General features: G+C 42.1%; 3 protein-coding genes across 16 annotated transcripts; all 3 read left to right on the top strand.

The window, feature by feature from the left end:
- The first annotated feature begins 3,738 nt into the window (after window positions 1-3,738).
- On the top strand, window positions 3,739-6,877 carry SP5 (Sp5 transcription factor). Of its 2 annotated transcripts, none has more exons than XM_082690256.1 (2): window positions 3,739-4,413; window positions 5,126-6,877. In XM_082690256.1, the coding sequence occupies exons 1-2, from the start codon at window positions 4,363-4,365 to the stop codon at window positions 6,266-6,268; spliced, it is 1,194 nt and encodes a 397-aa protein (XP_082546382.1). In that variant the 5' UTR covers window positions 3,739-4,362; the 3' UTR covers window positions 6,269-6,877. The 2 variants fall into 2 exon arrangements, with proteins under 2 accessions (XP_082546382.1, XP_082546381.1); XM_082690255.1 differs by lacking the exon at window positions 3,739-4,413 and adding an exon at window positions 4,424-4,932.
- Window positions 6,878-46,387: 39,510 nt separating this feature from the next.
- Window positions 46,388-85,038, top strand: ERICH2 (glutamate rich 2). Of its 12 annotated transcripts, none has more exons than XM_082689451.1 (9): window positions 46,541-46,721; window positions 46,847-46,892; window positions 55,630-55,666; window positions 57,713-57,808; window positions 59,821-59,969; window positions 63,739-63,926; window positions 77,772-77,829; window positions 84,116-84,187; window positions 84,841-85,038. In XM_082689451.1, the coding sequence occupies exons 3-9, from the start codon at window positions 55,638-55,640 to the stop codon at window positions 84,960-84,962; spliced, it is 714 nt and encodes a 237-aa protein (XP_082545577.1). In that variant the 5' UTR covers window positions 46,541-46,721; window positions 46,847-46,892; window positions 55,630-55,637; the 3' UTR covers window positions 84,963-85,038. The 12 variants fall into 12 exon arrangements, with proteins under 12 accessions (XP_082545582.1, XP_082545586.1, XP_082545578.1 ...); XM_082689455.1 differs by lacking the exon at window positions 46,847-46,892 and adding an exon at window positions 55,356-55,404 and having other exon boundaries at window positions 46,552-46,721; XM_082689456.1 differs by lacking the exons at window positions 46,847-46,892; window positions 57,713-57,808 and adding an exon at window positions 55,356-55,404 and having other exon boundaries at window positions 46,388-46,721.
- A 14,964-nt stretch (window positions 85,039-100,002) lies between these two features.
- Window positions 100,003-140,172, top strand: GAD1 (glutamate decarboxylase 1). 2 transcript variants are annotated; one of them, XM_082689211.1, is made up of 17 exons: window positions 100,003-100,309; window positions 101,745-101,889; window positions 105,189-105,251; window positions 110,892-111,050; window positions 112,386-112,628; window positions 117,804-117,894; window positions 125,025-125,137; window positions 126,338-126,453; window positions 126,538-126,617; window positions 126,841-126,895; window positions 128,179-128,295; window positions 129,400-129,464; window positions 133,101-133,179; window positions 134,303-134,452; window positions 136,751-136,858; window positions 137,877-137,966; window positions 138,740-140,172. In XM_082689211.1, the coding sequence occupies exons 2-17, from the start codon at window positions 101,808-101,810 to the stop codon at window positions 138,911-138,913; spliced, it is 1,785 nt and encodes a 594-aa protein (XP_082545337.1). In that variant the 5' UTR covers window positions 100,003-100,309; window positions 101,745-101,807; the 3' UTR covers window positions 138,914-140,172. The 2 variants fall into 2 exon arrangements, with proteins under 2 accessions (XP_082545337.1, XP_082545338.1); XM_082689212.1 differs by lacking the exon at window positions 100,003-100,309 and adding an exon at window positions 100,742-100,925.
- Window positions 140,173-144,179: the final 4,007 nt, after the last annotated feature.

Here is a 144,179-nt window from a genome sequence, read left to right as displayed (position 1 = left end):
TTGGTCTGCAGCTTAAACTGTGAGACCAATCCAAATCCTCAAAGTTAACTTAGAAGGTATCAGATTGCAACCCCTTCCCCCACCATCATTAAAACAAAACAACAACAACAAAAACTTCCAAATTGAAGAGGCAAAGTTTGATCCCTTCCATGTTGAGAGCTGGAAACAATAGCAGCTTTCTGCTCTAGCAAGACTTCAAAAGGCGGCCGAGTGACTGCTCTAAGAATACTTGCTTGTAGAAGACTGAGGAAATGCACAAGACATCCTCCTGCGTCTTGGTGCCCCATTAGCACGAGGGAAACTCTGACCTCTCCCCTCCCAGCACCTTTAATAGAGCAACGACTGGTACTACTTATAACTAGGTAGATACGGGCAATTGGAAGGTTGAGCCTTTAGCGAGGAACAGGGAGGTCCGGGAGGGGGTGGGAAAAGGAGGGAGGGATCTGGGCGGTTAAGCAACACCTTGCTGTGAAGAACCAATGAATTATGAATTTGTTTAAATGACCTAAGTAATGCACAGATATTTTTAAAAAATCAACTGGAGATGGGTGACCGATTGGGTTGATTTCAGAGGCGTGAGTCCCCGATTGTTAGAAAAAAATGCCCAAGGCGAGGAGGTACCAAGCTCGGGCGTGAAGTAGTAACCCAGAGTTCTCAGCACACTTCTTTCTGGAATGGATCTGAAGCGCGCTGAGCGGATCCGCATACCGTGCGAGTACCTGTGCGGGTTTACCTACCCGCCTCTTCCCTCTGGTGGCACCTGGTCGGCGCTCGTAGCCTGCCCGGGAAGAAATTGTGCTGCAAACTTCCCAGCCTCAGAGCCCTGCACCTTGGAGAGCCGCACTGCCGCGCTAGCCGCGGCGGGGAGGCTGGTATTCAACCTCCCCGCCCCCCGCCGCGCTAAAAGTTTGCTCCCTATTCGCCGCTCCCCGCCCCTCCACCTCCGCCCTCCGGCTGGAGGACCACAGAGGAGTTCGTGGGTCCTCTGTGCACAAACACACCCACCAACAAAAGAAAGCCCATTAAATCTTCCCTCCTGTGAACTCGCGCCCCAGCGGATACCTCTTTGAACTGACCCCCGCCCCCGCAGCCCCCGCGCTGTCTGGGGCGCGCCCGGCCCTCCCGGGCTCACTCCTTCCCTCCCGGCTGCGCACTTTGCGGCGCGCTTGGTCTTTGATGTTTCTTTACATTATGGCGGAGCAGCCACACTCTCTTCCCGGGCGCGGGGCTTTGTGTAACGGAACTGACATTTGGCCTTGATACCTGTATCTCTTGGTGATTGCAACAAATTTCTAAAATAAATATTGTACTTTGATCTCCCGGCATTGCATTTTTAATGGACGCTCCGAACATTACTTCATTAAGAGTAAGTTTTTCAGGAGCCCGACTGCAAAGGGAGGGAAGCTAAACAGCAGCTCGTAAAAGTCTCTCTGCAAACTTCAGCTCGTGCTTGGGAGGGCTACAATCCTGGTGGGTTTTCACAAATGGAGGTGAGGCCGACAGCAAGAAAGGGCCTACTGTGCGCCCCACGGTCCTAAAGACTTTGCTTATATTACCTCTTTGAAGCCTACAAACACTCCACAAGATGAGCACTACTATCACCCCTATTTTACCAACTGGGAAATCGAGGCATAAAGAGGTTGAGTAACTTGTTTGCCAAGGTCACCAACTAAAAAGCGTCAACTAGAAAATCTGGGTTCAGATCTTCTGAACCCAACCTTTTAACCACGAAGCAGTTCTCTCTTTCGTCTCCTGGCCCCTGGTGGTGTGGTTTAACTGGCTAATGGGGGCATCTTGGAGGAAAAGTTCTCTCCTAGAACAACTACGCAGATGTGAACCGGCTTTTCTTGCGTTTGTGTTAAGACAGAGAACATATTCGGCAAATGAGACTGCTTTCCAGTCTGCTTGGCCCATCCTGGCCCGACCCCTCGGGGAGAGCGGGGTTTGAAGAGCTCCAAGGAGAGGCAAAGGAAGCACGCCAAGGTCCCAGACCTGCTTGGGCAGTTCCGCGGCGTGCGTGCGCGGGTGTGCGCCACGGAACTCCCTGGCCTCCGACTAGCATCCGGGAAAGGGCGCTGTGGGGTCCCGGGCTTCACCCGCACTCGCCCCACGGATGGGATGTGGAAGGAGTAGGACTGCCAGGCCTCGGAGCCAAACACGAAATCCCCTCCCTTCCCCGCTTCCAGAGCAACGGGACCTCATCCTCAGGAGCCTTGGCCCAGTGAGCTGTGTGGTCAAGGCGCATCGTTCCTGGAGTTACACCTTCGGGTGGAGTATGCTGGGAACGCCTCATAGTGTTTGGACGTCGTGCGGCCCACTCTTCTTCGGCAAGATGTTTCTATTTCTGTGGCAGATCCCGGGCGTGTGGAAATGTGGGTCTGGTGGCCTAGCCTCCCGACCCCTGGTGGGAATGCAGAGGGCACCAAGATACAGCGCAGTCTCCGAATCAAAAACGGGTTGGGGTTATGTTAGCCGCAGGCGCCACACGGCGCGTTGGGCCACCCGGCCCCTCCTCTCAAGTCAGTCCCGGCCGCGGCGCGGTCTTTCCAGAAGGCGGGACGCAACATGGCTAGAAGAGCCCCGCACAGCAGGCGGCCTTCGAGAGAGGAGACCCTGTCTGCGGGGAGGCCCGGCGGGAAGCGGGGTCCACCAAGCCCGGGCGACCCACTCCTTTGCTCAGCCCCGTGAGCCGCGGCCGCCGGCGGGAGGCCTCAGCTGCCCTTCCGGCCCCTAATCCCCTTCAGTGCCGCGAGGATCCCGCTGCGCCCAGCCCCCTCTTCTTCCAACCCCCCGCCCGGCGCTCCCGGGTAAGGAGATTCCTGCGTTCGCACCCACCCAGCGAAACGCGCCTGGCGCCCCGCCCGGACCGAGGCAGGTGGCCCACCGTCCCTCCGCGGTCAGGCATGCGGGCCAGGAAGGATTCGGGGTGAGAGTTTCCCGAGCCCGGGGCGCACGCTATGCGCCTGAACTTTCTTTTCTTTGCAAAGGTGACAGGAACAACAGTTTTATTGACTTTTCTTTCCGGTTAAAGGGCCTCCCTCGCACTGTGTGTGGTTTGTTCAAAACAAAAGGTTTCCTTGACCGCGCCTTACTTTTTCCAAGTAGTTCCCTGGTAGGTGTGTGCGGCTCCCAAAGAGCGCGCACTCGCTGGACCGGGTTAGGGGGAGAAATTGCTAGCACTGACGGGGACTTCGGGGGCCTAATAGCAGTCAGCCGCCTGACCGACCCTCCACGGCGTCCAGGGCTGCCAGCCTGAAGGGAGAAGAACGACGTCACGTTTTTTTCCCTCGGGTGTATATTATGGTTTGCTCTGGGTGTCCTGCCAAGCTTAGCTTTGCTGGTAGGCGCGGCACGGGTGTTTTTCCCAGGCTCACTATTTGCAAAAGTTGCGGCCAGAGAAAACTTCCAGATCGCCAGCAGGAATGTCACAAGCGAGCCACAGTGGCTTGTCAGGCAGGCGGCCCTGGAGCGTGCGCGCCACCCACCGCCGCCATGGGCGGCCGCCTGGCCCCGCCCCGGGTCACAGCCCTGCCCGCAGCTCCACCGCGGCAGGCGGGGAGAGCGGGCACGCGGCCGGCCTGGCAAGGTGCGTCCCACGCCCCGCCCCGGGAATTCCCTCAGGTCCGCCGTGTGCGCGGGCCGCTGCGTGTGCTGGACCCGTGTGGGGTGTGTAAGTGCGGGGGGAGGGGAGATTACCCTCATCTCAGTCTCAAAGTCCCGCTCCTGGAAGCCAAAGGCAGATTTCTCTGGAGATAACAAAGACACTTTGTCACTTTGGGCGCTGCCTCGGTGCAAATCTTTAATTGCAAGGGAGTTGCGGGGGAGGGTGGGGGGAGGATCGAGTGTCTCCAGCAACCCAAGCGCGGGTCTCCAGGCGGCAAGGCCCCCTTTGATCAGGAAAATCCAATTATTTGTGTATATACATTTCCCACATAGTGATTACTTCATTAATTGTCCCGCCTTTATCTCCTCCCTTCCCATCCCCCCTAATAATCAGTTCTTTTATCCCGACCAACAAACACACCATAGGAGCTTTGTGGATTCAAAGGATTTGCTTTCGCTTCTGAAAGAGCCGCTATTCTTTGATGATTGGGTAGCGGCAAACTTCAAAGCCATAAATCTTCCCTCTGACTGGCTGGCGGCCCAGCAAAGTCCTTATCAAATTCTTGGAGGTGATCCTGAAGCGCTCAGACCGCGCGCGGGGCGAGCGAGCGGGGTGCGACGAGGGGCGCTGGCGGGGAGGGCCCCCGAGCGCAGAGAGAGCGCCCGGGAGGGACGCTGGGCCGCGGTTCGTCCTCGCCTTCGGGTCTCCATGCCTCGGCAGCGCCCTGCTCCGCCGCCAGCGGCCCCCAAGCTGTAGCTATGGCTGCCGTGGCCGTCCTCCGGAACGACTCTCTGCAGGCCTTCCTCCAGGTCAGGTCTGGGCTCGGAGGGAGCGAGGGGAAGGTGGGAAGGGTGGCGTCCGGATCGATCCTGGTACTGTGGGCACCCCGAATCTCAAAGGGACCCCTGCCTGCTCGGTGGATGCCGCTAGAGTTAGACTGAGGGGTGCCCACGTCAACTTCGCACCTAACCTTGGTGTCTAGAGTGTGGCCTTTGGGGGAGGGCCGCGGGGATCCGGGGGTTACTCGGACTTGGGCGTCTGGCAGAGAACAGGGTCGGCGCTCACCCTGTTGGGCCCTCCCGCTGAATTTCAGCCTGGGGTGGGCGGAGTAGGAGCGCGAGAGTAGCGTGGAAAGAGCTTAAAAGATGAGAGGGCGGGCGGATGGGCAGCTGGGCTGTGGGTGTTTCCACACCCTTTCTGACCGCGGAGCCGGGAGCGGCCCGTCGGATCCCTCTCCCCCCAACCCTGTGCCTGCCTTCTCTGAGTCTGGATGGCGTCTCCTTGCACCAAGTAGTTTCACGGGAAGAGCAGGAGCGCTCCGCGTTCAGGTAGCGCAGGCACCAAAAGTTAACCGTACTGGTGGGTGCGTGCGTGGGATGCAGTGGCGGGGGAGGGACACCGGGACGGGGGAGGGGCGGCGCTATAATAGCTGGCGTGGGGGTGGCGGGCCGGCCCGGAGACCGCGCTTGGAGCGCTAACCTTTTGTCTCTTCTCCGCCCTCCCCCGCCGCCGCCCATGCAGGACCGCACCCCCAGCGCCTCCCCGGACCTGGGCAAGCACTCGCCCCTGGCGCTGCTAGCCGCCACCTGTAGCCGCATCGGCCAGCCCGGAGCCGCTGCGCCCCCGGACTTCCTGCAGGTGCCCTACGACCCCGCGCTGGGCTCGCCCTCCCGGCTCTTTCACCCTTGGACCGCAGACATGCCGGCGCACTCCCCTGGAGCGCTGCCGCCCCCGCACCCGAGCCTGGGCCTGACGCCGCAGAAAACGCACCTGCAGCCGTCCTTCGGGGCGGCGCACGAGCTGCCGCTCACACCCCCTGCCGACCCCTCGTATCCCTACGAGTTCTCACCCGTCAAGATGCTGCCCTCGAGCATGGCGGCCCTCCCCGCCAGCTGCGCGCCTGCCTACGTGCCCTACCCCGCACAGGCCGCGCTGCCTCCCGGCTACTCCAACTTGCTGCCCCCGCCGCCCCCGCCGCCGCCCACGTGCCGCCAGCTGTCCCCCAACCCGGCCCCCGACGACCTCCCTTGGTGGAGTATCCCGCAGGCGGGCACCGGTCCGGGGACCTCCGGAGTTCCGGGGGGCAGCCTCTCCGGCGCCTGTGCCGGAGGCCCTCACGCACCCCGCTTCCCAGCCTCGGCGGCCGCAGCGGCCGCCGCAGCCGCCGCGGCTCTGCAGCGGGGCCTGGTGTTGGGCCCGTCGGACTTTGCGCAGTACCAGAGCCAGATCGCCGCGCTGTTGCAGACCAAGGCCCCCCTGGCGGCCACGGCCAGGAGGTGCCGCCGCTGCCGCTGCCCCAACTGCCAGGCGGCGGGCGGCGCCCCGGAGGCAGAGCCGGGCAAGAAGAAGCAGCACGTGTGCCACGTGCCGGGCTGCGGCAAGGTGTACGGCAAGACGTCGCACCTGAAGGCGCACCTGCGCTGGCACACGGGCGAGCGGCCCTTCGTGTGCAACTGGCTCTTCTGCGGCAAGAGCTTCACGCGCTCGGACGAGCTGCAGCGGCACCTGCGGACTCACACCGGTGAGAAGCGCTTCGCCTGCCCGGAGTGCGGCAAGCGCTTCATGCGCAGCGACCACCTTGCTAAGCACGTCAAGACGCACCAGAATAAGAAGCTTAAAGTTGCTGAGGCCGGGGTCAAACGGGAAGACCCGCGGGACCTGTGAGCCTACCCCGGGGCGATTCGAGGCCTCTTCCGCCTCGGATTCCCGTCCCAGCACCTCTTCGGGGAGTTTCCGGGGTTCTGTGGGCACCTGGCCGAGGGAGGACCCAACAGGCACTGGCGCCTTCCTGCTGCCCATCTCCCAAAACGACGCCAGGCTTCCAGCTTCCCTGGCCCGGCTGCGGACAGGGACCCAGTGCCCAGGAGAAGCAGGGGAGGTAGGGTTGGGAGCTCTGCGTCATGCAAGGGTGGTTTCAAGCTCTGAACCATTCCCACCGTCTGGGAGAGCTACATTTTGGGGGAACCACACTGGGCCGGCCTTGTATATAGGAAACACTGCTGAATTAAAGCAGAAGGACCTTGGGAGATTTTAAATAGTGCTCGGCTTTTGTTTTTTGGTTTCTTGTTTTTTTTCCTAGGATCGGCCGGGCTTTGTACAGGTTATTTAAATAGCTTTGTTAAAGAATAATTATTATAATTATAACATTAATAAAAATGTTACTTTTGTCCTCAGCTCCATGCAGAGCTACAGCATGAAATGTCTCTCTGTAAAACAATCAGCAGTTGCAGCGTGAAAATAAATACGTTAACTCCGGGGTCACCTGGAGACCCGGATGAGGCAGTCTCATTTGATCTTTTCGTCTTTCGGGCGGCTTTATAAAGCGGTCAGGTTTCACTGCGAAGACGGTTCCTGTAGGCTGCCTGTATGGAGGTTTCTTGGTTTGAAAGGGTCTGGGCAAGTGTGTTGGGTGCGTGGACAGAGAAAGTAGGGCAGGGTCAGATTTGTGGTAAAGAGGATAGATCTCGCGGTCTTACGACTTGACCAGAGACTGTCGGGCTTCTCTTAAAAGTTTGATACTTGCTGCACCTACAATGCACGTTCTTCTATCTGGCAAGTTCCCTGTGGCTTTCCATTTGGTGGTTCTGTGGGTACAGAAGTCATACTAGAGCTTTGCTTCTTCCTGGCAGCGGGTTATGCTGGTGTCTGGAGAGGAACTGGAAACCCAAGGATCTGTTCATAAATGAGACTTGGGAGAGGTACAAAGAAACTGGGGACCTTCCTTCAAGGTTGGTCTTCGCCCAAGGAAGAAGCTGACACCTCAGCCCCCTTGTCTGGCTTGTTTTCTTCTTAATCATTGTGCTGTGAAAATCCTAACAGTCTTGCTTCACAATGGCCACTTAGGAATTTCTGGCTGGGCCTGGAAGTTTAGTTTCATTTTGTATCTTGGGATTTTATTTTATTTTTTTATCATTGAAAAAGACCAAGATTTGCTCAGGGAGGAGCCGGGAATACTCATATCTAGGTTTCTTGCCTGTCTCTAACAAAAGTTTACAGCTGTTTTTTTCAAGTGTCTCAACTCAATTGGCTCCTTGATGTTTGCTAACATTTGCATTTTTAAACCTGAAACTGAAATCTTAATCTTCTGATTTAGAATTATTAAAGAACATTTGCCAATATGTCAAGGTAGCATCATTAATGGCAGATTTCAGTGGAACTGAATAGTTTTTTCATGGTAGCAGAAGTGTTTATACATTGATAGGACTTCACAAACTGTTATCTTTCCTTTTGTTTGAAGTCAACAGGAATGGTAAGTTCTTAAGAGCTAGGAGGATTTTACTTGAGACTTACAGAATTAAGTAAAACACAAACATCAACATAACAGAGGAAATTACTTTTATATTCCTAAGAAATAGCATTTTACTTTAACTTGAACAAGGTAGCAAAAGAGTGTTAGAATCATTTGGAGTTTTGCCTTAGAACCAGTTGTTCTCATTAGAGACTTTGGAACTATTTGGAACAGATTGGAATGGGAGTCTTCAGAAGTCTTTACCTGGGAAGCGCATTTTGGTTTGCTCAGTTTTCAAGGGTTTGACAGTTTTGCAAGCAACATTAATAGGAAAGTTGCTACTTTACACTAATATACATCTAAGTGTGTAATCTTAATCTAAATCAAGATTCTTGAGAATCATTTCTACGAAGAGTTATAGAAACTCACATCTGAGCCATGCCCTGGGATAGACTTCAGAGCCAGAGCCAAGACTCCTATCTTGGCAGATAGTGGGGAAAGAGAAATCCTGGTAGAGTGCAAAGACCCAGAAAAGTTGAAGTGATTCATTCAAAAGAGGATGCCCTTGGTGGAAAAAGAAAAGTGGCCCGTTTGGAATGAGTCTGCTAGCTGTCATTGACAGCCATGATCATCCAGTATCTAGACAGATACAGTGTTGAAGATAAAGTTTCCCTGTACGTCTATCTTTATGATTCTTAAGAGAACTAGATAACATATATAGAATTTATCTAAAAATACAATATATGTGATGTTTAAAAGCAGAACAGTCATTTGATGACAAAGTAACTTTCTTATGTTTTTACTTAGTTAATCCTGCAAACTTAAAAAGCACAGTAAAAGTACAGTTTCTTGACTAATTTGGTATAGCTGGAAGACTGTTTCTTGTGCCACTGCAAATTACTTTAGAACAGATTATCCAAGTGGAAGCCAGAAAGCCACAATGATATGATATTATTATCCAAGTGTAGGAAACCATTTCATGTTTATACTGAAAAATAAGCTAACAAATCAGAAAAAGAAGTTTGACAGGGCAGAAATGTATGAGATTTTATAAGCTGTTAACATTGGAACTGCTGCCACATGCTTTGTTTCATAAAACTACAACCGATACCATTTAGATTTTTTAAAAATTTTAAAATAAATCAATATACCAAAATAATATACATAAGTGATATATAATTGAGCACACTTAGCAGAAAATTTAATAAAATTTGAGAAAAATTCAGAAACATTGCCATTAAATGTAAACTAAAATTTATTTTTTATTTAGAGTTTTGTTAACACTAAAAAAAGGAAGTTTAATCTACCAACTATATTTAAGGCTTTATTTAAAGACCTGAGCACCCAAGTCAATGAAGTTTTAAAAACTGATTGAAGAAAACATGTTCATGATGGTCTCAAGAACATATTTAAAGCAACTGTTTTAGTAGCATGCAAAAATATAACAAAGTATAATATTTTAGAAAATTCTAAGATTAGTGTGATATGATTATTTTAAATTTAACTCTCAATTGATAGAAGAACCATTTTGATCAAGAACTTAGAAACACGGGGAAATTGAGTTAGTAATTATTTAGGTAATTCGGAATTGTTTGTTCCTGAACTTGTTAACAAGGCTCCATAGTTTTCTCAAGGGAAAATTGTGCAAATTTACCTTTAACTGAATAGTTATAATTTTGTAATGGTTCTGGTAATGAATGGAAGTAAATTGTGCTACAGAAAATATAACTGTATCATTTACTGTGTTAGTGTAGTTTCAGTTAGAATTTAAATCTTATATCCATATTGTGTATATTGTTTTAAGTTATTTTGCTGTAAATCAATCAAACAAGATATACCAATCTAAAAACTAATTTTGATGAGCATACTTCTTGCAGAAACATACTTGAAACAATGATATTGTAGGAAAGGCGGTTTTCCACCCTGATTTGCACTGTTTCTCTTCTAATACTGTGGAGTTTTAAGAAATCCTTTTAAAGTTGCACCTTTAGTGTTTCCCATTTATTTGGGTTCTGCCATGAGAGTTTCACAGAATGTTATGATAGCAGCCGAAATGACTTTGACTTCATGTAAATGTCTAGTAAGCTGTTCAGGGTTCTAAAATTATAAACCACTTTTACTTGCCTTAGCTCTTCACATTAAATATTGATAAGTTGAAGTTAATTGAAGATGTCTCACTGGGAAATAATCTTGTGCTGTGGAATCAAATTCAGCCCTCAAGCTTTGTTTTTCTAGTAGATGGAATGATGGTTTGTTAATATCCCAAATTGAGGGCTACTCAAAGCAAGTAATATCAATATCAGAAAACATTACCTACCTCTGGTTGCATGATAGAGGGGAACTTTAGAAGAGTAGGAAACCAAGAGAAGCTGTGAAATATGGATATATATTGGTATAGTTTGACACACCAGGAAAAAAAAATAAGGAAAAAATCTAGATAGAAATATGCATGATGGCAATGAAATCTATGTTTAGATTAATATACCAAATGGACACATTTCAGTATTAGGCCACCGTAGTGGTAACCTAATTGATGTGGTATCCAATATACATAAACAATACATTTTTCTCTAGTGATGTTCAGACTCAACACATTTTTGCATAAAGACCTTTGTGTCAATTGCTCCTCCCTTGATTGTTTTGAAAGAACCTACAGAGTTTCAAATTAGTTTACGGACATTGTAAAATGGCTTACATAATGTTCCTTACTATAACAAATTAGTCATACTGTTCAACAAAGATGTAATCAAACAGCTTATGGGCCATCACAACTTTTTCAATAGTTTCAATTTTACTATTACAGTTTACTACCAATTGTAGATTTGCATGTGATGATTGATACAGTGTATATTTCCATGCTGACATTTCGATGACTTCCCTTCCTATATACTTTTCCTTCCAAGCCTTTAGTGATTATACTGAAGCTTAATCCCCACTGGGGTATTTGACACTTAATTCTTAATTTAGTCCATGCATGTGAGCTGCAGTAGTTTCTGCACAACACATAATAAACTATATTAACTAATATATTTTGGTTGTATACCTAATACAAGAATTCAAGTCAGGGGAAATAAATCAGGTTCCTAGTTTGATATATGGAAAATCTGCAGCTTTCTCTTTTCAAAAGTTGTTTCAGTGTTGTGAAGATTCAGGCTGCCTATTTATGAAGTGGAAGGGTTGTTGTTGTTGTTGACCTCAAAACTATTCATCTAATTTTTTCATTACTTGCCAAAATTCTAACATCAAAAAATATACTAAAATCACCAAAGTCTAAAGCAGTAGCAGCTATATGTTACCTGACTTTTTAATAAAAAGTTAAACCATTTGGTCACACGGGCGCTCTCTAATGATTTTGTGTGTAGCGTATTCTGAGACACAGATGGGAAACATCTGGCCCTCAGCTTAATTTTATCCAATTCACAAGGCAAATATCAAAGCTGAATCCTTATTTATGCTTATGGTGGGGAAAATGTGTCCTAATTTAAAAAGTATTTGGTGGCAATTTCCTAAAGTCTGCATAAGGTACCATGAATGCTTATTTCTCTTATTTCTGCCTTTGCAGTTTTATTCTTACATTCTGTATTCTGTTTTCTTTTTCCATTCTGTATGCCTCTTGACTTGTGGAGGTCATGTGTCTTCTATATATCCATGTTCATCTCTAGCATGGAAATTCAGTTTGTGTCATGTGTCTCTCTTCCTTTGCTCAAATGTACGCCCGTTATCTGACTCTGCTCCCTATAATGCAGAACTTGACAGTATTCCAAACTGTAGTTCTTTCAAATCTGTTGTATTTTTAATAGACATTTACATGCCTTGGCCTAAATTTTACATGTAAGTGAATTAAATTTATAATTATATTTGTAGATTCATGTTTTATTTATGTAGTACCTGTGTGATGTTTACCATGGCTTTGTGAACATCAGTGGGAAAAATATTTTCACCGCAATTGAAAGTGAAATTGTAAAATATGATGGTGGGTTATGGTTTGAAGTAATCCCAGGTTGAATAGATTTTAATTAGTAAAAAGCATACAAAAGAAATAGATTACCTAAATCTGTAAACATAGCTCTTGATTTATTGAGCTAAAATTTTAATGATCAGGATGTGAACTAAGACCTGTAAGCATTTAGCTATTTATATATTTATATTCCTGACTGAGGTTATTATATTTGAGGGAGACTACTTTTTCTTTTGAAGCCTTTATTCTTTTGTGATCCTTGATAAAGTCCATATCATTTCGTGCTAGTACTGCAGTAACTACTGAGAACGTCACTGTGGTAACAGGTTTTGTGCTGAGCCTGGGCTTGGAGTAGAAAGCCGTTAAGTTTTCTAAGGAGAAAGTCCTCTCTTCATCAGTCAGGATTCAGGCTTGTCAGTGGCAAGCCTGTGTGCCCTGAGCAGCTAGCAGCTGGAAGCAGTGGGGCTGTATGTAGTTCCCTCCCCTTGCTTCGGAAGCAGGGAGAGCTAGAAATAGGGAACAGGGAAGCAGCCCTGGGGAATGACAGACAAGTGGACTACCTTTTTTAACAGGCTTTATTTCTAAAGGGGTTGAAATAGGGCAATTGCATAGAAGCTGAATGTTGTTTTATTTATTTATTTATTTATTTATTTATTTTTAAACCAAAGGTGAGTATAAGTAGGCTATAGGGAAGACGAGAGCCTTGACTGTGGACTTGGATGATCTTTATGGTCACTTCCAAAGCTGGAAAGCTTCAACTCTAAAATCTGTAAGTCCGAAAATTCAAATACATTTGATTATGGCTACAACGCAACAGTAGTATGAATATTTCTGGTATCCTGACATCTGATTTCAGAAATTGAGTTTTTGAAGATGTAGTTTATTCTTAAATAGCTAAATATTAAAGGGAAGCAAAGGTGATTTAGGGTAAATCAACTTCTATGCAAGTAATGTCAGAAGTCAGTCCCATGACCTTAGTGTTGGCTTTGTTTTGTTTTGTTTTGTTTTGAAGATTTTATTTATTTGAGAGAGAGCATGAATGAGGGGAGAGGCAGAGGGGGAAGAGAAGAGAATTTCAGGTAGACTCTGCCCTGAGTGCAGACGCCAACACTGGGCTTGTTGCAGGGGAGAGGTGGGGCTTGATCTCACAACCCCAAGGTCATGACCTGAGGTAAAATTAAGAGTGTGACGCTTGCTTAACCGACAGAGCTCCCCTGGCGCCCCTAGCATCGGCTCTTGAAGAGGACACTTATGGACACCTCAGTCTGTGTAAGTACTATATTATTATGCACATTCTCAAGTCCTATTTCTGTGTATGGAAATTTCACAGTAAATTTTCAGAATTCGAAAGTATAGGTAACTTTCCAATAATTAAGTAGATGTAAGTATTTAGATTTACAAATCTTGGCCTAGTTAAGTTCAAGGAAACTGTGCTTGCCCCACACCGTCCAAGTCAGTTAAGATAATATGTACAATTAAGAATACATGAGGGGCAAGAAAAGAAAGAAAGAAAGAAAGAAAGAAAGAAAGAAAGAAAGAAAGAAAGAAAGAAAGAAAGAAAAGACAAGACAAGACAAGACATGAGGGGCACCCGTGTGGCTCAGCAGTTAAGCGTCTGACTCTTGATGTTCGGGGCTGTGAGGTCAAGTCCCATGTTGGGCTCCAGCTTGGCATGGAAACTGCTTAAGATTCTCTTTCCCCCTCTACCTCAGCCCCTCTCCCTCTCCCTCCCTCTCAAAAACAAAAAAACAAAAACGAAAACAAAACAATTATTTGATGTCTACAAGATAAGTTACAGTGAGTATTCAAAGATGAAAATAATCTTTCAAGGAGTTCAGAATAGTAAAAAAGATAAGATTTATACAAAGATGAATATAATACAACGCCTAATTCATGCTCAAGGTGGCCAACCTACCAAATTTCTATTAAGACGCAAAGGAAAGAGAAATTACTTCAGGCAAAACAATGATAAAATATTTTATGCCATGAATGAGTAATCTGCTTTCAAAAACAATGCATAAATGGCATCAGCAGCATTTAGAATCCAGCTAGGTTTTAACAAAGGGGCTAAGAGTTCAAGTCAGCGTTCTTCCCAGACTGGCAACAAGATCACTAGGGAACTTGTTGGCAATGCAAATCCTTGGGCCTGATTCCAAGTTACTAAATCAGAAACTGTGGGAATGTGGCTCAGCAATTTGCATTTTTCTAAGTCCAGGTGATTCTGGTCTACACCAAACTTTGAGAACCACTGGCTTAGAAAACTACATATGTAATCATATGATTAACCTATGGAAAATAAATTCTAGCCAAAAGCATTTCTCACAAGATACTCTGGGGAAATGGAGAATGGATAAACCACTTGGCTAAAATTCCTCACCCAACCAAGAAACTCCACTGAGAATCGTATAGCTCCATGAGAGACAGGAGTGATTCTTCCATGCATGTTATATAGTTATATAGACAGTTTTCCTTTGATAGTATTTAATATAAATAGACTTACATTTTTTAATCATAAATGATATATATTTTTTAAAATAGTTTGCATTTTAAAGATTTTATGTATTTATTTGACAGAGAGAAATCACAAGTAGATGGAGAGGCAGGCAGAGAGAGAGAGGGAAGCAGGCTCCCTGCTGAGCAAAGAGCCCGATGCGGGACTCGATCCCAGGACCCTGAGATCATGACCTGAGCCCAAGGCAGCAGCTTGACCCACTGAGCCACTCAGGCGCCCCCATAAATGGTATATTTTATATGTTAGTGGTATTTTCCTCAAAGTGGAACAGTGACTTTCAGCAATGTCTGTTTTCTTAAAAGAAATACTCAGCTACCTGAGCAGTTTGGGTTTTTAGTGTCATTGGATGATTAACAACTAATTATCTTAGGACACATAGAAACTTGCCACTGCAGGTGAAAACCATGTGCACCCTCCATGCTGCAGAAATGCAGTGAGGGCACTTCCAGAACTCAAGTCCAGTTTGCTTCAAACTTATTTTCTGTCAAAATAGCTTTTAAAACTATAGACAGGGAAAGGCAGAACCCCAGGGATTCTCTGTAGAGCCAAAACTTCAGCAGCTGTAGGTAGGTATTTATCTAAACCCAAAGTCGTTGCTTTCCGTGGCTGTCACTGCAGTCCTCATTAGCCCAGCCCTCTGCTCCATGAAGTCTTTCTTGCTCCTGGTGTATCTCAGGGCTGTTAATCAAACCAGACTATGATTTTATAAAATTTCCTTGAAAAACAGTTTATTTGTGACCTTTCAAATTATAGAAAGCTGGGAATTACTGGTACCAGGGAAGCTTGTAACATAAATGGGGAAACTCCATCATTGTTCCCAGTGAATGGCTATCTCTCAGCAACTCCAAGTCTAAGCAACACAAGCATCACGGATTTGGGTTCATTAGGAAGACCTTCGTGACTGACAAGAAGAAGCTAGTGTGATGCTTACTATGACATTTCCCCAAGGAGTTCCCCAGAACCCTGAATGATCAAGGGAGCTGTCCATAACCAGGCAAATCTCCCTAACTAGAACTCATAGAAATAGAATTTAACACGTTGAGTTGGAGGAGACTTTTAAAATGACCCAACCTGACCCTCTCATTTAACAGGAGAAAACAGAGGGCTTTCTTGGTCAATGAAACAGTCATTATCTATGACACATCAGATATTAAGAACACTCCAAAGAAACCCATCAGCCTAGAAATGAGAGAGAGAGTTGGGGATCACAAAGAGTGGAAGAAGACTCAGGGAAATGACATCAAGCAGAACCTTTGGCCCTGAGCTGGCAAAGGACTGGCTTTCACCTTTTTGCGTGCATCAAAATTACCTAATTACTTATTTAAATGCAAATTCTCAGGGCTACATTCCTAGACCTTTGGATTGATTTGATCTAGGGATGAGGTCCAGTAAGTTTCATATAACCATTACCCCAGGAACTCTAAGAAGGAGGTTAGAAGGCCACCATTAGAGAAACACTTCTTGGCCAAAAAACTTCTAATGGGTGGGGCAAGTTCTGAGCATTTTGATAATGGCAAGTGATCAGATAATAAATCCTACCATATTTTACTTTTTAAAAAAGTCAACAGCCCATGTGCTCAGACCTGAGACACAAACATCCCAGAATCTTAAAGAAAGGTGGTTTACAAGTTTTATCTTATTTACCCAGGTCTGTGCCAAATGCCATAGAAGTCATGATCTTTTCCCTGTCAAAATGTTTCTTATTGTTGGGGCACCTAGGTGGTTCAGTGGGTTAAAGCCTCTGCTTTTGGCTCAGGTCATGATCCCAGAGTCCTAGGATCGAGCCCCTCATCGGGCTCTCTGCCCAGCAGGGAGCCTGCTTCCCTCTCTCTCTCTCTCTACCTGCCTCTCTGCCTACTTGTGATCTCTGTCTATCAAATAAATAAATATAATCTTGGATTAAAAAAAAAGTTTGTTGTTGTTGTTGTTGTTGTTTTATTTTTAGTAAATTCTACCCCCAGTGTGGGCTCAAACTCATAACCCTGAGATCAAGAGTCACATGCTCTACTGACTGAGCCAGCCAGGTGCTCCTTTCCCTGTCAAAATGTAAGTATGAAGATACTAAATGGTTTAGGTTTGGTAAATTCTTAACTAAAGTTGGTTAGATTCTAAACTGAAGTCAAGAAAATTGAAGTAAACAGATATGTTCTACATTTCTCATTCTGGGTTCATATCTTTTGGTGAAAATTCAGGATCAAGGAGTTACTGAGTTTTATGATTGAAATGATCTCAAGAGTTCACCAGCCAAAAGCTTATCATTGTACACATGAGGTAACCAAGCCATCAAAGGAAGAGAAATGCTCCTGGCCACAGTCAGCAGCCCAGGGCTCCCTGTATTCCCATTGGTCTCATAGCCTATAATAACTTACAATAATAACTGTCTTATATATAAGATTAGAGAATTTTTCTACTACAATGTTTATAGGTAAATATCTAGTGAATAAATCAGATGTTTCCAATGACTTTTGTTTATTTTATTTAACAGCACAGGGCTCTTAATAAGAGCCCTTTTTATATAAATATTTCAGATCACTTTTAGAAATACAGACACTCTTTGAAAGTTATTTCTTCTTCAACAAAAACTTATGGAATGCCTCTTGTGTGCCAGGTACTATTTTGGACATTGAGGATGTAGTAGTGAACAATATTCTAGCCCTCATAAAGCTTGCATTCCAATGAAACTACAGTGTTATAATTCCTAGCCTCTTCCCTGATGTCTTCCCTCTGTATCATTCCATTCACATGCAGGTTCATTTATTCCAGAAATACTTACTAAACATTTGCAGATGCCAAAGACTATGCATATCCACCATGCAAAAGTCATACAAGGTCTTTGCCCTTGTGAAGTCTACAGTCTAGTAGGGGATGCAGAAAGTTAATAGGCAGTGTCTAGAAGAACCAGGGGAGCCGGAACAGTTCACTACTGCTTACCAGAGCCTGATATAGTGCTTTGCACATAATATATACTCAGTAAATATTTTTGTTGTTGAATATAATGTGGTATGATAAGTATAGTTAGTACAATGAGGATGCCGTAGGTTTAACTAATATTCTATCCCTTCTCAACATTATCTATAAGAAGTGTGTTAGGGGTACAGACTAGGGTTCCTTTCTGCCTTTAGCTGCTTGGGTGGGGGTGAGGTGATGGTCCTAGGAAGTTGTTAACTGACTGCCTCTTCTCCTGTCAGGAATCTGGAACCACTGGCTTCTCTGAGGCAATCTTAACCTCCCAATGTCTTAATAGTCATTCTCTTGCCTTCCCTAAGTCTCATTGCTCAACTTTCAAAGGCATTCTCCCTACCACAACCTTTCTGGATATTGTTATCAAAATTTAAGCTCATTTAGATTTAAAAAAAAAAAAAAGCCACAAAGGCAGGGGATGGTAGAAGCCAGAGCTGAGCAGAGAAGGAAAGCTTCTCAGATTGAAAAGGGTAGTGTGGGGTGCCTGGGTGGCTCAGTGGGTTAAGCCACTGCCTTCAGCTCAGGTCATGATCTCAGTGTCCTGGGATCGAGTCCCACATCAGGCTCTCTGCTCAGCAGGGAGCCTGCTTCCTCCTCTCTCTCTCTCTCTGCCTGCCTGTCTGCCTACTTGTGATCTCTGTCTGTCAAATTAAATAAATAAAATCTTAAAAAACAAACAAAAAAAGAATACACTCATCTTAAAAAAAAAAAAAAAAGGGTAGTGCCTGTCTGTGTGCATGTGTGTCTGTGTGTATATGTGTGTGATATGGAGGATTCATGGACCTAGGGATGAAGAAAACCACACCTCAGAAAGAACATGTCTGGTGCTACTAAGACTAGATTCAGAGCATTTGGCAACAGTCTTGGCAAAGATTTCTATGTATTAGTTACCTTTAAAAAAGAAGATTTTATTTATTTATTTGATAGCTAAAGAGAGAGCACAAGTAAGCAAAGCAGCAGGCAGAGGGAGAAGGAGAAGCAGGCTTTCTGCTAAGCAGGGAGCCCAATGTGGGGCTTGATCCCTGGACCATGGAATCATGACCTAAGCTGAAGCTAACCGACTGAGCCACCCAGGCACCCCTAGTTACCTTTTTTTTTTTTTTTTTGCATAAAAATACCACAAATTTAAAGGTTTAAAACAAGATACATTTATTATCTCACAGATTCTGTGTACCAGGAGTCTAGACAGTACTTAGCTGCAGCCTCTACCTCAGGGTCTCCGATAAGGCTACAGTCAAAGTGTTGGCCAGGGCAGAGGTCTCATCCAAGGGTTTGACAGGTGAAATATCTGCTTCCATTGTGCAGATTCCATTCTCTGTAAGTTGTTGGACTGAAGACTTCAGTTCTTTTCTGGCTGTTGCCTGGGGACCACCTTCAGTTTCTTGATACATGGGTCTCTCCAGCATGGCCACTTACTTCATCAAAACATGCAAGTGAGGAAGGCAATAGAGTCCACTAGCAAGATGAAAGTACATCTTTTGTGGGGTGCCAGAATGGCTCAGTTGGTTAGGCAGCTGCCTTCAGCTCAGGTCATGATTCCAGGGTCCTGGGATCGAGCCCCGCATCAGGCTCCCTGCTCAGCGGAGAGCCTGCTTCTCTCTCTCTGTCTGCCCGCCACTCTACTTACTTGTGCTCTCTCTCTACCTCTCTGTCAAATGAATAAATAAAATCTTTTAAAAAGTAAAATTAAATTAAAAAAAGAAAGTAAATCTTTTGTAATTTACTCATGGAACTGACAGCCTATCAACATTCTATTCACTTGATGAAAGTAATCCAAGAGAAGTAATTCAGGGATTTTAACACCAGGAGGCAGGAATGATTGGGGGGCATTCAAAAATAATAATGAAATCACATACACAGATCATAAATACTAAGACAAATTGTTCCTTAGCATCAGCCATGATATGATGCTTCCTCACTGCTAAGAGACTGCCAATTGTCCCCTAGTATCTATCTTTTCTTTCTTCCCTTTGCTAATAGTAATCCCCAAGGTTTTTTTGTTTTTGTTTTTGTTTTAAAGATTTATTCTTTTTTGGGTGTAGATGCTGTGGCTGGTAAAGAGAACAGAGATTGGAATGAGGCTTTGGGATTTTTTTTTTTTTTAAGTAAACTCTACCCCTGGCATGGGGCTCAAACTTATGACCCCAAGATTAAGAGTCACATGTTCTATCAAATAAGCCAGCCAGGCACCCCAATAATCCCCAACTTTTAAGGAGGTATATGGCTGCCCATCTAGAGACTACATTTCCTAACCTACCTTACAGTCAGCTTTAGCCATATAACTATTTTCCTGTCAGTGGGATGTGAACCCAAGTGATATACACCACTTCTGGGTAACATCCTTAAAGTTGCATGCTTCCACTTTTTCTCCTTTCTGGGGCTTGAACGCAGACATAGAAGGAGACATCCAGCTCAATCATGTGGATGCGGGTAACACTCTGGAAGATGGCAAGAAAACAAAAACAAACAACAACAACAACAAAAACCCAAACAAAAGGAATCAGGGTCTCAGGACCATCACCTAAAGCAGAGCAGCCCAAATTTCCCAGGCTGCCAGCCAGCTGGGTTTTTATATAAGAGGAAAATAACTCATCTTGTTTAAGCTATTGTTATTTGGTGAGTGTTACAGTAACTAAACCATTATTCAAACTGGTAGATCACACAATGCTTCTAGAGGCAGTTTTTAGCTGTGTTCCTGTTGAGTCTGCCTGTGGCAGCTGTGAATTACATTTCTTTAAAAGAGGTTACATGGTGTCACCTTTCCAGCTCCTTCTCATCTGTGTCTGCTAGAGTCCTTAAAATGAGTACTCAACCAAGAAAAGGGACCCTCTTAGGATGCTGCTATGGAAAATTCCGTCACTTTGCCCATGCTCAGATACCCAGAGGACTTAATTCATTCAGTTTTTCTTTTATTTCACTGTTCGGGGACTCTTCTTATGTGGCAGTCACTGTTTTAGGCACTGGGGAGACCAGAGTGAACAGGACAGACAAACTATGCTTTCAGAAGGCCAGCATGCTAGCAGGTAGTATTTACACAATAAACAAAAAGGTAATTTCAGGGAATTTTAAAACAAAACAAGCTGATATTTATCTTTATTTGCTGTACAAGATCATACAGGTAAACTGAGTTTCAGCCGCATTGTGGGATAACCCATGGTTTCCATTGTAACCAGCCGCAAAGATGGCCCCCCAATGGCCCTTGTCTTACATGCCTCAGACTGAAGGAGACACATTATTTCCACCCACATGCCCTTCGTGAGAATTAGTTCCATGAACTCAACTAGATGCATGGGGAATGGGAAATACAGAGACTCACGCATGGCTATTTGTTGAACAGTAACAATGTTCTGCCAACATACTCATCATAAAAATCATGTTAGTTAGAAAATAAAAGGGCTACTTTATTCCCACCCCATACACAAAACTACTATTAACATTTTGGTTCATTCATTCAATCAACACATCTTTATTGATCTCCTGCAGTGTACTCAGCCCTGTACTAGATGCTGAATATGGTCCTTAACCTTAATGTGGCTTCGAGTTTGTATGTGTATGTGTGTGTGTGTGTGTGTGTGTGTCTTGGGTTTGTAAACCACCTCTACTATACCTACCTATGTGATTTCATGTAAACTACTTAATTCCTGAAGACTCAGTTTCCTCAGTTGCAAAATGGCTATGATAATAGTACCTTCTTTGGTACTATTGCAAATGGGTATAATAATAGTACCTTCTTTATAGGAATTAAAGTCAATGATATACGTTAAATAATTTAGAACAAGCGTGCAATGAAAAATCTGCTACTGGGGCACCTGAGTGGTTCAGTCAGTTAAGCATTCGCCTTCGGCTCAGGTCATGATCCCAGGGTCCTGGGATCGAGCCCCACAAGACCCCTTCCTTTTCAGTGGGGAGTCTGCCTCTCTCCCTCTGCCTGCCACTCTCCCTGCTTGTGCGCTCTCGCTCTCTCAAATAAATAAATAAATTCTAAAAAAAAAAAAAAAATCTGCTACTATCGCTCTAGGCATAATATAAATATTTGCTTTTATGTAAATAGCACTGTACTACTTATATGCAACTATTCTAGTGTCTAATTCTTGAACCCTTTGAGTAATATTCATTTTTCCACTCCAAAACAGAAGATGAAGTTCATATTTTTAACTGCCTAAAGGTATTTTGTTGTCTGTAATTACGCTAATATATTTGGTTGAGATATTGATGAACATGGGATCCATGAATGGGTATTATTTTTTCAGTTTTTTTATTAACTTTTTCATTTTAATTCCAGTATAGTTAACAGTGTTATTTTAGTTTCAGGTGCGCAATATAGTGATTCAACAATTCTATACACTAGGAGACCCATGCTCAAGTATTTCAGGGTGAAGTTTTACAGTCTGCAACTTACTTTCAAATGTTTGTGCCAGGGACACCTGGGTGGCTCAGTTGGTTAAGCAGCTGCCTTAGGCTCATGATCCCAGTGTCCTGGGATCAAGTCTGCACCAGGCTCCTTGCTCAGTGGGGAGCCTGCTTCTCCCTCTACCTCTGCTGCCACTTTGTCTGCCTGTGCTCACTCTCTCTGACAAATAAAGAAATAAAATCTTTAAAAAAAAAAGTTTGTGTCAAAAATATATATGTAGGCTATAGCTACATCTTATCTATCAAATGAGAGATATAAAGCAAATGTAGTATAATGTGAAGAAGCACTGAATCTAGGTTAAATGCATACATGTGTTTATTATAATCTTTCCATTTTTTTCTTTTTTTATCATAATAAGTGTATTCTTTAATCCATAATATTCCTTTGTGTATATATATACTTTCTTCTTTGTTAATTCATCTATCAATGAACACTTGGGCTACATCCATAATTTGGCTATTGTAAGTAATGCTGTAATAAACATAGGGGTGCATGTATCCTTTTGAATTAGTGTTTTTGTATTTTCGGGGTAAATAGCCAATAATGTGATTGCTGGATCATATGGCATTTCTACTTTTAACTTTTTGAGGAACCTCCATAATATCTCCTACAGTGGCAGTACCAGTTCACATTTCCACCAACAGTGCAAGAGGGTACCTTTTTCTCCACATCCTCACCAGCCCTTGTCTCTAGTGTTTTTTTATTTTAACCATTCTGACAGATAAAACGTGATCTCTCATTGTAGTTTTGATTTGCATCTCCCTGACGATGAGTGATATTGAGCATCTTTTCATGTGTCTGTTGGCCATCTGGATATCTTCTTTGCAGGAAAGTCTGTTCATGTCTTTTGTCCATTTTTTAATTGTGTTATTTGGGAGCTTGGGAGGGTGTTGAGTTGTGTAAGTTCTTTATATATTTTATATACTAACCCTTTATCGTGCATGCCATTTGCAAATACCTTCTCCCATTCCGTAGGTTGTCTCTTAGTTTTGCTGATTGCTTCCTTTGCTGTGCAGAAGATTTTAATTTTGATGTAGTCCCAATAGTTTATTTTTGCTTTTGTTTCCCTTGCCTCAGGAGATATATCTAGAAAAGTGTTGCTATGGCTGATGTAGAGAAATAACTGCCTGTGTTCTCTTCTAGGATTTTATGACTTCAGGCCTTACATTCAGATCCTTAACCCATGTTGAGTTTATTTTTGTGTGTGGTGTAAGAAAACCATCCAGTTTCATTCTTTTGTATGTAGCTGTCCAGTTTTCCCAACACCATTTGTGAAGAGACTGTCTTTTTCCCTTTGGATATTCTTTCCTCATGAATGAGCATTTTATGCAAATTTATTAATTTATTCATTTTTCTGGAGAGTAAATCCAAAATTTAGTTAAATTCTGAAAGGATTAATAATCCAAAAAGAGGTCTGTGACTTAAATGGGCCAATCCTTAACTTGATCGTGTAATTTCATCTTTTAGAGCTCCAGTCTCTCCATCTCTGTGTTCAATTAAATCACTCCGTCTCCCTAGAAATGTGAAAGCTATCTAGAAAACAGACAAAAATAGTAACATAGAACCAAAGCCAACAGTATTACTAGGTTTAAACTTAATGGTTCCATTTTACTTCCAGCTCCTCAGTGGAACAGGACTAAATAACAGTGTCTGCACTTGAGTTTAGTTAAACAATCCCCAAATACCTTTCCACCAGGCTTTCAAAATTTGAGTTTCTGTACTATTTCTTCATAAGTTTTATTTCTTTTTCTCTTTAGAGTGTGTCCTTATTTATATTTTCCTCCCTTTACATCTTTCTAAAGCACTAGTTTTGAGAAGACACATATGCTCCATTAAATACTTGAAGAGCCCCCTTTAAATTTGCTTTCATCCTTACAATTTAATGCCATGGTCTAGATTGTCTAGAATTATGATTTGAAAATGTCTTTGAATACCAGTGATGTATTAAACTGCCACAGATAAGAGCTTTAAGGGGAAAATATACAACTGCCTGGTTTGTTTGTTTTTTTAAGATTTTATTTGTCAGAGAGAGAGAGACAGAGAGAGCGAGCAAAGCGTACAAGCAGGCAGAGTGGCAGGCAGAAGTAGAGAGAGAAGCAGGCTTCCCACCAAGCAAGGAGCCCAATGCAAGACTCGATCCCAGAACCCTGGGATCATGACCCGAGCCTAAGGCAGCGGCTTAACCAACTGAGCCACCCAGGCATCCCTTACAACTGTCTATTTTGATTTTGAGAGATTACAGTACTGAGACACACACAGAAGTGCGAAGACCATGGGTGATTATAGGCAAATTGCTTCATTCCTGTGAGATTAGTTTTCCCATCTATAAATAGGAGCGAAATTAGGAGTTTCTAAATGTAATTCCTTAGAACTCCTGGTGACCGATGGGATGCCTCAGGAGTCTCCTTGTAGATGGGGTGTTCAGTTTCTGTTTCCTATCCTGAGCTCTTTTGAGAACCACCAACCAGCTGGATGATCCTTTCTACTTAGGTCACGAGTCTGTATCCCATATCCTACAGGCATAATCTAGGTTTTCTCAAACCATTAGCTGATACACAAGGTTTCATTCAAACACAGTATTGAAGAAAGGAAAATAGAAGAAAATTGTGGAGTGGAAGAAGCCGCAGGAAGGAGAGGGAGAGAGATCAAGGAAAACTGAGAAAGAAAGAAACAAGTTGGCCAGTCCAGTAATAGGATCCAAGCTGACTCTTCAGAAAGGCCCCATAGGGAGTTTCAGCTCAGAGGTTTACCCAAATTCAGGGCTTTATCCCTCAAGAGTGAGAACTTTAGTGAAGATCCTATTCTGGAAAAGCAGCCTATACTGTTCCTGTTCACAGGAGACTGCCATGTGGTTGACATGTCTGTACTGTAATAGAAGAGGAGTCTAGGCTCTTGGTCTGCTACTAACTAATGGCATGATTGTAGGTAAGCTGTGTAACTCTAGGAGGGTCAGGTTTTTTTAATCTGAAAACTGAGTCAGTAGGAGTGGGTGATCTCTTGAGGTCCTTTCCTGCTTGAACATGGCATGATTCTTAGGATAACTTGTGTATAATCAAGTGTTCAGGTTTATCTATTGCTAAATGAAACCACCCAACACTTATCGCCATAAAATAGCAAATGTTGTATTATTCTCACACATTCTGTGGGGCAGGAATTCATACAGAACACAGTGGGGGTGGATTGTGTCCCACAGTGTCTGAGGTCCCAACTGGGAATGACTCACTTGGGGGTGACTCAAGGGCATGGGAATCTTCTTCAGACTGCCTCACCAATATGTCTGGTGCCTGAGGGAGAAAGACAGTCTGAGCTCAGTAGTAAGTAGTCTGTCAATCAGACCACCTATTCATGGCTCCCCATGTGACTTGGGCTTCACAAAACAGCGTGCGTGGGGGGGATGCGCCTGTGTGGGTCAGTCGGCTAAGCATCCAACTCTTGATTTCAGCTCAGGTCATCATCTCAGGAGTGTGAGATGGAGCTCCACATTGGGCTCCATGCTGAGTGTGCAGTCTGCTTAAGATTCTCAATCTCTCTCTCTCTCTCTCTCTCTCTCTCTCCCCCCTTCCCCCCCCACCCCCAACACAAGTACACACACTCTCAAAAACAAAACAAAACAAAATCTAGCATGGCAAGTGGGTTCTCAGAGGGAATGTCTTGAGATTGAACTTCCCAATAGTGAACATTGTAAAACAGGCAGAAGCTAATGGTCTTTTCAGACCTAGCCATAAAAGTCACTTCATGACACCTCTACCATATTTTATTGGTTACAAGCAAATCACTAAAGCTAGCCTAGATTTAAGGAAAGTGAAAGTAGACTCCAGATCTTTCTGGGGGGGGGGGGTAGCAAGTTCTCATTGCAAAAGGGCCATCACTGCTACCACCTTTGGAAAAGTACAGCCTCCCACAGTTTGCACTCTGACAGTAACAGTTCCTATAATCTACAGTAACAAGTCCAGGAAGTCAGCCTACTATAAGTCAAACTGGCAGGAAGTCAGAATGTAAATCACTAGCAAAATTCCAGAAAATATCCCATCTCTCTTTCAAAATCCCCCAGAGGCTCATCCTCAAGATCTTTATCATCTGTACCAATCTAAAGTCCAAGATCTTGGATCTAGTCAGGACTTCGTGCTGATAAGGGCTCTCAGGTACAGCCCCTTCTGTATGGTTCCTTGACATCTGAAGACTTGAACCAAAGAGACAAGTGGTGCCTTACCATCCTTAAAAGGCCAATTATTTAAAAAAAAATAAAGCCAATTATCTGTCTGAAATATTTCATAAGGCAGCACTTTAAATCTGTCCAAGATCTTAAGATGTATTTAAAGTCACATCAGTGGCTTTATTTCAACCCTGGTACTATGTCTTCCTGATAGCACCTTGAACCTTTGCACTGAAGATCTTTCTTTGAGAATGCTTTACTGACTAGAAGACTGGGTTGAGTCCCCAATACTTCCTCTAAATTTTGCTGGAAAATTGAATGGTTCCTCTTTCTTCCACCATATTTTATCAGCAGTAACTAAAAGAAACCAGTTGGTACTTTCAACTTTCTGCCAGGAAATCTTAGCCAGATCTACCAGTTCATTCAGTGTATTTTCTATTTTTCATGTTACTAGAGGTGACAGTGTTGCTAAACCTTTTGCTACAAGATAGCAAGGTCACATTTTCTATCTTCCAACAATAATTTCCTCCCGTCCCTGTTGCCTTCACTGACAGTCTTCTCAAGGCCCATCCACATTTCACTAACAAACGTCCCAAGGTCATTCAACCTTGAGAGATTGAATATACAGATTATGGCCGGATAATATATAGAAATGGAACTCTGACTCACAATCTATGACAACCAGGCTAAAAAACTTACCCATAATCTACAGTAACAAGTCCAGGAAGTCAGCCTACTATAAGTCAAACTGGCAGGAAGTCAGAATGTCAATCACTAGCAAAATTCCAGAAAAGCAGACAGTAGCCCTTGTAACGATCAGCCTAAAGTAACCAGGACTTGATTAATAACTAATAGCTCCCCCAATTTTTGTCACTGCTTCCAACTTAGGACCAATCAGAAAAAGCTAGATATGTATCCTAACCGATCACACAGCATGTCCTGCTTCTAGCCGGCCCACCCACGGCAAGCCCATGCCAACAGTCTCTAATAGAACAAACTCAATGTTTTTCCTTTTTGCCACTAAAACTATCCCACTCCTCTGTCTGCCTTTGAGTTTCTGCCAAAATTCAACTGATGGTGGCTGACTCCCTGTAACAAGTTCTGAATAAGGGTTCTTGCCTCTTCTAGTGTGGTTGGTCTTACTTTACTTCCACAAGCTTCTTCCTGCTGCTCAGTAAAAAACCACCGGCTCCTGCTTTTGTTTATGCTGTTGCTGTGATGGAGTAATCCCACTTCCAGGTACGAAATTCTGTTCTGGTTATCTATTACTGCAGAAAAACCACTCCCACCTGGTGGCTCAGTAGGTTGTGTCCAATTCTTGATCTCAAGTCAGGTCTTGATCTCAGGTCATAAGTTCAAGCCCAGCATGGAGCCTACTTGGAAAAAAAATAGTGACATAAAACAACCATTCTAAAACTTAGTGAAATAAAACAAGTCACCTTATGTTCACAGATTCTGTGAATCAGGAATTCTTACAGGGCAAATAGGGATGGCTTATCTTTGCTCCACAATGTCTGAACCCTCAGCTGGGAAAACTCCTATGGCTGGGGGCAGGAATCACCTGGAAGGCTGCCTCATTCACATGTCCAATGCTGGGGCTGGGGCAACTGAAAGCCTGGGCTCTCCTGGGGCTGGCAACCATTGGCTTGAAGACTTGCCAGCAAGGTGGCTGGGCTCTGTGAGGGAGTGTCTGGAGAGATACTGCCAGACCATGTTCTAAGACAGAAAGGCAAAAACTACACAGTCTTTCCTGAATTAGCCTAGGGAAGCAAATCCCTAAAGCTCATGTAAATTCAAAGGGAGGGAATTAGACTCACCTCTTAATGGGAGAGTAACAAAGACCCTCTGCACAATTACGCAGAGGATGGGAGATGCTGCTGCAGCCATCTTTGGTAATTGGGATTCGCCACTCTGGGTCACCTTCTTCCTGACATCTGTCTACTCATTCATTCCTACCATCACTTACTTTTATCCTGCTTCCTCTCAAAAAGAATTTGAGGGCACTGGGTCATAGGTAGAAGGAAAGGGCTGGTGGGCATGGAAACAAAACAAATAAAGTTGATTGATCGCTGGTGAAAATCTCATACAGGTATTCATTTATTCATTCTATAAGCATTTTTTAAGCATTAACAGTGGGCTGGACACTGTGATCACCTCAGGAGATGGGAGGTGAGCAAAATTAACTCAGTTCCTGCTCTCATGATGTGTAAGCCCAACTGGGGAGGAAGACATTTAAAAATAATCCCACAAATATCAGGTGCCTGGGTGGCTCAGTGGGTTAAAGCCTCTGCCTTCGGCTCAGGTCATGGTCTCAGGGTCCTGGTATTGAGTCCCGCATCAGACTCTCTGCTCAGTGGGGAGCCTGCTTCCCCCCCTCTCTCTCCCTGCCTCTCTGCCTACTTGTGATCTCTGCCTGTCAAATAAATAAATAAAACCTTTTAAAAATAATGATAATCCCACAAATATATAGTGACAATCTCTCTCTCTTTTTTTTTTTTTTTAAAGATGATTTATTTATTTATTTATTTATTTATTGAGAGAGACAGAGAAAACACAAGTTGGGGGAAAGGGACAGAAGGAGAAGCAGACTCCCCACCAAGCCGGGATCCTGATGTGGGGCTTGATCTCCGGACTCTGGGATCATGACCCAAGCCAAAGGCAGACATCCAACCAACTGAGCCATCCAGGTGCCCCTGCAATTTCTGTAATCTCATGAGCGTTACACAACAATCGTAACAAGTGGACAACACAGAAGGTTGGTCCAACCCACAGGATGAGAGATTTCCCTGAAAAAAAAAAAAAAAAAAAAGCCGTTTACGTTAGTAACCCAAAGATGAATCAAAAGGCAGGTCACTCAACTAGGAGGTTGTCAGGTATGTTACATGAACCACTGGTAGCCCCGAGGTGTGTTCTTGTTGTCATTATCATGCTTTTATTTTACAGCCTTGTGTGATTTGTAACAAGTGATACTGCTTTTCCGGATTTGTTAGCAGGTAAGGTTTTCTTGTAAAAATAAATATTTTTAAGTCTAACAAAGTTGTCAATTTAAAGAAATTTGGTAAGTTAAATACTAGGCTAAGCCTTACACAAGAAAGTCAAACATCACGTAGGTGATGGATAGCTGCCTGAAGCTTAGGATATACTGAGTTTGATGTGTTGGGGGATGGAGTAGGGAGGGTAGTCGGGGGCAGGAAAGGGAACATCCTGGTGCCGAAGGACTGAGGTGGAAGCTGGGGGAAGGGCAGTCTGAGAAACAGAAAGGTAGCTAATATGGCTTGAGCAAAAAGCAAGAGAAAGTAGCTCCTAGTGAGCTGGGGGAGGTTCAGGGACTTCAGCTCACAACTGAAACCTCCAAAACTAAAACTGAGCAATTGTACTTTTTTCCCACCTTAAATATTGTACCTGTGGTAGGTTTGTACAAAATCACTGGCATTTGATTAGTACCCTTGTAACAGAACAAATTTAGACTATAGATAGTCATACTGACATTTCAGAGGCTGGGAGCTAATATTCAGTGGAAATGGTGTCATTTAACTTGTTTTTATTATCCTAATAGCAATGGGAGATCACGGAAGAATTTGGGAAAGGAGAGTGATAAAATCTAACTTGCAAGGTCTTTAAAAAAAGAATTTTTATCAATATAATCCATGCTTTTGAAAAAATTCATACAGAAGAGCTAATAGTACCAATGCCTGGATGGCTCAGTCGGTTTAGCGTCTACCTTAGGATCAGGTCATGATCCCAGGGCCCTGGGATCGAGCCCCATATTGGGCTCCTTGTTCAGCAGGAAGTCTGCTTCTCCCTCTCCCTCTGTGATCATACTCTCTCACTCTCTCTCAAATAAATAAATTTAAATTTAAAAAAAAAGAGGTAATAGAAAGTAGTATTTTTACTCTCCAACCTCTTCCCCACCCCCAGAAACAACCGCTTGAACTTTCGTTTTTATTCTTTCCGGACAGTTTTCTTATCTCTATATATGAACTATATATGCTTGTCTCTCTATTTCTTTTTTTTTTTTTTTAATAAATCCTGATAACTGATAGGGCAAGTGTCCTCTTTTTCTTATTTTTTTTTAAGATTTTATTTATTCATTTGACAGACAGAGATCACAAGCAGGCAGAGAGGCAGGCAGAGAGAGAGGAAGGGAAGCAGGCTCCCTGCCCAGCGGAGAGCCCGTCTCGGGGCTCAATTCCAGGCCCCTGGGATCATGACCTGAGCCGAAGGCAGATGCTTAACCCACTGAGCAACCCAGGAGCCCCTCTCTATTTCTTGATTTATGGAGTTCAGGCTGTGCACAGCACACACCACATGTGCTTGCTGAGATGTCTTCGGGCTCACCTTCCTCCCAGTCTCGCGGCTTGCCCTGCCTAGGCCAGCCCAGTTGTGACCACTAAGTCTGAGCTTCTGGTTCTGCTGCAGGAGGCCATCAGGCCCAGTACCCAGATCTGGCTTCCCCAGTGGGACCACCGTGCAAGCGATACAACCTGGAAGGGGGTGGGGGTGGGTAATGCTCCTGGCAGCACATTTTGACCGATGGAACGCAGAACACAAAGGGAGGTTACAGTTATACTTTCTCTTTTTTTCTCTCTCTGATGAATTCCTCTGGCACAGTATTTCCATACAGGTCCAAAGAGGTCCTTTGTGACTGAGCCATCACCTGCTAAGGAACCAGCTACGCTTATTGGCAGCCCTTTATGAAACCAGGCTAGTGAGTAATTCAACGCCTTGGATTTGCTGCCAGTCCTTTCCCGATTCTCTTCTCTTCCTGTTTCCTTAAGTCTCAAGGAGCTGGGACGGCACATCCTAATAAAGCATTAGCTCTTAAGCTTTGCCTCAGGCTATTTTCTAGGAAAATTCGGCTCAGACAGATATTGCCAATCTTATCTATTGATTTACAGCTATGACTTAACACCATCACTCACGTCGTTCTCCTAGTTAACTCCTTGTTCTTAGTTCTGTGAGCTATGCTTGTAGCTTCCAGCTTTGGGCTTATAACTTTACTTCTTTTTGGAACCACCAGAGACAGGATCTCTGGTCTCTGGTGTTTTGCAGGATGAAGACACAGGTATCCCTTTCCTTCCTTCACTGGCCCTCCTTTCATTCCAGACTTCTGCATCACACTTTCACATGCTTACACCGGACAGCATTTACATCCTGTTCTCTAATCATGGTCGCCATGAGCGCACTATGAAGGCGCACACTCGCGTTGTGTCTTTCCACGATGTCAGCTTTATTCCATCATAAAGCAGTGTTAAATCACAACGATAAAGCAGGTTTTGAATTCCAAACTCAATGGCAATTCACCATGTGATTAAACCTGGCTTCTCGCACAGCACACAAACGAGGACAGGAGACAAGCCACACAACGAACAAGACAATTAAGGAACCAAACTTAAAATCAGTCCTCGGGCACGTAGTTGAGATAAGGCCTCAGTCTGGTCCCAGTTAGCTCTCGGCCCTGACTGCTTCTGATGTTAAAGCGGTGAAGGATCTCGGTTCTGTCCAGAGATCCATCTGGCAAAGCCTTTGACGGCAGTTGCCTTTTTAAAGTGGTCAGACATAGAGGGGTCATGCCTGAAGAGTCTGACAGTTTGCTGCCAAAATCCTTTCCTTTGTAGGGGTGCCTGGGTGGCTCAGTCCATTAAGCATCTGCCTTTTGGCTCACGTCGTGATCTCAGGGTCCTGGGATGGAGCCCTGCCTCAACTCGCTGCTCAGCAGGAAGTCTGCTTCTCCCTCTCCCTTTCCCTCTGCCATCTCTTTTTCTCTTTCTCTCTCAAATAGATAAATAAAATATTTTTAAAATTAATTAATTACATTTAATTTTTTAAAAATCCTTCCCTTTTTAAATGGATGTAAATCAGTTTGGGGCCTCTGCAGACCTCCTCTGGTTCTGCTCATTATCAGTTCTGAGGTGTCAGCTGACATTGGTCCCGGCGATATCTCTTAGCTATGGTACCTTAACTGCTTGTGTCATTACTTGACATAGGCTCACGCTTGACATGAGAGACTCCATTTTGTTCTCTACCGCTGTCTTCTGTTATTTCCCTCAGTGCTGAGTCTAAATTTGAAGGTCAGCGTGCAATGCATATACTATGATGACTACCCGTTGAACAATAAGTGTTCACTGAGAGTTTACTGTACTTTAGGTGCTGTTCTCTAGGCTGCAGGGATAGAACCATGAACAAAAAAACAGAAAGATCCTTGCCCTTGTGGAACTCTCACTTCAGTGGAGAGACAAAGAATAAACAAGATAAATATGTAAAATATATAGTTAATGGAGAAGAACTAAGAAGAAAATAAAGCAAAGAAGGAGAACAGGAAAGGTGCTGAAATTTTAGATAGGCTGGGCAGGGAAGGTAACCATACAGAAGTGAGGGAGAAAGACAAAGCGCCAACGGAGCAAAGGGAACAGCATTCAAAGTGAAAGGAACAGTAAGTACAGGGGCCCTAAGGCAGGAGTGTGCTTATCATGTTGGCATGACAGCAAGGAAGCCCATGTGGCTGGAGCAGATGCATCATGGGGGAGATGCAGAGGGGAACAAAGAGAAGAAATAGGGAGCAGATTGTCTAGGGCCAGTGCGGACACTGGCTTTTGCTGTAGGAGAGATGGGGCACCTTGAGAGGGTTTCAAGCAGCGGGATGACAGGATCTAGTATACATTTTGACGGGATCACTCTGGACATCGTGTTGAGCAGAGATTGAAGGGGGCAAAGAGGAAGCAGGAAAACTAGTTAAGAGACTGTTGACATAATCTAAGCAAGAGAAAATGGTGGCTTGAAATAGAGTGGAAACAGTGGGAAAAATGAGAAGTGGTCAGAATCTGGATACACGTTGAAGGTAGAACCAACATAATTGGTGAATGGTTAGATGTGGGAGAGTGGAGTTAATAATGACTATGGTTTTTGACTCGAGCAATGGGAAGAATAGAGTTTTATGCTGAGACGAGGAAGACAGTAAAAGCAGGCTTTGAGGGAAAATATCAGGGACCCAACTGTAGCTGGTTTGGGCTGCTATTTTGGTTATCTACTAGGGCATAATAAATCACCCCCAAAACTTAGTGGCTTAAAACAGCAATAATTAATTGCCATGGCTCATGGTTTCTTTGAGTCAAGATTTAGATAGGGTTCAGCTGAACAGTCTTTTTTTAAGGTTTCTCATTGCAACTATCCTCATTTTAGCACTGAAAGCCCTGGTTCACTGGGACACCCCTTCCAAGGATGCACAAAATCATGAGTTTCAGTGATGAGTGCCAAATTTGGTCAGGGAAGAGTATAAAACCCATATGGTGGCCAAAGAAATAGGGCGTGAAGGCAGCACTGTGTTTAGTGCCAATGAATATAGTATAAACTCTCAGCCCAAAGTAGTCACCACTGATTTCTCCCCTGACCACTGATGTTGGCAAACATGATTTTCAGTTCACAATAATGAATCACCTGTTATTACCTCCTTTCAAGTGATAGGAGTTAAGTTTACAACTCAAGTGCATTGTGATCACATTATTAATAGTCCGTGTGTGATGGGGCTCGTGGATTCACTGTTGTACTTTGTATTAAGATTCTTGTGGCCCCCTTGAATAATCAGGCTCGAACCCCACCCAAAATTTGGTTCAGATGTTGAAATTGATGCATACATGAAGAGGCTATGGAAAAGTTAATTTATTTACATCGTTGAAGTCTCTGAGGGAGAGCAGGACAGCCATCTCCCCCAGGCCCCAGGGAGGGCAGCGACAGGAGACAGACTGGCTTGGGGTTTCTGTGGTGAAGGGGTGAGCATGGGATGAGGGTTCCCAGTATGGGTACAGGTTGTGTGGTTTGAACCTCCCACCAGCACCAAAAGAGAGAGCAGACTTTCATAGGAGCTTGCCCAGATGGAGGGCGGAGGGGGAAAGGGAAGAGAGGAGGTTTAAAGCTATTGGCAGCCCAATATAAAAAATGGAGTCAGCCTCCTATTACAGAGAAAGTACTAGGTTAAATTTTTTTTTGCACTATGTTAATTTTTAACACTGAAAATATTGTGACAATATTTTTAAAGGTTCAGATTATAAAAATGGGAGCACCTGTAACATACAAACATGATCCAGATATCCCTGAAAGAAGGAGGCTAAATGTATTGTTTTATGACAGAGGGAAAGACACATCCAGCTGGACCAGGGAAATAAATAGCCCAAATAGAGCACGAAGTACAATATGCAGAAAATAATTTTAGGTTGGGGACCGCAGAGGAGGAGACTGTGAAAACACACACGGAGACTGAATCTGCCAAGTCTGGTATTGGACAAGGAAGCACTAAGTTAGTCAAATGTTTGTCCCTCCTAGGTGGCTATGCTCATTTGAAAATAGTGACCACAGAGTCCTCGTGGGCATACCACATGAATGGACCCACATTACTTTATTATGCCTTTTATGGCTCTGTGGACGTGAGTGCAGTTACATTTATTGAGTCACGGGCTGGAACTAAAATATCCTGTGGGGAAATTTGACAACAAATATGCTGGTCTCTGTATGAGGTTGCTAGGGCCACCATAACGAAGTCCCACACCCCAGGTGGCTTCAAACAACAACAACAAAAAAATGTTAATCCCTCTCAGTTCTGGAGACTGGAGGTCTGAAATCAATGGGTCAGCAGGGCTGTGCTCCCTCTGCGGTTCTAGGGAGGAATCTGCTCTGGCCCGTGTCACAGTTTCCGGTGGCTCCTGGCAACCCTCGCCATTCCTTGACTTGTAGCTTCATCAGTCTGGTTTCTGCCTTCATCTTCCTGTGGCCGTTTTCCTCCTGTGTCCAAATTTCCCTCTCCTTAAAGGACGCCTGTCATGTTAGATTCAGGGCATGCTAATCCAGTACGACTTTATCTTAACTTGATTATATCTGCAAAGACCCTATTTTCAAATAAGGTCACACTGAGAGGTTTCAGAAGGACATGACTTTTGTGGGGGAGGTTGTTCAGCCCAGAACAGCTCTACAGTGTAGAGCTCATTCTGTTGGATCATACCTGTGATTGCACTTTCTATAATATACTAAAAAATGCATTGGATTCCAGCAACAACAAAAAATGTTCACCCCCCACTTAGGTATTTTTTTAAATTTTTTTATTTTTTAATTTCTTTCCAGTGTACCATAATTCACCATTTATGTCCCACACCCAGTGTTCCATGCAGCATGTGCGCTCCACAATACCCACCACCAGGCTCACTCAATCTCCCACCCCCTACTTAGGTATTTTAATTTGAAAAATGGAATCTCAAAGGATTTCCTTGGTTTCTATGAAGATTTTAATAAAACTACAGAAGACAAAAGACAAAAGATTGTTGATATCTTGCTCAAATAAAAACTAGACTTTGCTCATCTATCTGCATATTCAGCAGAGAGTGCAAATGTAAAACCTGGCAAACTCTTTTCAGTCTATAAATTTCTATAAGGCAGACTCGATACTAGTAGTCAACATGGATTTACATTTGACTGTATTTAGTTTAACCACTACATAAAAGAAAAAAAAACCAACAACGATGTCTTAAAGACTGTAGTCAGTTCAGAGAAATATTATCAGAAAAGGAAACAGAGATTCAAAATAACCTACTTATAAGACAGAAAAAAAGCATGTTGTTCTTATTTTTTATTAAATATAGGGTATACCTGTTTAATTAATGCTACTGTATGTATGTTCTTTTAAAATATCTTACATTTACATATCTTAAGATCTATGACTACATAGCCTATAAAATGTAAATATCCAATATAAAGTTTCAAAAGAGATAAAATAAATTGCTATATCCAAGGACAAGAAGGAAATTGTTAAAATATTGTTGCTTTTCTCAAACATATTTGTTTAATTAGTCTGATTAATTACTTCTAAATGCCATTGTTGACTAGTCCTATTATTGTTTATTTATGTACTCATTTTAGCATTTATGTTTATGACCACATATTGATCTCTACCCTTCTGCTTTTGAGAGTAGTTTTCAAATAAAAATTAGAAAGAACTCCATCAGTTTTAGACATCATAATCGCATTTTCCTATGTATTTAATGAAATAATCTATAGCCAGATGAAAAAACAAACTAATTTGAAGCTAGCAACCATTTTTTAATAGAAGATAGACATATTTAACATTTTATAAGGTGACAATTAATTGTAACTGAAATAAATATTTCATTATATGATTTAATAAAGTGGGTACTAACTACGTTATTTAATAATGTACAGCCAATCTGAAAGAAATCACATGAAAGCTTTATCTGTGGCTTTTATCTAAAGTGTCTTTTAAAACTCAGTAGTCCCAGGAATCCTGCCATTCACACTGAAAAGAATCCCTGTTATTAATTTACAGTGATTTGCTGTTCAAAATTCTTTCCTTCTAGCTAATGACTTGGCCCTAAGGATGAATACTGAGAATAGCTAAAAAGATTTGCTAATGTTTAAATACATTTAAAAAGCCAATTTGAGCCTTCATTGTTTTTCACCAATCTTCTGTGGACTCTTTCTCAAGAATACCCTTTTCTTGACGACAGCCTGGGGGTGAAGGAAGCCCGGTCTTTCCACAAAGACTGCAGTCATTGGCCTCATTCCCACCGTCCCCCTCCACAAGGTCTCATCTCATGGCTAAAAACATTTCAGCATTTCAAAATACCCTATTTCTTTTTTTTATGATTTTAAAATTTTTTTATTATAAACTTTTTAAAATATTTTATTTATTTGAGAGAGAGAGCACAAGAGGGGGAGGGTCAGAGAGAGAAGCAGACTCCCGGTGAGCAGGGAGCCTGATGTTGGACTCAATCCCAGGCCCTCAGGATCATGACCTGAGCTGAAGGCATTCGCTCAACCGAACCACCCAGGCGCCCTAATTTTTTTTTTTTTTACTTTTTGAGAAAGACAGAAACAGCAAGAGAGAGCAGTCTCAGGGAGGAGAGAGAAGGAAGCTCCCAGCTGAGCAGGAAACCTGATAAGGGGCTCCATCCCAGGACCCTCGGATCATGACCTGAGCTGAAGGCAGACACTGAACTGACTGAACCACCCACGTGCCCCAAAATACCCTATTTCTGGGATTCCTTGGTGGCTCAGTCCATTAAGCATCTGCCTTCAGCTCAGGTCATGATCCCATATCCTGGGATCAGGTCCAGAATCAGGCTTCTTGCTCCACAGAGAACCTGCTTCTTCTGCCTGTTCTGCCTCTCTCTTCTGCTTCTCTCTCTGACAAATAAATAATAAAATCTTTCAAAAAAAAAAATACCCTATTTCTAACGCTGGTTCCATCTTAACTGAAATATACATAGAACAGAGAAAGACAGGAAATCCAACATGCTGATGATGTCTAGATCCATCATGAAAAGGAACTGTCCTTTGGCTTGGCCCAGGAGGTATTTGCCATGGGACCACCTCTGAGCTTCAGATGGGTGAGAAGTATGCCTTTCTTTTGTAAAGTGAGAGGAGAAGCAGAAATGTTTTAGGAAAGAGTGCATACATATGTTGAGGATCCGGTGGCTGATTCCCTTAAACTCTTCTCTTCTTGGAAAGCAACCACAGTTTGAAGACCACTGGTGTAGGAAAGGGAGAGCAGATGCACTAAGGACATGTGGCCTGATAGTGGGGCAGCACTGAGGGCCCCCTGGAGGTTAATGGTAATGAATTTAAAATGAAACTAGTCATGTGTTTTCCATTAGCCACAGTCTGCTGGACTGATACAGGCATGAAGAAGGCAGAGAACTGGATTTAACCAGGGTTGTGGATTTCACCAAGCAAGTAGTTTTGGGAATCTAAAGATATAATACAGTGGCCAACATGAAAAAGAAAGAGAAAGGGAGAGAAAAAAAGAAAAGAAAGGAAATGGAATCACAGTGCACTATTAGATTCTGCAGTAATACATTTTTATATAGATTTTAACTCCTGTCACATCACACCATCTAGGACCAACCAGTCTAAGGGTCACCTCTCCAGCCCCATTCTCTTTGTTGTGGATCTAGAATTTTTTTATTCTTATATTATCTTGGTAAATGTATTGAGGGAAAGAGGTAGGTGACAAACCTGAATGTAGTTTGTCATTTTGAACAAAATTTCTCAAATTACATTTTAAAAGGTCGCTCTGGCTCTCGAAGAATGGATGTGGTGGAAGAGACAAGACTGGATATAGTAACCTCAGGATAATCTTTGCAGCAATCCAAGTAAAGGGTGCTAATAACTTGGTCAGAGGTGGTAGACATGGAAATGGAAAAAAGAACATGATGTGGAGTTGTTCAGGATGTAAAATAGACATGACTGGGTTATGGAATGGAAATGAGGAATAAAAAAGAGGAATTTTCCCAGGCTTCTTGAGAAGGGCTATACTCACTAAAATAGGGAACACTGGGTGAATTTCTGGTGGAAGACAAGTTCTATAGTAGAGTTATTGAGCTTGAAGTATCATTGATATATCCAAGTGAAGAGGTCGAGAAGGCACATGCTATAGGAGTTTAGAGCTGAGGTCTGAGAAGGAGACATATATTGTGAAGTTACTGATGATGTATCCAAGGACAACAAGCCAAATGAATGGAGGAAATCTGTTAGGAAATGAACACAGAATAAGAAGGGAAGGGGGTTGCAGTATACTGTAAAAAATGGCCATATGCTCTTCTCATCCTGGTTTGTGTGATTCTTTGTAATGTGATTTTGTTTCCCATTTGCTTTGACAAATAGGATATAGTGACAGTAACTTGGGAATCTGAGCCTAGATACCAACAGGCCTTGCAGCTTCTGCTCTTGCTTTTGAGGCTACCAGGTTAGGAAGCCAGACTAGCCTTTGTGAAGATAACTGACGATGAGAGGGAGACCCAGCCAACAGCCATCACGATCCACCGCACATGTGAGTAAGGTCATTTGAGGTTATTTGGGCCTCTGGTCACCATCAGATGACACAGCTTCATGAGTGACCATAGGTAAGAGGAGCAGAATGACATGAAGATCATGACTGCTTACTCAAACCAAGCCCAAATTGCTGACCCACAGAATCATGAGCAAATAAAATATTTGCTGTTTCTTTTTTTTTTAATATATTCTACTTTTAAGTCATTGTGCTTTTTTTTTTTTATTATGTTCAATTAACATACAGTACATCACTAGTTTTTTATATAGTTTTGAGGTGGTTTGCTGTGTGGCAGTAGACCACCAATGCAGGAGTCCAGGAAAGAGTCTTGAGAAACTCCAATATTTAAATAAAAGGCAAAGAAACAATAGATGCCGCCCTCAAAAGTGGTAGCCAAAAAGATGGAGAGAAAAATCAGGAACATATTGTGCCACAGCGACAGGCAAAAGACCCGCAGAAACCAAGGAGTGTTTTGTGAATGAGGGACTGTCAATGGTATCAAATATGGCTGACGGGTCAAATAAGAAGAGAGGAAAACAGTCTTTTGGATTTAATGACATGAAAGTCATAAAAACTCAGAGACAGAGGCACCTGGGTGGCTCAGTGGGTTAAGCCTCTGCCTTCAGCTCAGGTCATGATCTCGGGGTCCTAGGATTGAGGCCCACATCCCTGCTGAGCAGAGAGCATGCTTCCCCGTCTCTCTCTGCCTCCCTCTCTGCCTACTTGTGATCTCTGTCTGTCATATAAACAAATAAAATCCTAAAACAAAACAACTTAGAGACATGAGACATTTAGGGCAGAGGGAAAGTTGGTAAGTTCGGTTTTAGACAGGTACCGATATCTGAGGTGCTTAAGGTATGTCAAAGTGCGTAGGTAGAATATATGAGCTTGGAGCTCAGTGGAAGGTTTACCATTAGTCAGCATGTAGGTGATAAAGGAACTAGTCCACATGTGGGTAGATGAAATCCATAGAGAACCTGTGCAGCCTGGCATGGGGAGGGATTGTGGGGGGCACACCAAGATTGTGGAGGGTAGGCAGAGGCAGAAAGCACTATAAAGCAGCCCATGAATAAGGAGAACTGGGAATAAGAGGTGTGTGAAAGCTAGAATACTAGTATTTCAAAAAAGGTGAGAAGTAGCTGTGACAGACATAGCAGAGAGCTCTAGTAAGACAAGAACCAGGAAGGCACCCCCATTGAATCTGACCCCATTTCCAGGAGAAGTTTCGGCAGCATGCTGAGCAAAGACTGATGTGCAAAGAGAATCTGAGAGAAAGAGGACACTGTTAAGAGTCAAGTGTTTTGGGTTTTGGCTCATTCTGTTTTAAGCTATTTGACTTAAGCTTGTTAACTGAAGGGGGGAAAAATGTAATTAAGAAAAAACAGTAGAAGGTTATAATCTAAAGGGATTTTTCCAACATTTGCTTTACTAGCTTTCATGAAAAATCGTATTTGTATTTAGTTTTTACAGTATCACTCTTCATTTCAGTATATAGTTGGCTAAAATTTGCAGATTTGTTTGCTTTTTCCATTACAATTTTAGGTTAGCTGATTCATGATTAAATTGCAGAGGGATAAGGGGTGCCTGATTGGCTCAGTTGGTAGAGTATGTGACTTTTGATCTCGAGGCTGTGAGTTCAAGCCTCATGTTTGGCAAAAAGTTTACTTAGAAAAATAAGAAATTTGGGAAGGGACAGGGGATTTTTCTCACTTGGAGCTATCCTCAAGTCACAGAGGAAGTGTCTGGTGTTCCAAGAGTTCCCAAATGATGCTAAGAAAAGATGTGAAATTCCCTGGTCAAATAAATTTGAGAAAGGCTGCACATTTAAAATCTCCCTCTGAGAGACTGACAAAGTACCTTAGTATATTAAAGCCTAGAGATGTCCTATGTTAAGCAAAACAAACAAACAAAACCTGTTTAACAGTTTAACAGACTAGTTTCCCCCAGTGAAAGGCTTTTTATTTTGTATGTTATTAGCGTGGCAGAAGAATTTCCCCTTAATACCTGTTTAGGAAACCCTCCCATAGCAAATTGATTCTATGTTCTGTGGATTCCTGTTAGGTTTTAGAATACAGAAGTTCTTCTCCATCTTATCTCTATATTTAGGGATTCACATTACCTCAGGGACTTTCTACAGTGAATAGTGGTGACACCACCAATTACCTTGGGGACTCCTTTATAACACCATGGTGAAGGGAATTAGCAAAAGACTGGACAGACATGAGGCATTTGGGTGGCTCAGTTGGTTGAGCATCTGACTCTTGATTTCGGCTCAGGTCATGATCTCAGGGTCCTGAGATCAGGCCCCATATCAAGCTCTGTGCTCAAAGAAGAGTCTGCTTGTTCCTCTCCCTCTGCTCCTCCCCCTCCCCCATGTGCTTCCCTCATGCATGCTCTCTCTCAAATAAATTTTTAAAATCTTAAAAAAAAAAAAAAAAGATTGGGCAGAGGATGAAGATGGTTGAGGAGAGATCAGCAAGAGACAACATTTTTTTTTTTTTTAATTTATTTGACAGAGAGAGACACAGTGAGAGAGGGAACACAAGCAGGGGGAGAGGAAGATAAAGCAGCAGACTCTCCGTGGAACAGGGAGCCAGATGTGGGGCTTGATCTCAGGACCCTGGGATCATGACCTGAGCCGAAGGCAGACACTTAGCGACTGTGCCATCCAGGCGCCCCAAGAGACAACATTTTTAATTAATGTTAATGAAATTTCCCATTCTGCAAAATGATTGGCAATTTATTAGAAACTTTTTTTTCTAGAAGGGTACGATTGAGGACAGGATCAAAGTGCCTCCTTACATGTCTGGAGGAAGTGATCTGCTAAACTATAGTTACTTTAAATTAAGACCTACCACTGGAGATGCTAATGTATTTTGAGGTTCCAATGAAATAATCATGATAGAATCCTCACAGAAATGGGTGATCTAATTGCGGAGTGAAAGGGGAAAACTGTGGAGCCCAGATATGTCATCGTGGCATGTGCAGGCTCCAGCATCATGCGGAGAAGAGCAGAAAGCAATTGAATTCAGGGTGGTCCCAATGTGAACCCTGATGCGGCCTAGCCCAAACTGGCAGCCAACCTTACCCTGCCCATCTTTTAAAGTAATTATTTAGGGGCGCCTGGGTGGCTCAGTGGGTTAAGTCTCTGCCTTTGGCTCAGGTCATGATTTCAGGGTTTTGGGATCAAGCCCTGCATTATTTAAGGGGCACCTGGGTGGCTCAGTCATTAAGCGTCTGCCTTCAGCTCAGGTCATGATCCCCGTGTCCTGTGATTGAGCCCTGCATCAGGCTCTCTGCTCCATGGGAAGCCTGCTTCTCCCTCTTCCACTTCCCTCTGCTTGTGTACCTGCTCTTGCTCTCTCTCTCTCTGCCAAATAAATAAAATCTGGAAAAAAAAAAAAAGTGAATACTTAACTACAACTTTTTTTTTAAAGATTGCTTTTTCACTTATATACTAGTATTTAAATTCATCCACACGTCAAGAATTGGAAGACCATCATCACTAATGTGAGGCTTAAAATAATGTTTTGGCTCCAGGCTCCCTCTACTGTCTTTGCAATAATAGACAAACATTTTATGGCCCTCTCCGGACTAGATTCCAATATTTGTGAATGCCGAATAAACATAATCCTTGAGCAATGATAAAGGATATTCTCAATATGACAATCAGGAAGTTCAATATTTGGAGAGAGTTGAAAAATTATAAACCGGTGAATGAAATACTTACATAGATGGAACCATAAAAAGTCATAATTTGACTGTGTTTAATCCACAAGTGGTTATTTCATATAGATCCACCTTTAGATAAACATTGCAATTGTCAAAGATCAGGAAGTGGTGTGTATGTGTGTGTGTTGGGGAGTGGTTATCACTTTTAATCTCTATTATAAAATCCCCTAAATACATTGGTTAATTTACATGATGCTTCTTGACCAAAATTAACTAAAGGATATGTTAAATTCAGTGTCTTTTGCATACAATATAGTATATCCTGTAACTTGGGTTTAGAAGAAAGAAATCAGCTTTCAGGTTAAAAAATGTGAAGATACAAAATGTTTCACACGGGAAAGTAAATGAAACAGATGTTTAAAAAAAAAAAAAAAAGCCCTGTGTTTACAAGAGGAAAGCTGGAAATAAAATAGTTAACATTTTAACAGTGAAAGGAGGAAATAGGGCACTTTGCATATACTTCAAACAATCTCACACTATTGTGAAAACCTGCAAATCCTGGAAAGAATTAGAGGTAGAAGCCAAAGTCAATACACTTCAAATACCCTTGATGTTTCACAGTCACTAACAAGGAAGCATCTTCTGAGTAAGTTCACACTTGGCACAAAATAAATATTAATTCTATTTTTGGTAATTTTCCAAAAAGTTAATATTTTACAGTTCAGAATTTTATTTCTTAAGTCTGCCTTTGAAGCTGGGAAAATGCTTTTTGAAGTTCTGTTTTCATCGCCCTAGGAATTTAGTTTAAGAATGAAAGACGCTATCAAAGATTTATTTACAAAGATTTTCATCAAAACCTTCTTTTTATAGTTACTATCCATTACTTGAGTTTTATGCCTAGCACAGTGCCTAGTATATAGCAAGCACTCAATAAATGTTCTTAAAGAATTACCAGAGAAAAGTTGGGAATTTCCACATTGGGAACTGATTGAATAAATTATGAATAAATTATGGCTTATATGTATTATATAACATTACATGGCCATTAAAAAACGTTTTGAAGACTTTTTAAGACTTTTTTTTTTAACTTGACAGAGAGATAGAACAGGTAGGCAGAGCAGCAGGCAGAGGGAGAGGGAAAGGGAGAAGCAGGCTCTCCACTGAGCAGGGAGCCCGATGTGGGCTTGATCCCAGGCCCCTGGGAACATGACCTGAGCCTAAGGCACTTGCTTAACCAACTGAGCCACCCAGGTGCCCCAGTTGAAGACTTTTTAAAGATATCAGGGAAATGTTAAGAAATTGGAGAGAATGATAAGCAAAGAGAAATGCTAACAACGTGTGCACAATACAAACTTTACAAATATATGCACATGAAATGGCTAGAAGGAAAAAAATGACTGACTGAAGTGGTTTTTATTTTTTTCTTTGTGCTTCTATGTTGCAAATTTTCTATCATGAACATGTATTACTTTTGTAATCAGAAAAACATCAAATGTTGAACATTTTATGATGTTCTGCTAACATTCAGATCTGTAATAAAAATTTATCCATTAAAAAACATGGAATGTAAAAAAAACTAAGTGAAAAACATAGAGTGTAATAAGAGATAGTTGTTATGGGGTGATTCAGTATTTGGATGGGTGTTTGACTTTGTTCCTTCGCTTTGTCAGAACAAATCCTTACTATATAGATACTTTGAGCAATTTATTCAGTGGCCTGAATGCAGGAGCCAGAACTAAACTATACTCTACTGCTGAGTATTACACCAGTGATAACTTACTTCTGCACAGAGGTTATAGAGGGAGGTGAGTTATTTCTAAAGTTATGCAAAGATGAAATGTGATATTTTTTCATCAGAGAGAAACAAAATAACCATCGTGGGTTCAAATAGGCACTTTATCTAAATGATCTTTAATCCTTACAGCTATCCTGGAAATAGGTACTTTTATTCATATACATAATATTATAGTGTAAGTAGTAATAGCTAAGTGCTATTGATCAATTGCCATGTGCCATGCTCTATCAGAGGCTTATTCTCTCTCATTTCATGTTCTAAGTTACCAGAGCGAATAGTGTTATTATCCTGCATTTTGTACTTGAAGACCCTGAGGCCCAAGGTGGAAGGCCAGATCTGTCTAGCCCGTCCTCCACATAATGTATTTATTTATTTATTAAAGGTTTTTATTTATCTATTTGACAGAGACATAGTGAGAGAGAGAACACAAGCATGGGGGAGTGGGAGAAGGAGAAGCAGGCTTCCCGCTGAGCAGCTGATGCTGGTTCCATCCCAGGACCCTGCACTCATGATGTGAGCCAAAGGCAGATGCTTAATGACTGAGCCACCCAGGCACCCCTTAAGTAATCATTTAAGAGATAATACATTTATTCTTCAAGGTCGTTAAACCATTTATGCCCCTTCTTTCAGAAACAATAAATAATGAAAACACTGCATTCTATAAATGGGCTTGAGCTCTACTGTTGGGGGAAAGAGGGGTAGGAAGAGGAAGTTTGATCAGTTAAATATGAGGTTTCTTTACTTCTCTGTGAAGTAGGATAATGGGGATAGCCAGTCAGACATTACTCATTTATCAGTACTAAACAAATTCATCAAAACTAATGTTTTAAGGGTATTGATAGAAAAATATAATCAATTTCCCTTTGTCTTGCTTGAACAAAAAGGCTTCAAACTTAATACATCAGTGATGTAATGGTGTTCCTGTAATAGTGGAGATAGTAGTTTTCTATGTCTTTATCAAACTGGGTATGTATTTGTCAGTAACTCATTGAGCTCTTAAAAAATTTCCATTCTGGGGGGGCCTGGGTGGCTCAGTGTGTTAAGGCCTCTGCCTTTGGCTCAGGTCATGGTCTCAGGGTCCTGGGATGGAGCCCCACATCAGGCTCTCTGCTCAGCGGGGAACCTGCTTCCTCCTTTCTCTCTGCCTGCCTCTCTGACTACTTGTAATATCTGTCTATCAAATAAATAAAATCTTTTTTTTTTAAAGAAATCTTTAAAAATTTTCCATTCTTTTTTTTTTCCTTTGCCTCCTTCCCTTCATCCAGGAATCCAAGGAGATTGAGTGAACATGGACAGATGATTAAGATAATTTAAAGATAACTAAGTCTCTATATCCTTGGTTCCTGGAATGGTCCAAGCTGTTCAATTTTGATGAGGATGATGATAAAATTTACCATTTTTTGAAACATCTTCTACATGTCAGAGCTTTATATACTTTGTTATTTGAAGCACACAATCTACCAAAGTACGTATTCCCAAAAAGGTACCTAACCCCAGAGGCTAAATAGCTATTATACCTCAGATCATGTGGCTACTTAGTGATATTCGAATCCAGATTTGATTCCAACAAATGGGCATACTTTAAAACCTATTGCTTAGCAACAAATGGATCCTAGGGACCTCCCCATCCCAAGTGGAGAAAAGCAGACAATTCTTTCCTAGAAGCCAACTTAGAGGGACAATTAGAATTTTCTAATAGAAGTGCTCCCCCACCCCCTTTTGTGACCCAAACAGTTATTTAGGGCGTAAAACCTCTCATTGGCTGAGGTCAATTTCACATCCTAGGACTTGTGCCCCCCCCCCCGCTGGTGGAAGAGGAGGGTCCAAGACCCCCAGGAAATTCTTAATTTTCTTGGGGCGACCTCAAGTTGGGGACCAAGTCCTGCAAGCGACATTTGTTCATCCACATCTAGGGATAAACCTCTCTCCCAACTCAAGACTTCTTTTACTTCACAAGTTTAAAACAGGAACGAGGTCACCCCCCGCTTTTTCCCTCTCCCTGACAAGAAAAGGATCAGGTATGGACAACGACATTCCAATCCCTCTCCTTTCTTCATTTCTCAAAGTAACGTGTGCAAGTGCGGACGTGTGTCCGAGATTTTGTACACCTGATGCGCAGCGTGGCGGAACAGCTGGGCTCCCCCAAACCCGGGTTTCTCGCCCCGCCCCCTTCGTGATTCCCCGAGCTTGCTCCGCCCCCGCCCCGCCCCCGCCTTGCCCCTCAGCCCCGCCCCAGGCTCGCCCCGCCCCACCCCCTCTGCCTCGTTCCGGGCTTGCACCGCCTCGTCAGGCTAGCCCGGCCGGCCAGCGGGAGGCTCGTCCCGCCCGGCTTCTCCGGTGTCGCGCCCTCCCGCGCTACCCTGGCGCGTCCCGCCTCCTCCCCGCCCCTCAGCTGCGCTCCCAGCTTGCCCCGCCCCCGCCCGAGCGCTCCTTCGGCCTCTGCGCTCCGCTGCTCCCCCGGCTCCAGCAGCCGGCAGTCTCGTCTCCATGGCGACGCTGTGTCTCCGGCTCCCGGCACCGAACTTCGCGCGACCCGCGAGCTGGGCTGGCCTTCGGTGTCTGCCCTGCGGACCGGCGGTGTGAGAGGACCACGAGCGGGTAAGAGGCACTGCGGCGACGGAGGGTCGCCCTCGCCCCAGCTTCGCGTGCGGACAGACCCAGCCCTGGCCTCGGACTCCCCCAGGCCGCGCGCCTGAACGCGCAAACTTCTCTGCCCTCTCCAGGTTCGCGCTCCGGAGCTCCACGGCTGCCGAGGCGGCACGCGAGAAGGTAGGCTCGGCGCCGCTGCTGGTGCACCTGGGACTTGGCTTCCTCCTTTGGCTGTAGTCAGGCACTCGGGAAGGGGGGTAGTCTTTGTGTGTACATGGGTGTGAGTGGTAACTGGGCATTTCTGACCACCATTCTCGGACCAGCCAATTCGCGTGCGCAAACTGCTCCCCCCCCCCACCCCCCGAACAGTGAAAATAGCCTTGTTGCATCTCAGAGCTTCCAGCTACTTCGCTCCATCCTTACCCACCAAGTCCCCACCTCCTTTTTTAAAAAACAACTTTTTTCCCGTTTTATCTGTTTTTTTCTTCTTACATTTTTGGGGAAACAGCTTAATGACCAGTAGGAGCCAGCATTCACTGACTGTAAAGATGTTATTACTTGCTAGACTTAACTTGCACGACCATAAATAAAAAATTCTTGTGGAATTTAGGTAAACCATTGAACCTCCCCGGGCCGTGCTTTTATATTCTGTAAAATGAGGGGCTAACAGTGGATCAGTCACTTCCAAGGTCCGGTCTTCAGCCTTCTGTGAGGTGACAAAATTGACTTGAGATTTCCAAAATCAAGATGTGTGGCCTTTGATTACTCAAACTGTGCTGCACTGCGCTGTTGTGGCACTTAAATTAGCACAGGGCAAAATTATAAATTTATCATTTTCCTTCCCAGAGGGCATAGGTGAATTGGGCCAGTTTGTTTTTACCCCAAGAGACCCCTGGAAGTGGCTTTTTAAAAATAAACCTGAAAAAGGCACTAAAAATGTCTTTTGAATTGTTTCCTTCTAATTATAATTGTAGTAGAAGATAGGTGCTGTTATTTATTATTAGATATTTATATTAATCTTCACAATAACCATGAAGTGGGTAGTATTTTGTCCTCATTTTACAGTTGAGGAAAGTGAAAAATAGATTAAGGAACTGGCTCGAGTTCACAATAATTTGCTGAGGTTTGGACGTAGATAGTCTGGCTCTGGAGTCTGGGCTTCCAGCTCTACATTATACTGTAAAGGAAATATCTAAAATTTATATGTCATCACTTTTGTTTATTTTTACAGATTTTATTTATTATTTGATAGAGAGGGAACACAAGCAGGGGGAGTGGGAGAGGGAGAAGCAGGCTTCCCACTGAACAGAGAGCCTGATACAGGGCTCCATCCCAGGACTCTTAGCCTAAGGCAGATACTTAACGACTGAGGTACCCAGGTGCCCCATGTCATCACTTTTATATAAGAATGAAAATGGTAGGGGGCGCCTGGGTGGCTCAGTGGGTTAAAGCCTCTGCCTTCGGCTCAGGTCGTGATCTCAGGGTCCTGGGATGGAGCCACTTGTTGGTCTCTCTGCTCAGCAGGGAGCCTGCTTCCCACTGGCTCTCTCTCTGCCTGCCTCTCTGCCTACTTGTAGATCTCTGTCTGTCAAATAAATAAATAAAAATCTTTAAAGAATGAAAATGGTAGAAGATCATTGAAACCATTTTTATACACGTTCAAGACTATGCAATGAAGATTGCCCCCAAATCCTATTGTGTCCACAGTTGGCTCCCCTAGGATGGAGGATGGTGCTTAATCAGCTCTCATCACAGTTGCAGGACCTGAGCATGTGGCTATTTCTTAATTCATCCTTTGTCTATTAGAATACTAGGTGACTTTTAAAAACAAATAGCCCAAAAGGATAAAATAATTGTACAAAAGGGATAGAGGAACATGAACGTATCTTCCAGTATTCCAAGAGAAACCTAAAATGAAAATTTTGTGAAACCTAAATTTTGAATGCTCTAATTCATTTTATGAAACCTAGAAAATCTAAATAAAACGTATGTGGCCTATTGACTACTGGTTAGTGAACATTTACCTAGAGGAGTAAGGGAATGAGATTTTTCTGTTCTTTTTTAAGGACTAAGTCCTTATAATCTGGTGTGTATATCTTAAATTGAACCCATTACAGCCACCTATGTCTAGGGGCTACCATATTGGATAGCAAAGATCTAGTTTAATACTTTATTTTGCTTTCTTGCTTTCTTCCTTCCTATTCAACAAATATGTATTGAGCACCAATTTATGTGGTATGTGGGTTTTTCTGTTCTTTGTTGCCAAAAACAAAAAAACCTAGCTGAACTAATTGGGCCTTTGACTGGTGTTTTTATTGAGAGAGTCAATTTTTCCAAAAGGCTACAACTATATCACATAAAAGTCTTGTTTTCTACCATGTGTAGAAAATCTGCAGTGAGAGAAGCATGAGGTCCACCTGCAGGGAGAAGCTGAGATGAACAGGGAAAACCCCCATGCTCCTCCTTGAACACAGCTGTATTCACTGTTCTAACTTGTGCACAATTTGGGTATTTAACTCTTGGATTCTGTGAGCCAACCCTTTTCTTCTTTTTCCTAAGCTAACTTGAGTATGGTTTCTGTAACTTGCAACCAAGAGTCCAGACTAACATAGCAAAGAAGTCAAGAACTAATCCTTTTCTTTTAGAAATGAGCCCATGATTGGGGCACCTGGTGGTTCAGTGGGTTAAATGTCTGCCTTCCACCCAGGTCATGATCCCAGGGTCCTGGAATAGAACACCACGTTCGGCTCCCTGCTCAGAGGCGAGTCTGCTTCTCCTTCTCTTTCTGCCCTTCTGCACCCCGCCTCCACTTGTACTCTCTTTTGCTCTCTCTCACATAAATAAATAAAATCTTCAAAAAAAAAAAAAATGAGCCCATAATGACCCCTACCCTGACCCCCAAAGTACATTTTAATTTACAAAATAAACAATATTTTCAAACACATATGATCACATAATTACACCTTTATAAATCACTTTGTCATGTACATTTTTAATATTTAATGGTATACATTTATCTTCTGATGAATACTACCCATCTTTCTATATTAGTCATTCAGAATTTTTTTCGTAATAAAAATAAATCTATACCTGCTTTTCCCCAACTCTCTTCTCAGAATCATCCCTCCCAATTCTGTGGGCCTTTCTTTTTGATTATAAGAGTATTCTCAGCCAATTAAATTACTTATATCATTCCAGTGGTTTTATTCATTTAGTCAATATCTGAGTGCCTTTGAAATGATATGAGACCCATACTCATGAATAAGAACCAGGCTGTGCTCTCCAGAAACTTCTATCCTGGTGATATAATCATTCTACCACTCTGTAGTTATCCGTCAACATATTGCTTATGGGCATGTCCTTGACTGATTCTTTTACTCCACTTGCTTCTTAAATGTTGTTATTTCCCAGGATTTTCTCCTGGGCCTTGTCTTATTCTACATGGGCCATGCCATCCATTCACATTTTTTTCACAGCTATCCCACACATCATCTTTTCTCTTGAGGTCTAACTCTCTGTAATAGAACTGGACAACATTTGATTTCAGATGACTTACAGACATCTCCCATCCATAATTTCCCCAAAACAAACTCATTATCCACCCCTCAAGAATGTTCTTCCCCTGGTGCCCTCATCCTAGTCATCCACATGAGAACCATCAACTTTTCTTCTCCCCCACTTCTATGTCTAGTGATCCTCAGTTTTACCTCTCTTTTGGTTCCAAAAGTACCTTCTTGGCTTTGTACACCACTTTTTCCCCTGGAGTAGGGTTTGGCAAATTTTTTCCATAAAGGGCCAGATAACATGTATTTTAGGCTTTGTAGGTCAGACAGTCTTTGTTGTAACTAACCATTCGACTCTGCTACTGTAGCCTGAAAGCTGCCCTTGACAATGTACAAACATTGTCTGTATTCCAACGTAATTTCACTTATTAAAGTAGGCAATGAGGGTGCCTGGTTGGCTCAGTTGGTTAAATGTCTGCCTTTGGCCTCAGGGCATGATCTCAGAGTCCTGGGACTGAGCCTCACAGAGCCCATGTTGGCAAGCTCCCCTGCTCAGCGGTGGTGGTGGGGGCGGGGGCTGCTCCCCCTCTCTCTCTGCCTGTGGCTCTGCCTGCTTGTACTCTCTCTCTCTGTCAAATAAATAAATAAAATCTTTTTTTTTAAAATGTAGGCAATGAGTCATATTTGGCTTATGAGCTTTAATTTTCCAGTCCCTGCTCTGGACTATTTCATTGGCCTTGTAACTGGTTTCTCCACCTCCCATTCTCTCTCAGGTTTACCCTCCACAGACTTTCTTTTCTAAGATAGATGTAATCATATGATTGGCTTCTTCAGAGCCTTGGTTTGCTTTCCATTGACTACTGGCTAAAACCCCACATTCCTTACACATGATAATTAATGACTTTCCAGGTTTGCTCCCACATATATATCCAACTCCATCTATTACTGTTTTCTAAGACACTACAGTTCTTCTCCTCCTGTTGACTGCCTACTTGGCTAAATAAATAGCACCTCCATTATGAAGCCTGACTCTTGCTTCCCATAGCAGGTAGAATAATATCATATTCTAGGGATACTTGTAGAAATCATACCTGTGGGAATACAGCAAACCCGGAGGACAGTCCTCAGAACTGTATTCTAGAACTGCAGAGTTGTTCAGGGACAGCTCTATTGACTAGACTCTCTCTTCCTTTGTCTTTCCAGTTCTGTTTCCTTGGGCATCCCCAGTTCATGAGCTCAAAAGAAGGGATTTGACTGATCCTGTTTGGGCAGTATGGAAAATTATATTAGAGGGAAGCATTTAGTACAGTGCTTTGGAGCTTGATCTATCCTGTATATGGAAAGTTAATACTTGTTTCCCCTATAAAATTCTGAGTTTCTCTTGTATCCCCAGAGCTTATCAAAGACATATCTGTGCTGAAGTACATGGTAGGTGCTCATCAAATATTTGTTGTAAGTAGACATTAAATTTCAGGACATGAAATAGACATGGAAATCAGGAACTGTCATAATTGTGTTGTTCCCATTACCACTGGGACTGTTGAAATACATCAGAAGAGTCTGTCGTGTCCAAAAACCAGCAGGTATACTTGGTAGAGACTCCAAAGGCTGATTAAATGGATGTTGTGATGTAAACATTAACCATATACAATAGTAATGGATATACAAGGTGTGCATCTCTATGCCATTCTTTCTGGATACCATGACCCCAATTTGAATAGGGACCACTGGGTGGAGAAAAGAATTAAAGTAGCACAAGACCATCATACAGCTTACAAGCCTGTAAGAGATGAATAAACAGAGATAAAAACAGTGTTGCAAATTTTAAATGGTATTTGTTTTTTAATAGAATAAATGTATTTTGTTCAAATATCAAGAGATACAAATGGACATAAAGTAAAAAACTCCCACCTGCCCCAGTCCTGCAGCCATCCCGTTTTCCTACTCAGAGTCAACTATTATGTTTCTTTCCTGAAAGCATTTCCGTTCTGAGATATTTTTTGCATACTGATAGTTATTTGAAAAATATATATTACTTATACAACGGTTAGACCTCATTCTGCTCAACTTACCAGTCACTGCTTTAACTCTACCTTTGTTCTCAATTACTCTGTTTTTTCCCTGCAGTCAATGATCTTTTTAAGCAAGTATCATTACTTTGGAGCAGATGTGGTTTTTTAATTAATTAATTAAAAGTCTTCAGAGCTAGTCTGCTTGTCTCAATCACAGTAAAACCTTCTTTTTGGTTCCCTAAGCAATCTTAACCAGCCCCCTAGGACATCTTGCTAACTTTTCCTTTAGATAAAACATACATTGTTTCTACAGCATCCCTCCTATATGCCAGGTGCTATGCTAAACACTTTACCAGATCATCCTATTTAAATCTTACGATGATCCAGTGAAGATGGCACTATTGTGATTCCTGTTTTACAGATGGAGGAACGTAAGCCTGAGGAAGTTAAGTAACCTACTGAAATTTACATGGGAAGTGGTAGAACTGGGCCATGAATCTAGTCTCTTTCACTGAAGAGCCCCAACTCTCGAGTGTCACTCTGTACTGCCCCCCACCCCATAGAATTCAGTTTTATGGAAGGAGATTAAATGGACATTTCCTAGGTTATGATAAATCCAGACCTAGCAGAGCTTGAGTTTCCATCAAGGGCTGGGATCTGCCCATCCTGGGTTTTTCTTTTACCAGGTGAAAATGAGAGAATTATATGTACTGACGTTTCATCCAGGTAAAAGGTAGAATGTAGCAATTCATAAAGATCCTAGAGCTAGAAAGGAGAGAATATAAATATAAAGAGGATGTCCACTCAGACATATGGGTTACCATAGGATTGTGGAAATCTAGGAAGTACCTCTCACAACAGGTCATCTTGGATTTCTTTTGTTAGGGCCTTTATTGTTTCAGCCTTTGAGCTCTACTGCCCTAGAGAAGCATTTATCCTAGAGTATGGTCTTCTGCAACTTTTTTTTTTATTAAGATTTTAAGTATTTATTTAGAGGGAAAGTGGGCTCCTTTGAATCCCTGGGGTGGGGCTGCAGTGGGGTTTGGGGAGCAGAGCAGAGGGAGAGGGAGAATATGAAAGCAGATTCCGTGCTGAATGCTGAGCTGGCCACCACTGGGCTCCACATCAGGCAACCCTGAGATCATGACCTGAGCCAAAATCAAGAGTGCCTGAGCCACCCAGGCACCCCTGGTCTTCTGCAACTGTTTTTTCTGAAAAGATACCTTACTTTTATGATGGACTTTAGCTCTCTCTGAATTTCTCAGAGGGATAATCAGATTAATAACATATATAATGTCTGGCTTGATCAGGATTTCCCAGAAAACAAAGGCTGGGGCAAAAATTCATGTACCCATGCTTTATTCCAGAGTGCAAATCGGTACGAGGGAGAGAGATTTAAAAAGAGAAAAACTTAATACAAAATAGGAGCTTCTCTTTTATTGTCCTGGGTTTTGGCCCTGAATTTTGTATTCCAGAAATCCCTAGTATGTACTATTATCACCAATTTTTTTTAAGATTTTATTTATTTATTTATTTATTTATTTGACAGAGAGAGATCACAAGTAGGCAGAGAGGCAGGCAGGTGGGGGTGGGGGAGCAGGCCCACCCCTGCTGAGCAGAGAGCCCAATGTGGGACTTGATCCCAGGACCCTGAGATCATGACCTGAGCCGAAGGCAGAGGCTTTAACCCACTGAGCCACCCAGGCGCCCCTATCACCAATTTTTTAAGTCTTGCTTGGGATATGGGGACAGCAAGTGTTGGTGAAGGAGAGGGCAAGTGAATTGTTATTTATGAAAAATTTAAGTGTGGTCTCTCTCATACTTAAAACAAAAACCACTAAAAGTTGATTTTTGTCTTTACAGTTAAAATTAAATTTACCCAAATATGTAAAGGGCTAATTATAGGAAAATCTATTTAGGGTAACCTAAGAAAGCCAAACATTCACAAAAAAAATATTGTAATTTATAAGTATTAATAAATACATAGGGGAACTTACAAGGTAAGAATTGCATTTTTTTTTTTTAAGAATTGCATTTTAAAATGTTTCTTTGGGGGATGCCTGGGTGGTTCAGTCATTAAGCATCTGCCTTCCGCTCAGGTCTTGATGTCAGAGTCCTGGGATTGAGCCCCACATAGGGCTCCCTGCCCAGCAGGAAGCCAGCATTCCCTCTCCTACTCCCCCTGTTTATGCTTCTGCTCTCTCTGTGTTTCTGTCAAATAAATAAATAAAATCTTAAAATAAAATAAAATGTATCTTTAGATAAAATAAAAAACATTTCTAACTGTATTTATTGAAATAAAAATATTTTATTTAAAATATCTCATCTTGAAATACCATGAAAAAATTTCTTGTTCTGGCTTAAATACACTGTTTTTCATAACACAGATGAACTGGAATGTGGCAGTTTGATTTATGTTGTTTTATTTTGTTGAAGTAGGGGAGAAAAGTGGTGTTAGAAGGATAAGCCAAAATGAATTTATGATTTCTGGGGTCAGCTCAATAGGAAAGGGAGGGGAATCCTTAACCTGCTGTTGATTGTATTTGGATCTGGATCTAGAGTCCAAATTATGTAAAAGCAAAACAGAAGCACAGAATTAGAGGCTTATTTAATACATCACTTTTCTAACACCAGAAGCATTCCTACAGCTCTTTTTACATAAGCTCTGATGTGAAATGGGGAGAAGGGGAAGGGCTACTTTCTCTAGACTTTTTTTTTTTTTCAACCCAATTTCATAATCCAAAAGAATGAGGTTTTAGAGTTAGGATGGAAGTGATACTACTATATAAAAAAGCCAAAATATTTAATATCCTTCCGATAGACTCCTGCATTGTTTTATTTACAGTCTAAATTTATATAGTATTTAAAGACTTAGGAAGTTGGGGGTTTTTCTGCAAGAATTATCTAGACAAGACAGATGCTGTAAGATAAGACTATATAAATTATTTTTAGGATGTTTTAAATCTCTTTTACTACCAATTTACATAGTTTCTAAAAAAATTGGCTTTAGTATAAAATTATATTTTAGCCTAGATAAAGAAATGTTTATTTAAAGGCTATGCATAAATTATTTCAAATACCTCAAACTAAAATAATAATGCTAGTTTTTATTTTTGCTTCTATTTTAGGTACAAAAATATAAACAGAATGGCAGATTGCTAGTGTTTGACTCAACGGGTAAATGATTCATTACTTAAAAAGAGCATGTTTCATCACCATTTGGTCCTAAATATTAAGAAGATAGTCTGCTGGAGTGACTAAATGTAGTTGAAGTCTTAGTAGTTAAATCCTTTATTATGTTGCTTGTCATTTAAAAAACGCTGAAATGTATTTGCAGATCAGGAATTTCTGTTAGGAACATCATGACAGATGAAATACTGAGTTGGTTTTCTTCTCTTTCAGGAAAAGTGATGATTGAACCAAATGAAGCAATGTCAGAGTAAGAAGATGTCTCTGGTTGTGCAGCTGATCTATCACATGCCTTTTAAGCAATTAGAACTAGATAATGCAATCATTTGTCATCCAATTAAATTTGAAAGGCCAGAAATGCATGGATTAGCACTTTAGCTTTTGCTTCAGTGAAAGCAATTGTTACTTAGATAAAAGAACATTTAAAATGAAAAATGAATTTTGATAAAAATTTAGAGGTATACATAATAGTCATTTCTACTTTTTAAATGCTGAAATACCAAGTAGTCTGTATTTTACTTATATTACTTTCATTGTTCATTCCTATTTCCTTTTGATACTTTCTCATTTCTTTCAGAATTTCCCTTTAAATGAATATTTACTTTAAAATTAAAGATTCTTTATTTACTATGAGATGAATCGTTACTACTAAATAAGGGAAACTGATCACCCCAATTAGTTGAAGGGGGCTAGTGTTAAAAAGAATCATAGTCCAGTTTCAGTGTAGTAGCTAAATTTTAAGTACCTGCTTTGTTCAAGGCACTAATTCTGATAATTCATCAAAACCCTTCCTGATATGATCATCTCCTACCTCCTGAGGAAAAAATTCTATTAATTCCATGAAAAATTATACTTTGAAAGTTGATCATAAAACACATTCATAGAGATCAATTATTGACAGATTGGTAGAATGGTGCCAAACTGATATTATTTTGGTTTATTCTGAATAAAATTGGGAAATTTTTCACATTATGCAATATACATTTTAATTTTCATGCTGTCAAAGCTAAAAATTAAAATTAGAGTCACCTTGGCCTTTGTTGTAAATTATATTTAATTACATATTTTTGTATTAAAGAGAATGTATAACAGATCAAAGACAGAGAACCTATGTTTATTACAGATTATTATAGATAATCAGAAAAAATAAATGCCTCATTAAGTATATTAATCTATATGTGAATATGTATATCCAATTACATGGTTGAAAAATATTTAAATTTTTTAAATGTAAGAAAATTTTAGTCTTTGAAGGAAGTATGATATAATTTTCAATAATAATAGGTCATTAATGAAAATATATTACTATTGTGTCTGTGAATACTGATGTTCATAGATGGTTGATAAGCAGTGTTGGAACTAAAGCAAGGGGAAATCCACATACTGAGTTAAACCCCAGGGATAAATCAAATGTAGCCTGGGCCAAAATAGAAAAGCAGAGTGATTACTTGTTCTCTTGATCTCATTAATAATTGCATCTGCTTATCAAATTAATTTGTACAAGGACAAAAATCATCTTCCCTTCAGTTCACTTGCAGAGAATATTTTGGGTTTGGTTTGATTGTTGTTTGGAGGGAGGAGGAGGAATGGTTAGTGTAGCCAGTAAGTTTCACAGGTGTGTGACTTTGTCACCTGGGTACCTTACCCAGAGTTCAACGTAAACAGGGCCAGGCCTGGGAAAAAAATGATCAAGTAGGAAAATAGAAAATCATGGAGGATCTTTGCTTGAAGAGCACTGTGACCTGGAAAGGTGATGCATTTTCTCAGTATAGCTTTCTTTCCACTCTCCACCTCCTCTGGCAGCACCTCCTCCTATGTCCTCCCAACCCCCCCACCTTCTTTGTCAAGTGAAGCAGTGGCAGTAGATTTGCCTTAATCTTCTGACAACTACTTTATTCTACTCTGAGGCATAAGGAGTGTATGGACTTATAAACAAAGGGTTTCAAATTTTTGTGCTGCAAAGCCCACATTTATTATTTCCTCTTTTCCCATGAATCCCATGTGTGAAAGAGTTTGTCTACCCAACAAATTGCATGTAATTAACAATTTTCAGTGATAAAAGTACAATATGTCTTTAATGCTAGATGAAGTTTTATAGATCTTGGACCCTTGATCTGTTGGGTTTGGGGTCAAGCTTTCAAGCATACTTAAAGATGTAGGGGGTGGGGAATGCCTGAAGTAAATCCACAGCATTCAATTGAAAAAATGTATCTATAGGTTTTCCATAATCGTATGTTTTATCTCTTCTAAGATGAATGACAAGTCTGTTTTTTTATTTCTATTTTTATACTTTAAGTAAATGCCTCTTTGGACGTAGACCAGGATTGGCAAGCAAACTTTGTACCTTACCAACACAAGTCTCTCTAAATGTAGCTAGGATATTCTCAGAAAAGTAAGTTTTAATCAATTTCAGTTTTAAGCCTATGTTTGACAAGTTTAAATTATTTTTAAGACAAAGTTTGAAATCTAAACTTACTAAAAAAATTATCCCAATAGAAATTTGGGGCCATTTCATAAATATGCCCAAAACTCTTAATAGATTTTTAGGAACAGTCCAAAATCTAGGTTATCTATGTTCTAACATAAATATGTTTCAGTAGGATATCTAATTTGACTGGCTCTTTAACCTAAGTAGAAACTTAAATAAACATCTTCCATTTCCAAAGGATATTATATAAAGTAAAAATTTGAATCATTCCTTAACTGTAACTATTTGAATTAAAGAAAACAAATCTTTTAGAGTATACCAGTTCAGTTATCTATTTTTCTTAAATGCTAGAAGCATTACCATAAATAATGTCACTTTCTCAAATGGAAATCAAAAGATTGTAGTTGAAGAGGAGGTTAGACCTCGGGCCTTTGATTCTTTAAAACTAGATATGAGAAAGACTACAGAAAGTGAGCAGAAAAGGAATTCGTATTTTACTGTTAAAATGATTTTGTTGATTCTCATATGTATTTTTATGACATGTTCACTACTTCCAAATAGTAATATCCCATTTAATATTGGGCATTGGTTTCCTCCATGTTGTATCATTAAGGTTTATTAGAGGCATTTCTCATTATTTAAATACTCAAAACTAGACCAGATAAATTCCCTCTTTTAGGGATATAATTAGTGAATATCTAAGTACCATATCTCATAGACTCTAAGCACACATATTTTCTTCATATTTTAACATCTCTTACAATTGATGGCATCTTACACTTAAACTTCTTTCTTAAATAACAGCATATCTTATAATAAATACATGGTATCTTGGATTCAACTAAACATTAATTTGTTGGGGGGAAGACAGCAAAGTTATTTTATTTAGATTAGATGTTAGAGCATATAAATTCTAGTAATCACTTGTGGCAAACTGTAACATAACAGGAATCTCACTAGAAATTAAATAGTTAACTGATTTCTCAACTTTTTATATGTAGAGTTTCATCGTGGATGCTTTTTTTTTTTCTCCACAATTAGAAAAACGAGGAGGGCAGAGGCAGAACAAATGTAAATCAACTTTGCATTTTTCATACTAGAGAGGGGTTTTACTTTAGGTGTATATATTGAGGAAATGAGATTCCATTCCCTCCCGTGATAGGCCATTCAGCCTGTTGGCTAAGTCACTGTACAAGATCACTGACTTAACTATACTCATGTTCTGGATTCATATGTCAGTCAGAAGAAGAGCCACCATAACTGGGGCAAGAAAAATGCTTCACATCTTTTTATGTCTTGACATGCAAAGTAGAAGTTGAATTTTTTTTTTTTTTTTGGTGAAGGAGACATATTCAAAGAATCTTAAAAACACAGAAAAGAGACTTGGGATTATTTTTCAAGGGGCAGGAATATCTTTCTCTGTAAACAGAGTGTGCCACACAAAAATCTTCTGTCTTAATGCATTATTAGTGACATAAAGTTTCAGGCTTAAAGGCTAAAAGAGAAAATTAACTCACCTTTATTTCGGCTGCTTAATGAAAAAGCAGGTTACTTTGTGTCATGACCAAGGTTTGATATTAGTGTTAGACTCTAAATAAGTGTAGCATTTAGCAATGGTGAGAACTGGTTTATAAATCTATAAAAACCTCAAGGCTAGTATCCCTAGTTTTATTATAATGATGTGCCAAAGACATTCATGTAATTGATTGCTTGTATTCTCTATGTTAAAGAACCCTGAGAAGATTTTAAGGATCATTACATGATAACGACAAATGCTAAGTAGAAATTGAATTTTAATCATCAGTAAAAATTATTTTTAATACTTTTCCACAAAAAAGATATTACATTTTAGCTATCCAGTTTATTGTTGATATATTTTGTATTTATATTAAGTGTGTTTGTATGAATGCATGTGAAGGTTTAAATAGAACTGTGATCTAGGAAAGTATTTTTTCACTATTTACGTTAACATTTAGGAAGGAAGTCTCTTCAAAAAATATTGAAAATACAGCTCCTTTAAAGAACACTGAAAATAGAGCATCTTCAAAGAGTATTGAAAATAAAGATACAGAAATGAACCTACAGTCTAAGCTACGGTCATCTTCCTGTTTAAAGGAAAGCACAGGTGATAACATTTGTTTTGTGTGAGTAAATGTAGCTTTTTATTGAGGCCTCCTCCGTGACCTTTGGGATATTGATATTCTATAGGTCTGGAGCAGGTCATAGGACCAGTAATTTTTGAAATTCAGGTACCACATGATTCTGATATGCAGTTGGGTGTGGAATCCATGGTATACATTATAAAAAATGATAATGATGAGGTATTAAATTTTCAAATGAACTAAAACACTTGTGAAAGCATTAAGTTCCATTCATCCAACATGGTTTATTGAGTCCCAGGACTGTTTTAGAAGCTGTGGATACAATAGTTCACAATAGGCAACTTTATGAAGTTCACATTCTAGTGGGAGGTAGTCAACTATTAAAAATAAATAATACTAAAAAATAAGACAATGACACATTGTGGTAGGTGCTATAATATAAATAAATGGCACCTGGGGGAGGACTATCTTAACTCTAGGGATCCGGAAATTTCCCTTGATGCTCAGCATTTGTGAATTGAAGGAGACCCTGTTATGTCACATAAAGTCCTTAATTCCTTATTATGAACTTCCCCTGATGACATCAGTGTGATGAGTCTGTGAGCAGGCTGAGTACCCACCAGAAGATCAGGGTGGCTGTGAGCTGAATGGAGACTGTAAATGAAACAGAAGCAGGTAGATGTCCTGAAGAGCCTAGCCATTCTAGGAAGGACTGGTGACCCTTTCCAGGGTAGCATTTTTTGGTTTAGTCAGGAGTTTGCTTTAGAGTGGGGAATTTTTTTTTTAAAGATTTTATTTATTTGACAGAGAGAGATCACAAGTAGGCAGAGAGGCAGGCAGAGAGAGAGAGAGGAGGAAGCAGGCTCCCTGCCGAGCAGAGAGCCCGATGCGAGACTCCATCCCGGGACGCGAGATCATGACCTGAGCCGAAGGCAGCGGCTTAACCCACTGAGCCACCCAGGCGCCCTAGAGTGGGGAATTTTTATCAGCTTTTCCTTTCCTCCTTTCTTTTTCTTTGTTTCTTTCTTTTCTTTTCTTTTCCTTTTTTTTTTTTTTTTGGCCTGCATTTTCTTAACATTGTCCTCTCTCAAGCTCTCCTGGATTTCTTCATTTTCTTTCTAACAAGTGAATCTACATGATTTGGAGTAGCCAATGGCCAAACTCCCATGTCACAAGACTTGCGTACACTCAAAATCTTACATGAAAGCAAGGTATCATGCAAGTTCTGTTTGAAACTGAAAGACATCGGGAGAGCCAGAGGAATTGACGAGCTCACTCAGTAGTCTTTCCCAAAGAGAGAATTTTAGGAAACACACACACAGTTTTTTCCTATTAATTCGTTTAATGGAACTGTATATCCTTATGCGTCAGGAAAAGGTAAGACACGGTTAGGAATATGAACTCAAGCCAAACCGACTGCCAGATCTACCACTTAATTAGTGTGTGAAGTCAGGTAGGTTATTTAACCGCTCTGTCCCTCAGTTTCATCTGTGAACAGAGTGACAATAGTATATACCTCATTGAGATGCTGAGAGAATTAAATGAGTTGATATATGTAATGTTCAGAAGAGTAATGGTATATAATGTTTGTTAGGATTATTGTATGTTATTTTTATTCATACATGTATCAGTTTCATGGATGGTAATATTATGACCTGATAAAATTTGTGTGTTAAAGTAGATTCAAGGAAAAATATTGAGTAAATAGTTTAGGTGATACTCATATGGCAAAGTGAATGAAGATAGTGTAAGAATTATACTATTGGAAAATGTTCTAATAGATTGTATCATGGAGATTTTACTTTTTTTTTTAAGGATTTTATTTATTTATTTGACAGAGATCACAAGTAGGCAGAGAGACAAACGGGGTTTGGGGCCGGGGGGGGGGGGGGAGGCAAACAGGCTCCCTGCTGAGCAGAGAGCCCAATGCGGGCTCGATCCCAGGACCCTGAGATCATGACCAGAGCCGAAGGCAGAGGCTTAAACCCACTGAGCTACCCAAGCGCCCTGAGATTTTACCTCTTAAATATTTCTCTAAGTTCCCCCTCCTCTCCATCCCTATTTTACCAGTGCCCTATCATTAATCGTCTCTCTCACCTGGACTTTTTAAAGAAACCTCTGACTTCTCTTCTTGCTTTTTTTTTTTTTTTTTTTTTTTTTTGGTCTCCCCTCAACTATACTTTCCACCCTGCTAGCCAAGTGTTCCTTCAGAAATGCAGAATTGAGGACGCCTGGGTGGCTCAGTGGGTTAAGCCTCTGCCTTCGGCTCAGGTCATGATCTCAGGATCCTGGGATCGAGCCCCGCAGAGCAGGGAGCCTGCTTGCCCCTCTCTCTCTGCCTCTCTGCCTACTTGTGGTCTCTGTCTGTCAAATAAATAAATAAAATCTTTTAAAAAAATGCAGAATTGGGGGCACCTGGGTGGCTCAGTTGTTAAGCATCTGCCTTCACCTCAGGTCATGATCCCATGATCCTGGGATCAAGCCCCACATCGGGCTCCTTGCTCAGCAGGAAGCCTGCTTCTTCCTCTTCCACTCCTGCCTGTTGTTCCCTCTCTCTCTCACTGTATCTCTCTGTCAAATAAGTAAATAAAAGCTATTAAAAAAAATAGAAAAAATACTTTAATAAAAAAAAAGAAATGTGGAATTGATCATACTTGTTTTCCTACTCAAAATCCTTTATTAGTAATCCCTTTATTCTTAGAATATGGTCCTAACTCCAAGGTTCCTGGTCTACAAAACCCCATGATCTACCTACCTTTCCAGACACATCTGTCACCATTGCAGTTTCAACCTTCACCCCTAAGTAGCATCAAAGTGCTTTGTCAATGCCACACACATTCTTGTTTCTGTGTTGCCTCGTGTTGTCCTCTCCCCTTGGAAAAACTGATCTGCTCGGACTGGACGATTCTTGACCACTGTCCAGAGTGGCATGGGGTCCTCCTTTCTGCTATCATTTACCTAGTACATGTCTGTCACCGTACTTCTATACTGTTTTATAGTTATCCTTTATGTTTCTGACTCCCCAGTTAGAGTATGAATGAGTACCTGAGGTCAAGAACTGTTCATTTTTGAGTTCTTGTGACTCCGCCTAGTGTAGAGCACTGGATGGGTAGTCATTGGTACTTATTTTTATTTTTCGGTATCCAGGTATCTGAGCAGTGACCTGACCTGCCTAAGAATGATTTACTCTTCAGCCTCTCCAGTCTTATTTTATTCTCCAAGGCTTTATTTCATATTTACCTTCCCATGTGAAGGTAATGTATTTCTGGAACTATGTCATAACATTATATATTATATATATTATAATGTACATCATACTATATATTATATTATATTATATTATATTATATTATATATAATGGGCTTTGTATTATATAATAATAACATATAATGTACATTATATATAATAATTTATAAAGTAAATTATAATATATATAACATATAATACAAATGTATTTCTGGAGATAGAATAGCATTAATTTCTTTTTCCTTGAAATCATCATTTTTTATAAACAAATTGTTTTCTGTATATTAAAATTTTAAGCACCAAAAAACACTCAGATTAATTCAGCATTATTGGTTTGGGTTTTTTCCTCATGGCAGTTTTACTGCCTTTTTTGGAAATGGAAATCACATAAGATCATTGCGGTACCATTTAGTCATGAAAAAAATAAACTACAGGAGACCATATAGTTAACATGTACATTTGTTACATTTTAATTTAGGAGTAACCATTTTTAATTTTTGAACTTTTCAATATTTATTGATTAAATTATGTATATTCTATCTTAGGTCAACTGGTTAAAGATGCAGTCCTTGCAGAGCAGGAGAAAAATAATGAACATTGCCTTCAGGATATTGATGATAAGTTGTCTGAATCCACGGACGATGATGGTGAAGATGATACCAATGATGAAGATAATGATGAAGACGGTAACCCTAGTAAGGATACTCATGCCCCATTAGAATTAATGGCAGAAGTAAGTTTAACTTGTGCATTGTAATTTAAGAAACTTAAAAATATTAAAATTACTAAATAGTGTATAGCCTTGAAGATTTAAAAAATAATAGAGATCCTTGCCCATATACAGATGCTTACCTAGCTTTTCATCTCTCTTACTGCCTTCATGAAGTTAGAGGTGAGAGAAGATTCTGTAAGTGGCTTACAGTATTCTGGTAAAGGCAGAAACAGGAATAAAAGAAGTTTTGGTATCAAACTCTGCAAGGACCGCTTTAAGGAATGCTTGCTACATTAACTAGGAACCATGCTAGTTTGGAGGGATATTTAGAGATAAATAAGAAAGATAAGTCTTTACCCTTGAGAACTAACAAGTATATATTATGTATATAGTACAATTTTATAAACAATGAAATGTGTGCTAGCAGAAGTATTTATGAGGTTCCCTGGGCATGGGGAGGGTTAAATGACTAATTGAGAATAGAAGTAGGAGAAACGGAATAAAGGAAGGATTTTTAGAAGAGACGTGGAGTCTCTTCCTCCTGAAGGAAGAGGGAAGCTTAGGAATTCATCTGGTAGAATGGAGAAGGCATTCCTGGCATAGGAAACAATATGTACAAAGACACTGAAGCCTGAAACATCATGTGCAAAAGCTGTACATAAACATTTCCTGATAATTCTATGGAGAACAAAACAGTTTTACCCCACTTGTATCACAGTCTAATTAACATTATAGAACTTCACGTATATTGTAAGAACTTTATAACACCCCCTTCTTATCCTTTATATTATTGTCATACATTTTACTTCCATGTATATTATAAGCCCTATAATACATTGTTATTATTTTTAGTTTTAGTTGTCACTATTTCTAGTTTTAGTTGTCAATATTTTAAAAAGTTTTTTTAATTGGAAAATATCTTTTTTGGAACACATTTCTGGTGTTCTCCATAGCTTTCTGTTGATCTGAATTTTCACCTGATATTATTTTCCTTTTACCTGAAAAACTTGCTATAGTATTTTTTTATAATGCAGTTCTTCCATCAGTGAATACTGTTAGCTTTTTGTTTGTCTGAAAAGTTTTAATTTTATCTTCATTTTTAAAGCATGCATGAGCTAGAGATTTATAAGTTACCAGGTAGTTTTCAGTACAGATGGTCCCTGACTTATAATGGTTCAACTTTGAATTTTTTCACATTATGTGAAAATGATACGTATTCAGTACAAGTTTTAAATTTGAATTTTCATTTCTTTCTCAGCTAGTGATGTGTGGTGTGATTACTCTCTCATGATGCTGGGCAGCTGCAACTCCCTGCCAGCCAATCCATCATGAGGATATGTTTATATCCTGATACACTACAATCATTATGTTTTTCACTTTTAGTACAGTATTCAGTAAGTTACATGAAATACTCAATACTTTAGTATAAAATAGGTTTTGATAGATGATTTTGCCCTATGATTTTGCCTAGGCTAATATAAGTAGTCTGAGCATGTTTAAGGTAGGCTAGGCTAAGCTGTAATGTTTGGTGGATTAAGTGTATTAAATGCATTTTTTTTTAAGATTTCATTTACTCATTTGACAGTGAGACACAGCAAGAGAAGGAACACAAGCAGGGGAAGTGGGAGAGGGAGACACAGGCCCCCCACAGAGAACCCCCCCTCGATGCGGGGCTTGATCCCAGGACCCTGGGATCATGATCTGAGCTAAAGGCAGACACTTAATGACTGAGCCACCCAGGTGCACCTTAAATGCATTTTCAACTTATTTCAATTTATGAGCGTTTATTGGGCTATAACCCCATTGTAAATTGAGGAAGATCTGTACTTTGAAAGACTGCTTCATTGTCAGACAGTTTGTGTCATTTCAGACAAGATGTCTGCTGTTACTGCTTTTGTCCAACTGTATATGTCTTTTTCTCAGACTTTAATAAAATTTTTTTTCTTTTGTATTGTTATTTTTGGCAATTTATGATGTACCTTGATGTGGTATTCTTCATGTTGTTTCTGTTCATTGAGATCCTTGTATCAATGAGTTTATAGTTTACACCAGATTTGGAAAATGTTCAGTTATTAAGTCTTCAAATAATTTTTTTGAACTCTTCTCTCCCTTTCTTCTTCTGAGCTACAAGTTACATGTATGTTAGATCACCCAGTGTTGCCCCAAACGTCACTGATGTCACTTTTTTGTTTGTTTTATCTATATATTTCATTTTAGAAATTTCTCTAAATTTCTTTGGAAAGTTCCAATCTTTTCTTTGTAGTTATAATCTGCCATTTAATCCCAACCTCCCACCCTTTCTCTCTCCCTCTCTTTTTCTCTCTCCGTGTGTATATATATAAAATGCACATATTTTATCATCTCTACAAGTTTTATTTAAATATTTTATATCTATTTTCATCATGTTCATATTTTACTTTTGAGTATATGACATATTTGTAATGACATATTTTTAAGACATTAATAATGACATATATTAACATGCTTCTCAGCTGTGCTATCATTTTGTAATTTTTAATCCTGGGTCAGTTTCTATCGATTAAGTTTTCTCCAGTATATGGGTCATATTTTTCTGCATCTTTGCATGCCTGGTAATTTTTTTACTGAACCCTAGACATTATAAATTTTATGTTCTTTGATATAAGTTTTGTTGTTTTCCTTCAAATAGTTTTGGATTTTTGAACTGGGTCATAGTTGAGTTTCTTGGAATCAGGTTTCTTTTATAGTCTTGCTTTTTATGCTTTGTTGGGAGGGTTCAGAGCAGCCTTTACATTATAAGGGAGACTACTAAGGCAATGCCCTAATGAGGACTCTGCCCATTGATCTGTGTATTAAAATGACCTTCCACTCTGGCTGGAGAAAACATGACTTCTGTTCAGCCCTTTGTGAGATCCTTTGGTTGTTCTACCTGCTCATCCAGCAGTTCTTTTTCTAGCCTCAGATCATTTCTGCATACTCATATGCAGATGAATTCCAGCCAAAGCCTCAAAAAGATACCTCTGCAGATTGTTGGAGCTGCTTAAAATATAATATTGGCCTTTCTGAACTTCAGACTGTCTTATTTCAACTCAGATCACTGGTCTCTGGAATGCTGCCTGCCTGTGCTGTTACCTGAAGACAGCCCACAGCTCTAAACTGAGGCAATCATAGGACCCATCTGTTTCCCTTCTCGCAGATCACTCTCCTGTGACAGCTGCTGTCAATTACTGAAAACTCTTGTTTCATATATTTTGTACAATTTTCTGGTTGTTTTAGGAAGGAGATTAATACATCTGGTCTCCGTTAACTTCATCATGGCTAGGTGCCTCAATTAGAGTTTTAGCATAAAGAAAAATACTGATGTGCTTGGTGCTTTTTTTTTTTTTTTTAAAGATTTTGTATTTATTTGACAGAAGGGGAGCAGGAGCACATAAAGGGGGAACAGTAGACGGAGAGGGAGAAGCAGCCTCCCTGCTGAGTAGGGAGCCTGATGCGGGGCTCTATCCCAGGACTCTGGGATCATGACCCAAGCCCAAGGCAGTTGATTAACCAACTGGGCCTTCCAGGTGCCCCTGTGCTTGCCTTTTTATATAATTTAACCCAAATGCTAGCCATGGAATCATATAAAGAAATCAGATACATTTGTTATATTTTCCTCCTAAAATAAAGCCTATAGAGAGAATAAAGAATAAGGCATAAAGAATAAAGCATATAGAGAGAGTTTTGAAACTTCCTTAATATCATAAGTTGCTTTTAACAAGGGAGAAAAAAGTTGATGCCAGGTATTGGAAAGATTTTACTTAAGCACATTTCCTTTGAATGAACATCTAAATCATTCATGAATCATAGAGCATTCAAATTCTATTTGCCATCACCAAACAACTCTTTGGAGTTGTTCATTTTATTTCTATTTTCTTTTTGACATTTAATTATAAAAGTAATCCATGACTTCGTTTCAGACAAATATCCAGACAATATGAGATTGCTCATTGTCATATCTTGGGCTATACCTGTGCTTAAGCTCTTCTCTTTTCAGAATGCATCCCTTTTTAATTTTCTCAACTTATAATTTTTAATTTTTTTTATAAAGATTTATTTATTTGAGAGTGAGAGAGTTGGAGGAAGGGCAGAGGGGGAGACAGAGAGAATCTCATGCAGACTCTGCTGACCGTGGAGCCTGACACAGGACTCAGTTTCAGGACCCATGAAATCTTGACCTGAGCTGAAATCAAGAGATGGACCCATAACAGACTGAGCCACCCAAGCACCCCTCAATTTTTTATTTGGAAAATTATCAAGCCTATAGAAAACTTGAAAAATTAGACACAAACCAAGAAACAAACTGTTACCTATAGAGAATAAACTGAAGATTACAGAGGGGCGGTTGGAGGGGTATGGGTGAAAGAGATGATGGGGATTAAGGAGTGCACTTGTGATGAGCAGTAGGTGATGTATGAAATTGGTGAATCACTATGTTATATACCTGAAACTAATTAAACACTGTATATTATCTATACCGGAATTAAAAAAAAATAAAAGTGGTTAACAACTAAAAACATGAATTTTCGTGGAATCCTGATTGGAAAAAAAAAATCTAGCTATAGAACCATTTTAAAGACAAATTGGGAATTCCCAATTTAAATGTAATATTTTATTACAGAATTATGGTTAATTTTCTTAGATGTGGTAAGGATATGATGTTACAGTGAAGCATAAACTTAGGAGACCCATGCTGGAATATTTCAGGGCAAAGTTTTATGGTGTTTGCAACTTACTTTCTAATGTTTCTTTGAAAAATATATATATATGTAGGCTATATCTATACCTTATCTATCAAAAGAGAGATAAAGCAAATGCAGCACAGTGTTAAGCAGCACTGAATCTAGGTAAAATGTGTACATATATTCATTGTTACAATCTTTCAATTTTTTTTGTCATGGTAAGTGTATTCTTTAATCCATAATATTCCATCATATATATAATATGTTATATATTATTATATATGATAACATATAGTATTATAGATTATATTTTATTATTACATTATAATATAATATATTATTATATATATTCCATTCTTTAGCCATTTTTCTATCAATGAACACTTGGGGCTGCATCTGTAATTTGGCTCTTGTAAATAATGCTGCAATAAACATAGGGGTGCATGCATCCCTTTGAATTAGTGTTTTTGTGCTTTGCGGGCAAATACCCAGTAGTGCAATTCCTGGATCATAGGGTAGTTCTTTTTTTAACTTTTTGAGGAACCTCTGTACTGTTTTCCAGTGGCGGCATCAGTTTGCATTCCCACCAACAGTGCAGGAGGATTCCTTTCTCTACATATACTTGCTGTTTCTTGTGTTTTTATTTTATCATTCCAACAGGTGTGAGGTGATATCTTATTATAGTTTTGATTTGCAGTTTGTATCATCAGGGGATGATGAGTGATATTGAGCATCTTTTCATGTATCTCTTGGTCATCTAAAGGTCTCCTTGGGAGAAATGTTTGTTCATGTCCTACCCATTTTTAATTGGATTATTTGTTTTTTGGGTGTTGAGTTGTGTAAGTTCTTTATAGATTTTGGATACTAACCCTTGATCAGATTTGTCATTTGCATATATCTTCTTCTAATCAGCAGATTACCTTTTAATTTTGTTGATTGCTTCCTTTTCTGCACAGAGGCTTTTTATTTGGATGTAGTCCCAGTAGTTTATTTTTGCTTTTGTTTCCCTTTCTTCATGAGACATATCTAGAAAAATGTTGCTATGGCTGATGTTAGAGACATTATTGCTTGTGTTCTGTTCTAGGATTTTTATGGTTTCAGGCCTCATATTTAGGTCTTTAATCTATTTTGAGTTTATTTTTGTGTATGGTGTAAGAAAGTGGTCCAGTTTCATTCTTTTGCATGTTTCTGACCAGTGCCATTTGTTGAAGACTCTCTTTTTCCCGTTGGCTTTGTTGAAGATTAATTGACCATATAATTGTGGACTTAGTTCCTGGCTTTGTATTCTATTCTGTTAATCTATTTGTCTATTTTTGTGCCAGTTCCATACTGTTTTGATTTCTATAGCTTTGTAATATAATTTGAAGTCTGGAATTGTGATACCTCCAGCTCTGTTTTTCTTTTTCAAGATTGCTTTGGCTATTTGGGATATTTTGTGGTTCCATACAACTTTTAGGATTGTTTGTTCTAGTTCTGTGAAAAGTGTTTTTGATATGTTGATACATATCATTAAATGTGATTGCATTACATTAGATTGCATTTAATGTGTAGATTGCTTTGGGTAGTATGGATAGTTTAATAGTATTTATTCTTCCAATCCATGACCATGGAATGTCTTTCCACTTCTTTGCATTGTCTTCAATTTCTTTCATCAGTGTTTTGTAGTTTTCAGAGTATATGTCTTTTACCTCTTGGGTTAGGTTTATTGCTATTATCTTATTATTTTTGGTGCAATTATAAAAGAGATTGTTCTCTTAATTTCTCTTTCTGCTGCCTCATTGTTAGTGTATAGAAGGGCAACAGATTTCTGCACATTGGTTTTGTATCCTGTGACTTTACTAAATTCATTTATCAGTCCTAGCAGTTTTTTTGGTGGAGCCTTTTGGGTTTTCTACATCTAGTATAATGTCATCTGCGAGTAAAGTTTTACTTCTTCCTTAACTGATTTGGATGCCTTTTATTTATTTTGTTGTCTGATTGCTGTGGCTAGGACTTCCAGTACTATGTTGAATAAAAGTGGAAAGAGCTGACATTTTTGTCTTGTTCTTGTCCTTAAGGGAAAAGCTTTCAATTTTTCCCCATTGAGGATGATGTTAGCTGTGGATTTTCATATATAGCCTTTATTATGTTGAGGTATGTTCTCTCTAAACCTAGTTTGTTTGGGGGGCTTTTATCATGAATGGATGTTATACTTTATCAAATGCTTTTTCTGCATCTATTGAAATGGTCATATAGTTTTTATCCTTTCTCTTTTTGATGTATCACATTGATTTACAAATATTAGACCACATCCTGGGAATAAATACCACTTGATAGTGGTGATAGCTTTGTTAATGCCTTCTTGGATTTGGTTTGCTAGTATTTTATTAAGGATTTTTGCATCTATGTTCATCAGAGGTATTGGTGCGTGCTCGCCCATGTTCTCTCTCTCTCTCTCTTTTTGTGGTGTCTTTTTCTGGTTTGGGTATCAGAGTAATGCTGGCTTCCTAGAGTGAATTTGAAAGTTTTCCTTCTTCTTGTACTTTTTAGAATAGTTTGAGAAGAACAGGTGTTAACTCTAAATGTTTGGTAGAATTAGCCAGCAAAGCCTCTCATCTTGGATTTTTGTTTGTTTGGAGTTTTTTGATTACTGATTCAATTTCATTGCTGGTACTCAGTCTATTCAGATTTTCTATTTCTTCCTGCTTCAGTTTTGGTAGGTTATATGTTTCCAGAAATTTATCCATTTCTTCTTGGTTGTCTGATTTGTTGACATAAAATGTTTTATAACATTCATTATAATACTTTGTATTTCTGTGGTATTGGTTGTTATTTCTCTTTTTTCATTTCTGATTTGTTTATTTGAGCACTCTCTCTTTCTTTTTTTATGACTCTGGCTAGAGGTTTATAAATTTTGTTACTCTTTTCAAAGAACCAGCTCCTGGTTTCATTGATCTCTGTTCTATTGGGTTTTTTGCTTTGTTTTGTTTTAGTTTCTATATCATTTGTGCTCAATCTTTATCATTTCCTTCCTCCTGCTACTTTTGGGTTTTGTTTGTTGTTCTTTTTCTAGCTCCTTTACATGTAAGTTTAGGTTGTGTATTTGAGATTTTTCTTGCTTCTTGAGGTAGACCTCTATTGCTATAAACTTGCCTCTTAGAACTGCTTCTGTTGCATCACAAAAGTTTTGGATTGTTGTGTTTTCATTCTTGTTTGTTTCTATGTACTTTTTGATTTCTTTGATTTCTTGTTTGACCTGTTCATTATTTAGCAGCATGTTGTCTGACTTCCATGTATCTGTGGATTTTCCAGATTTTATCTTATGGTTGATTTCTAGACATAGAGTTGTGGTCAGAAAAGATTCATGGTATGATTTTGATATTTTTGGATTTGTTAAAGCTTGTTTTGGCATAATATGTGATCTATTCTGGAGAATGTTCCATGTGTACTTGAAAAGAATGTATAGTCTGTTGTTTAGGATGGAATGTTATGAATATATCCATTAAATCCATCTGGCCCAGTGTGTCTTTCAAAGCCACTGTTTCCAGGTGAACCATGAGAGACTATGGACTCTGAAAAACAATCTGAGGGTTTTGAAGGGGTGGGGGTGGGAGGTTGGGGAAACCAGGTGGTGGGTATTAGAGAGAGCATGGATTGCATGGAATACTGGGTGTGGTGCAAAAACAATGAATACTGTTACACTGAAAAAAATAAATAAATTTTTTAAAAAAGAGTAACAACTACAAAAGAAAAAAAAAAACAAAGCCACTGTTTCCTTGTTGATTTTCTGTTTGGATGATCTGTACATTGATGTAAGTGGGGTGTTAAAGTCCCCTACATCCCCTACTATAATTGTATTACTGTTGATTAGTTTCTTTATATTTGTTATTAACTGTTTTATATATTTGGGTACTCCACATTGGGTACATAAACATTTACAATTGTTATTATCTTCTTGTTGTATTGTCCCCTTTTTATTAAAAAGTGTCTTTCTTTGTCTCTTGTTTGTCTGATAAGGTATAGTTGTCCAATATAAGTATTGCTACCCTGGCCTTTTGTTGTTACTGTTGTTGACATCCATTTACATGATGAATCTTTCTCCATCCCTTCACTTTCAATTTGAGGGTGTCTTTAGGTCTGAAATGAGTCTCTTGTAGGCAGCATATAGATGAGTTTGTTTTTTAATCTACTCTGTCACCCTGTGTCTTTTGATTGGAGTGCTTTATTTCCATTCAAAGTAATTATTGATATGTGTTTATTGCCATTTTGTTACTAGTTTTATGGTTTTTATAGTTTTTGCTGATCCTTCTCTTGCTCTCTTTCTTTATTGACTTTCTTTAATGATATACTTGCACTCCTTTTCCTTTATTCTTTGCCTATCTATTAGTGATTTTTGATTTATGGTAACTATTAGATTTATTTATAACATCTTCTGAATATAGCAGTCTATATTAAGTTGATGGTCACTTAAGTTTGAATCCATTATTTACTCCTCTCCTCACCATGTTTTAGGTATATGGTGTCATATTTTACATCCTTCCGTTTTGTGAATCCCTTGACTGATTTTTTATAGAAATATTTAATTTTACTGCTTCTGTGTTTCCTACTTTCATACTCTCACTTATGATCTTTCCACTCAAAGAGTTCCTCTTAATATTTCTTGTAGGGCTGATTTAGTGGTCTTGAACTCCTTCAGTTTTTGTTTGTCTTAGAAACTCTTCTCTCATTCTATTCTTCATGATAGCCTTGCTCTGGATAAAGTATTCTTTGCAGTGAGTTTTCCCCATTCGGCACTTTGAGTATATCGTGCCACTTTCTTCTGGCCTACCTAAATTTCTGCTGAAAAATCTATGGATAGCCTTACGGGGTTTCCCTATGTAATTGTCTTCTTTTCTCTTGCTGCTTCAAAAAAAACCTTTTTATCACTACTTTTTGCCATTTTGACTACTTTGTGTCTTGGTGTGGCTCTCCTTTGGTTGATTTTAATAGGGGAGGTCTCTGTGCCTCCTGGATCTAGGTATCTGTTTTCTTCTCTAGATTAGGGAAATTTTTTAGCTATTATTTCTTCAAGTAAAATTTCTGCCCCTTTTCTCTTTCTTCTTCTGGGTTCCCTGTAATGTGAATGTCATTATACTTGATCGAGTGACTGATTTCTCTAAGTCTATTTTCATTTTACACTGTCCTTTTTTTTTCTCATTTGTTCAGCTTAATTACTTTCCATTACTCTGTCTTCTGGTTCATTAATTCATTCCTCTGCTTAGTCCAGCATGCTATTTATTCCACCAAGTGTATTTTTTTTAAAGATTTTATTTATTTATTTGACAGACAGAGATCACAAGTAGGCAGAGAGAGAGAGAGGAGGAAGCAGGCTCTCTGCTCAGCAATGTGGGGCTCGATTCCAGGACCCTGGGATCATGACTGGAGCCGAAGGCAGAGGCTTTAACCCATTGAGCCACCCAGGTGCCCAGACCAAGTATATTTTTAATTTCATTTATTATGTTCTTTATCTCTGATTCATTCTTTATTATCTCTGTGTTAAAGATCTCACTGATGTCTTCCACTCTTTTCTCAAGTCCAGTATCTTCATGATAATTTTTTATATTCTCTATCAGACATATTACTTATATCTGTTTCACTGAGGTCTTTTGCTGTGATTTTGTCCTATTCTTTCATTTGTTACATATTCCTCTGTCTCCTCATTTTGCATAACTCTCTGTGTCTGTTTCTTTGTGTTAGGAACATCAGCTACAGTCCCTTGCTCTTGAAAGTAGTGGGCGGGATGTGCACTTTTAACTAGGTGGCACTGGCCCTCCTCCATGGGGGATGAACAGCCACCGTGGATATAGGGCTGGCTGGCTGCTCCACAAAGCACACATGGGCAGGGGGTGCTGTTTTAACAAAGGTGCACAGGTCCTCCATGAGAGGTCAGGAGAGGCAGTGTTGGCAAGGTTTGCAGAGGTTTTCTGGAGGAGGGCATCTGCAGCACCAGCACTAAGTGCAAGCCTGGCTGCAGGGGGGATGTGGTGTAAGCAAGTTAGGTAGAGAATGCCACTGCTGTGCCAGTTCCCACAGGTGGTTGTGTGTTCATGATGGGGTTGGGAGGTAATGGAGCCTGCCAGCTCCTTTGTTCCTGGAAAAGTTCCTCAGCAAACTCTCAGCTCCTTAACTCACTCTCCCTCCCATAAGCCCCAGGTGCCTTTCAAACTGCTATTTCCAAGCTGTATTTCTGCAGGCTCTTTGCTCTGCTCTCTCTTTAATGGTAAGGGCTCAACTTCCTCTTGCCCTCTGGGCCCTCCCAGAGCCAAGCCTGCTGATTTTTAAAGTTCCAGGCTTTAAGTCCCAATGGTTGTAAGCACTCACAGAACTCAACCTCTCCGTCAAAGCTAAATGCTGTGGGGATTCCTCTTCCCCTTCCAGGCTCCCCCATGTGATAATCTGTTTCTCATCCCTCTTCATACCCATTTCTCCCTTGGCTACCTCCCTCCAGTGTTCAGATCCATTGAGTTTAGGTTCCCACTGAGTCCTTGCCTCTCTATCCTGGTCGATGTGGCCTCTTCTCTACATCTAATTGTGGAGGTTTTTTTGGCCAGTCTTTGGGTCATTATATGTGTTTTTGCAGGTATGAGTGTTATCTAGTTGTATCTGTGGGATGAAGTAGTTTAGGGTCCTCCTACTCTGCCATCTTCCCTGAAATTCCTAACTCTTTATTTTAAATGTCACAAATAATTTCAAACCAATTTTTTTAAACCTTTCTTCTCATTTTAGCTTGACTTTGAAGTTTTAAGCAATTCTCATGAAAGTCTTCAGCCAAATATCCATTGCATGAATTTAATTTCACTGCATTTTGACTGTTAAGAGGAATTTTATGTATATTTTTGTTAACACAACAACAACAAAATAGGTAAATGCAAAAGACACTTTGAAAATGATTCCATTTTCCTTATCATTTTCTGAGGCTAGTACTGTTAATATAATGTTTCATTAAATAGACTAGATCTTAGCTGATATTGAGAAATTCTTGTTAACTTTGTTAGGTGTAATAGCCATAGTGTCATTGGGTTTTTAATTTAAAGTGAAATGAGATGATATCTGTAAAAGGCTTTGAAATAATTTGGCAAAATAATAATAATAATAAATAATCTAGGCAAAGTGGGAAAAAGAGAGTATGTAGTGATATTGATAAAATCAGATTGACAAAATATTAATTTTTGAAGGTGAGAATTGGGGCCACGTACTACTTTTACTATTTTTTCTAATTCTGTGTATATTTAAGTTTTCTGTAAAGATTTAAACATAAACAAAATGATTTAAACATAAACAAGACAAAATAAGCATAAGAACAAATAAAATAAGGACATAAACATAAACACAACATAAACATAAAAAATAAAAACATAAACCATAGCTGTATATTATGCTGGTCACATTCTCTGATTATGATCAATTAAACTACACATTGAAAACAAAAATAACTACAATAACAAAGCAAAACTACTTAAAACTAAGATATTCTTCCAGATGATACTTGAATTAAAAAATCAAAACTAAACACACAAACTATTTAGAAAACAGTTGGGGTGCCTGGTTGGCTCAGTCATTAAGTGTCTGCCTTTGACTCCTGTTGTGACCCCAGGGTCCTGAGATTGAGTCCCGCATCAGGTGTCCTGGTCAGCAGGGAGACTGCTTCTCACTCCCCCTAACCCCTGCTTCTGCTCTCTCGCTCACTCACTCTGACAAATAAAAATTTTAAAATAAAATACTATTAAAAAAATAAAATAAAGGAGAAATGATAACAAATGAACTAAATATTAATGCCAGAAATGGCATTAATGCCATTAATGCCAGAAATATTAAAGCTAAAAAAGGAACAAAATAAACATAATGTAAATAAGAAAAATAATTAAACAAAATTCAAAGTAAAAACCAAATTAATGTATCTGTTTAGGAGCAGGATATTTGAAAAAAGAAGAATATAGATAAACCACAAGGTATCATAATTAAAATGGAAGGAAATCACAAATAGGAGTAAAAATGGACAGATCTTAACCTTAGACAAAAAGAGATTTAAAAATGTAGAATTCTGTATAATGAGTTTAATGGAGCACTAATTAATATGACAATAAGTGGGGATTGTGGTGAAGTAATAGCTTGTAGAAAAATCTTCAGAAGAATTCTGTTTACATTAGAAAAATGTAAATAATCTAATACTCAAGGAAGAAATCAAGAAAACTGGTAAAGAACTTCTTAAAATGGTGCCTGGGTAAATATTACATGTTTGGAAATGTGTGGGAAGTGTCCTTTCTCATACTTCATGCCCCTGTCTCTTGCCCAGTAAGCCTACCATACCTGCCAGTGTTCAGAATAAATCTCGCAAAAGCAACCACTATCATCCAAGTATAGGGTTATTTTTTTTAATGGAAGCAGTCTAAAAAAGTTAAACTAGATTAATAACCTATAGCCTAAGTTAAAAAAAATGTAAGAATGTTTAATTTTATGGGTGGGGAGAAAATTAGCATGATATGTGGTTTATTTTTAAAAGTTACCTAATAATGCTAATTTTTGTAAATATGTGTTCATTGATGGAAAAATACTAAAACGATACATATGAAGATGGTAAAAATAAACATCTCTGGATGGTAGAAATATAAATGTTTTTTAATTGGGGACAGAATGTGTTTATTTAGTTTTTAAATTTCCTACATACAAAAATACATACTACTTTGTAACAATAAAAATAGTAAAACAAAAATCGGACAGTAAAAGAGCTGCAAAATATTAAATATACATCACTGTAAATTTTTTTTTTTTACTAAATACTGTCATGTAATTATGGATGAAGTTGACAAATAAAAGTTGTATCTGAACCAAAGGGATATTTAAGTGATAGATGTCTTTACTATCTCTGCCAGTTGAATCAACCTATGTATTCTCAAATTGTTAAGTAGTATATATGTAGTATGACTGCAGCAACATGGAGGTATCGTACTTGTTCCCTGTGGCCTTGCCATGGGAAATCCTTAAATATTCTTGGATTGATTGATTGATTATAGATTCACTCCTGGAAAAACCTGTAAATGTTAAAAGCCAAATAGTTCATCATTAATGGAATATTTTTTAGGGAGTTTATAATTGACATTTAAATTCTCTCTGGAAGTACTTATCTGAAGAATTTCTTAATGTTTTCTAGTTCCTGAGAGCAGAAATGGGCCAAGACTACCATTTGGCAAAAAAATTATGTCAGATGAGTAAGTACAAAATACTTGTGTTTTCTAATGCTTTTTGTTTCTAAATGCATTCCATAATGGGTAAGATGGCCTGATTATTGGAGCCTGGTGAATTCCTTGATAGTGTCTCAGTGATTCCTTATTAGTAAGTTGATTGGTATAAAGACTAATTTAGACTTCTAGAATAACTTTGAGTGGAATAAACTAACAAAAACTAATCATCACTGGAAAATAAGTCAAAATCTTTACCTTCATGATACTAGGTTAGTATCTTTATGCCTTTAGTTTTAAAGAAGTGTCAGGGAGTGCAGCAAACCTTACTTAACATGCATTTAGTCCACAAATATTTGAGTGCCTACATGTGCCAGGCACTGTTTTAGGCACTGGAAATATAGCAGTCAATAAGATAATCTCATGTTTATATCTAGTCCAGCAGATAACAAATTCATACATAATTAACATGTCATAAATGAGAGGTACCATGGGAAAAAATAAAGTAGGGAAGAAAAGTACTAGAAAGAGGCAAAGCAGTTTTGAGTAAGATGGTCCGGGAAGACAGGACACATAGTAAATATGCTGAGATGTGAGTGTGCTTGAGGAGGAACAGCAAGGAGGACTATGTAACCAGCATAGAATATGCAAGGGGAAGTGTGACAGGAGATGAGGTCAGAGAGGTAATAGTTTGGAGGTTCTGTAGGTTGCATAGTACCTTTTCACAAGTTAAGGACTTTGGCTTTTTCTCCGAGCAAGGTGGGAAATCACTAGACACTTTTCAAGTAGAGGAATGATCTGCTCTACCTTATTTTTCCTTCTTTCATTGGTTTTTAGTGATTTGACTGATGTATCTTACACTTAGCTCTTGTTTTTCCATTTCTTTTTATTTCTATACTTCATTTTGGAATTTTTCTGTTGACCTACTTGTTTTTGAGTTAACCTATCCTGTCTTCTGCTGTGTTCAGTCTGCTGTTTAAACTATCCAGTAGTAGTCGGTTAAGCGGCTGCATTTGGCTCAGGTCATGATCCCAGCGTCCACAGATGGAGCCCCGTGTCAGGCTCTCTGCTCAGCAGGGAGCCTGCTTCTCCCTCTGCCTCTGCTGCTCCCCTTGCTTGTGCTCTCTCTCACTCTCTATCTCTCTCTCAAATAAATAAATAAATAAATGGTTTTTTAAAAGTAATAAACTACCCAGTAAGTTCTTAATTTCAAAGTTTTTAATTGCCAATTTTAGAAAGTCCATTTAATGATTTTGAAAGATTCCTGCTCTTTTGAAATCTAGTCTTTTTAACTATTTTACCCATTTTTCTATCTTAGTCAAATGACTTTGAAAGAACAAATGGCAACTCTACAATTAAACTTCATTGATAATAGAACTCAAAATATTAACTAGTGTTAGACCTAAGCCTTACAGTAAAAAGTCCTTGAGTGAAAACTCAGTATTAGGATTGTGAGGACCTGCTCTCCCTTGCCTCACACAGACTCTCCACTGTGGATACAGTACTTCTTAAATCATTGGCTAATTTTTAAAAGGGGTTTCTTGAATGCTTTAACATGAATTTTTTTTTATCCAAAATAATTTGCCTTGTATAATCCTTTCAAGCACTTTGACCCTTAGAGCCATCAAATAGATATCCTGATTAAAACTATTTTGGGGTGGTACATAAGCATAGAATTTCTGATCAGAAGGAATCCTTCAAGAGAATAGTGTCCAGTTGTCTATTTTTATAAATAATGAAGCAGAAGCAGAGAGAGGATAAGCAGCTTGTTCAACTCTTCAGGGAGCTAGTGGCACAGCCAGAATCAGAACTCAAGCTGCTGCCTCCCATAGCACCTTTCCTCTCTGAGGACTGCAGTAGAAGTGGGTGAGTCTGTAGCTTTCCCCCTCAGTTCTCGGAGTCTCTTGTGGAGCCTAGTGATGGAAAAATTTATATATATTTCCATATCTACCAATCACTTTAGAAAGCCTCTAGTTGAAGCTTACAAAATATATGCCCTGATATCACCACATTGGTTTTGGTTGTTGGCCTGCAGTACGCTACAGGGAAATAGTAGTTGCTCAATAAAATGCTTATTGACTGGACTCGAATCCATGAACACACATTAAGTGCCAGGTCAGTGGGGATGAAAAAGTTCAAGTTGATCTATCCTAGTGGGTTTATGTCCCTGTAAAACATGTCTCTTCCTTCTTCCCTTCCTTCCTTCCAACAACTAGCCATCAAGCACCAGCTCTGTACCAGACATTATGCTGGGAGCTGGAGAGGAAACAGGAATCATAGCACACATGCTCTAAACCATTTTGCGGTTGACATTAACTATGGTTTGCTTTGGTATTTTACTCCTACTGGTTCATCCAGAAACACTAGTCACTCTTTTCTGTCAGTGTCAAATAGCAGTGCCTTAGACTAAGGATCAGACTACAGGAAAGGAGGTGTGGAGAGCCCTAAGATAGGCCCCATGATCCAGGGAGCCAGTTGGAAAAGAACACTGTTCCCTAGAGGAAGAGGGAATTACTAGAAACTTGGGCAGAGAGGCCCAGAGATGGGAGTAGGGGGTGGGTGCATGAAAAATAGAATTGACTACCCCTGAGGCAGATTCTAGCCAGTGGTATGAAATTAGGGAGACCCCGGATTAACAATGTCAAACAAGTTCAAGAAAGAACAGAGAATTGGGGCTCCTGAGTGGCTTTCTCCTTGATCATCTCCTTTCGGCTCAGGTCATGGTCCCAGAATCCTGGGATTGAGCCCCACTTCCTCCTCAGGCTCCCTGCTCAGCGTGGAGCCTGCTTCTCCCTCTCCCTCTGCCTGCAGCTCCCCCTGCTTATGCACTCTTTCTGTTTGTCAAATAAGACCTTAAAAAAAGAAAAAAAAAAAGAAAGAAAAAAGAAAAAGAACAGAGAGTTGGAGACATTCTAGAAAGTACTAGTTTGATGCTAAAAGGAAACACTTGGCTGAGGACTGCCTGAAGTTGTTCTCTATATTCAGAACAATAGACAAAATTAATTTTTTTGTCTAGGATGGACCCCAGAATATTGTATATGTAAGAGACTACAGTATATTGTTTTGTCTTCTTTTTCCATCTCCTAGCTCTTTTACCAGACATTTCCCTTTTTCTCTATTTGTATATTTATGTATATAAACAAATTATTTACATATTTATGTATTTGTATATGTATGTATTGAGCACCTACTAATAATGGGAGCATTCTTAAATACCTTGTTTAATTCTTAAAACAGTTCTATGAGGCAGATACTTATGAACCCCACTTTACAGATGAGAAAACTGAGTCTTAGTGAGGAGTACTAATTCACAAGTCACAACTACTAAGAGATAGAGTTCGGATTAGATCCTAGGTCTGGCTTTGAAAGCCTCTGATATCCTACTATATTTCCATTTCCTCATTTGGTTAATAAACTTATATTTCTGGTAGAGGAGGCAGGGATTTGGAAAGGGGGTACTTTTTTGGGTCACTCAGGCTTAAAATGGCTCCTGTGGTCAACTAATATATTTTCTTTATATCTAAGGGAATTGATTTATATAAAATAATGCATCCTTGTCCCTTCTGAAATGTTTTATAAACTCATTTTCTGAATAAAGCCACTGGTTGCTAGTATGTTTTCCAATCACAGTAAAGTCATGTATATCTCCATTGGTCCATTGGGCTTCAGGGCTTCTCTCCTGGCATTCCACGTGCTTGTGGTTTTTTTTCTTTGTCCTGATTTAAAAAAACAAAAAGCAAAAAACAAAACAAACATACTGCGTTCCTCCAAGAAATTTTTTTTGTCAGTGAAGGCTTGAATTTTATCTGTTTTCCACACACAATATTTCCTCAGCCGTTTTCCTGCTGTGTGGTGCAGAACTGATACCCAAGCCATATGCCATTTCTTGCCAGGCATTGGAGGCATCCTGGAAAAGTGGTTTTTAAATTATACTGAAAGTCAAGTGTCCCAAGTACTTTTCTTAGTTCAGCTCATGATTGACTATGAGATTTTGTGCCAGTCAATTTTGTTTATTGGTCTCTTTACCTGAAAGAAGGGAACCTGAAGCTCACTTTCCTCAGGGCACAGCAGTACTGCTCACAGGCAGCCCAACGTTTCACACACAAAAATCGTTTAGGCCTGGAAGACCTACTTCATTAATTATATTGTAAGTATATAAAATAATGGCCTCAAAGCCAAAATGTTTCTCATCACTTTGGTCTAACACAAATACAGATAGATGTATCTTCAGAAGGATAAATACAATGAAGTTTGTTTTCTTTCTTTCTTTATCTCTCTTTTCCTTCCTTCCTTTCAAGATTTTATTTATCCATTTGTCAGAGAGAGAGCACAGGCAGAGGGAGAAGCAGGCTCCCTCCTGAGCAAGGAGCTGGATGCAGGACCTGATCCCAGGACCCTAGGATCATGACCTGAGCTGTAGGCAAAGGCTTAACCCAATGAGCCACCCAGACATCTCATCTTTCTTTTTTTGAGTAAAATAAATCATTTTTTCCCATTAACCTAGAGTATAATTTTATCTAGGCATGAAAGGACTGCTTTCTACTATGCACTATTCCATTTTTTAATGTTTTAAGGGCTCCAGCTCTGTGTCATGCACTCTCATAGGCATGCCACAGTGAACAAGACCAATGTTCTGTCTAGCCTAGAGGAGCCTCCAATCTGAGGGACTTAGAACCCTACGAACAGCAGAATCCCCCAGCTCCTGCCCCGGCTCTTTAGCCAGAAGGAAACATTCACTGAATGTTTAGGAAGGAGCCAAGCCTTTATCTAGATCCAAAACCATTTCCAGAAAACTTATGATAACCAGCAGTATCTGGGCACACACAGTGAACCAAGGACTCGACTAAGTACTTTATCTACATTATCTCATTGATTCATCAAACAGCCTTAAGTTGTCAATCCTGTTATTACAGATAAAGAAACTGAGATACAGAGATATTAAATATTTTCCCCAAGGAGAGCCAACTAGACAGTGGCAGCACCAGGATTCACATCTGACAGTCTTTCTGCAGGGCCCATACTGGGATCTGCTTATGGGCTCAGGATGGGAACAGCTCCTAGGACACTACCTGAATATGCTAGAGGCTTTTCTTACCCTTTTACAAACCCTACTAGCTTGTGAAAGACTAAGGAGAATTTTTTATTCATCACCTAGAATACATACACTTCTGGGCTGTTTCAAAGCAGATACCTTTCCCTCACTTTGAAAATTGACATTTGCCAGTGGTTTTTGTTAAACCATAAGAGTAGCTGATCTCATACTCCAGTTTCATGGAATAATCCTAATTCCAACATGAAATTTTCTAAACTAAATAAGATTTCTTATTAAGTGTTCCATCAAAAAGGATTCCATGGGAATAATAAGTTGGGGAAACCACATTCTCCACTTTATAAGATTCATAATAGTTATGAACATATTAATGGTTCTGTAAAATCCTGCCGTTGCTCCTTCTGTAAACTTTCCATGATTAACCTCCTTTGACCTAGTTTCCCAAATATGTATTAATATCTTAAGAACCTAGTATCTCAAGGGGCGAGTTGGAGAAACTGCTCTGAAAAAAGGCTCGGAGCAAGATTTAGACTGCTAATGATAAGCATATTTTAGTCCAACTTAAAATGAACTGAAAGACACTTTTATTAGAAACCTTAAAAGGTGTCTAAATACCTACAGGATCCTTAAAAGCAGCTTCTGAGCAGGCGCACAGTCATGCTAACCTAGATCAATGGTAAAGTTATGTAGGTAGATTAAGAGAGAACCTGGTTTGGTGTGTCAGAATGAAAGCCATAAGGGATGATGTCCTAGGAGTACCAGAGCCTAGATGAACCGTCCACGTTTGTCTTACTGTTAGCCAGGTGAATGGCACACTTGATGTTTCAGTGCCCCCTGGGGGCCATTAAGATATTACATGGGAGTCACAACATTAAGTGGATAAAGCAGAATTATGAATACTCTTCAAGGCGTACAGTCTTCTCAATAGTGAAGTCTCCACATTTTGCCTGATATGTCCCTTCTTTGGCTATAGTCAAAAAAACACTTCGTCTACAAGGCATGTGAGGAAAGCCTCATGTGATGGAGATTGCATTTTTGAGACAGGAGGTAGAAAATATAATGAGAATTCTTTCTCTTACAATGCAGCTATGATAAGTAGAGCATTTCCTCTATTTGCACTTAGGTATTCCTGCGGAATAATTGTTGGTATTTAATGCTTTGTGCATGTTCACTTACTCTGATTGACAGCTCCAGTCTCACTCTGAGGAGCCTGTTTGCTGAAATACTTTGAAGATTATTAACAAATGTTCTGTTGTTTATTTTCAGTCCTAATCTATGAACCAGAAAATCCTGAGGCCAAGGAGTTTTTCTCACTTATCGAAGAAATGTTGCTGATGGGTAAATTTTAAAAACTGAAGTTCCTTCTTTCTCAGAGAGCTATGAGCAGTCACTATTTAAAAACCCATCATCCCAGGGGATTGGTGAAGCACACCCTCAGGAAGTGGTTAAGAAAAGGCTAACTATTGTCTTGGGATAGTTTAATGAACCTTTGTGAGTGGTCCTTTGTGAGTGGTCCAGGTAACTCCCTTTCCCCCCTTGTGGGGTAGAACTGCCCAAGTCAAGCGGGCTCCCTGGTCATCAGGCATCAGGCACTGGCAGAGTCCTCACAAGCAACAGCACATGCTAACTGCTGCACAAGTTAGAGGAGCTATCCCACAATTCCAAGGAAAACCAATACCCTCTAAATTACCCTACATCTCACTCCTATTCTATTTAATTAAGAATTATGGTGACAATAGTAAAAAAAAATCGTATAGACCTATGTTTTAAATTTATTCTAAATCCATAAACATCTTTATACCAGTAAGACTATATTCTTCTTTGTACCACTACCTACTTTGACCCTACATCCAGTCAGCAAAGTTAATCTCAGTCCTCATGCTCCAAAGACAGATATTTCTTAGAAGAGGGAGAAGCAAGGAGAGTTAAGATTTTTCAAAGAGTAGTAATGTCAGGAACATTTTAAGCAATTCTCTTCCTTTCCATGGCAGAGAAATCTCAGAATCCTGAGGAAGATGATGAAGATAGTGAAGAAGACAGCAGCGGTGAGAGTGAAGGAGAAAGCAGCGAGGAGCTAAGTGAAGAAAGCTCTGACGAATGTGAAGACGGGTGATGAAAGTTGCTGCTGTGGTTCAGTCTTCATGTATTTTCGTTACCGACTACCAAACAAATATAAAGGACAAAGCTGCGTTTCAGTCTGATCCTTATTTGTCACACAGTTCTTATAATTTTTTCCATATTGGTTTGAGCTCCTTCCTAATATTTAGGTTCTTCCTCTAGGTGAGTTACTCAGAGAGGAAATTAATAATTGAAAATGCTTATATAGCAGAGCACTGACTGTGTGCCAGGTACTGTTCTGCACACATTAGTGCACTTAATCCATTCAGCTTGAAACAACACAAATTTATTCTCTTGCAGTTTTGGAGGTCAGAAATCCAAAATGAGCCTCACTCAGCCAAAATCAGGGTGTCAGCAAGGTTGCACACTCTGGAGGCTCTAGGAGACCATGTCTTTGCTTGCTTTTTCCAACTTCTAGAGCTTATGCACAGTCTTGGCTCAAGGCCCTTTCCCGCATCTTCAAAACCAGCAACATCTTGCTGAGACCTCATGTTACCTTCTCTTTAATCCTCGCTCCCTTGTGTTGTCATTTTTGCTAAATTAACATCTGTTAAGGAGAGCCCTGGTGTGTCAGGGGAAAAGAGAAGCCCTGGTGTGTCACAGGGGAAAAGAGAAGTTTATGACAGGTCCTAGGGGAAGGACACAGCATGCATCAGAGGGGCTACATAGGGAAGTCAAGTTGCAGACCAGAAGTGGACAGCAGGACCTGGGGCATGCCTTTAGTAGGGCCTTGAGTGGGGTGATTTTGGGGTTCCCAAGCTAAGGTTGGATTGACCAAACAAAAAAATCAGGGTTTTGGTAAGCTCCATGGGAGTCTTATCTAAGGGGGTGCACAGGGGAAGCAGTTGAGAGGTAGGACGGACTATCACCGGGGCATTGGGGAAGTTGTATCAGTTTACACTTGTGATTCTGCAGGCTAGTATCTAGTGCATGGGTGGTTATGTGCTTGAGAGAGGGCTAGTGTGCCTAGAATGGATATGATGGCAGCAATAATATGGAATAGTTTAGTTAAACTCTCAACACTCTGCTTCCTCCTTCCACTTTTAAAGATTTATTTGGGGGCACCTGGATGACTCAGTTGGTTAATAGTCTGCCTTCAGCTCAGGTCATGGTCTCAGGGTCCTGGGATTGAGCCCCACATCTGGCTCCATGCTCAATGGGGAGTCTGCTTATCCCTCTCCCTCTGTCCCAACCCCTTGCTCAAGCTCTCTCTGTCTCTCTCTCAAATAAAAATCTTAAAAAAAAAATTATGGGGGAGGGGTAGAGGGAGAGAAACAGACTCACTGCTAAGGGACAAGCCAGATTAGGGGCTTGACATGGGGCTTGATCTTACGATCCTGAGATCATAACCTGAGCTGAAATCAAGAGACAGATGCTCAGCTGACTGAGTCACCCAGGTGCTCCATCTTCTTCCATTTTCAAAGACACTTGTAATTCCATTGGTCACATCTAAATAATCCAGGATAATCTGTAATCTTCCCTATTTTACAGTCAGCTGATTAGCAACTTTAATCCAATCTGTAATCTTAATTGCCCTTTGCCATGTAACCTCCTATACTTAGGAGTTCTGGGGATTTGGACATACACATCTTTGAGAGTTCTGGGCGGCATTATTCTGCCTACCATAGGAAGCATTGGGTAAGTATTCATTTTTTGGAATTCATGGTATGGAGTTGGAAGAAACACTTTGGTTTGAAATAGATGCCTTAATTAGGTGTCATCAGTTTAGACTCTAATAGATAACACAAAACAGAAGTATCTCTTTGATTAGAGAGAGTAATGAAAGATAAGGAAGTGATGGCTCATAGAGAAAGTATAGTCTGACTAGAAGAGGACTGAAAATACAATTATCGTCAATGACAAACAACATTAAAGTGGTAGTCCAAGAAAGGAGAGAGAAGAACCAGCAGGAAAATCAAGAAAGTGAATATAGTGGGTGCTACGGTTGCCCGCTCAGCATCTCTCCCTCCCTGCATCTTTGCTGAGAGAGCCCTGACTCTGTTAGGGTCTTCACTCCACACACACATAGCCGTGGGACTCAGGAAGGATGGTCTCAGCCTGTCAGTACATGGCATTTCTTTGGTAACTGTTACTGTTCCAAAGGGGGACACATGACCTACATTACATGACTTTATTTCATGATTGAGAGGAGAGATTCCTCCATCCCTCTGGTTAGGAACCAGGAAGCATGCCGCCCTACTTACTGCTGGCAGCGACTTGATGATGATGAGGGGACTGAATTATAGGATGAAGCTGATTCTGTGGACGGTAGAGCAAGAACCTAGACTTCCGGGGACATTCAGCCACGCAATTAACTGCTCTAGAAGCCCTCTCTCTGTTAGATGAGAGAGATTTCTTATTATTTAAACTGGTTTGGATTGAGGCTTTTTAATTTGCTGCCCAAAACATCCTAACTGCTTATGAGTACTGCCACAGAAATGCAACAACGTCTAGGTCCAGAAAGATCTGCTTGGCCAAACGTCGTAAAGAGGACAAGTAAAATAAAAACTAAACAGGGTGTTGGAGAGCAACAAAGAGGCGGTTGGGGACATTGGGGAGAGTAGTGTCAGTGGAGCAGGGTCGGGGAGAGCCGTGTTTCAGGGAGTTTGCCCTGGAGTTGAGGGAAAGGAAAGCAAGGAATCAATTATGAAGGAAATGATGAAGAATTGTTGGAAGACACAAGGGAAAAGGAATTTTTTTTTATGTTTAAGATGAGCAGGTTTAGTAGGAAGGATGATTACATGTACTGATTAACCATTATGCACTAGGCACTGCACTAAGCATTCCATACATTAATGTTTTTCATCTTTATAATACCTGTACAGGTGGGCATTATTATCTTCCATTTACATTTGAAGTAACTGGGGTTTAGAGAAATTAAGAATAACTCAAGATCATATACCTGGGAATTAACAGATTCAAATCTAGGGGATCTTTTGGGGGTATATGTGGTGGTCATAATGGTTTGACCATCTGGTCACTTCTTATCCACACTGACTGACTAGGTTTTTGAAAGTGGTGATAGGTACATAAGTAACTAATGTATATAGAGTTTATGTGGCAATCTTCATCCTCATTCCATTTTCTGGCAGACTGCATGTAAATACAATATATTCCTTTATAGGGCATTCCCTATTTTCTTTGTTGAGCCTCGTGTCGATGAGTACATCAGAAATTCCCATCTCCTCCATGGCAGATTTCCAGATCGCTATGAAGGTCTGAAGAACATACCTCTTAAAGCTTATTACGTGGATGAAGCACTTGTGAACATTGATGGTGTGTTCTTTGGTCTGGTCACTAGCTCACTGGTGGCAGAGGGGCCCTTCTCACTGCCTCACTGCTCTTCTTTGTGAGAGAGCCATTCTGCTGGGTCCAGGTTGGAAAGGGAGAGTGCAAGGTATCCCAAGACCAGGTTATATTAATCTAACACTGCCCTGCCCTTCACGCCTGTGCTTTCCTTCCTAAAAGGTCAGTAGGGAGAAACAGTTTGAAGAAAGGGAGATAATTTGTGAAGTAAAGCCTATCTAATATCTCCAAAAATGCATGTAACATAACCTTATTGTGTGGTGGTTGGTTCTGTTGCCCCAGCAGTCCAAGCATGGAACCAGAGATGCCTCTCCTTCTTTCTCCAGTATTGGTCCTTATAAACCCTTCAGTTATCCTATATTCTTTATATATTAAACAAGGTGACAACTTGCATTCCTTTCACTGAAGTGTGGGGTTTTTTTTCCCCTTTAATTTTACCCTAGTTGATCTGTAAGGTTTATATCATTTTGGTATTTGCCTAAAATACTGATGTTCAATAAGATTGAATGCTTGAATATAACTCATAGTGCCAGATGTAAAGGAAAGCCTAGATCTACTGGGAATGTTTTGGGTTTCTGGACAAGTGTCTTATATCATGAGGTACTAAGAGTTCACAGGTAGGATGAGGCTGCCCAGACTAAGGAGAGAACATTCTCTCTGATTGGCTTTCCTAATGAACTTCCCAGCTGCCATGGGATATGAGTTGTAAGAGATATGAGTTGTAATGGGGCTAACTTTGGTTTAACACCTGCCGTATCTCTGAATATCTTATGTAAGACATCTTACCATGCAAGCCTATTTGTTTCAGATTTTCTATTACAGTCAAGAGAGTCCTACCCAATGCCCATGCCACAGCATAACAAGCATGAAAACAATAAAATCCTTTTAAGACTATAAGCCAAACTGGGCTCTTGAGTTTCCAAGGAATCATGGCTACTCAAAGCCAAGAAAGGGGAATTGGTGGATCCTTGGGCCAGTTCATAGTATGTGTAAAATAGAAATATAGGCATACCTCATTTTAGCGTGTTTTGCTTTATTGCACTGTGTAGATACTGCAGTTTTTTACAAATTGTAGGTTTGTGGGGACGTGCATTGAACAGGTCTCTTGGTGCCATTTTGGTAATTCCCACAATATTTAAAACATTTTCATTATTATGTTTGTTAATGGTGATCTGTGTGTGATTCGGTGTCACTATTGTAATCATTTTGGGGTGCCATAAACTATGCCCATATAAGACAGTGAACTTAATTGATAAATGTGTATGTTTTGACTCCTCTACTGACCTACCCTCCTCTTTCTCTCCCTGTCCTCCGGCCCCCCTATTCCTTGAGACACAATAATGTTGAAACTAAACCAATTAATAACTCACGATGGCCTCTAAGTGTCCAAGTGAAAAGAAGAGTCACATAGCCTGCACTTTAAGCCAAAAGCTAGAAATGATTGGGCTTACTGAGGAAGGCATGTTGAAGGCTGAGATGGGCTGAAAGCTAAGCCTCTTGCACCGGTTAGGCCAAGTTGTGAATACAAAGGAAAAGTCCTTAAAGGAAATTGAAAGTGCTAATTCAGTGAACATACAAATGATAAGAAAGTGCAACAGCCCTCTTGCTGATATGGAGAAGGTTTTAGTGGTCTGGATAAAAGATCAAATCAGCCACAACATTCCCCTAAGTCAAAGCCTAATCCAGAGTGAGGCCATAACTCTCTCCAAGTCTGTGAAAGCTGAGAGAGGTGAGGGGCTGCAGAAGAAGAGTTGGCTAGCAGAGGTTGGTTCACAAGGTTAAGGAAAAAGTCATCTCCCCAGCATAAAAGTGCAAAATGAAGCAGCAAGTACTTGTGTAGAAGCTACAGCAAGTTATCCAGAAGATCTGGCTAAGATAATGAATGAAGATGGCTACACTAAACAGAAGATTTTCAATGTAGACAAAGCAGCCTTCTATAGGAAGATGCCATCTAGCACTTCCATAGCTAGAGAGAAGTCAATGCCTTGCTTCAAAGCTTCAAAGAAAAGGCTGACCCTCTTGTCAGGGACTAATGAAGCTAGTGGTTTGAAGCTGAAGCCCATGCTTACTCACCATTCTGAAAACCTAAGGGGCCTTTGTTGGCGAGGATACTGAGAAAGGGGAATCCTCTTACAATGTTGGTGGGAAGGCAAACTGATGTAGCCATTTGGAAATTAGTATGGAATTGTGTCAGAAAGTTAAAAGTAGAACCTTACAACCCATCAATTACACTACTAAGTATTTACCCGAAGGATACAAAACTAATAATTCAAAGGGATACATGCACACCTATGTTTATAGCAGCATTAGCAACAATAGTCAAATTATGGAAAGTATGCAAATGTCCATTGACTGATGAGTGGATAAATACGTACACACACATACTGGAATATTACTCAGCCATCAAAAAGAATGAAATCTTGCCATGTGCAACAATGTGTGTGGAGCTAGAGAATATAAAACTAAGCAAAATTAGAGAAAGACAAACACCATATGATCGCACTCATATGTGAAACTTAAGAAACAAAACAGACAAACATAGGGGGAAATAAAGAGAGGAAAACCAAGAACAGACTCTTAATGATAGAGAAGAAACAGCTGGTTACCAAAGGGGGGTAGGTGGAGGGATGGGTCAACTAGGTGCTGGGGATTAAGGTGTGCACTTGCTGTGATGAGCATTGGGTGACATATGGAACTATTGAATCACTAAATTCTACACCTAAACTAATATTACACTGTATGTTAATAAACATGAATTTAAATTAAAACTTGAAAAAAATAAGGGCCTTTAAGAATTATGCTAAATCCACTCTGCCTATGCTCTATAAATGGAACAACAAAGCCTGAATGACAGCATATCTGTTTATAATATTGCTTACTGAATATTTTAAGCCTACTGTTGAGACCTACTGCTCAGAAAAAAAATTCTTTCAAAATATTAGAGCTAATTGACAATGCACCGGGTTCCCCAAGAGCTCTGATGGAGATATATAATGAGATTAATGTTGCTTTCATGCCTACTACACATCCATTTTGCAGTCCAAGGATAAAAGAGGAACTTTTAACTTTCAAGTCTTATTGTATAACAAATACATTTTATGGACTGTAGTTGCCTGCCATTGATAGTGATTCATCTGATGGATCTGGGCAAAGTAAATTGAAAACCTTCTGGTAAGGATTCACCATTGTAGATGTCATTAAGAACATGTGTGATTCATATTCATGAGAAGAAGTAAAAATACCAACATTAACGGGAGTTTGAAAGAAGTTGATTCCAACCCTCGTGGATGACTTTGAGGGGTTCGAGACTCAGTGGAGGAAGTAATTGCAGATGTGATAGAAATAGCAAGAGGACTAAAAGTGAAGCCTAAAAATGTAACTTAATTGCTGCAATTTCATGATAAAACTTGAACAGATGAGGAGTTCCTTCTTTTTTTTTTTTTTTTTTTTTAAGATTTTGTATTTGAGAGAACGAAACTGAGAGCACAAGCAGGGAGGAGGGCCAGAGAAAAGAGGGAAAAGCAGACTCCCCACTGAGCAGGCGGCCTGATGCAGGATCCCAGGGTCCTGGGATCATGACCTGAACTAAAGGCACATGTTTAACCAACTGAGCTACCCAGGCGCCCCTGAGGAGTTGCTCCTTTGGCTAAGCAACCAAAGTGGTCTCTTGGGATGGTATCTATTCCTGGTAAAGATGGTATGAGGATTGTTCAAATGACAAGCAAGGATTTAGAATATTACATAAACTTAGTTGATGAAGCAGTGGCAGGGCTTGATAGATTGACTCCAGTTTTGAAAGAAGTTCTGCTTTGGGTAAAATGCCATGGAACAACATTGCATGCTACAGAGAAGTTGTTCGTGAAAAGAAGAGTCAATCAATGCAGCAAATTTCATTATTGTTTTATTTTAAGAAATTGCCATTGTCACCTTAACCTTCACCAACTACAACTGATTGGTTAGCAGCTGTCAACATCTAGGAAGGAATCTTCACCAGCAAAAAGATTATGACTCCCTGAAAGCACAGATGATGGTTAGCATTTTTTAACAAAGTATTTTTGAGCTAAAGTTTGTATGTTAGATTTTTTAGACATAATGCTAACACTTAACAGACTACAGTATAATGTAAACATAACTTTTATATGTACTGGGAAGCCAAAAAATTCATTTGACTTGCTTATTGTGATATTTGCTATATTGCAGTGGTCTGAACCTGAACCCTCAATATCTCCAAGGTATACCTAGTGAAACTGGTTTCAATAGTTATCCCCGGGTTAGGTAGTTGAGGAGGGGAGGTAGGTAAAAGAGTTTATTTTTAAATTTATACTTTTTATTTATCCTCTTTTTTTTTCATGGGCATGCATCACTTTTTTATTGTGGTAAAATATTCATAACATACATTTTACCATGCTAACCATTTTTAAGTGTACAGTTAAGTAGCATTTAGTATTTTCATATTGTTGTAATATCACCACTATCCATATCAAGAACTTCATTTTCTCAGACTGAAACTCTATGCCCAATAAATAATAACTTCTATTCCCCCTCCCTCCAGCCCAAGACAACTACTGTTCTACTTTCTATCAGTATGAATTTGACCATTGTGGGAACCACACATACATGGACTCTTACAGTATTTTCCTTTCAAGATTCATCAGCATCCATAGTATATATCAATGCTTCATTCCTTGTTAGAGCAAAATACATTTCACTGTGTATATATCACATTTTGTTTATCCATTCTTCCATTGATCGACACTTGGGTTGGGTCCACATTTTGGCTATTGTGAATGATGTTGTTATGAACATGGGTGTACAAATATCTGTCCAATGCTACAAACTTTTTAATTAAGCCTAGACATGAAGGGGGGGGCAGAAATCTGGAAAATTTTTAATAAAAAGTTTAACTATGGTTGTGTTTGGATGACAGATGAAGTTATTTCATTTCACTATAGAGTTATATAATTTCTTTAACAATTACATATTATCTTAAAGGGAAAAAATATATATTGTTTAAAACAAAGGAACTTTTAAAAAGTTAAGGTAAAACTGACCTGAGGTATAGAAAAGTTAACACAAGGCAAAAAAGAAACAACAGATCAATGTGTATTTGAGCCATTTTAGCAGGCCTTAGTATTCTTTTTGGTATGCTAGAAGCTTCTCATAAGGATAAATACTGGTAAGTAAATAAATAGGTCATTATGTTCAGAAAAGAAATGTCATCTGATATAGAAACTTGCTGATCTTCATAGAACAGTTAATACACTCACAAACTTGCTTACCCTTACACTTAATTGGATAATTTAAGTAGCAAAAATTGCAATCTATCATCAATAGCGCTCCCCAAAGTCCCTATTTTCTTAGAATTTATTATGTAGCTCCTATTGCTAAATAACTATACAAATATGTTTTCAGCTGTGAGGGCCAATGGCAGGCCACCCAAAGATAGGCCACTTTGGCAGAAAGATTCTTTTGAGTTAAAAAGCAATTTAAAAAAAAAAAAACAGCAGATTCAGAAAAAGCTCTTTACTTCCTCATCAGCTACCTAAAAAGAATTTAGATAGAGGGCCCACGCCAAGAAGAGCTGTCACCATACATAACTACAGTATAATATGAAATAGGTGTGGTAGACAAGGAGGAACCTAACAAAGCCTCTTTGATCAAATCTTCTATGTCACATTTTCCTAAGTGGCTCAGTAAGCATTTGTTGGTAAACAATGTTTACTCTTTTTCACCTTCCTGTGAATTGCATTCCTTCCCTTTGAGGTCCCAGACTCCTAATCTCTTCTCCTTAGTTCATGATGATATATATTCCTCATTTTGCCTGCCTATCTTTGGAATTTCATGTCTGTATGGATTTCCTTTAAGAACAGAACAAAATTTAATTTTCTCCTGTTCATCTGTCTTGTATCAGTTTGATTCTTTGTCCAACTAGAAAGACCTTGAAAAGCAGAGAAAATTATTTCTCCCCAACAAATAGTTGATTAATTTCATGGGCCCCTTTCCTCCTTTTTTAATATTTTAACTGGCCTCCTCTTCTACTCTGAAATGAAGTTTTTTCTGTTTCATACTCTCAGGTCCCTAAGTGTATCTTCACCTTTAATAAAAATTATTTTAAACGTCTTTCCATAAAACGGATTATTTGAAAATGATAACTCTTGATAAATTTCATAGTACCCTGTCTACCACTGGACAGTGTATTATAAGGAAATCTCTTTCTCATCATAACAGTCACCAAATTCAATTTCTTCCTATTGGTGTCAGAAGAACTTATCCAAAGGTGAGGCAGAATACACAAATCAGCAGGCAGCATCATCATCCTAAAGCTACCTTCTCTTAGTTTGTAACCCACCAGTGAAAGAAAATAAGAAGAAAAATATTTAAAAATAATGTACCAAACAGAATTAAAAGAACACTTTGAGAAAGCGGTCTCAAAGCAAAACTTGCTAAATTGAGATCTTTTATAATCATTAAAGCGATGGCTTAAATACTAATGTAACTGGTGGCTCTTTGTAGGCTATTTGAGGTCCAGTAGATGGCTCTGACTTTTTGAGACTTCTTCCTTCTCTACATTTTCTGTTCAACTCATCTGAATCCAGATATAACAAGAAAAACAACAGATGCAAAATGACTGCACACTCATTCCTCAGTTGCTCGGTGCCTTCCAGAAGGCCACCTGAAGATTTTAGGAATATATTATCTATTCAGCTGCTTGTTTATGACTTGTCCCTGGCTTTGAAGTTGAGATAATGTGCCTATAGCCTTGGTGAGAAGATGTTGATTATCATTCAACCCACATATTTAGGCATTGCTTGATATTTCAGGTTATTCAGATCTAAAGGGTCCCCGCCTTACCCAAAGACAAAAAAAACAGGACTTCAGTCTTGGAACTGAGGGTAAGATAGAAAGAATGAGCTCCAGGTGACTAACTGCTTTGGAGAAACCCATGGTACTGATTTGCAGATGATACAGGTGAGAACTTTGGCTATGCATACTTTCCAGTGAGCTCTTACTTGTAAGTTCTTGACATAAAAGGAACTAAATTTCCAGTTTTCTTCCATGAACAACTGGCCAGAATTAGGGAATGAACCCAATCTGAAGCAGAAATTTAAGTTCTCAGATTTTCCATGACTGAGTCAGAACCTTCCAGAACCTTCTCATAAACAATAGTCTCCAGTCACTTACATCTAAAAACAAAGGCTAACTTCTTATGTTAAAGTTACAAGCTTTTGCACTGAAAGAAATGAATAAAATATTACTGTAGCCGTTCTCCCATTCTATACCATTTCACCAAATCATCTTATTTTTTTAAAAGATTTTATTTATTTATTTGTCAGAGAGAGAGGAGCAAGAGCGAGCACAGGCAGACAGAGGCAGAGGGAGAAACAGGCTCCCTGCCAAGCAAGGAGCTTGATGTGGGACTCGATCCCAGGACGCTGGGATCATGACCTGAGCTGAAGGCAGCTGCTTAACCAACTGAACCACCCAGGCGTCCCTCACCAAATCATCTTATGTGGGAAATCAACTTTCTTCCATCCCACTCTCTTGAGAAAAGACTGATTTTGCCTTAAAGTTTTTTTGCTGAGAGAAGAGCAGAAAACTTAGATACATCTTAAAAGCTCTCTGTCAGAATTGCAGTCCAGATCTGTTACTTCTTTGGTCTCCACTTTTGCAGTGAAATATCTTGCCTCTATCAAAGAGCTCCTTTCCTAAGCCCACCTTTGGGGTAAAGCTCTGTGGAAAGAAATGGATATTCACATTCCCTTCTCTTTCACCAAAGGGGCAGAGACCCTGGGTGCCTCAGGCCACTTCCAGCAGCATCTCTCAGCATTTTAATCAAACAGGGCTGCTTTGTGAAATATGGCAGGGTAGGAAAGTGAACGGGAAGGGCCTGCAGTTTTCCTTGAAGAACTGCTCCCTTGTGGGGCCTGTAGTTTCCTCTCAGAAATTGTAATCTATCGCCACCTGCTGGTCCCTCTGCGTGTCTGGAAGAGCAGGAATCGGGTTTAAGATTGACCCAAGATTTGCCCAAATACAAATCATTGTGTCCTCCTTGATTAATTTCTTTAATATTAGAATATTTTCATCTTTTGAATACCAAGGAGGAAGGGACCATTGGACGATTATCGGAGGAACTCAGCTCTCTTCATTTAAAGAAAAGATTGTAATTTCCGGAGTCCTTTCCAGCGTTCTGGCTGAAATCCTGACTTCCCCACCACCCTTTTAACCCTTTCTTGCCTCTCAGGAGTGAGTATGGTGTGATCTGTTGAGGTAGGGGTGTCGATTTAGCGACGGTCCTAAAAGAAAGTCCAGAATAATTTGGAAACTATCTTTAAAGTACACAACACACTGAATAGGCTTTAGCCTCGACTTAAGAAAAGCCGAGCGTGAGGTTAACAACGCTTTCCACAGCCCTCATTTCAGAGACAGACGTTTAAACGGTGAGCACTGCCATTTTTCCCCCTCTTTTTTGGTCATAAATTAGGTACTTTAAATAGACCTTAAAGAGCCAGCTGAAATGAACCAACGCCGTGGCTCCAAATTACCTTCCTGAAAGCTAAAAACGCCAAATGCGTCAAAAAAAAAAAAAAAAAGTGACATTTCTTATTTACTCACCTTGACGTGGACCATATTTTACGCATAAAAATCTCCCCCGCAGCCTGTACGGGCCCCCTTCCACGCCTCACTCTCTTCCCACCCATTCCCTTTTTTCTTTTGCTGAAAGGCTCAGCTCCAAATCCGATTGGAATATCTTTAAACATCCCTGGGAAAGGGCATTGTGGGCGGAGGTTCATGTTCCCAAGTCCCAGCCGTCGCTGACCTAAAGGAAGGTTGTTCTGGGTGGACCTGATCCCGTAGCCGGGGCTGCAGGCTCGGAAACCCCTAACACCCGGGAGAGACCGGAGGGCTCATGCTCGCCCACTTCTTCCGCCTCTGGGCTCCGCTTTCCCGTTTCTTCAAAGCTCTAAACCTTACATCAAACGCAAACGAAACAGCTGGGCGGACACCACTCCCTTCCGGACCACCCCTTACCACCCGTTGGAGTCCCCGTAGAGGATATCTATTTTCCACCCCCATTGTCCACAGCATCTCCTCCCCCACACACCCAGGAGTATTAACAGACAAAAAGAATAGTGAAAACCAAACAAAAATATGAATTCCAAATGTTCTAAAGAGCCAAAAGACAACCACAACTACCTTCACTACAAATTCTTACCGAAAAGGAGAGGACGAAATACTCTATTCTCCCAGCCCCCACTCCAACAGGGGAAAAACACAGCAGTTACAGTCGAGAGGGAGGCGGGGAAGGGTGTCTAAGGCGGGTTGGCTGAGAGCTGGTGAGTGAGACCGACAAAGGGGAGTCCTAAGGGACCGGACGGCGGGTGCTGTCCGTGGTACTGACAAAGCCTTGCCCTGTCTCCCAACTCAGTGTGCTGGAACTGACTCTTAACTCCAGGCCCTTAGTTCCTTAACATCTCGCTGAGCCCAAGAGTCTAGATTGGAATGGGAGAGAATTGGAGATTAAACCAAAACCGTAAGACCCCAAGTCTGTTACTTTCCCTGACTAACTGGAATGTTAACTCCACTGGTGCAGAGATAATATAACTTGCTGGAACAGTGTAAAACTCCCTGAGAACAGAGCCTGTCACATAATAAGTGATTAATAAATATTCGTTTAATTACCTAATTTCTAATATTTAGTTAAACATTTTTAAATTAAGGACGAGACTTCACTCCCTCCCCCTCCATAGAGAAAGGGAGGGATGTTCTCGCAGCTGGACAGACTCAACTTTCATTTGTAATACCTGCTTTTTGTAGATTTCTTTTACCAACGTTATCATTTTCTCGGCTAAAACTTTGGGGTGAACATTTTGGACACTGGAGTCAGAAGAGGGAGTGGCTTGAAATTTCTCAGTCTCAAGCCACAGGTGAAAGTAAACGAATCTTTCTCTCCGGGGAATCTCAGGTCTCGGGAGAGGGTTGAAGAGACAGCGAGCAGGCATCTTTCTGGAACAACGGACCCTGAGGGGCATCGAGATTTGTTGCCTTCTCCCGTCAGTCTCCTTGCTCCCTGCGTCTCCCATGATTTAGCACGGGCACTGGGATCTCTGATTGGTGCAACCATCTCATTTAGGGAGGCTTGAGGAGGGGGCGTGGGTGGAATTCGGAGTAAACCGCACATTTCAAGCCTAGTGGTGCAAGGTTTTGAAGGGATCTTTCCTTCTCGTGGAGTGGGCACGCCCACCTTGCCCAGCCTGGAGCTCTGGCGCCCAGAGCTGCTGCGACTACCTGCCGGCCATTCAGGATGCTTTTGTGTCCTTAAAAAGTGCCCGAGCTTTTATTGTGAGGTGGAAAGAGGACGACAGTATTTTCTTTAGGATCAAGGGCAACGCGGTTATTTCGAACCTCAGAGCCTGAGTCCTCTTCCTAATGGGACTGTATCTTCTCCGGGAGGAATCTTCGATCTTATTAGGGAATTTTCTGTTATTTGTAAGATTTTCTGCATCCCCTCAGTCGTGGTGAAAGGAGATAAGACCTTCAGAAAGAAGGGCCGGGCTTGGGTTGGACCAGCAAGGCCGCAGACGTGTCCATAAATAACCCCTGCCTGCTTCATCACAACAGGGGGAAAATCACTGTGAAACGACTGAAGGAATCACTGGTTACACATTATCACCCAGCACACACAAAGATCAACTCTCCCCCCCCCCCCAAGAAAAAGAAACAGAGGTAGAGGAAAGGGGAGAACATTAGCGAGGAGGCTGGCTAAGGGATGGCTTGAAGAGGCGGGAGAGTAAGAGTCCAGACAGCCCTTCCAGGTGTTAGCTCCGGCGGGGAGAGAAGACCCCGCCCGCACAGGGCCTCGCGGTCTCTGGGTGCCTGGCGCCCCCTGGTGGAAGTTTTCCGGTGAACGCCTTCTTATTGTGAGGGGCAATTCATTAAATATGATTAAATAACGCAAAGGGAGAATCCTTAAAAGAGCAAAATCGTCGGGAGAGCGAGGAGAGAAGGCAGAGCAGGAAAGGACGGTCCGCTGCCCACCCCCCCCCCCCCGCGCCCCCTGGGGCCGCCTCTGTGCTCGGGTTTCCCGTTGGTTTGGAGCAGCACTCGTGCGTGTTATTAACCTTCAGCTGTGATCAATCAGGAGGACTTCTTCCCCCATTACCTAGGGGACCAAAGCTAGCAGGGAGTGCATAGTGGGCGGGAAACGGGACCTTTTCTCTGCGGGCGGCAGTGGGTAGCGGTACTCAAGTGAAGTACTTCGGGGAGGCTCTGAGCTGGATGAAGAAACTGACGTGAAGGGAGATGGGGTCTCCACCGTGCCAACCTCCTCTCGTTCTCCCTTGCTTTTACAACAATCCTGGCTCAGCAGAGAGCCAGCGAGGACCCAACGCCAGAGCTAGATTTTACTCCGGAAAGAGTCGCGGGATGGTAGATTTGGGGGAATCACAAAGAAAGGAATTGAGGCAAAGCCACTGTTCTAGTCTTCTGGAAGATATGGGAGGGGGAGGGGAAGGTGGAGAGAGATGAAGAAGAAGCAGTCAACGAGGCAGAACTCCTCATAGGAATTATCTTTTCCCTCGTCTTATCCGCACCCTCTATTAAAAAAAAAAAAAAAAAAGAGCACGTTGAGTACGTTCTGGATTACTCATAGGGCCCCCCCCTTTTTTCCGGGCCCCAAAGCGTGATCTGGATTTATAATCGTCCTTTAAAGCTCCAGAGGCTATCAGGCACCTGCAAAGGAGCCCCACCGCTCTGCCGACGAGCTGCCCCCGCGAGAAACGGCCTCGTGATTCCCCCGCCGAGCCGTCCCCGCCTCCCCACTCCGCCCCCGCCTCCCCCGAAGCCTACCAGCTGCCTCTCCCCACCGCTCTCTTCTCCTCCCGGCGCTCGCGTGCGGGACGGTGCTGGCGAGGGCCGGGCGGCAGCTGGAGGTGACGCCGGGAAGATTACGCCTGTGGCAGGGCCCCGGCCGAGCGGATCTCTGCGCGCTGCGCAGAGGAGCAGCAGGAGCGCCGGGATCGCTGTTGCCTAGCCCAGGTGGGTAATCGCGCGGCCGCCTGGACTTCCCAGTGCCCGGCTTCAGCTGTTCAGCTGGATCCTCCTCTTCACCCGCGGTTTCCTGGCCAAGCCCCACTCCCAGCGACCGCCATCTACCCTCCCTAACAGAACGCGTCCCATCTGCCCGACTCCCAGCTCTCCCTTGGTGCGCGGCGCAGCGACCCCCGACCTCGCCGCCATCCTACCCCCACCAGCGAAATTCACGCCTGGGGATGCCCAGAGGCTGACACCCGCGCTGAAGTTGCGAGAGATTTTCCCCATCCCTTCCCGACTAAGAGCCCTGTCTCACCAGAGGGCTCCTGAACAGCAGAAGCCAAAGGCGCGACTCCGAGCAGTAACCTGTTACTTCCCCAGAAGCTGCGGTCTACCGTGGCCCGCGTTACATCAGAAGCGCGCGTGCAGGGCTAGGTGTCGGATCCCAGGGTGCTTGTGAAGGTGGTGGCAAGCAGGTGCTACTCTGCGGGGTCTTAGATCTACCGAGATTGGCCGGCACCTCAGTCCTGGGGCCTTCGGTAGCCATCGCGCCAGCGCCGAGCGCAGTACAGCGGCGTCGCGCACCGATCCTAGTCTGCCGCCTTCCGAGAGCAGAGGCCAAGTTCGTTTCCCCCAGTAATGTTTCCCTTTCTTGCCTCACTCAACCTCTTCGGCTTTGTACAGCGAAAAATCTGGGACCTCGGAGAGTTGGGTGGAGAGGGAACACAAACCCGGACTGAGACTCGTCCTAGGCTTCCAGACAGCTCAAAACAGGGTGGGACAAGAGGGAGACGAGGTTCCGACCCGCTGCTTTCTGGATGTCTAGAGTGCAAGGTGACTGTGGTTCTTCCCCGACCAAATCCGAGAGAGAACGTAAAAATATGGACCCTTTTTTCCTCTCACCTTGTCTCACCAAAGTCCCCGGTCCTCGGAGCAGTTAGCCTCCTTCTTTCCAGGGAATTAACCAGACACAACAACGGGAACCAGACACCGAACCAGACGTGCCCGCCCCGTGCGCACTCCCCCCGCCCGCCCGCCCGCCCTCCGGCTGCTGAGAGCCCAATGGGGCTTGTCGCGGCTCGGCTGGAAAATCGCGCACTGAGCCTCCCTTGCCCTGCTAGCCCTATCTCCCGCACCCCTGCGTCCTGAACTGGCCTTGGGCTCCCCTAGCCTCTGCGCTGCACTTCAGGTCACCCCGCTCAGCCGCCAGACTGGAGAGCAGCCCCGGGCTACGTTCCCCGCGCCGGAGTCCCAGAGCTCGTGCGCACGTCTCCTCCTCCCCTCGGCGCACCTCGACTCAGCTTGTTAGGTGCCCTTCCTTCTGCCTCTCTGTCCCAAGCCCAGACTTCTGAGGGGAGCGTCGGTGCCCCCCGACCGCTCTGTCGCCTCCCGCGCGGGACCCCGGAAGCTCTCCCCGCACTGCTCTCGCTTCTCTTTGCAGCCTGTTCCTGCGCCCGACTCGCGGAGGACCCCGGACAGCAGAGGCCCCGGGACAACCAAGCTGATGGCGTCTTCGACCCCTTCTTCGTCCGCAACCTCCTCGAATGCGGGAGCGGACCCCAATACTACCAACCTGCGCCCTACAAGTAGGTTCTGCCCCAGTTTCCTATCAAACGGGCTGCGGGGAAGATGGGGGCGCTGGGACGTGAGGAGGCTGCGCTGGTGAAAAGGGAAGGGGGAGCGCGGAGACGACGGAGGCTGAAAAGAAATGGGGCCCTGACCTGGGTCTCGGCCAGAGGTCGTTTGACTGACAGAAATGCCAGGCGGTTCTAGGGCGCTGGAAAGTGGGAGCCACACAAGGTTCGAGCAGCGGCGATCCTTGGGGGCTTCGCTTCGGGGGAGGGACGAGAGGGGAGAGTGTTGATTTTTTTTTTTTTTTTTTTTTTTGTGCGATTTCTTTGGCTTGTGGGACGACAGGGGTCAGGGCAGAGGGCGGTGTGAGGAGACTGTAGTCTCGGCGGGAATAGAGAGTTTTCTGTCTCTTGCTCTCGTTGAGCCGAGCTCTGACCCCCTCCTTTACCCCTGAGCTGTGCTCGAAGTCTATAATCAGCGGAAATTGCGACGTTAATTGCAGCTTTTAGAAAACTCGGGGTCCCTAATTGCTCCAAATTTGCGTCGAGCTATTGACGGTTGAGGGAGAAGCCAGGGGCGAGAAAGGTGCATAAAACGGTTTGAGACTGAGCCTCGACATTTCAGACAATTAATTACATCTCAGACAAAAAGAAAAAGAAAAAAGAAAAGAAAGAAAAAGGAGCGGGCAGCAACCTGAGTGGAGAGAGGTTGGGAGCCAGGAAGCGACAAGAAGCTTCGCCGGGCGGGAGGAGAGAGCACCCTTCTCTTTTCTCCAGGGTAGGAGATCTGTCAGCAATTGACAGGTCGGCAAAAGAGAAGAAAAGGGGAACCAGATAAAAGGAGGGAAGAGGGCTCTATGCTTCCCCACCTCTAGCTCAGTGTGCTCTTCAGCCCATTTCCAGAACCTGTCTTTAATTCAGATTTATTTCCTAGCCTTCCTGTAGAAGCCTGGCAATGAAGGAATTATTTTTCTTTTTTTCCACCTTGGATTGAAATGAGTCTCCTCCCCTCAATCTATCAGCTCCAGTAGTAACAGCCCCAGATTTTCTGTATAAGAGGGGCTTAGGAATGGCAGTGTGGTTAGAAGGGCTTATTGCTATGCTTTTATGGCACTTTCTGTGGGCTTGAGAAAATGTCAATTGTTCCCATCAACGAAGATGGGAGAATGTCATCCCGCGAGTCCCCTCTCCTTGGCGCTGCCACTGGATCCCCTGTCCCGGAGGCCTTGTCTTAAATCCTGAGGTTGCGTTTCAGTTCCCTTTGCAGCTCCCTCTCCCCACCCCCTAGGCGAGCTACAATTACCCACACAACAAAGAAGGGCTCGGGAGAGCAGCCAGCTCTGGTGGCACGCGAGCCGGGCACTGGCTGCTGAGGTGGCCTAATCAGGCCGGGAGGAACGAGGCCTGCCCGCCTTTGTCTGTTGCTCTGGCCTTGATGGATTTCTTTTCCAGACCTCCCGACATTACCCGCCCCCTTTTTGCCCCGAGAGGGCAGAGCGACCGCTGTGTTCACCCACCTCATAGTCCTGCCCCCATACCACCCCACCCAGGTTAACCTTACCTCCCCACCGCAGCGGGCGGTAGAGCACAGACGCCTAACCTCTGTTCTGAGAACCAGTGGAGGCGCTGACCTGAGTTCGCACATGGCCTGGTGCGCACGGAGGGCACCGAGGCAGAGGTTGAGGACCCTGCCTGGGAAGAGCATGCAGCACCCGTCCCGAGAACGCCGCCGTCTGCCCCAGCAGCCCAGCTGTAGGTGGGGACTCCAACCTGTAAGCACACGCCGGGCTTTTTACTGCTCTTGTCCTCCCTTGCAGACACACCCTCGCCCGCCCAGCGGGCTCCGCTTTCTCACCCTTCAAGGTCTCCTGGGCGGTGGCCTTGATCAATACGCACAATCTTAATTAGCCTCTTGCTCCAGCAACCCCTTCTCCCTGCCCTTTTGTAACCCCCAACTCTGAAAGGCGGTGCATTGGGTCTGAACCCCAATGCCCCGGCTGAGTAACCTTGGAAAGATCACATAACCTCTCTGAATCTCTGTTTTATTTGTAAAATGAGTCTTAGGTGAACACTCTTCTTGTTTCATAGGGTTGCTCTGTGGATTAGCTGAGATGGCGTTTAAGGCGAAAGCACTTTATTGAGTGGAAATAACTCTTTACCCGCCAGTTATTATTACAAGGATTTTGCTTTCGCACCGATTTCCTGTCTGTGGCAGGAACTCCATCTGTGACACGCTGTCTCGCTTACGTCGGTCTATTTCTTCTCCCCGCTGGGGCTCTGTTGTGCCTCGAGTTTAATGGATGTCACTCTCCTTATCGCCGCCAACAGTCGCGCGGAGCTGAAAGCTCGGACCCGGGCGGGGTGGGGGATGGGAGGGATTGGAAGCGCCTTGCTTTGAGAGATACGAAGGGAATTTCACGCTGGTCCCACAGCACCGGTGCGCGCGGGCCCCACGGACACCCCCGTGATCCTTCTTGCAAGCCGAATCCCGAGGGCAGGATAGACCCCGAGGAGTCTGAGAACAGTCTGGTAAAGAAGGAAAACACAACGGCTCCTCGGTCTGCCATTCGGACCCGGAGGAAAGGCTACTGATTCCCTTTGCCTTCGCCAGCTCCAGACCCGAGATGTCCGAGGGAAGGGTTAATGAGGGGCAGGTTGGGAAGAGGGGATCGCGGATGAGGACCGGAGGCGCACTATTGTTTCCCAGCTCTGGGTCCGACTGAAGAGCAGCCATGCGAGCCCGATCATCTAGTCAAATACTATTTTTCACCCAATTAATTCCTGAACTCTTCCGCGACCCCATTTCATGCCAGTTTATTTTAAGCTGCCACTGGGCTGGAGACCCGCCAAGAAATTATAAGACGTTTTGGTCCCAGATGCCTCTGTGTTCCCTTTCCGGGCTGCTGTGGTCGCCGTTCGAGGCTGCAGAGCGGAGATCAGGGGACGGGGCGGGCGAATGGGTGCTGGGTAACATGAACGGCCTGACCGGTCTTTGGTACTTGGTCCACTAGAATCTCGCTTCTCCAGCTCCCCCGCCAGGGTTGCTTGGAGGCCTGGGGGCCGCGTGAGTGCTTGACCTTTCAGAGACACCATTCTATACCTCAAAGTGGGAGCAGAAAGGGAGTGTCATGGGCACTCGAAGGGCACTAATCTGCCCGTCGGCCCACGCATCTGGCTTCTTGCTCCTTTTAGGAAGGAGTTTTTCTCGAGGAGCACTGGCGAAAGACCTGCCTTCTCCTCCCCAGACTACCTTTGCCCTCGACCCGGTCCCCCACGCTCCGAACCTCACTGATAGCACCTCTTTTGCTTTCCAGCATATGACACCTGGTGCGGCGTGGCCCATGGATGCACCAGAAAGCTGGGGCTCAAGATCTGCGGTGAGTGGAAGGGCCCGCTGGGGCCCAGCAGGGCGGCGCAGCTCTGGGGCTTTGAGGGTTTGGGACAGTGGGATGTCAGAGGAAGGAGATCCCGGCTCTTGGGCTTGGCTTTCTAAAGTACCTACAGCCCCGACGCCTGGGGAGACGCCGCTTTACAAGTCTTAACCTCCTGCGCCTTCCCTTGACACGGCTGGGGGGTGCATTTTCCGCTGGAGTCCGGGACTACCAGGAGACTGCGGGGCTTCCCCGATCTAGGCGCGGGAGCGCGAGCATAGCGCCCCCGCGCGGCAGCCCCGCTCTTCTTGCCGGCTTCGGGGCCGATCCTAAGCGCGCGCTCTACCTGCGTGGGGAAGGTCCGGTTAAGACCAGCGAGGGTCTGGTTTTCCTGGAGAGCAGGCCTAAGGCATGGGTTCCGCCTGAGGCGCGGGCTGGTTCGTCGCCTCCACCCTACCCGCCAGCGTAGGTGGCCTCCCCAGCTCGAGAATGTGCCCCGAGATGTCATAACGGATTCAGATTTCCTTCTTTCATTCTTTGCCTGCAGCCCACAGTGGCCTGCCTGGGGGAGGTGTGGCGCTCAGGCCAGAGGGTTTGCCGAGCTTGCCCTTGAAGGAGGAGGAATGAAAAGGGGGCAGGCGGGGGCGTGGGGCCGCCAGAGGAGGAAGGGGGTGTCGGGCACGATTTGCAGCGGAGAGGAAGACAAATAGATCTGGGAGCTAGAGAGGAAAAAGAACCGTTCTCCGGAGACGCGAGGGTCTGAAATGAAAACGCCCAAGGGATGTCATTTTTTTTTAAAGCAAAAAAGGAGATTTGTTGGAAGGGACACAGCTGAGTGACTCCGGCTGAACAATGAGCACTTGCTTTCCTTGCTACATTTCACCGTCTAAAATCTCTAGCCTTATCGGGCCAGAAAATACGGACGTCTCCGGGCAGGGGGTGGAGGGGCGGGGGAAGATTAACGAGGGGCTTATTAAAGAGCCATCCGTCAGCGGCTGCTCGCGGGAGATAGCGGCCGAGCGGGCGCGGGGCTCCCTTGCCCCCTTGCCCCCTTGCCCCCGCCCCGAGCGCCCCGGCGCGAGCCGGCCGCTCCGCGTTCCCGGTCCTGCTCTTCCAGCTTCTCTGCGTCCGGGGACTCGAGGAAGGCGGCGACCGGGGCCGGAGCGGACAGGGGAGATTTAGCGTCTCCTGGGAACCAGCCTCCCTTCCCCGCTTTGCCGCGAGGCGCCCTCTGTACGCTTCTAGGGCTCTGTCCCCTTGATCCACGGCGAGGAATCGCTGCTCAGCTCCTCGACGCAGCCATCCCCCGGGGAGAGCCCAGCCGGGCCGTGGGGTGGCCCCGGGTTTGGCCCTTTCCCCGGCACACGAGGCCCTCGGGGCTAGGCCGGGGCCGCAGCGGCGTTTGCCCGCAGCTGGCGGCGGCGGAGCTTTGTTCTATAAATAGCCCCCTTCCCCAGCCGCCATTCCCGGCTTAATGGCCCGTTCTGCGCCCGGTCCCTTCGGCGGCCACGGCGCTCCGCTTCTGCAGCCGTCATTGTCATGCGGGCGGGCAAGCAGAACTGAGCGAGCCCAAGGCACCCGCCGCGGTCGCCAGCCGGGTGGGGGAGACTTGGGGTGAGGGCTGCCTTCCCCGCGGTGCTGGGCCTGCCTGGCGGGCAACCTTCGTCTGCCCGGCACTCCCGGGGCCCCGCCTCGTGCCATGGGCCGTGTCCCCCGAGGCCCCCTTCCAAGTTAGGGGAAGAAAAGATCTACTGCCCCCTCCGAAAACACGCCCTAAGTGCCCTCACAAGGCAAACGGGCAAGAAAGAGTTGAGCTTCGTTGGGTCTGGAAATAGGGGTCCCCGAGTTTGCATTAATTTATTATGAGGGGGAGCTCTTGAACCTCTGGGGACTGCCATCCTCAGAGTTTCTTCCCTGTTCGTAAACACCTCCTCCCCACCCCCACCCCAATTTCAGGGGTTTCAGGAAAACTTCGACCCGTTTGACCGGAGGAAGGGCTGGTAGTCTGTTGAGGGGGAAATTGCCTTCCACTAAAATGCAAGATTTGGGGGCCACAGGTTCGGAGGCTTCACATTAGGCTTGATTCTGAAAGGTAACAAAAACACCAGGCGGATTTACTTTCCACCCTGGACCTTAGGGGAACTCTGGCTTTCCAAAGTGCAGTCTTTGGATTAGACCTGAATCCACCGGCAGCCCCTCACCTCCACACATGGACATCCCAACTCCCTTCATCCCAGACATTCAGGAGCCTGGATGATGCCTTCTACACACTCTCCAGGTTGGTTTGAGCTTTTGCATTAAGGCAGCAATGGAATTAATTGTCCTCTTCTCGCCTCCAAATCCATTGCCCTGGGTGACCCTCATAAACACCTTCAGTACCCTGCCACGATTCAATTCCCAGCCCCTCTCCTACCTCCCTTTTCTGGAAGCCAGGGAAGAAAGCTGCAAAGAAGGCTCTGGTTCTCACCAGTGGTACTCTGCTTGGGAGGCAGAATCCCCTGGGAAAATAATCAGGTAGAAGAAACCCAGGGTTTGCCAAGAGGTAGAGTGGGGTAGCTACAAGCATGGCGCATGACAAATAGAAGGAAATGCAGGGGCCCTGGGTTCTGCTAACTTCCCAGTGTATCCTTGGTCCTCCATCACTTATACATGCAGAGGTCCCAAACTGGCTGCCAGCCACAGCCTATGAGCTGTTTTATTTAGCCCATGCAGTGTGTATGTGCGTGTGTGTGTGTGTGTGTGTGTGTTTAATGATGTGTCAGTTGCGGTATAACTTTCAAACAGAGAAAGACTTCAAATATTCTATATTTCTGGCTTCTCTTGAAATAAGAAGTTGGGGTGGGTACGGGGGAGATCTGGCAAGGTATTTTCAGCACATAAAAATCAGAAAAAAGAGTTCCTTCCTTTAAGAAGATGCAATTCCATTCTACATCTTGCTGAGCAAGAGCAGGGGTGATGAGCTTCAGCCCCAATCTCCCCCCTTGGCCATGTGCCCCTCTGCCATGCACAGCTCATAGACCTGCTCAAGAGAAGTGTTCCCGAGTTCCCTACACTCCTACCCACTCAACGGGACCCCAGGCCTTTGAGTTTGGGAGCAGGGGTGAGGAACCAGCCTCAGGATCTCCCCTCTGCCCAGAGGAGCAGTCATGACAGGGTTTGCCTCCTGTTCTCCCCTTAAATCTAACTGGGGTGCGACAAGCTGACCAAAGTCAGGTGCAGCTTTGGCTTCCCTCTGCTTTTCCTTTTGCCTCTTGGGAATGTTGAGTTATGCTCAGCATATGCTGGGTTACCAGTCACTCGTTGTTGAAACTAGGTCCTCACAGGTGGCATGCAGAGCAGGAGAAAATACAGTCTGCTTCAGTCTCAGAGAGCTGTGCTTCCAGGACCCCTGGCTAGCCAGGGAAGTTGTTCAAAGCACGGACTTCAATGTCATCCACCACCTGGTCACCCTTGGAGAAGCATCCGTTTCTTTCCAGAGCCTCTCAGAGCCTGGAGAGAACTCGGTCATTTACCTTTTCTTGAGGGGTCTGATATTTTAGAAAACAAATACCTTCCAAGATATGGTTATTCTGATAATAATATGCATTAAGTGTTCATAATAGCAAATTAGTGGTTTTGAACACAATTTATAATGCAACATAAGTATGCTTTTCAAAAGGTAAATATAGGATTTATAGGAAATACAGATTCCTAGTGCACCCCAAACAGTGTGGTCCAGGGATGAAGATGCAGATTTAAAGTTGGGTCATAATTGTTATCTCTCAATCCTATCAGGACAGCTCTGGGACTGCCTGTGTCAGACTGGAAGCTAATATCCAAAGTCAGGTCATAGGTCATAGGTCCTGCCACTGCCCAGGAAGGCATTCTAAGGGGTTTCACTCTAGAGACTCAAGGCTTTCCCAAGGAATGAGACAGAGCCAACCAGAGGTCAGACACCTGAAGAGTAGGAGTTCAGTGGGCAGGACCCCACCTCCATTAGGCCCATGGATTTGGTCTTTTCAGCCTGGCAAATTCCATAGCTCACTGTTCCAGGAGCCGGAGAGCAGTCCTGGAATTCAGGAGCCGAGTGCTCCTAACACACTTCTGGCAAATGAGGGTTGGCTCCTGGTTTGGGACTCTGGGCTTTGTATGGGGAATTCAGAAAGCAGGGGGGAAGGTGAGGACCAGGATACAAGCCCCCACCTTTACCGCCAAGTGTAGACTCTATTACAGTGTCTTACCCTCTCCCGCTGTCCTTGGGGGCTTCAGTGATAAGTTTACAAGGCGCTTGGAACAATGAAAGGCCTGGTGCCTCTACCTTTCTTCCTTCCAAAAATAGACCCTGCTCCTGTGCGTGGGCGGAGTCCAATCACTGCAGCCTTCCCCTGCATCCCTCCTTCCTCCACCCCTTGCCGCTGAATTGCAGTCCTGGGGAAGTAAAGCTGAATTCCCCAGATTAACTTGCCTCTCCTTGAACCTCCTGGGACTTTCCTCCAAGCCTGTCTTGTGATGTGCATGACTCCCCAAGGATCTTGGTATCTACAAAGACAGCTTTGGGGTCACTAAGAAGCTTAGAACTTTCTTCTTCTTTTCAGTGTGTTGCATTTTGGGCTAAGCTTGAGGCATAATTGCAAGAGATGCTGAGGGAAGGAGTGGGTCAGCAGGTCCTGAGCCCCAGATGGAATGGGTGTAGGTACTAGGGGAAGGAGTGTGCTCCTCATTGGCAGAGTCTCCAGCTTTTTTGCCTCAACCTGCTTCTCCATTTGCCACCAGTGGTGTTTGTGTTGCTCACCTCAGGCAGCAGAGATTTCTACTCCTTCTGAGGGGCAGAGGTGAGGTGCTTTGTACCCTGCCCTGGCCTCCAAGTTCAGTTCTGTGGGGTTCTGGAAGGCTTTCTGGCTTTGTTACAACACTGGTTCCCATCTGCCGAACTGTTAAGTTCCTGGAGGGTAGAAGATCTGTCTCATTTATCTTCATCTGTCCCCTGTCCTAGATGTTTAGCAAAGTGCTTTTCCACCCTAGGTGCTCAGTAAGTATTTCCAGGATGAAATGTCATCACACATGAGGTTGTACTCTTCCTTATCTCTTTCCCCAAGACCTTTATTCAAGGAGAGGGGGGTGGTGGGGAGACAACTTCACTTCAGGCATGGGTCAGAGAAATCACACTTATATTCAACCCCATGAGTGTTACCTGGTACCCGAGGAAAGCATCTTCCCTAACCCCCAGTGCTGGTCCTCACAGCCTCCTCCCTCTGCTGGTCCTCGCCCCCTCCTTCCTCCGGCTGCACAGCCCATAAACCCAGTGCCAGCAGCATCCTCTCCAATTGTGTCTTTCCCCTTAAAGCCCCATCCTGGAGCTGGTTACTGGAGTGGAAGCTGTCCAATTGACTTAATTCTGAGTTCAGAGTCATGGTCAGAGAGGGGAATGGGCTTTGCTTTCTGTTTTTCTCTCTTGCATGACTGGGTCTGTGCCACTGATGACACTTGGCACTGCCCCTTCCCCGCCTGAAGGCCAGCAGTGCCAAAGCCCTTATGTATAAAATGCAGACACTCAGCTTCTTCTCAGGAAGCAAGAACGCTGCTTGAACAGTGGACCTGGGCTGGCAGCTGACCCTCCGAGGCTGGGAATTCAGTGCATTCTTTCTGACCTAGCTTCTTGTGCTCTAGGCTTCTTGCAAAGGACCAATAGCCTGGAAGAGAAGAGCCGGCTTGTGAGCGCCTTCAAGGAGAGGCAGTCCTCCAAGAACCTGCTTTCCTGTGAAAACAGTGACAGGGATGGCCGTTTCCGGCGCACGGAGACCGACTTCTCCAACCTGTTTGCTCGAGGTAGTCCCCACCTCCTACTCTCCCCACTCCCCAACCTTCCCCTGTCCTGTCCAGTACTATCCAGTAGGTTTCTTGACTTTTTCCTGAAATTTACTTCTTTGACCAAAACTATCATGACTCCTTCTGAACTGTCATGAAACGGTTTTTCTAGTATTTAAATATAATATCCTCCTTTCTTCCGTATGGCCCAGGACTTCATCATTTTGGAAGCTGGATGAGAGCAGTCGGTAAAAACAGTCAACTCGGGACACTTGCAGGGAAAAATATGGTTTCGTAGACTCTCAGAATCCGAAAGAATCTCACATATAAGGAAAACCCAGTGATTCCCATAATAGCATTTATCTTCCAAGGTCAGCAACAATGACAAAATCACTCTGCGGGAAGCTGTGTGCCTGGGCCCAATGACCAAGTGTTGTTCTGAAACTCGTTTTCCTTTTGGAGATCTTTCATTATTCCTGCTGCCCCCACAACTCTGATCTGAGGAGAGCTTTCTTTCCTCATCTCTCCTGAACAGCTTGAAAATAAATCCCTTTTTGCCCCCTTCCATTAACTCTCTATAGGCCAGGTCCAAACAGTCAGTCAGACTGCATTAATCCTCAGAGATAATCCAGGGAAGCTACACAGAGCATCATGTAAAGCCAATCTGCTCTTGAATTAGGGCCGAAAACTTCTGTCGTGCCCCCTCTGGTTCTCCTCCCAGGTTAACCCAACCTGACTATGTCTACCAGAGGCTGGTACCCAAAATCACCCCTGGACATTCCAGTGCCCAAGCCCAAAGGATGAGGTCGAGAGAGAGAGAGATGTGGGAGTTCCCTCTCCCACCTCTCTGAGGCCCACCTTTGAGCTCTTCTTTTCTAAGGACACTACAGAGGACTACTCTGCAAGGGGGATCTCAGCCTCTACCATCAACAATCAAGTGTATTATAATGGTCAACCAGAAGGCCAGTGCATGAATCAGATGTAGTGAGACACACCTGGTCGCAGGGCAGCAGGGCAGAGGCCTCCATCATGCTCCTGACAGGTGCCCAGTCATTCTGAAGTGGACAACAGCTATGACTGGCCACTCATGGCTTCTCAAAGCTCTCCATCTATGAGCAGCCTAACTACCAGAAAGTCTTTCAACCTTCAGAAAGTGTATGCAAAACCTCTGTGTGCCGGCATGTATGTATTTTTCTGGGGAGATGGTATGTCACATTACCCATGCGTATACATAACTTGGAGTAAATTAGGTCCGTAGAGATACCAGGCCTGGTATTTGGGATTTCTGGGCTGAGGAAACCTAGACAGGAGCCCAGCGATAACCACTTGTTGGCTTACCCGCCCCCCCCCCCTCAGATCTGCTTCCGGCTAAGAACGGGGAGGAGCAAACTGTGCAGTTCCTACTGGAAGTGGTAGACATACTCCTCAACTATGTCCGTAAGACATTCGACCGCTCCACCAAGGTGCTGGACTTCCATCACCCACACCAGCTGCTGGAAGGCATGGAGGGCTTCAACTTGGAGCTGTCGGACCACCCCGAGTCCCTGGAGCAGATCTTGGTTGACTGCAGAGACACCCTGAAGTATGGGGTCCGTACAGGTAAGGGTGAGAGCCAGAGGGACATGTGGGAGGAGCCTTGCGCTCCTTGCCGGTCATCCTTGCCGGTCAACTAGGGGAAACCCGGCAGTGAGGGAAGGTAGTGGTGAGTTCAGTGACCACAGAACAACCTTGGGCAGTGCCCGGGGATGGAGGATCCTACCTAGGCAAGAGCTCATCATCATTTTTTGTTGTAAACATACATTTAAAAATACAAACACATGAGGCTGTGTCAAGTTCTGTATAAAGAGTTTTCATTCTTTGGATTTATTCACAATCTGAAAAGAGCAGAATGACCTGCCCCCTATTTCTTTTCTCTCCTCTGTTTCATGCCCATTTCATTCTGATAAATCCTACACTTGCCTGTCCCTAACACTAAGGAGGATTGGGCCCAGTGCCTTCCCTTTCTATGTTAGTTTTTTAGGGCTGCTGCCACAAATGACCACACACTAGGGGACTCAAAACAACAGAAATGTATTCTCTCACGGTTCTGGAGGCTGGAATTTTGAAATTTAGGTGCGCCAGGCCATACTGTCTCTGAATACTCTTGGGGAAGGTCTGTCCTTGCCTGTCCCTGTGTCTGGTGGTTGAAGTCATTCCTTGGCTTGCACATGCATCACTCTAATCCCTACCTTCATCTTCCCTTGGTGTCCTGTGATTGTATCCAAAGTGTTCTCTTCCCATGAGTACACCAATCTTTGGATTAGGCCTGCTGCATTCAGTTATGGCCTCACCCTAACTTGATGACATCTGCAAAAGCCCTCTTTCCAAATAAGGTCACACTCACAGGAATCAGGGGTTAGGACTTGAACATATCTTTCTGAGGGACACCGTGCAACCCACAGTGCCTTCTGCTGGCTAGGCAAAAGTATCACATACACATACACCATTTGCATCTTACTCCAGTTTCTGGAGTTCAGACTCTCCAAGTCATATCTTTAACAGGGGGCCCTTGAAGAAGCCCTCTTGCCTCCTTTTCATGTTATAGCAACTCTCTCTTATCAGTGGTCCTGGCCAAAGTGCTTACTTCCCAGGTGCCTCAGGTGAAGTGGCTCAAGTTCAAGGACTTTCTGGATCCCTATCCGGCTATTTCTAAGCCTAGGAGGAAAACAATGCTTTCTTCTCACTGCTGTCTTTCCCCAGAAGCAGCCTGGTTTCCCTGAGCCCCTGGGCACACAGTGCTGCAGGAACTGGCAGGGCCTGGCCAAGTTGCCCCCACAGGGGAGCCCCTGGTAGCCCCTCATTCTTTTTTCTTCTCTCTCTCTCACTCTCCTCTGTGATCCCTTTCATGTGAAGACAGATTTAAGGCCAAGACTAGGGAGCTTGGTGGTGACAGAGCTGGGTAAGACTCTTGGGTGTCAAATACAGAGTGTTGTAATGAAATAATGAGGTCACTCAAAGAGACATTTTTAAATAAGGAATCCCAGACTGCTTATGAGGTCTGCCAAGGCCACGGAAATAAGTGTAGCTTCCTCGATTAACTGCAGAATGGACAAGGCTTAATTATGTTATAAGGTCTGTGTTTGATTTTTAAAGAAAAGCACGCGCGTCAATTTAGTTACGGCTCACCTTGGCCTGATGGCTAACCTATTCCTGATGGAGATTGAGTAGTATTACACAGCTAGATCAAAGAAGGATCCCGATTCTCCCTGGATGTCTTAGCTGGGCTTGCTTTAGCCCAGTGGCTTTTGTTTTGTTTTGTCAGGCCTCTCTGTGTGCAGTTTCTCAGAGAGATGATACCATGTACTTGGATCATTAAAGCTCAGAATAGTGTTGTCCTTCAAAGAAAAACATGGGGGTTTGTCATAACTAGTAGCTCCTATTGCCTACAAAACGGAAGCATCACATGGCCATAGGAGCATGGGCCCTATGGGTCCCACGTGGGACTTCACTTAGTTAGCCTGCAGCCGATCATCCCTGCCCTTCAGCATGGCTTCTGGGAGCAGGTACTTCCATTCAGAGTTCATGACCTCCCAGGCCCTGTGAAACCTTCTGCTGCATCTCAGGGTGTTGACCCCGGGAAGGCAGACTCTTGCCGCCACAGGAGAACACACCTCCTGCTTGCAGAGCCAGAATTTAGATGTAGATCAGGGCAATCGGGTAAACCCCGCAGGGAGTTACACAAAGTGGAAGGTAGGTTGTTTTGTTTTGTTTCTTAAAGGATATTACTACTCAGCCAAAATAATGAATTGGGCTTTAATAGTGAAAACATACTGAGCAGGGCACAGTTTGTGAAGAGAGGATGATGGTATTTGGAAATTTCTTTACAAATGAATAAAGTATTTCCAAACAAAGGAACCAGAATTGTATAGATTCTTCATGACCTGACACAGACACTGGTCAGCCCTCCATCACAGTAGCTGTACAAACTTCCTTAGTTTTTCTTCTTTTTCACCTTTTTTTAATAGAAAAATTTAAACTTGTAGAGAAGTAGAATAGTATAATGAACCCTATGGAACCAACACTCAGCTTCGACTCTTACCAGCTCCCGACAAATTTGTTTCACTTCGACCCCTCCCCCTCCCCCTCTTCTCTATTATGTGGAAGCAAATCTCAGATATACTATTTCATCCATAAATATTCTTCATTCTCAAAAACTCTTTTCTTTTAGAGGGGGCCAGGGGCAGAGGCAGAGGGAGAGAGAGAATCTCAAGCAGACTCCCCACTGAGTGTGGAGCTTGCCTCAGGCTCGATCTCATGACTCTGAGATCATGATCTGAGCTGAAATCAGGAGTTGAGCCACCCAGATGCCTCCTCAAGAACTCTTTAAAAAATAAATAACCATTTGGGGCACCCGGATGACTTAGTTAGTCAGTCAGCTCTTGGCTTCGGCTCAGATCATGATCTCAGGGTCATGAGATGGAGCCTGGAGCAAGCTCAGCACTCAGTGGGGAATCTGCTTGAGATTCTCTCTCTCCCTCTGCCTCTGCCCCTTCCCCCACCACTCATGCATGTGCTCTCTCTCTCTCAAGTAAAAAATATATCTTTAAAAATAAATAAGTAACCACAACATCATTGTTAGATTAAAAAAATCCAAAATTTACTGTTCCTTAATATCAAATATCCAGTCGGTGCTCAAATTCCCAGTGGTCTCATGAATGTGACAATTCGTCTGAGTCAGGATCCAAGCAAGTTCTCCTCATTGTAATTGCTTAGTATCTCTTCACAGATTCCCACTCCATTTTTTTCCTTGAAGTTTATTTGTTGAAAAAGTTAACTTTGAACAGTAACTCTTTCTCTCCCTACCTGACTTACTAGCACATCTATCATCTGTTATTCCATCAAATATAGCAAATTGAAATTTAAATTTAAAAGAGGTCACTTTGTTACTTGATAGAAATTCTGGTATAAGGTTTTGGGGGCATAATGCTGTAGTCGTAAGATAAAAGCAAGGTTTTAGACAACTTCATTTCCTTTATGTATTCAATGGACAAAGAGATACTGTTTCATATTTATTTGAGGGCATTTTTGTCATTCTGTCTGTCTGTCTTTGTCCATCATTTGTCTCTGCCATATTGAGTGGCTTTGATACATTGTCAAATAGTGTGATTCCTTTTATTTATGATAAATATATACATATATATTTGGTCTTGTCTAGAGATGTTTATTGTTAAGGGGTGCCTGGGTGGCTCAGTCAGTTGAACATCTGCCTTCAGCTCAGGTCATGATCCCAGGGTCCTGGGATTGAGTCCCACATTGGGCTCTTGCTCACCAGGGAGCCTGCTTCTCCCTCTCTTCTCCCTCCCTCTCCAACAACTTGTGCTCTCTTTACCAACAACTTGTGCTCTCTTCGGCTCTCTCTGTCTTTATCTCTGTCTATCTCAAATAAATAAATAAAATATTCTAAAAATATATTTATTGTTAAAATTTTTCAAAAGGATATTGTGTATTTTTTAACAGACAGCAACAAAATTTGTCATGTTGCAGGAGATCTCATAGATTCTGTTGGCACTGAGCAAAATAGAATAAAGGGAACTAGTCTAAGCTATTGAGAGTAATCTACACGAATGTCTGAAATCTGGGCCCATAATTACACTAATCTTACTGTTTATGTTTCTTTCACTTTTTTCCCTGAAGATCAGTATTATGTTTTGAGTACTCTTGAGATATGGTGATTAGTATATTCTGATATAAGAAGTCATAGTCTGGATGCTCTAAATGAGTCTCCATTATGTATGAGGAAAAGCAGACATTTTCAGAAAGCAGGCTCAGACCAGGACCAGTCAAAGAGTAGCTCTCGGACAGTCATTTCAGAGGCAAAAGCAATTTCTACTGGAAACAGAGCAGTCAGCATATCTCTCTAACACCAGTTCTCTGTCACACACCCCTAGATAATCTATTGCATTGACACCTTCATGACAGCCTAGCCAAGCCTGCTGATGTGGGATCGAGTTTTCCTGTGAACGCCAAGTTGGCCAAAACTTGGCAATAATCCTGAATTTGCTGAGAACAAAGCCCATTAAAGCATACTCTGTGTTGCACAGGTTTTTAGAGTTATAAAGTAGTAACAATTCTTGTACCAACAACTTGATGCGTAAAGGAGACTATATTTGCCTCTGTTTCACAGAGGAAGTGCCGGGTCATCTCAGCAATAAATTTAGTTTAATGGTCACCTGACTGTAGGGGCAAAAGATGCCAATGCTTGACATCATATTTGAATGACACGGAGATCCAGAGACGGCATGCCCCCAGAATCAGCAATAGTCTGGCACTTTCCGCAGGCTTGGTTTGGTCCACAGAGCCACAGGCCCTCTCTGAGGCCTGCAGGCTCTCCTCCATCAGTTAATGTTGACCCACTTGATCTTGAATCCTTGAAATGTTAAATTACAAGTTGAAATATTTATAGATAAAACTAGGAACACCACATCCTGATTTGTAATTTCAAAAATTATTATGACAGAGAAGTTCATCTGAAAATCAACAAATTAGATACCGGAAAGATTATTAGTGTCATGACATAGGATTTTTTTTTTTTTAACTTAAAAAACATTCTGCTTCAGAAGCATAAGTTGGGGACCCTCAGTAATGCTAAAGGTTAGTATAGCTTGGGTCAACCTGCCCTTCCTTCCGTTAGACTCCTGGGATGGAGGCATGATCTATATGGCCAGACTTTTGCTTTGGAGACAGCTTGAAAAATTTGGGTTTGCCTTGATGCTTACCTCTTATTCATCTCCCCAGGTCATCCTCGATTTTTCAACCAGCTCTCTACTGGATTGGATATAATTGGTTTAGCTGGCGAATGGCTGACATCAACTGCTAATACCAATATGTAAGTTCCACATATTATCTTCATATAAGCACCCATGATACGTGATTATGGCTTGTTGCTTTAAAAGTCCACTTCCAATGGTTCTATGATAATTTTATTACAATTGTCTTAGTCCTCTTTTCTCTTACAATCTTTCGGTTTATCACAGTTCTGATTTAATAGTAAACATTCAATAAGCTATTTTTAATGAATAATGCAGTTTAATAAGAGCACAGTTGTAAGAAAGAATAATCCTAGCTTTCAGAATTTAGTGTGAAATTTCATGTTAAAAGATACCATGTATCTTAATGATGGATCTTAAAGAGGTCACGTTTTGGAATATGATCTTTTTCCTTCTAAGCACATTTGTCTTCATCATTGAGAGCTGTCAGAGAGCCACAAACTAATTTGATCAACCTATTGCCTACTTAAATATTCTAAAACAAAATTCAGCTGGTAGTGATACATATTCCTTTCAAGGGAACTCACTGTTTTTCTGAATTTAAAATTTTTTCCATACTTGTTTGAGTCAGCAAAGCCTTCATTTGTTTCCAATTTCTTATAAATTTATATGAAAGTGACTCTAAGGCCCTGGGGTACAAGTACTTCTTGGGTAGTCTTGTGATAGCCCCACAGTTTCCTCTACACACACATGCCCTAGGTTACAGGACAGGTTACAAGTTGATGGAGGGTTGTTATAGCCTACTGAGTACTGTCTTTTCTCTCAACACTGCGATGTTTTAGCACTACCTACACACCCAGCTCATGGAACCACATTCTACTCAAGTATCCAGGGGAAAATAATTGAACAAGTTTCTAACAATAATTTTTTAAATAGCTACATAAGAATTATATGGGTTGTAGTTACTGTGGAAATACTTAGAAAATAATCATCCACTTTTTAAGTTCATGATAAAGTAGATTTGAAAAATGAATTTAGGTGAAAGGGGGTATTGCTGAAAATGAGAAATTCCATTTGACACCAAGATTGAATGTAAGTTATTAAAGTTCCAGGTATTCTATGTTTCTTAAACAAACTGCTACCAGCCACAAAACCTGAAAAGTCACTTTAATGTTATATATTGGGTTGCCTGGGTCGCACATTTGAGGAAGCATCCAACTCTTGGTGTCGACTCAGGTTGTGATCTCAGGGTCGTGAGATCAAGCCCCAAGACTCTCTCTCCCTCTCTCTCTACCCTCTACCTCCCCCTCCTGTGCTCTCCTTCCCTCTCTCAAATAAATAAATACTTCTTTTTAAAAAATTATACATTGATACGTGTGTGTACCAAAGCTATTTAATGCTGTGACTCAAAATACCTAACTCCACTCAGAAAAGTTTCTATTGGGGCATCTGGGTGGCTCAGTTGGTTAAGCATCTGCCTTTGGCTAAGGTCCTGATCCGAGGATCCTGGGACTGAGCACTGCCTCCTGGAATTGAGCTGGTGTCCAGCTCCCTGCTCAGTGAGGTGCCTCCCTCTCCCTCTCCCTTTGTCCCCCCGGCTTGTGCTCCCACTTTCTCTCACTCTCTCTCTCTCTCTCTCTACCTGAAATAAATACATAAAATCTTAGAAAGAAAGATAGGTAGGTTGGTTTCTATTAACTAAGGATTCCTGCTTTGTTTGCTAATTTAAAACAACAGTGACAAATTTTTAAAAAGCAAATGTGACAAGTGAAGCCTTTAGTGCTAAAAGACATAAAAGATTAAATTGATGGAAAACAAAAATGATTTTCATGCTCCCTGTTTGCTAGTCAGGGTTAACTTCACAGAGTGTCTGTGTTGGAGCACTGAGGTTATGAAGAGCCAAGAGGAATTGGGGTCAAAGATGCAGTTGCTTATATGGCCTCCTCTAACAAAAAAAAAAAAAAAACCTTGCCTTTACAACCTTCACTCTGGCATGATTTGTGAGATAAAAATATATCAGCAAGCCCAGACTCATAATGTACTAATTATAACTTGAAAAAAGACATTAATGCTTAATTGGAACATCTCACACTAAGGAACAATTTTAAATTGGGAAGTACAACTTTTGAAAAACTTAACTGTTTGGAAAGTAAATGAGAAAAATGGAGTGAAAGGTATATATCCATTAAAGCCCAAGTATTCCTATTAACATAGGCTCTGAATTCACCCCGCGTCTGTAAGTGTGTTTTCTTTGGGATTTTCAGCTGTAATTCCCTAGTACATGTAGCCCAATCTCAAGGTAAATAAAAGGAACCCACTCTTTCGAACCGTTCCTGACCAGATATTCTCCTAAAAGATTTTTCTTCAATCAGAGAGATCTCACAAATTATCCTTTGTGTGTATGTTCATAAAATCAAGTCCCTTACTCTCTCCTTACCTCAGCTCAGCCATGAAACACTAAAATATGTCCCAGCCATCTGAGGTCAAGGCCAGTCCAACTAAATGGCACATAGTAATTGCAGCTGTACTGAACACAGTGGATATTTATAAAATATGACCCGATTCCCGCAGATCGATAGAGAAGGTTATTTAAAACAGTGAAATAGTTTCTGTCGGTTCTAGAGACAAGGCACTGTCTGAAGAAGTAATAACTATTATCTAGAAATTGTTCTAAGTCTGTTCTCCTGGAACATCATGAAATGTGGCGGCACCGTCAGAAGCTGATGCAGAAATTTGCTCCCCTGGGAAAGTTCCCTCTCCCACTGGGTTGGTGTTAAAAATAAACCTGGGAAAGAATGACAAAAGGAGAAGGAGTTAATTAGTAATATACTCCTGTTGATGACTTGTACTGTTGTTGCATTTCGGTGCACTGGTAATAGTAAGAACTATAGTCCTCAGTATAGTCTTTCAAGAAAGAATGACCCAGTCTCCCAACTCAAGTGGCAAAGTTATAAGGGATGGGACTGCTAACAGAAAATAGAAAGACCAGTGGTGTTCATGCTTTCATACCTGCCTGTGCATATAGCTTTGAGGTCTGTTCTTCTGGGCAAGGACCCAGTGAAGAGACCCAAAGAAGACCTCACAGATCTGTAGCTTCCTGCGGTATGCCCAGCTCTTCTCTTCCAAAACTTGGCTCCTGAGCACAACTGTGCAGGCTGAACAGCACCCAAGTGCGAACAACAGCCTTCCCTCCAGCACCTGATGACAATACATAATCGTAATGGCAAGATCTAGCCACAGCCCTTTGTTATGAGGTTACGGTTTCAAGTATCCCGTGCTTTATTTTCATAGAAATTACACAGGAGAAATTTTCTGTGGGAGTCATCAGTCACTTTGTACTGGTAGGCAGGTTGTTAGAGAGGAATCTGGAGCAAGCCGGTCTCATTTGTCACAGAGAAGCAGCTGGGAGGTAAAAAGGCTCGGAATTCTGACTCTGAAACATACTGAGATCTTAAAGCTGATTGCTGGATTCCTTTGAGCCTCAGTTCCTTCTTCAGAAAGTGGGAGATAATAATATCCATCCTACAGAGTGGCTCTGGAGGAAGTGCCACTTCTGGAAGAAGACTGGAGGAGGTGCCAGTCTTAAGTGCCCAGTGTCTACAAGGAGCAGTGAACACACCTAAGAGCGGCAGCCACTGCATAGGTCACTGTCACTGTTTGAGATGGCTCCCAGCTCTTTTGTTTCTGTCTCTCATCATCTCTGGACACCAGAGGGGCTCACTAAGTTTCCCCTTAGATATGTTATCTTTTAAGGTGAAGATGGGCCATCTGCCACATCTGTAAGAAGGAGAAATCTAGGAGGAGTGTGAAGTTAGAGAGTCCACATAGAAAATCGTTTATTTCTCTCATTAAAGAAGCTCCCAGTTTGACAGTCACCAGCGACCCAGGTTCCTTGTGACTTTCTAATCCATACTGTAGCACATGGCTCTCTCATATTCAGAGTCATCTCATGGCGCAGACTGGCTGCTAGAGCTCTAGCCATTACTTATGTGTTCCCGAATTAGGATTGAGAGAGAGAGGAAGGGAGAGAGGGAGATGGAGGAAAGAAAGAGGAGGAGGGAGGGCAAGCAGTCAAAAGGGGAACACATTCTTGCTTTCTAAGAAACCTTTTCAGAAGCTCCATATAACATTTCCCATAACATTTCTCTGGCCAGAACTTAGTCCCATGGCCATACCTAGGGAGGCTAGAAAATGTAATCTTTGAGCTAGGTGAATTGCAACCCTGAATGAAATTGAATGAAGTAAGGGAACATTGATACTGGTTAGCAACAAACAGACTCTGCCGCAAGAGAAATAGAGCTTCTCAACAGTTTGCTTCAGTTTGAAGTGAATCCCACTAAGAAGTGGAATTGAACCACTACAAAGGGGCTACTCAGTACCCTACTCAGAATAGAGAAAGTCTCGGAACTCTCCTTTAGTGTCCCTCATGATCTTCACCATCCTGTTTTGAATACTTACTTCCAATCCCATGTTCTTAATTTCACCCCACAGCCTTTTGCAGTTTTAGCTTCTTGTTCTCTGATTCTGAAATGTCATCTTGTACTCTGACTTTAGCATCTAACCCGCTTCTTTTGAATCCATATTTGACCTTTGATCTTTTGGCTTTATTTGCTTTTATCGGTCATTTAGGGAAGGGGTACCTAACTTGGAGTCCATGCTGCAAGGGGAGAATCTCCTATAATACAAAAATGATATATTATCCTCATTTTCTTCCTGGAGAGAAGGGAAGTAGCTTTCCTAGGATTTCTAGAGGCCTCCAAGACCCCAGTTAAGAACCACTGCTCTAGGGTAAACTTCACACATTGGGTATAGGCAGAATCCCTGTTGTCAAACATAGCCCAGGATGGTAAGGCACGATCAGAGAAGTGTCAGGAACAGGGAACACTATGTTAGTCCATTTGTCAGGCTTGGCTGAGGATCAGCAGGCTTACACCATTCTATCAGCTTCAGGAAGAGGATGTTAGGACTAGAGTCGTGAATCAGGATAAGCTTGGTGTTAGCTGTGGGATAACTGGTCCTTCACGTCCCGGGAAGGACTGTCAAAAAAGGATGCAGCAAGGCCAAGAAACAGGTGCTGGATTCATCCTAGTAAGCTTCCTCCTCTAGGTTGTGAATGATGTCTTATAACATCTTTGTCTCCTCAGTGTGTAAGATGCTACCCAGCAGAGAATAACTACTCAATATGTATTTATTGAATAAAACTGAAAGACAAGTTTAGGAACTGGGTACCTGGCACAGAAAAGGAAACTGGAACAGATGAGATCAAATGGTCTCATGATCAAACTCTCTGGACTCTTCCTTCTAATCCTGAGAGTAATGGCCATGTTCTCGGTCCTTAGGTAGAATCACTAATTCATATAAACGTGGGACCCAAATTAATTTAAATCACGAAGTGGACCAACCCCTGGCCTTCAGTGCCATCATTTCTCCTTTCTCCATGTGGTTCCTGCCTGGCCATCTAACACTGATTTGACTCCAGCTCAGTTTTCATCTAATCCTGGATAAGGTTCTGATGTTATGGTGTGTGATTCCATTTGTTCCTTGACTTTTGCCAGAAAGCCTTCTCACTTGGTGTCATGAAATTCCAGCACACATACTGCTGCCAGTACCTCTCCACCATGCAAACATTTTTGCCATTCCAACATTTCCAAAAACCAGTGGCACTATTGATACCACATTTGTTCAAGAATGGTTGGAAGCACATCATGAGTTTTCCTCTTGGGTACACTCAACAGCACAGGCTAAACCAGGAATCCTTCTCTTCTTCTTCCTTTATCAGGCCATCAGACATGAGGGAGTGTTGGTTGCTACGGTGATGGGGCTCAGAGCAGAACCAAAGCATGATTGTGACCTCCAGAGGTGATGGTAACTGAACACATGATTTCCAAGGGTCTTCCTCCTAAATTTCAAGGGTCCTCCCAAGGAAAATGGACATATTCTTTTTGGAAACAAAATTCTTCTACCGACAGATATATCCTGAGGGTCCTCCAGGATCTCTTTGTCCTCTTTTACTACCAAGTGATTAATTTGTTGCTCCCCCCCATGATTAAAACTTAGTAGCTTCACCTGTGTCTTATTGTACAATTGTTATCTCATCCTTGCAAATAGCTTTTCTAAATCATTAAACCAGCAAGAATTCCCATTAGTCCTCAGGATTGGCATTCTGCCCAAACCCCCTAATCAATGATAAAGTCTCCACATATCACTTGGCTGAGTCAATCTAGGAGTCTCTCTTCAGCAAGCATGGTCTGAGCTGAGCCCACAGGCTCTAATGCTTAAGGAGACCAAGCAAAAAGCAGAAAGACAAAGAGCCTCAGGTTCAGTAAAAATCTTTTTGTTTTCTGACTTAATTTTCTATGGATGGACCGTCTCTGATTTCTCTTAATCCCTATCCTCGGTACCACAATCTTGTTTCAGTGACTACTTGTTTCAGTCTACTTGACTGTGCTTCCATTCTTAATTGCATTGAGAAGAGTATGGCTTGCTACTTCCAAATCAGTTTGTTAGAAGACAGAGAAAGCTAGCCTACCAGGATATCTGAGAGCCTACAGTTAGCTGTGGATGCCAGTTGACTATCTTCTTATTATTTATAATTGGTAATTAGAAAATCATCACTTATAATTATTCTTGACGGATATTGACTTCAGAGAAATATAGAAACATAGCTGTCCTTGGGGATTATCAGTAGAAAAACCATGTAGATAATTATATTGAGATCTTTAAAACCTGGGTCAATATTTCCAATTAGATTCACAGTTAGATTTCCGATGTTTACATTGTTTTTAAAAGATAGATTTTGGCTCTGAGTTTTATAGATTCTACAAGGATGAAACTGACCATCAGTTTCGGTCAGTGGCAAACCAATTTTAAGTAGAACTTAGAATACATTTTTTTCAATTAGTATTTGCATCTTCTTAGATCTTAAGCGTGAAGGAGACCCAGGAAAGTCATTTTCTTTCCTTCTATTTCTCTGGGTGGACCACATCTAAGACATTCCATTCAGATAAAAATCTATTTTGTTGATAAGAAAGCACAGAGCAGGAACTTCCACCACCTCTCTAGGTAATCCAGGCTGGTTTCTGATATTTTATGATTGGTGCCTTACTGCATTTCCAGGAAATAAATGTTTGAGAGGTTTTGAATACACCTTTTTTTAGAACCCAAGTACAAATACTAAACCAATCGTCTGTGTTCTCCAAACAAGTGGTTTGACTTCTGTATGTTCATTTTTTTCCCACCACCTATCCAGGTTTACATATGAAATTGCACCAGTATTTGTCCTGATGGAGCAAATAACACTTAAGAAGATGAGAGAGATAATTGGGTGGTCAAGTAAAGACGGTGATGGGATATTTTCTCCTGGTATGTTTCTCTTCTCCTTCCCTAACTCTCCTCAAGATTTGTAGTATAGACCCTTGGGATCCTCGAGAACACTAAACGTAAAGTGAGTTCGTGGAAGACCAATGACCTTAAAAAATATTTTTTTTCAATTCTCCTGCCTTCTCTTTGTCAGGGTGAAGTCTAGCAAGAATGCTGCATTCTATGTATGTTACCTAACATAGCCTGTGCCTCACCTATAAAAACTGACAGAGGATGTGTTCAAATCATGCTAAACGACTCTTGTCTGTCAACAGCAGTTTGCTTATTCTGGGGAATCAGTGAATCACCATTATCAGTTGACTAATTGATTTCAGCCAAAATAGTATATCTACTTTGAGTTTTTAGTTTAATGTAGATACAGTAAGAATCTTTAAAACAAGGACAAATATTCTTGGAGGTTAAGCAGCACTGTGGGATGGTGTCAGGGACAGCATGATTATATACAAGGGGAAGAGAAGAATAAGAATGACAATTGTCCGGGCAATTCAAGTTGGCCATAAATTTGCGTGTTTAACTGTCAAGGAATTGATACAAAAGTGATTAGTTTGTATTGGCCAGACATACCTAGAGAGTTACCTCCATTCTCCTTGTTTAAGTAACCTTTGTGTCTAAGTAATCTCCTTGTTTAAATAATCTTTATTTAAGTAAACACAAGTTTAGTTTTATTTTAATAAACTTAGAGCTCTCCCAAATGACTCAATAACTCAGTTGAGCTATTCTTTGAGGAGAGTATCCAGGCAATGTCACTGTTTCCTTCTGTAGGCCCCATTACTCTTGCTTTTTCTGTCTTTCTAATTCAGAGAATAGATTCATCTTTGTTCAGGAAATAGATGGAGCAGAAAGTGAAAGCAGATAAGTTGTAACTCACCTGTCTCTTTGCAGCCACTGCTGTTGCCACCTCTTATATTTCTGTCTAGGCTTCAGGTGGAATGGGCATTGGAGTACATGAATCACCTCCAGCCAAATTGCCTAGATGGCTCTGGTAATGAGAGTGACTACTCGTATTCCCAAGGCAAAGGGACCAAAGGGAAGTCCTGGCAATAGGGAAGCCAGGAAAACCTAACAGGATATTGTCCCTCCCCTTTCTGCCTCTGTTGCCTCTTAAGATACTAGCTCAGTCTTTATTATTAGAAACAATAATAATGGAGCTTCATACCTCCCAATGTATCTGCTTGCTTCTAGGGGGCGCTATCTCCAACATGTACAGCATCATGGCTGCTCGCTACAAGTTCTTCCCGGAAGTTAAGACAAAGGGCATGGCAGCCGTTCCCAGACTGGTCCTCTTCACCTCAGAACATGTGAGTTGGATGATCTTGATTGTGGCTTATGGTGTTTTACAAGGGACTGTCTCATCTCTAACCCCAACCCTCTGTTTGTTGCAGAGTCACTATTCCATCAAGAAGGCTGGAGCTGCACTTGGCTTTGGAACTGACAACGTGATTTTGATAAAATGCAATGAAAGGTAGGGAGGAGAGAGTAAGCATTAGGTTCTTGACGTATTGAATGTGTTCATCTGTTAAATCTGTTTTATTGTGCTTAAGCACTGACTCAGTACAGTATGCCAAGCTGCTAATGGTCTGTTGAAAATATCCGATTAAATTACTTTTTGCTGCTGCTAAAGTTTTTTTCATGTGCAATCTCATTGATTCTTCATTTTAATTTCTCTTCCCTTTTAATAATTACAGGGGGAAGATAATTCCAGCTGATCTAGAGGCAAAAATTCTTGATGCCAAGCAAAAGGTATGTACTCTGTGGTGCACCTAAACTCTGGTGGATACAAATTTTTAAAAACATCTTTCTGTCCTAGATAATAAAAGTCTCTGATAATATGAGAGGGAATTTTAATTGTGTTTCTTAAAATTATAATCTCAGTTATTTGCTTATTTCCAATTTGAAATGATTTCACTTTAAAGCTGTGTCTAAACATTGTCATTTTTTAAAAAAATGAGAAATTCAGTCTTAATTAAACCACTTGTCCTGTCTTTACTTTGCCAAGTGATTAGTTTGATGTACTTCAATAAATCCACTACCCAAGCATCAAGAAAATGCAGCCTAATTGAGCTTTTTATTTGCTGCTTGTTAGGTATAATCTCATTTTAACAAATACCATTTTAGCTTGGGCTTCTATTTAGCAGAGTGCTTCTATGCCTTGGCAGATGGCCCATGGTACTTGGTGAATCCAGCCTCAATAAATTCTATTAAACAAAACAAAAAAACCTCACAGATGAGATGTATCCACAAGGCAGTCCCAGGTAGCTATCCGGCATTTACCAACTCGTTGTTTTGGTTACATCCTCAAACCTCATTCTCTAGCTTAACTGTTTGCTGGTCAGTAGAGGAGATGGATGGAAATGTCACTAGGACCGACAAGGGGCTTGGGAGGAAATGAGCTTGAAAAAAAACCTAGGACTCCTAGATTCCCCCACACCTGTCTTCGCCCTATTACTCTACTTACTCATGTGTTTCTTCTTCACATGAACATTTTACTGTGTCCACTATTCGTGAACATTCCAGCTTCCATTGTGTTTTAAATAAGCAAACGATGCTTCAGGATCACTGTTACATCAATACACTTAGAGTAACACAGCTTCTAAAATGTATCGTACCCGGACAATGTTCAGAGCTCCCTGCCCATCACTCCATACACTTAGGATTCCTCTTTCCTGCTTGCTATAGAACTTACCGCCATAGAACATACTGTCTATTTTGCTCCTCGAATTTTGTTTGTTGTCTGTCACTCCCCACTAGGATGTTAACTCCATGAGAACAGAAGTCTCCATCTGTTGCTCTCACTGCTGTATTCCTCCACAGCTCTGAAATAGGGCCTGGCACGTAAATGTCACTCAAAAACTTATTTGTTGAATGAATGAGCCGATGGACCAACAAAGAATTCTCCCAGATATCATACCTGACAGCACAGCCACCTTGCTGATCTCTGGTACAGAGGAAGACTCCTGCAGTTCTACTGCATGTGGACGGGGGAGGATGGAAAGTCTCATCTCCCCGTCTCTCTTCCCTTGTAGGGGTTTATTCCTCTTTATGTCAACGCAACTGCCGGCACGACAGTGTATGGTGCTTTTGACCCCATACAGGAGATTGCAGATATATGTGAGAAATACAACCTATGGCTCCATGTCGACGTAAGTGCTGTAACTCACAGAGCGGCCAGCGTGTTGGGGGGTGGAAACACTCTGCTTTACCATTTGCTGCCAGCTCCTCCCCACGCCCCAGCCGGCCCTCTGTCCCCATCCCGGTCAGCTCGCCCTCCTGTGGCCTCCAGCCCGCCATTCATGACAGCGCACACTACAGGCCTGGACATCTTCTAGGACTCATCCCTTGCCTGCCACTGTCTTCTGTGGTCCTCGTGAGAGTTCAGTCCCCCTCACCCTTCCAGGAAGCTTTTGTCTAGACAAATGTTTACAGAAGGGAGTATAGCTGGTTTCAGAGGGAAAAATGTATATGCTCCAATGTGTGGAGAGTAGACATGAATCTAGACACTCAGCTACCTGCTTTCCATCCAGCCATCTATGACAATTTTCAAAAAACCTGTGCATCTGGTACATGTAGGAAAAATAGACCCTATAAAGAAGGGGTTATCAACGGAGAGATTTAGTCCCCAAATTTCCCAGGAACATAAATGGTACATTTTCCACATGGGAGATTGGGTGTATTTTCTCCTTTTTCTCTCTCCATTCTCTTATGGATATAAGTTCTCACAACCGGACAGGTGGGTAATGTGCCTGACTGTTGAGCCCATGACCAACAAAAGCTGTTGTGTCATGTGGTGTCCCAAGCTGTTCTGTAAACAGGCATCAAGGTACCCACCAAAATGTCTCGCTGTTGGGGGACCTCCAAACCCGACAGAGCTGTTGTTTTCCAAGTTTTTTCCAGGAGCCCTTAGAACTCTATCCCAGGGAGAATCAGATGGTAGGCTCCAGAGCCATGGTGGCTCCCTTAACACAGGACTCTGGCCTTTGGGTCTCGGCACCAGAGGCTCAGACCCAATTTACCTAAATCATTCACACAGCCCCTGTGAGGTTAACCTGGAAGGAGTTTTGAAGAAGAGACAAATGATAATTACAATGGCCACTGGCTGTACAATCAATGTAGGTTCCTTTTGTCAAACAAACTCATGCTTGTCACCATTTACATTCTCTCTCATAGTTGCTTAGCCGTGTGGAGTGATTGGTTTGCGATTCTTCAATGTCACTGCCCCCCTCCCCCTCCTGTCTCTGTCCTCACAGGCTGCCTGGGGCGGCGGGCTGCTCATGTCCAGGAAGCACCGCCACAAACTCAGCGGCATAGAAAGGTAAGGGCCCGAGCTCAGGGCCGCCCTCCGTCCAGGCCTTTCATCCGCGGCCACCCAGGCTGTGCCACCCCATCCGCGGATGGTCCCTCCCTGAGTCCCAGGGTCTTACATCCACCGGACTACATCCACCTGTTCGGTCGGTAGTTACTGAGGAATTACCAAATGCTAGGCCCTGGGAAATCAAAAATGATTCCCAGTCAGATGAGTCCTCAGTGAGTTCACCATTGAGAAAGAAAGACAAGTGAACGGTGACAACACAACGTGGTGAACGCAATGACAGACGTGACTGCTGCGTGGTCGGCTGGTCAAGAAGAGAATGTAAGCTGTGCAGAGATCTCAAGGTTAAAGGAGGGTACTTTATTCCCTTAACTTACTCATTCCGTAACTGGAGGGTATTTGCCAAGAGCACAGAAAGGGGCTTGGATTCAGCACGCTCTTCTCTGTCATTAAATTGACTGCTGAGAATGGAGTAGTTCTAATTTTGTTGATCTAACTCAGTTGATTGGTTGTTCTAACTAACTTGTTTTCTGGCTCACCGTTGAAGTTCAGCGGCAGGGGAAAGGGGTCCTACTTTTTATTTTTTCTTCCCCAGGAACTGAGCCATTTCTGCACAGGCTCCCAAACTGACCCCCTGCCCCTACCACCTTGTTCCCTATTCTTCTCAGTCACTGAGTTTACTTGGTTGGTGGTCAAAGCCTTTGGCATGTTTGGATCTTGCACCCATTGCAGATGGCGGTCCCTTCTCCTGTCACCTACAGTGGCTGAAGAGGCAAAGATGATTACCCAGAGGAGCACTGAGGCATCAAAGCTCATCTGGCCTTTTCCCAATTCACTCATTGTTGCCAGGACATCCCCCCTCGGCCTAGGAGAACCAGGCCCCTTACCCTGCCAGCTAGAATTAGAACCATTTCTTGTGTTCACTTGCTAACCTGGCATGTTTTGTGTCAGGAACAGAAGCTTCTAATCTGAGACAGCGTAGTCATGAGCAAAACATGATCTTAACCTGACTCCAGCAATTTGATCCAAACTCACCTCAATTTATGTATTCATTCAGCAAATATTTACTGAGCACCTGTCATGAACCAGGCAGGCATGATGTGAATACTCGGTCACCCACCTTCAGTCCAGCCATCTGTGGCACTTTTCTTAAAAAATGGGTATCTGGTACACATAGGAAAAATAAGTCTGGATCTAGAAGGTATTATCAACTGGGGAGTTTACCTTCCTGAAGCTTATTGTCCAGTGAGCTAGATGTTCATAAATAAGGAGATATTTAGTCAGTCTCGTAGTAAAGAAAAATGAAGCAGGGTTGGGTAACTGTGAAGACAAAGGCATGCCATTGGAGATGGGGTAGTCAGAGGCCTTTTTTTTTTTTTTCCCTTAAGATTCTATATATTTATTTGAGAGAGACAGAGAGAGAGCATGACACAGGGATGGTCAGAGGGAGAAACAGTCTCCCCGTTGAGCAGGGAGCCCCTGCGTGGGACTCGATCCTGGGACTCCGGGATCACCACCTGAGACGAATGCAGTTGCTCACCCGACAGAGCCACACAGGCGCCCGGTCAGAGGCCTTCCTGAGAATGTGACATTTCAGTGGATATAGGGATAAAGGGAGAGAGGAAGCGAGGATACTTAAAAGAGTATTCCAGATGGTGGAAGGGCAAGTAGGAAGGCCCTGGGGTAGGTCTGTTCTTGGCTTCCATCCAAGAAGCCAGTGTGGTTGGAGCAAAGTAGAAAGAGGTGAGAGCACACTGAGGCAGAGAGGTGAATGGGGAGAGGGGAAAACCACACAGCAGCTTCTCTCACAATGAGGACTCTGGCGTGAGTTTCAGCTATCTCTACTGTGCCTCTTCCCTTCTGGTTCAGTTCTGGAAGGCCAGTGTCAAGGTGAATGGGACTGACTTGAGTGGGACTGACTCTTGGAAGCATAATTACATGACCCTATGACTTAGAGAATAATATGCTAAATGTAGATGAACCAATCCAACTGTACTTTAGATTTATCAGGCAATTTCCATCTTCCGCCTTTGAATCCAGGAAAACCTGAAACATTTTGCACAGATTTTTCTAACATTTTAAAGCTTCTAAAAGAAACTGAATCCATATCATGTCTTGTTACTTTACCTTTAGAACAGCAAAGAACCCTTCACTTCAGATCTCTAAGGCATTCAAAAAACCATTTAAGACATTTTATGAGATCTAAATAAAGTTTCTTAATGACTCAGTGAATGATAGCTATGAGAAAATGGATTTAATCCACTACCTTTTAAAGATGGCCTGACACTGATGACCAAACATTTAGTCACCTTTTTAAAGAGTTCCTCACGAGTCTCTTTCACAAAGGTTATTGTACTATGTCCAAAGGGGAAAAGTACTTCAGGACTTACTTCTCCTTGAAACACAGTACTCACCCTATCACCACCTAGACACTAAATTATTCTCCATCTAATGGACCTCAGCAAGATGAAGAGGTTCAACATTCACAGCAAGGATTTAGCTCTAGGGAGAACAGAGGCAGTATAATTCAGAGCCAGTTGCTGGGTCTGGGGAAAGCCTCCTTCTCGGGTATGAAAGTGCAGAGCCCAGTGCTGGGCTGAGCCCAGAGCCCAGAGCCCAGGCTGTTGGGAAGGAGTCTGTAAACCACTGAAGATTACCCCATTTCAGTCCTCGGGCACTCGACTCAGTGGTCTCTGTGATGGCTCAGCCAGTGTGCTGCTTAACCCGTCTGAACGACTGATATGGTTGCTAGGAAACCATGCTTGTTCAGCCATCATGGCAGCCTACACTGGCAACATTGTGTTCATTTGGCTCATAAATAATGTTGCTAAGGAGTCAAAATCTAGAGTCATTCAAATGAGCCCTGCTTTTAGGGGTCCCTCTTCTCACTACCTCATAAGCAGGTAGGTCAGCATCGCCAGTCCATTTTATTAATAAGAACAGGAAGGCAGAGGGAAGCCAGGGTCTGTTGCCTAGAGGGAGGCAGGCTGGCGGAAGGGTTATGAGCACCGGCTCTGTAGTCTGGCTCCTGGACTTGACTCCGCCGGACTTGACTCTCTTCTTGGCTCAGGCACTCAGCCCAACTGTTTGACTTTGGGTGATGCATTTAACCCTTTCATGCCTCAGTTTCTCCATGTAAAAGAGAGGGAGTGAGAGTCCCTACATCAGAGCATTGTTGTGAGAATTAGATATTCCAGGAATACCTGTGAGCCTTTTGTATATATCTACTCATTTATCCTTTGTTAACCTCTGGGAAGTAGACACTATTGTCCCCCTTTCACCGATGGGAACACTGAGGCACAGGGGAGTTAGGTTCCTTGCCCAAACTGGCAAATGTCAGAGCCAGGATTCAGTAAAGCTCTTGGAATAGTAGGACATACAATAAACACTCTTCATAAATGAGAGCTATTCTTAACAGCAATTATTTAGAAGAGCCAGTCAGCAACATAAGGCCCTGAGACTGCCCACAAAATATTAGTTTGCTATTTGGTTAGCCTACCCGGGGTGTGGGGTAGGGGGATGCCGCAGCAGCACATATCACTGCAGTTGCAATGGGTGGCAACGTTTTCCTCAAGAGGACGGGTGCCTCCTGCTGACTCCTGCACCTTCTCCTCCGAGTGTGTCATGTGCTTCTTTCAGGGCCAACTCAGTCACCTGGAACCCTCACAAGATGATGGGCGTGCTCTTGCAGTGCTCTGCCATTCTTGTCAAGGAAAAGGTCTGTACCGCCTCCAAAGAGATGCTGGCAGCCTCGGTGTCCTTTACAAGGCGCAAGAAGGGAAAAGTGTGGTTTTGTTCGGTTTGGGTTTTGTTTTGTTGTTTTGTTTTTTAACTGTACTTGACAAACACACAAGATTGCCAGCCCTGTTGAAACAACAGGGCCGTTCTTCCCTGCCCTTGTGCCTCCGTGAGGGCCAGCGTGTGCCTCCTCCTGGCTTTGCCCTCTATTGCCCTTCCTACTGCTCAGCGCTCAGGGCCCTGTCAGCGATGAAAACTATAAGGGCATCATTTCATTGCCCATTTCCTCCATGTTTGTATGAGCAAACGTGAGAGCCATCGGGTGGGCGAACCCCTCTCACCTTAGTGAATAGAAGTGCTCCCTGGAACATACCACAAGTTCTTTGCGTGAATCTGAGGTCCCAAGAGCTGAAGTAAATTAGGCAGAACAGCATCTGCAAATGTCAACTTAGGACAACAAGGAATGTTGACTAAAAAGCGTCTGGAAATAAGTTAGTTCTTGAAGTGTCTAATAATAGAACCCTGCTTTCAAAAGCATTGTTGCACCAGTAAAATGTGGGTACACTGAGGCATTCCAAAAGTTGATCTCCAGCTTGTAGGAACCAGAACCTGCCCAGGCTCTTTACTACGTTCCTAGTAACGTCTGTTAACATTACAGGAGATCCTGGAAACTAGACTTCGGGGAGGGGGTCACTTGGGGGAGGAAAATTCTTCACAACATGAGACCGTTCCACCCACTGCAGGGAATTCATATCCCCAACCCTTGTCCACCGAACACCACAGTACGTCCCAGTCTTGGAAACAAGCCGAAACACCCCACACATTTCTAAGTGTCCCCTAGAGGGGACGGTGGGTTCCTTCTTGTAAGCATCAGAGACTAAAAAAATCATTTTCTAATCAGAGGGACAGAGAGAAGGGGGAAAAGTTTTTCCAAGGGTGGTTTTCGAGAAAGATACCAGAACAAACGCAAGGCCTTATAAAGACATTAGAAGAAAGGTTGCATGGGATCCCAAGTCCCTCCTTCCCTACCAGCCCCGTTTCAAAGCCATTCCCATCTCTGACCTACGAATACAGATGCAAGCTTCTCTTGATTTTCATGATAGGGTATACTCCAAGGATGCAACCAGATGTGTGCCGGCTACCTTTTCCAGCCAGACAAGCAGTATGATGTCTCCTATGATACCGGGGACAAGGCAATCCAGTGTGGCCGCCACGTGGACATTTTTAAGTTCTGGCTGATGTGGAAAGCAAAGGTACGAAGGAGAGAATTCAGACATAGGACAGAAATGCAGTGTGCACAGGCTGGCTGGCAGAAGGGAGACAAAGATATATCACAGATAATTTAATATGTGTGTAATCAATATCTAGGTAATTGAGTTAACTGTATGTTCTTTGTTTGCAAACGAGATCACTTTATCCCTTATGTCAAAATCTCCCTTCTTTTCATTCAGTCTTCTCAGTTGGAATTAACATGAAGTTTTCTTGTAACTTTCTCTTACAACAACTAAAAATTTTGCCAAGATGAGGCCTTTCTCCGTCGTCCTTAGGGATGCTGAAACTATTTAGTGCAGATGTGAAGAAATTGCTGCATTATTCTATGCAGAACCCTGAAGTTCTTTATGAGGCCTCGAATCATGGGCTCTATTGGACAATTTTTATTTCTTTTTAAATAATGGCTTTCCCATCATTTGTATTTTATATGCTATTCTGGAAAACTGCATACTTTATTCTGAGAAATCATACTGTTAGACTAAATCATGATGCGTCCGCATTCATCAACCTTTTGGGTTGCATTTCTGTGTTTAGGAAAAAAACAACAACTAGTAGAATCTCCCCCTAAATATGGGTGAGGGAAAGGATTGCCTTTTCAATTATTTGTTTCAAAAGTATGTAATCAACTAAGGCAATTTGATTTCATAGCTTTATAGTGCAACCATTGTTTTTATTTACTGACTATAAATTAATTTTAATAATTTCCACACTTAAGATTGTATCTACTAATACCAAAATGAGAAAGTTTTCCAGCAAGACATCTAGTCAAGTGTTTTTCTGTAGGATGGATTTGATAGATTATTAGTTTTTTCCTTCATTAAGTCATTTTTGTCTTAATATAGAAATAGTCTGATTTCTACCACAAAGTAATCATAGGTATTTTAAGCATATAAGTAGCCATGAATTGTAACAAGAGAAAGAGCCCTATCTTTTAGAAATATAATGCCCACGTGGCCTACGTCAGTAATTTACGTCTTCATTTTGCCCAACAATAAACTCTTGAACCATCTGCCAGGAGTTTGGCTCATAGTGAATTAGTGCTGAGGTGGGATCCCAGGGCAGACTTCTTTCTCAAGTGGAAAGTGGACTGACCAAGCGATGCCTGGGTGGCTCAGTCGGTTGAGCATCTGCCTTCTGCTTAAGTCATGATCCCAGGGTCCTGAGATCCAGCCCCTTGCTCAGCAAGGGGTCTGCTTCTCCTTCTCCCCTTCCCCGCTGCTCCCCCTACTTGTGCACATGCACACTCCTCTCTCTCTTTCTTTTTCTCTCTCTCTCTGACAAATAAATAAAATCTTTAAAAATAAGAATAATAGAAAGTGGACTGGCGAAGGTATCACACTCAGCAGTGACTACTTGGGGAGGCTCATGCTTTGCCTGTGCTGGGCCCTGCCCAGGCCTACTGACGATCCACAGACCAACCTTGCACATCTGTTCGCCTTGTTGACACCAACCCACTCGACAGCCCCCATGCTGCTGTTATTAATCAGCCTTGCTGGCTTTTAAAACTCGTGCTCAACCAGTTTGCCAAGAGCTAGAGCTATTGCACTCTCAGGGCATGTACTGAGACCGGTGGCTTTCCCACCTGCCTGCCTCGCTGGCCCCAGAAAGCAATGGTACTGTGTTCTGAGGAAGGTAGCTTGCCAGGGAGTAGAGACATGCTTAGCCAGGAGTTAGGGCCAGGGAAGGTGGGTTCTAAAGTAGTATTTCACCAGCTCCGCCGTGAAGAACCAGTTGTTATTGTTTTTTAACCTACCATGGACCAATACAATAAATTATGAATTGGTAGAAAAAATGAAGTAAAAAACTGTGTAAAGCTTAGACATCAATTTTTCAAATTAGAGTCAGTAGACATAAAATTACTGTCAAAATGCTGTTAGAATTTCTTACTGCTGAATCTCAATTTCTGTTCTCGTATTTGTATGCACCAGTTACAGCTTGTGGACAGCTAGCTACACTTTTGAGTACCGCTATCCTAAGGCAAATGAACAACAGGCTTCAGGTCCAGGCTGTCAGTAACTGGAAGGGAGCTAAGAGCCCTAGAGAGACCAAGTGCCCAGAGACTAGAGTGTCTTCAAAAGAGAGTAGACATGCTTCCTTTTATTGTTTATGATGCCGTGAAGAAACTGTACTCATTTAATTAGGTTGTTCTTCCTAACCCTCTCCAAGAATACTCTTATGGGGATTTCCAAAAGACAAGGTCAGCACAGTTTCCTCAAATGCTCATCCCAGGAGCAGTCAACCCATTGCTAACCAACATGACTTTTCTTTTTCTAAACCAGGGCACAGTGGGATTTGAAAATCAGATCAACAAATGCTTAGAACTGGCTGAATACCTCTATGCCAAGATTAAAAACAGAGAAGAATTTGAGATGGTTTTTGATGGCGAGGTAAGTTGTCATCATGGACTTGATGCATAGCATTTCCAGAAAACCTACTGAGGGATGTTCCTGAAACCATATTTTCCCCACATTGCCAGAAGGTGCTTCTGAATTTTTATTTTTATGTACTCTTCATTTAATTCCCTCTGTATCTAGGAACTTCTCTTTCGATAGCACTGGGAAGACTTCTGCTCTTTTCCTTTTCTAAAATGGTACAACTCTTGACCAGCCCTTTGTAGATAAGAGGATTTCACTTGGCACGCTCCTGAGTTGGTTAAGCATCCTATTCTTGATTTCCGTTCAGGTCATGACCTCAGGATTGTGAGTTTGAGCCCTGCTTTGGGCTCATGCACTGGGCATGGAGCCTGCTTAACATTCTCTCTCTCCCTCTCCAGTTCCCCTCCCCCACTCTTAAAAAAAGATTTTTTGTTTGTTTGTTTCTGCCCTGAGTTCGTATGTACATTGCGCACAAGAAGGTACTTGTCATACTAGTATTGACTGAATGCTTGCTGTGGGTACATCCCATGTCATGAACTGAGTTGTATAGTAGTGACCAAAAGAATAGGAGCCCGTGTTCGGTAAAATAAAGTCCACTCATAAACCGTGTAACACCACCTACATCATCTAGAAAATTGGTTAGAAGAAGCAATTCTCTGGCCAGATATGACTGGATAAACTAGGCATTGCTCCCCCTGGTATAGAAGTAACATGGTCTTCAAGATGGACTTAGAGCCCCCCCCCCATTTTTAAATGATTCTATTCATTTATTTGACAGAGAGAGGAAGAGAGCACAAGCAGGGGGAGGAGCAACAGAAGGAAAGGGAGATCCCAGGACTCTGGGGTCATGACCAAAGCAGACACTTAACTGACTGAGTCAATTAGGTGCCTCTTAAAGCCCTTTTTAGAAAAAAAAAAAAAAATTTCTTCGGTCTGGGAGCCTTCTGCCAATGTACATAGAGCTTTGGGAACAACTTTCTTTCAAGTACTCATAATTTTCTGGTTTGTTTGTTTGTGAAAATTTCTGCAGCCTGAGCATACAAACGTCTGTTTCTGGTATATTCCACAAAGCCTCAGGGGCATTCCGGATAGCCCTGAACGACGGGAAAAACTACACAGGGTACGGAATCTCTCCTTGTCTCATCTAACTCTATGCAATTTCTCTAACTGGTCAGAACATCCACACTTTAATGTGTCTTTCTAGTGGGGAAGAAATAAAAAATAAAGACTTGGGGTGCTAGGAAGCCATCTTGCTACATTCTTTTTGAATCTGGATTGTCCCTTTGTAGGGGGTAGGGGGGGCAGGATGCAGCCCTGTCGTAGGTTGCTGTATGCAGGGCAGTTGAATGATATACATATTTCTAGGAACTTCCATATTAAACTGTGTCTATTAAAATGTCTTTTACAAAGTTCAAGTCCACTCTAATGCTGATTCATTCTAGTTGTTGATTTCTGCATCCATTATAGTATTTGTAATTGTTGGTATTTGTATTGAATTTTTATAATATTTCATTCATCTAACAAATACTCATTGACCATAGTCTATGTGCCAGGTGGATCCTGGGCTCTGGATTGTTCAGGAGCCTTAATTTGTGTTGCAGTGTATAAGAGTTTTTTGGTTTTTTTTTTTTATTTTATCATTGTTCCAGGACTGACTTTCAAAAGTCAGCCACACAGTAGTTTCTGAGGGAATTTATGATCGGGTGGCCTCAGTCATTGGAGAGTAACCACTGAAGAGACTCAGATACAAAGTGTTTGCCTTTATGCCAGTAAAGAAGCGGATAGTGAAAAGCAAATGGCTCTATTTTTTCAACTAAGAAGTGGGTCGCATTGTTTAAAAGAGAGCGGTGTTAATACTGGTCTTGAGTTTTGTTTTGTGTTTTCCATCACAAGGTTGCTCCCAAAATCAAAGCACTGATGATGGAGTCTGGCACGACCATGGTTGGCTATCAGCCTCAGGGGGACAAGGCCAACTTTTTCCGGATGGTCATCTCGAACCCAGCTGCAACGCAGTCTGATATTGACTTCCTCATTGAGGAGATAGAAAGACTGGGCCAGGATCTGTAACTGCCCTCCACGAACACGAATTTATGGGCATTCCCTTTCCTTCTGGCTCTCTAGAACCACCTTTGTAAATGGCTAAACCACATAGGATATTTCACTGAGGGAAAAACATAATATCTCGAAAAATATTGTTTAAAACTTACTTAAGCTTGTTAGAGTTCATAGGAAATACTGTTCTTTTTAAAAAGTTGCCCACTAGAAACACAGTATATATGTACAGTTATATATACCTCTCTCTATATATGTATATGTATGTGTCGTGAGTGTGGCTTGTGACAGATCACAGCATGTCTCCCACTCCCAGAGAATTAACTTTCCCTTCAGCAGTTACCGATGGGCCAAACATGCTGCAAACTAGCTTGCCCAAGAATCCCAGGAAAGATGTTTTTCAAGATGTTGTGTCATAGGAACCAAGGGACATACTGTTGGTGAGAGTTGACCTCGTTATCAGTGTTTCTCCTACCTGAGGTGATGATGAATGAGACAAAGTACCAGTAGATGACAAGAATCACACCCTCTCCATTAGTATCCTGGTTGGGGAAAATCATAGCCGAGTCATTGTTACAGGTGTGCTGTTGTTGTATTTTTAAGGACTAATTTGTGTAGATTGTGTATATTTCTGTTGTCTGACCTTTGGGGGGTAGGGGAAGAACACATGTAATGATTTCAATGAAGTGTTTAAATTGTAGTAAATGAGATAATTGCTTATTTATATTCAGAGATTTACCATGCTAAAGAGACGTCTTGTATTTTCTTCCCATTTGTAATGTATCTTATTTATATATCAATGCAGGAAACTGTTTATGGTATTTTCGTGTATTTGTGAGCCAAAGAAAAAAGATTAAAATTAGTGAGACTTGTATTTATATTAGAGTGCTCTTCAAATAATGATTGAAGCATAAGTTTGCTGCCTGTAAGAGAATTCTGATACTGTACATAGAATCATCTATATGGAAATCCCATGACTTCAATAATATCTGCTCTTCTATTATGCTCTCTGTCTGGCTATATGTCTGGTGTTCTCAATGCTTTTCTAGTAACTGTTGGATAGTAACTAGATCTCCTATAATTTTGTAGTAGTTCATGACCAATCTCTGTGACTCGCTTAGCTTAAACCTAAGGCAACGTTTCCGAAGACCTTCTTAAGAGCTCCAATGAACTGACCAGGCTCACAACTGTTTCTGAAGAAAGAAAAATTCACACTGTGCGTTTTAGAGTATGCAAGAAGAATATAAATAAATAAAAATATTCTCCATGGAGAATTTGAGCAAAATATTCTTTTAGATTCTGTATCATACACAGAGCTTTCCAGCGACCGTGATATATCACCACCCAGCCAATCCCCTTTCCATTAGCTGTCTTTAGGTGATGGTCACTACCATTCTTAAGCTGGGACTCAATGCACTATCATAGGTGCCCAAACCCCTGATCTGTAAAATCATTCTGACTGCAGTTAAATAAAATTTGTAATTCAAGCCCAGAGAAAGAGAAGCCATCCCTGTTTTTCATTTTCCTATTTGCATCTTGGCGTTCCATTCGTGCAGCTATTCAAAACCTGTTTTCTTCCTCTGTCACAGGCACTGTTCTGGGCACTGGGATTACAGTGACATGCATGGCAGACAAATATTCCTTCTAATGGGGATCTTACAGCATTTGGTATATGTAGTATCTGAATACCTCTAAGATCACAGACTTATGCTTGCTGCTGCTCATGCTTATACGGTGGGCCCGGTTCACTTTTTCAGGAAACATGTCTTGGTGCTGGATCATTAGGAAATAGGTCCTACTTTCTAGATTCTATTAAGCTATAATAATACTATTTCACTCATTTGGGATACAAGGAGCTCTCTTATTGAGCACATGGAGGGATTAGATAAGAGTCCTTTGTAATTAGCATACTGACTGCACGCATGACTTGTGGTAAGACCAGGTGCCCCAGGGAGATGCTCGTAAAGTCACTTGATTCTTTCTGCCCCTGTTCCTTCCAGTCTCCTCTGTGGTATGATTCTATCCACGCCCTTGTTTGAATTCAGGTCAATCCTATAGATTTCTGGCCTCTCAGTTATAAGAACAGTTTCATTTTAGCAATCAAATGTCCAGGTCAATGTAATAAGGGAAGACTTCAAATTTTTATACACCAGAGTTTCTCCCTTCCCTGGTTCTGGCACTGTCTTGGGCTGCAATCCTATAGTGGTAGGGGGAGAGAGACTGGTGGTGGGACAAGTTCAGCTTCCTTTTTTACTCTTCAGCTCATCTCTACTCCCTAGCCACCGCATTTCCCCTAGGGGCAGAGGGGTTAAAGTAAGAAAGGCACAGTTTCAGGTAACTGATAAATTCTCATCTAGCATGAGGGCCTCTGGTCCATGAGTTTTTTTTTCTCATGGGACCATTTGGGAGTGGGGGTGGGGTGGGGATTTTTCTTTTATCAAGGTAAAGTCCAAGATACAACATAATTCATTCTTTATAATATACTGTATACAGTATTCTATGAGTTTTGATGAACCCATTCAGTCCTGTAACCACCACCACAGTCAAGATCTAGAACAGTCCGCCACACCAATAAATGCCCCCTGCCCCCTTATATGCAGCACCTTTCCCAGTCCCTAATTCCTGGCTACTTCTGGTTTGTTTTCTGTCCCTAGAGTTGTGCCTTTCCTATCGTGTAAATGGAATCACGTAACATGCAGCCTTTTGAGTCTGGTTTGTGTCACTTAACACAATGCATTTGAAGTTCATCCAGCCATTGTCTGCATCAGTTGCTGGTTCCTTTTATCACATAGTGTTCTGTTCCTATGGATATACCAATGTGTTTCTCCATTTCATCACAGAGGGAAATTTGGGTTGTTTGCCCTTTGGGACAAGTAAAATTAAGTCACGTAAATGTTTGTATGCAGACTTGTGTGTAAACATGGGTTTTCGTTTAACCTCAATAAATACCTTGGTATAGCAATGCTAAATCGTACAGCACAGAGTGTGTTTAACTTTCCAAGAAGCTGCTATACTGTTTTCCCAGGTGGTTGTACTATTTTGCTTTCTCACCAGCAATGTACACATTTTCCAGTTGCTCCGTATTCTCACCGATTGTTGGTATTTTCAATTCTTAAAAAATTTTAGCCTTTCTTTTTTTTGTTATAGTTTTATTGCGGCATAATTTACATGACCATATAATTCACCATTTAACCTACAATTCCCTGGCCTGGAATAGATTCACAGAGATGTATATCCATTACCACAATAAATTTTAGAACATTTTCATCATCCTAAAATGAAACCTTATACCGATTAGCAGTCTCTCTTCGTTCCCACACAAACGCTCCCTCTACCCTCTGGAAACCACTCATCTACTTTCTGTCTACAGATCTGCGTTTTCTAGACACTTCATATAAAAGAAATCACACGATCTGTGTTTTTTTGTGACTGGTTTGTTTCACTGAGCATGTTTTCAAGGTTCATCCATGCTGTAGCATTTATCAAAACCTCGTTCCCTTTATTGCTGAATAATATTCCAGTTGGAGATAGACTATGTTTTTTTTTGCCCATTCATCAGCTAGTGGACATCGGGGTTGTTTCCATTTTTTGGTTATTGTAAATAACCAAATAATACTATGAGCCTTTGTATACAAATTTTTATATGAGCATGTTTTCATTCTAATAGTGGTATCTTGCTGTAGTTTTAATTTGCTTTTTCATGAAACACTTTTGAAGCATCCCACTGATGCCCTTCCACCTCGTCGCACATGAGGCCGTCAGGGTCTCTCCTCCCGCGACCACTTAGGACTCAGACCCTCATCTCTGAGCCCCTCGGCAATCTACCCTGTCCTAACTTTTACTGGAAGCCCTTCTCCTCAGGCAGCACTCTTGGGTGGAGTCCCTTTTATTTAAAATCATGACATGGAGTATATAAGGAGGGTATTTTTTAAAAAACTGGCATGTAAAGGGTAAAGAATGACAACATGATACTTGAGTACCCACTACTCAGCCAAAGAAATAGAATATTCTCTAGTACCTTAGAGCTGTCCAAACCATCATGAACACTTCCTAACAGGATGCTTCCATTTTCCCAAGAAGTAATCACTATTCTGAATGTTGTGTTAATTACTCTCTTGTTTTTCTATATAGTTTTACCACATATATATGAAGCATTATTGTTTACTTTTACCTGGTTTCACACTATGTAGAAATATAATACAGAATATATGTACTTCTGTTGTTTGTCTTTCTATTCAACCTTATGATTTTGTAGGACCAGAGCTAACCTGTAGAAGGTCTTTGTGCAGTTAAAAAAATTAAAAAGACCCTCCCTCTCCCTTCAGGGACAGGCATCCCTGTGCTAGTGTGTACAGCTTGGCACATGGAGCATAGACTAGATTGCCGTGCCTTCTGAACCCATCGCCACAGCCTGCAGTTACAGTCTTATGTGGTAGCCTCATGTTTTTGAGATTTACCTTTGATGATGATTCCAGCCAGGATGAATTCATTTTTATGGCTGTTTCATTGCATAAATATACTTCAGCTGGTTTATCCATTTTATCAGGGGTGGGTATACGGATTTTTTCTAGTTTCCTACCTTTAGGACCAGTGTTGCTATGAGCATTCTGTACTTGCTGGCAGGTGCACGGGTAAGAAATATTTTTCTAATGTTTATATCCAGAAGTGAAATGGCTGGGCCATGTTGTTGAACTTCACTGAGTAAAGGAGAGTGGTCATACCAGGTTTCACATTAACCAGGGACACATTGTTCTATAACCTCACCATCACTTGGCCTAATAATTTTGCCAGTTTAGTGAGTATGAAATGCTATCTCTTTGTGGTTTTGTCTTACCCTGATTAAAAATGAGGCATCTTTTCACATTTTTATGAATCATTTGTGTTCTCTCTTCTAGGAAATGCCTAAATCATGCCCTTTGTCCAATTTTCAATTGAGTTGTTTGTCTTTTTCTTATGATATTTAGGAGTTCTTTATACTTTCCAATTACTAATTCTTTTTGATTATAGGTTTGGCAAATATCTTCTCCTAATTCGGAGCTTGAGTTTTTATCTGATTAATGCTTTTTTGAAAACGTAAGTTCTTAAATATAATGTAGTGAAACATATTAGTATTTATCATTATATTTTCTACTTTTTTGTGTGTCTTAAGAAATTCTTCCCTATCCTAAAGTCATAAAGATATTTTCATATATATATATTGGCTTCTAAGTTTTATGGTTTTATTCCTTTCACATTTAAGTCTCTATCTGTCTTGAATTGATTTTTTTAAAATATTTGGTTC

The sequence above is a fragment of the Mustela nivalis genome (assembly GCF_964662115.1).
Source record: "Mustela nivalis genome assembly, chromosome: 11".
Lineage (NCBI taxonomy): Eukaryota > Metazoa > Chordata > Mammalia > Carnivora > Mustelidae > Mustela > Mustela nivalis.
Note: the sequence above shows the minus strand (reverse complement) of the source record. Positions and strands in the feature narration are given on the sequence as shown.

Bases quoted from the DNA above. Each gene is read 5' to 3' on its own strand.
- SP5 (XM_082690255.1), top strand. From the start codon at position 4,750: ATGAGAGGGCGGGCGGATGGGCAGCTGGGCTGTGGGTGTTTCCACACC. The intron at 4,933-5,125 runs GTAGCGCAGGCA...CCGCCCATGCAG, and splicing joins CAGGAGCGCTCCGCGTTCAG to GACCGCACCCCCAGCGCCTC.
- ERICH2 (XM_082689451.1), top strand. From the start codon at position 55,638: ATGATTGAACCAAATGAAGCAATGTCAGA. The intron at 55,667-57,712 runs GTAAGAAGATGT...TTATACTTTAAG, and splicing joins CCAAATGAAGCAATGTCAGA to TAAATGCCTCTTTGGACGTA. The intron at 84,188-84,840 runs GTAAATTTTAAA...TTTCCATGGCAG, and splicing joins CGAAGAAATGTTGCTGATGG to AGAAATCTCAGAATCCTGAG.
- GAD1 (XM_082689211.1), top strand. From the start codon at position 101,808: ATGGCGTCTTCGACCCCTTCTTCGTCCGCAACCTCCTCGAATGCGGGA. The intron at 128,296-129,399 runs GTAAGTGCTGTA...CTGTCCTCACAG, and splicing joins ACCTATGGCTCCATGTCGAC to GCTGCCTGGGGCGGCGGGCT. The intron at 134,453-136,750 runs GTACGAAGGAGA...TTTCTAAACCAG, and splicing joins GGCTGATGTGGAAAGCAAAG to GGCACAGTGGGATTTGAAAA.